The 102,443-nt window shown below is 48.9% G+C and overlaps 1 protein-coding gene across 1 annotated transcript; it reads left to right on the top strand.

Moving 5' to 3' along the window:
- The first annotated feature begins 22,411 nt into the window (after nucleotides 1–22,411).
- Nucleotides 22,412–102,152, top strand: NID1 (nidogen 1). The gene is made up of 20 exons (XM_072971021.1): nucleotides 22,412–22,754; nucleotides 43,260–43,559; nucleotides 46,404–46,630; nucleotides 49,325–49,698; nucleotides 52,190–52,339; nucleotides 55,794–56,045; nucleotides 58,428–58,628; nucleotides 60,389–60,634; nucleotides 61,672–61,815; nucleotides 67,254–67,379; nucleotides 71,184–71,333; nucleotides 72,324–72,446; nucleotides 86,150–86,377; nucleotides 87,828–88,000; nucleotides 91,912–92,038; nucleotides 95,576–95,747; nucleotides 96,562–96,719; nucleotides 98,460–98,583; nucleotides 99,233–99,345; nucleotides 100,136–102,152. The coding sequence occupies exons 1-20, from the start codon at nucleotides 22,530–22,532 to the stop codon at nucleotides 100,255–100,257; spliced, it is 3,735 nt and encodes a 1,244-aa protein (XP_072827122.1). The 5' UTR covers nucleotides 22,412–22,529; the 3' UTR covers nucleotides 100,258–102,152.
- Nucleotides 102,153–102,443: the final 291 nt, after the last annotated feature.

Raw genomic sequence — 102,443 nt, 5'->3', positions numbered from 1 at the left:
AGCTCTGACATTTGCCTCTGCCCCTGCGAGCTTTCCACTCATACAGTCTAAGCCTCCAGGTCTTGGGAGGCAACTCTGACACTCTGGCTTCTGTGACAACCTCTGGCCCCAGGTATGGTCACTTATGTGTCCTCTAAGGAGTCAGGGGTCTGTCTGCTGAGGCTAGAAGGGCTTCAGATTGCCCCAGATGTTTCCGCAAATGATAGTCGTCAAATGAGATAAGAAAACATCCACTTGGCAGATGGAAACACTGAGGCCCAGAGGGCAAAAGCCCTTGTGCTAAATAATACTGTCACTCTGTGTGAAAGACTCTGACTTCAGGCTGCACCAACAACAAACAGGGAAATTCTGATTCCAGGAACGATGGCTTTAAGGAATTACGATTCACCCTTGGAAGTCTCTGAGAAAATTAGTTGGTAGAGACCAGAAAGCAAAGGGGAGAATGTAATTAAAGAGGCCGCTGATTGGGGTAAAATGCGTATTTAACCTCAGGTATCTTTCAAAGAGAAACGTGAAAGAAACCAAGCGGTCAGGCATTAAAAAAGAAACGAGCCAAAGACAAGATGGTAGCCTCCTGGAGTAAGTAGAGACATCAAGAAGTGAGAAAGATAATTAAGGATGGGACTCTAATTACAGAGCATATGGGTTTAGGCTAATAACCCAAAGCTCTGCAGACGCATTTGGAAAGAGAGAAGGAAAGAAAATATCAAATTTCAGGAAGGAAGTCCCACTGGTTCAGTTATTCCATCTCCTGAACCTGTTTCCTTGTCTATAATCATCTCCAAGGCCTCTTTCAAATCCACGCTTAGAATTCTATAAAATCAATAGCTAAATGAACATTTTTATTTATTTACTTTTATCTCAAAAATCACATAGGTAATATTTTTGCAGAAAAAGTGAAAATTACATCTGAGCGGGAGAGTCGGCATCACCAGTCTTACCACCTAGAGAAAGCTACTGTGGACGTCTTACTGTGGGTTCTCCCAGATTCATAGATAGACAATTTTGTCTAAATTTTGTGACTACCTTTTTTTCAGTCAACAAAATATTTCCAGGGTATTTTTTGACCATAATTTTTTTTGTTCTTTGGCTGCCAGGAATTACAGTTTAAGCCAAGCATCAGAGTGTAAGATTAGTCGCAGGAGCTGTTACATTGCAAATGTGGGTGTGTCCAGGCTGGAAGAGATGAAGAAAGTTGAGAGGAAAAAAAGTATGAGGCCTTCTAATTTACAAAGGACTTTTTACATAAAAGCTTTATAATCTACAAAGGGGGTTTATATCTTCCCTTATGCCCAGCTAGCAGTGTCTAGCATATAGGAATCACTGATAAACATTCTTGAATAAGTGACAAAAATGAATAAACATGCGTTATCTTATGTGTTCCTCATAAAACTGGGATGAGATAGGCACCATCATCATCTCGCTACAGATTTTACAGGTTGCCTCTGTTGCGTTGGTTAAATTCATCCTGATTTACATAGCATTTTGCGTAAACCCATCTCCTTGGAGCTTCACAAATGCTCTGTAACTAAGTAAGATTTTAGTCCCATTAGAGAAAGACAGAAACTGAGGCTCAAGTAGTGAGGGCCAGGTGGTCAGGAAGAGAAAGAGCTTGACTTTGACCCCCTAAACCCATGACACTCCATTGCTTCCCAGCTGCGGAATGTCCCACTACAACCTGGAATCCTGGAAGTTGCTGGTTACCCCAACCAAGGCTACAACTCTTGGGGATGTTTTTCCCCCTTAAGCAGATCACGGGGGATCTTCTCCTGTGGATCTTCACTAGAATTGGTCTCTGCTGATTAAGAAACTTGACTTTCTTGAGGGGAGATGTGCTGTGAATCAGTAAAGAGCGAGGAAGGCGGAGAATAAGACGGGCTTTGGCGCCATCTGGTGGGAGTTGCTGTTTTTACATGCCGTGCGTGAATTTGATAAGATGGACAAAATTGAAATTCTGTATCCTGTTCTCCGACTCATAGCCGACTTGGAAAACCTCTTGTAAGAAGAAATATGGAATTTTGAAATGTAGAATAGATAAGCAAGATTGTACTGTGTAGCACAGGGAAATATATACAGGATCTTGTGGTGGCTCACAGCGAAAGAGAATGTGACAATGAATGTATGTATGTTCATGTATAACTGAAAAATTGTGCTCTACCCTGGAATTTTACAACATTGTAAAATGACTATAACTCCATAAAATGTTTATATATTTAAAAAAGAAATATGGAAAACATGAATCGAATAAATATTAACTACTATCTTCTCTACTAAAACACTGATCAAATCTGCTATCAGATCGAATTTAAACCCTATTTTACCTTCCCCTCCAACCTCCCTCCACCTCTTCAAACACCCGCTAGAACAGCCCACAACTAGAGAAGGGGGGTGGGGACAGCAAGGCTGCCCGAGGCCCCGGCCTGGAAAAGCTGACAGGTGGCTCTAGGTGCAAAGCCAGCACCGCGCTCTCTCAGGGGCCAGAGAAATGGACTTCCAGCAACTTCCAAAATCAGGTAACTACAGCAAAAAGGAAACCAGAGGAGACCCGCCGGCTGGAGCCTGGGACCTCCCAGGTTTGGGCAGCGCCTTCTGGGCGAGTTCCCTGCGCGGAGCCGGACCTGCCAACGCCGAGCCCCCCAGCGCCCCCCGCCCCGGCCCATCTCCCCACCAAGAAGCAGCCTCCCAAAAGCTCAAGGTGCTTTTCTTCTCTTTCTCTCTGACTTAATTCATTTTCAACGACTTATTTGTAGGATACTGATAAATAATTTCTCCGCCCCCCCCCCACGCCCCGCTTTATAGACCTAGGCACACAGAGATATCGCGTGGCCCTTATGTGTCGTCTGGTGCTTTAACGGCCGTCAAGGGGTCACCTCCCAACACCCTGCAAGGGCATCAGGAGGATGCCGCCCCGCTCCTTGGGCCCCGGGTGAGAAACTGAGGCTCCTAGCGGGCTGAATGCGTGGTCCAGACACGCTTCGTGGGGCCGCAGGAGCCGGGGGCCTGCGCGGCGCGGAGTGGAGACAGGGCCACGCGCACCACGCCGGGCGGAGCTGCTCCCACTGCCACCTCCTGCCCGGGCTGCCGGGGCAGGTGCTCCGAGGAGCGGCAGGGAGGGGAGGCCGTCCGAGGACCTGCCGAGGGACACCTGAGCTGAGCGTGGGCTTGATTCACGGCCACAGGGTGACTGTCGAGCACCTTACCAGGTACCAGGTGCTGCGGCTGCCGGAACCCAAGGCGGGGCTGCGTCCTGTGTCGTCCTCGGGGACTCTGTTTCAGGGGACACCAGACGGGTGCAAATGACCACACTAGGAAGCAGGGAACGGTCATTATCCTAAGACGGAGCGTGTGTGCCAGGAGACCCCGGGGTGGGGGCGGGGGCGAGAGGATGCTCAGGTGGCTTCAACGGGACGTCCAAACCAGGGGGTGGGTCTGAGGGATGGTGTGAGATCAGAGGCAATCATGCCCACACCCACACACGCACTCACACGCAGATTACCAGAGGCAGCCCTCTGGCCCCCCACCCCCGTCCCCACCCCACCCATCAGGGGCTCAGCTCCCCCTGAATTCCCCAGGAGCAAGTCACACAGGTGCTGACGACACCGACTTTATTGGAGGATTTCTCCCAAATGGGGGAGACAAAGGACTTTTCCACATTCTGGGTTTGGTTTTAGCTCTGCTGGGACCAGGCTGTGTGAAGCCGCACAGCTGTGCTGTGTCACTGGCTTGGGCCAATGTGGCAGCTTTGTCTTGTTTCCGGAACCAAGGGGCCTGGTGGTGAGTTACAGGCCTGGCAACTATTTCTGCTTCCTGGGGTCTCCTGAGCTTCCTGGAGATGGAACGGTGGTCGAGGGAATTGTTCCATGATGGAGTTGGGATGTCTGAATAGCAGGAACTCTCCAACGAGCTCAGCCGAGAGGACCCCCTGCCTGTGACCGAAGCTGTCACCCTCATGCCCCGTGTCCTTCCTCCTCCTTCTGGTAACTGACTGCCTGACAAGTTCCACGGAGGCTCCCACAAACACCAGGGCGTAATTCCTCCTAGGTGTTTAGGACACAAAAGGCAAGGGAGTGATTTCAGGTGTTGAAAAGTGAAATGCATGTGATTAGGACCTGGCCCCACCCAGCCCTAGGAGAGAAGACACATCATAAAGTGTATTTAATGGGCTCAGAGCCCTTCGATACCCAGGCCCCTGCCTGACTCATTTTCCACCCCTTGCACTTAGCACGGTGTCTGAGGTTTGAGTTTAGGAGCTCAGAGTTTATTGAATGACTGATTGGTCAGTGATGAAGAATCTGCTTGTTACAACATTGTGAATCAACTATACAACTTTAAAAATGTTAAAAAAAAAAAAAGAATCTGCTTGCAAGAGTGGCAATGGGTCCACTTGAGAAGAGAAATGGCAACTCTATGGTAACATGCAGAAAAAAGGAATTATTGCTACTGCTTATTAAAGAAATAAAATGAAAATAATATGGGTGCAGGGGAGAGCTCCACCACTGAGCTGGGGCCTCTGTACAGCGGCTGCCCCTATATTCTGAGTAATACGGTAGTTACAGTATTACCACTAATGACAGTGACAACCCACGTCTCGTGCTTGTTCTGTACCCAGCCGTGCTCCAGGTGCTTGTTTAATCTCCCAACAGCCCTGTGAGGTGAATACGGTGATTGGCCCCATTTTACAGATGAGAACACTGATGCACAAGGAGGTCAAGGAACTTGCTCAAGGTCTTCCGGGGAGAGAGGCAGAGTTGGAACACGCACCTGGGCAGTGTGACTCCAGAGGCCACGCTCCTCGTATAAATCCCAGATTACCTCTGGAGTGTGGGGTGCAGGGAGGGGAAAGCGGAAATTTCCTCTTCACAGTCTACGTTCCTGAGCGTCTGAAGTTTTTACAAGTCATGATTATTGTCATAATTTAGAAAAAGGAAGTTTTGGTGCTTTTTTAAGGCTAGGTATCTGAGTGGAAAACACGCATGGGGAGAGGAGTGCCGTCAGCTTAACATACAGCGGAAAAGCAAGAAAACAACTGGGGGCTTCCAGCTTGCTCGGGTTCAGAGACGGGCGTGCAGGTGGCGCCCTCTGATGCTGTAACAGCAGCAACAAAGGGGACTGGATGCTAAGGCCGGCAGAACGGGCCTGAACGGCCCTGCAGGTGGGCCCAACTGGCCAGCTGGTGCGATGCTGTCCAAGCAAGCGGTTGACTATGTTTCTCATTTTTCATCCTTTGTTTTGCCATAGTCTGACTTCAGTGTAAACCTAGGAAGGAACAAGCCCCTCTCAGGCAGCCACTCCTCCCCTGAGAGGGTCTCAGGCGCATGGTCTCTCTTCACACTTGTAAATATTCAGCGCTCTGGTTCCTGGAGGAAGAAAAGAACCAGGCGTTCGTTCGTAAACCTTCCTGGGCTGCGGGACAAGCCGGCGGGGCGCGGGTTCGGGGCCGAAACATCGCACCATATTTGGGCTGAAATGAGTGGATGGCTGGTTGTTTTCATTTCAGCTCTTCTAACTGGAATGAAGGATGTTAGGTCCACACAGTTACCAGACATAAATAAACCGTGCAAGCTGTATGGACAGTAGATTCCACGCAGTTACCAAAAAGAAATGGACTCAGGGGGTTTCTGTCCATTTCTTTATCCGCAGGGCTTCGTGGCGGAGAGGAAATCCGTGTGCCTTACACAGAACCCCACGTGAGCCTCCACCTGGCAGGTTTTAAGTGAAAGGGGCATTTTGCACCTCAGTTAGGCTACTTACAGAAAATAACATTTGAACTAGTTCTGGGTTACAAAAACGCATTGCAATACATTGTGTCCAAAGATGATACTTTAGTAACAGCTTCATAATGGCTGTTTTACTCATTTGCCTTTTTAAAAAAACAACATAATAATCAGCTATGTTTTCTCCTTAATACCTACCTCCTGTGATACAGACATGCTAGCAAAAAACGGCAAAAAATAATCTATGTGGAAGGACGCAAATGTATGTCTGTGGCCTACTGTTATCTGGACCAGTGAAGATGCCCTGCTGAGGGTAGTAATCATATGCATTACACTTGTTTTAAGCACATCTACACCTGTCATGGCTCTCAGGACCTTCCTGAACCCAGGGACCAGCGAGTCGGTTTCCAGGCGGCATCTGATGTTCACACCCCTCGCAGGTGGATAGTTCCCCAGCTGGCTCGAGTCTGGGTCGTCCTCATCAAGGAAACCGCTCTGAACTGGATAGTTTTGGCTCAACATCAGTTCAGTTTGGTAAGCATTTCGCAGACATCTGCTCTGCGCTCCCTCCTGTGGGACCACCCAGAGGAGAGCAAGGAACTGAGCCTGGTAAGGAGAAAGGACTCACAGTGACAAAAGGTGATCATAGGTGAGACCTGAAGGCACGGGAGGTACACTCTGTCTTCCAAGGGGCGGGAGAAGGGCGTGGGGTGCAGGAAGCTGCGGGGGGTGCGGGGTGTCTGGGTGACAAGCGTGAGGTGGGAAATGAGGGTCCGGGAGGGCATCACAGACCCCATCACTGAGCCCCCGCCTCCTCCACGGGCAATGCCCAAAGTGAAAAACAAAAACAACAAAACAAAACAAAACAAAAACAGTCCTGGGGCACCTTTGTTCTGGGACAAAGCTTTCATTAGTCCCTGGTAAGATTGTTTTAAAATGACACATATTGGGCGAGGCGGGCACAGCTCAGTGGTAGAGTGCGTGCTCAGCATACATGAGGTCCTGGGCTCAATACCCAGTACCTCTATTAAAAAAACCAAAAAAAAAAACTCATAATAATTTAGACCTAATGATCCCTCAAAAATAAAATTTAAAAATAAATTTAAAAAATTACATATATTACAATTACATGTTATATATAATCACACATATGCAGTTACATATACATATATATTCTTCATATAAAGTGGGTTTTCCAGGTTAAACATATTCAATTAAAAAGACTTTTTTTTTTGCCTTTCTTTTTTAAAAAAAAATTATTGAAGTATAGTCAGTTTACAATGTTGTGTCAATTTCTGGTGTGCAGCATCGTGTTTCAGTCTTACATGAACATACATATATTCCTTTTCGTACTCTTTTTCATTATAGGTTACTGCAAGATATTGAATATAGTTCCCTGTGCTGTGCAGTAGGACCTTGGTGTTTATTTTATATACAGTAGTGTGTATCTGCAAATCTCTAACTCCTGTTTTATCCCTTCCCACTCCGTTTCCCCCGGTAACCATGCTTGTTTTCAATGTCTGTGAGTCTGTTTCTGTTTTGTGAATAAGTTCATTTATGTCTAAAAGGACTCCTCTTGACCCTGACCCTGTGTCATTCCAGTATTTCAGTGTGACATTGTCCTGTCATTAATTGAGTGATGGGGACAATAAAAAGTTGGTGATCCTCTGTTGATTCCCTCGATCTTCACTTAAAACCTCGTAGGTTTCGGGAGCCTGCAGTTCTGGGAGCCTCTAAAAGACGTAATGGGGGACGGCTGGGGGGCCGCGGGGTCAGGCTGTCTGAACGCTTCCTCGGGCAGCTGGTGGAGGGTGAGCGGGGGGCCAAGTGGAAACAACTCAGGACCCAGACAGGAGGTCACGAGGGCCCCGACATGCAGGGTCCATTTCTGTTTGTGTTTCCGCACAGAAATACCCCTTCAGCCTGAGTTCAGTCAACCCGAGTCCCAGCTGGCCTGGCTATGCCTGGCGATGGCCTGAAACAGAGGAGGCTGCCCGCATTCCCGTCCTCTGGGGAGACATCAGCTCGGGGCGGGGTCTTTGCTTCCCCTGGAGGGTCCGCTTTCCCTCTTCCTGTAAAGATCCCAAAAAACTACTAGAAACATCTGACCCCTTCCCGTGTGGTCCTTTCATCTCTAATAGGAAGTCCTTCCCCCCCCCCTTTTCATTTCAGACTTGAGAGTTTTCCTGACCGTTCTAGTGAGGTCTCAGCTCCCCCTGAAAGCCGAGGCCCTGCTCATCAGCTTGTGTTCCTACCTCAGGCTCCTCCCTGCTGGCCAAGCGCAGGGCCAGGCCTGGCTCAAGCCATGGCACAGACTCTAGAGAAGCCGGGGAGTGACCCTGGTTAGGGGCAGGAAGCACATCCTTCCTGGTTTAACTGGGCGAAGCAGGACAGAATCAGGCTCAGGAAGGGAGGCAGAGCTCAGAGGCCAGGCGGTGCCCTGAACATCACCTTGCAGTAGCTGCTCCGGTCCTCACACCCAAAGCACCACACAAGCACACACACACTCACAAGTGCACACACATGTGGAACACACGAGTGTACACACTGACCTCACCGACTACTCCCCTCTGTCACTCTGGCTCTAGCCACGCCTGCTGTCTCACATATACCAGCCACGGTCCTGCCCCAGGACCTTTGCACTGACTGTTGCTCCCTCTGCCTGGAAGACTCACAGATCATTCACTGGCTTCCCTTTAGTCTTTGCTCAGTTGCCACCTTTTCAGCAAGGCTTTCGCTGACCACCTTATTTAAAACTCCCACTTCCCTTCCACCCTCACATTCCCAGTGCTTGTCTGTTTTCTCCACAGCACTTCTTCTGATACATCATATTTTACTTGCTACGTTTATTTTCTGTCTCCCTCCACTAGAGTGTAAGTTCCATGACAGAAGGAATGTTCATCTCTTTCGTTCAATGCTGAACGAAATGCTGAAAACAGGGGTCACCAAATAATAGTCCCTGGGCCAAATCCAGCCCTCCCTAGTTTTAGTAAATCCAGCAAGCTTGGGAATGTTTTTACATTTTAAAATGTAAACACATAAACAAAGACCCACTATTAGCTTTTTGCTTCAAGAATTCAGGACATTGAAGACACTATGAACTCATCTACAAAACAGAAACAGACTGGCAGACATAGTAAGCAATTTTCTATGATTACAGGGGGAAAGGAGGTGGGAAGGGATAGATTAGGGAGTTTGAGATTTGCAAATTTTAGCCACTATATATATACATAAATATATATAAATAGATTTTTTTTAAAAGTTTCTTCTGTACAGCACAGGGAACTATGCTCAATATCTTGTAGTAACCTTTAATGAAAAAAAAATGAAAATGAACATATGACTGAGATATTGTGCTGTATACCAGAAATCAACACATTGTAATTGTACTCCAATAAAAAAATTTAAATTTTAAAAATTAAAAAAAAAAGAATTGAGGACATTACCTCTTCACCCACAAAGCCTAAAGTATTTATTTGGCCCCCAAACTTTGACCTACTCTGACCTAAAACAATGTCCAGCACATTGTAGATGCTGAAAGAATGAATGAATGAATCAGTAACTCATTTCACTTTTAATTAAAGAAGTCAAACAGTCATATTAAAGAATTACGTGGCAGTGTTTAGGAGGAGTTTGATTTTTCAGGGTTATGTGGATCGAAGCAGGGAACAGGGTATTTCTCTTGCTTGTTAGAGGAAAGAGAAGGAGTGTGTAGGATGAAGTAAAGACTGAAAGGGGGACACTAGAGAGAGAAAGAAGTGGAGGAGAGGGTTTGAGATCACAGCATCACGGAGGGCGGTTTGGGGTCCACCCCCAGGGCCTCTGACTCCGTAGTTCTCGGTGGGACCCCAAGAATGGGCACTTTAACAAGTTCCCAAATGCTGCTGCTGGTCCCACGTCTTGAACATCATAGGGCTGGTGTCTCCTTATCAGAGAGGAATGATTCAGAACACTGGCATGCTGTCGGGAAAGCCTGCAGCTTGAATGACAGGCAGCCAGTCCGTCTGCAATCAGATAGTTTCCCAGCCTTTGATAGAGGACCCGCTCACGTGGTCATGGGGCATCCATCTTCCATCCCCATCCCACGACCTCAAAACATCCCTTTGCCCTTCCACACACCCTAAAAATGTTCATATCCTTTGACCCAGTAATCCTATTTGGGGGAAGAAGATTAGAGGAAATAATCCCCAGAGAGAAAGAGCAATATTCACTGCAGATGTTTTAAAATAATATCGGGGGGAAAAAAAGAAAAGGAAACGGCCTAACTGCTAACAGATGGGAAATGGTCAGATTAATCATGCTCTAATAAATGCAGTGTATGCAAAGTAGGCATTATGAAAGCTGTGCCACAGCATGGGAAACCATTGCATCAGCGTGCTCGCCGGAAAAGGCGAACGCAGAACGGGGTGTGTCCACGGCAGTGGCAGCCTTGCCTAGAACATTTGCATATTAGAACAGATTAGAATGCAAAAAAAAACAACTTCTATGTTTTGTATTTAGGTAATTGTCTTATGTGGCCTCTAACATTTTTTATGCAATTGCCTGAATGTCTTGACATGGATGGAAAGAGTATAGTGTTATGTTTATTAGCTGTTGAGACCTCTGGCCACCATTTAAATACTCTCAGCCCCAGTTTCTGCACGAGAAACGTGAGGATGGTCATACATCCCTCACGGGGCTGCTGGAATGATTAGATGACCCCATGTATATGGGACATCTTTTGTAAACGACACAGATGCAATGGTCCTCTTTGCCAGCGGGCAGTGAGGGAGCCAGTCCCCAAACCTCACCCATCTTCTTCTTGGGCCTGTGAAGGATAAAGCAAGGGAGCAGGCGTCGGCAGGGGACCATCAGACTCAGGCGGTCTCACGCGGGTGGAAGGACAGGGAGGAAACCAGAGGATCCAGAGGAAGACACTCAGGCTGCCACGTGACTCTTGTTAGCCGATGGGGGCTCCTTGGCCAAGTCACCTGAAGGAGGAGCCCGCACCTGCAGGAATGGGGTGCCCCTACCCCGCCCCCCGAGTTGGGGCAGGGGGCCTCAGCCTGATGCTGCGATGGGTGCAGAGATCCAGCCACCAGCGCTGTCAATCAGTGGTGATGGGAGCGGCGCATTTCCATGGCTACCACATTCCCCTCCTTTTCCCCTTATCGAGTCCATCTCTCTGATGTATTGGTATCTTTCCCTTGTGCCTGACACTCCCACATTCATGATGTTTCTTCACTAATTCCTCCTGAACCGTACAGATAGAGGAGTCTTCCCACAGGACAATTCAGTTACTGTCACTACTCAGACACTATCAGTGGCTCCTCCTTGCCCAAGAACACACCTGGTCTCCACCCTCACGCAGGCCTGCTCTTCTGCCCCTCCACGCCCTAACCCGGCCTTCCTTGTCTGCTGACGTATCATTGTCACACTGCTGCAGTGTGGCTGTACACGGGGTGATTATTTAACCCATGGGAAGCACAGAGGAGTCGGCTCTGGTTATGTAGCAAGAAGTTGTACCCAGACCCTGGATTTTATCTGCAGGGGACACGCCTTGCCTTTGCAACCCAATGGAGTTTCAGGAGATGTGACCGGGGGTATAAGAGGTTGGATAAGACACCACATGGGGTTCTCTACAACCCCTGGACATTTCTCATCTCCCCTGGACAGACAGAAAACCAATACCGCCAGCCCGCGTGGCTTTCCATAAGGCGGTTGAAGACTTGGAAAGTCATGAGCCAGAAAATTCCTGGGCCAATCATTTCCCCAAAAAAGTCTCCTTTGCACTTACTTGTGTAACATTTCTGTGTCACCACCCTCACTTTAGGGAAGTCTCCTATCCACCCCTCAGGACATTCAGACTTCTGCTGAGTCTGACCCGAATGGACCTCTCCAAACTGACTTCCACTGGCTAACTTCCAGTTACCCCTCCTTCTAACGAATTATTTGCTGCCAGAAGACAATTTTTGCCATCTAAATGGATGACTGTGTGTGGTTTCCAGTGGGCAGGGAGCCAAGGGCGGGAGCGTCTCCAGGAGCAGATGTGGACAAGGCAGGCGCTTTGAGAAGGATCTGGAAGGCGGACTCCCTGGCCCTCTGCAGGAGACAAAGTTAACTCAAAGGAGGAAGCCAGGTGCCCTTTGGTCCCATGGTGGCCTAAATGTCATCGCTGTCCAGGATGGCACTGGGAGGTCACTTTTTTTCTGATTTGAATGACACTGGAGGGAGACAGGTGGGTCCGAGGAAATCTGCACATTATCTTGGCTGTGCTGGAAGCTGTTACGGGAAAGTGACAGGTTCCGCTAGATGGCAACATATGCACTCCTGAAAATCACCGCAGAAATAAAAACACGGGGTTTGTGGGAGAAATGGTGTTAGGAGCCCAAAACTTCATAAGTGAAATTTAAAAAACAACAGCAGGAGATAAAGGGAGAAAATGAACAGAAAACAGAGAGAACAAAGTGGGCTGAGTGGATAGTAGAGAGAGGATGGTGGGGGCCAGAGGGCCAGGGAAGGGCTTCGCAAAGGTGAGTGTCAAGGAATGGATGGAGGAGTATCTGAAATGGGAAAATCGTAGCCCGACCTGGGGGTGGGCGTGGCTCACTGTCCTGGCAAGAGCTGTGCGTCTGAGCGTTTGTTCATCCCTACGCAGCACAGTTCAACTGGTGCAATTTTCTGTGTTCGTCTGGTGCTTCGGGAAGACGAAGTTTTGCACAAGCACTTGCAAAAACGCATTATGCTGCAACCGTTCCCTAACCTATTATCATTCCTGTTGGAACAGATTTGCGTTTTCCAAGCAAGCAGTCGAGGAACTGGCTGTACTTCTGAATGAGATGGCTCTGGAGTTTTGCTCCTTGTACCTCTGTCTTCCCAAGGACGATGGCTCATTCAGTCTCACACTGGGATCGTTTCCCTCCTTGGCTCTCTCCTGCTGGATTCGTACTCTCTTCAACGTTTTCTATAACCAGAGGCAGCCGTTGAAACTCGATCATGAAAATACGTATTCTAGGAATCTGGTGATTCCTTCCGGTTTTGGTATCGCTTCCTGGACCATTCTCAGGCGCTTGCTAACTGTCCAAAGCCCAAGACGCCTACTCCTCACTCACCCAGCTCCTCCTGCCAGGCCCACTTGCCGTTCTGTGAACACCGGGAGGCCCTCTGGCTCAGGAAGCTCACATCCGCGGTCCCCTGGGCCCCCGAGCAGCCCTGCCCAGACCTCCGCCTGGGATGCTCCTCACCGCACACGTGCGGCTCCCTCCCTCCCCTCCTCAGGCCTCTGCTCCAAAGGAACTTCCTTGAAGAGGACCTCTCTGATCTCCCTAAATAAAACCACCTCTCACACCGACCCCCGTCCCTCGGTAAACCCTTCCCCTAATCTCCTTCCTAAATTGTGTTCACTCGCAGCACCTTCACTCATCACCACCTGACACAGCGCATAGCTGCTTATTCACCCCATGACGGTCCGTCTTCCTCACCAGCATGCGTGGTTCTCCGTGCGCCCAGGGCCGAGAACAGTGTCAGGTAGTGCTCAGTACTTAGTAACTGATGAATAAATGAACAAATCGATGAATAAACGATCAGTGTATGTTACTAAAGATGTAAATATAAACTTGCATTTATATATACAAATATACGCAATGATAATAAATATATATTTACATTTATATTTAATAATGCATTTACGTGTAATTATTATATATAATATACATCACACAATACATTATATAAATATAATAAAATAATAAATAATAAATATAAATTGATGAATAAACGAGTAAATGAATTAATGATCAGTAGAGGCTACTAAAGATGTAAATATAAATTTACGTTTGTATATATAAATATACATAGATATAACATTACACATTTTATTTAATAATACATTTATATTTCATAATATATAACATATATGTCATATACTTTATATAATATATTTTATATTTTGTAATAATAACTCATACTTAATAAATATAAACGAATGAATAAATAAATGAATAACGATCAGTGTAGGTGATTAAAGACGTCAACATAAATACTAGATAAAATGACTTGGAGTCAGTTAGCCCAGCAAAAAGCTTAGCACCAAATATGTGCCCTGGCCTCAGCACTTGAGTGGGCAGACCTGGCTGACCCCAGTGGGACCACGAAAGGGGCCATGCTGGTTTCCCCAGTCTCTCATTTTCCAGTCCTCATTGGTAACCTCCCATACCTCTTCTAGTCCTTGAAATTCTCTTTGCTGTGCCAAAACGTGCTTTTCAAAACTCACAAACTTGGGTGGCCTCTGCTTTAAGTCGGAAGGAAAACCATCAGTTTGACAGACAAAGCGAAAACCAGTGGGTAAATCGGGAACTGGAGGCGTCTTCTGTGCCCTCTAAAACAATCCCAGAAACAACAGGCTTCTAGAGCACAGGGAACTATATTCAATGTCTTGCAGCAAGCTATCATGAAGCAGAATATGAGAAGGGATACCTGCGTGTACGTGTCTGACTGAAACATTATGCTGTGCACCAGAAATTGGCACAGCACTGTAAACTGATGCTCTACATCAATAATTTTTTAAAAATCCCAGGCAGGCAGTTGTCTAGTCTATTGCACAGAAAGATAAACTATCCAGAGAAGACATTATGATGCAGTATTTCCCAGAAGGCACAGGCTCTAAGCGCAGCATCCAGGCACCAAGGATGTGGCATGTAGCCTGTACCCCCGGACTGGGTGATCTGAAGTTCTAGCTCAGCAGATTCTTTACTTCACCCCACCTAAGCACACCTGAGGCTGTGAGGAAATGGGTTACAATTTTGATTTTTTATTTTAGATCTGTTCCCCACCCATTTGCTCAGTGGCTAGTTGGTCTAGCAACAAACACAGAACCAGAGGACAAATGGTGACTATTGCTTGATCCCATTCCAACAAGGACAGATTGTACAGAACACACTTTTGAAATCACTTTTCACCGAACTAGCTAACACAGAGTAATGAGCCATCATGCTCTGACCACCTTCTTGCTATGTAACGGAGTACAGTCAGAGATAGCAAAGTACATTGTCATCAGTCATTGCAATTTATGCTGAATTTACTTAATTATGTGAATTTGATCTGCTCTGTTTTGTGGCACTAAACTTGCCACATGGAAATCGGACTTTTAAAAAAAGCGATTTTTTTTTAAAGATTTATTTTTATTTCTTTTTTTTAAGTGGGATTGAACCCAGGACCTCATGCATGTGAAGCACGTGCTCTACCACTGAGCTATACCCACCCCACTGGAAACGGGACATCATGAACATTTATTAACAACAGAGAATTAAGAGAAAACAATACCTTTATTTGCACTTGACTGAGATGGAGTGGTAGTCAAGAAGCTTAGGCCATGAGGGTGACCTATCACAGATCACTGTTTTTTTTAACTGAAGTACTGTCAGTTACAACGTGTCTGATTCTGGTGTGCGGCACAGTGTCCCAGGCAGGCATATGCGTCCATGTACTTGTCTTCACATTCTTTTTCATTGTAGGTTACCACAAGATAGTTCACAGGTCACTGTTATTGTCCATGAAATAGCCGTGTGAGTCATCTAAGGCGAGTATGGGTGACAATGTTAAAAGCTTTTGCTGTTCTCTCAGAGAAGGGGGCATAGAATGGTGGTTGCCAGGGGCTGGACAGTGGGGGAAATGGGGAGCAGTCAGCCAGAGGGCACACACTTCCAGTTACAAGGTGAGTAAGTCCTGGGGGTCAAATATACAGCATGGTGACTCTGGTCAGTAGTGGACTGTACACCTAAAATTTGCTGAGAAAGTAGATTTTAAGTGTTCTCACAACACACACAAAATGGTAATTGTGAAAAGAGAGGTGTGTGAATTATGATAAATGTGATGGATGTGCTTATCATATGATAATGGTAATTATTACATGATGTATGTATATAGCAGATCATCACACTGTACACCTTAAATGTGTATGATTTGAATTTGTCAATTAAAGCTAGGAAAAAAACCAGTGATTAAATTAAAATATGAAAATCCACTATTGGAAGAAGGAAATTGTGAACCAGAGCTGAGAGGCTATAAATATAAGCCTTTTAGGTTAATCTCCCAAGTTTCCTGTAGTATTGTCTTGGGACAAACATTGTCCTGGAACACAATGTAGTTGTAAAAATACCCTCACAAATGATTTTGGAGAGAAAAAAATATAGAAGAAAATTGATATTAAAGGAAAAATTTGAAACACAGGGATTGGAAATGGAATTAAACACATGAATATGCTTTACAAACTCTGAAGTGGGGAAAGATAATGAGTCTTCATTAATAACAAGAGTAATAATGCTGGTGCTTAAGGAGACATTACTAGTTAATTTTACTTTCTACAAAAATACAAGTGGAGAACTCTGGCAGTCAACTGACCAAAGTTAACACCACCAGTAATGGGGCCGAGGGACCCGCTGTGACGCCACGTCAGTTCTGCAGTGTTCCTGCCAGATTGCACAACCCTGCTCTAATCCTGAGAAAACAATCAGACAAACCTAAACTGAGACGCATCCCACAAGATAATCGACCTGTTCTGTTAACAACATGGAAGACAAAGAAGGACTGAGTCTGCTTCAGATTAAAGACTAGTGAGATAGGACAATTACATGCAATGCGTGACCTCGGATTAGATCCTGGATCACCAAAAAGTTCAGGACCACAAAGAACGTCATTGGGACAATTGGTAAAATGCGATACGGACCGCATGTTCAGGTAATGAGACTGTCCGTATTGAACTTCCTAAATACGGCGTTCTTAGGAGACCTCCCATCAAATACTCAGGCACAAAGGGGCCATGAGACCTGTAATTTGCTCTCAACTGGTTACACAAATAATAGTAATAATGTACAGAAGGGGGTTGAATGAGACGAAGCAAATGTAGCAAAATAATTAACAATTGGCGTTTTGGATGCAATCTTGACCAGATTTTCTCAAATTTGAAATTTTTCAAAATAAGGAACTTTAAAAAGGGACCACTACTGATGGAGACTCCAAACAAAACCCAATCCAAAACGGGCAAAGGGCTTGAATAGACATTTTTCTAAAGAAGGTATGCAAATGGCCATTACACACCTAAAAGATGCTCAGCATCACTAATCATTAGGGAAATGCAAATCAAGAGCCACAGTGAGATACCACCTCACACACATTAGGATGGAAACTATTAAAAAACAAAACCACGAAAAACAAAACAGGGAGTAAGTATTGGTGAGAACGTTGGAGAAACTGGAACCTGTGTGGACTGTTGGTGGGACGGTAAAATGTGGTGCAGTCACTATGGAAACAGCATGGTGACTCCTCAAAAAGTGAAAATATAGAGTTACCGCGTGATCCAGCAAGTCCACTTCTGGGTCTAGACCCCAGAGAACAGAAAGCAGAGGCTCCAGTAGATGTGTGTACACCCCTGGTCACAGCAGCAGCGTCCACAGCAGCCGAAGTGTAGAAGCAGCCCAGCTGTCTCTGAAGGGCGGTTGGACGAGCAAATGTGGTGCACGCGGGCAGCGTTGTTCAGCCTGGACAAGGACGGAAGTTCTGACACACGCTGCAACACGGATGCACCTTGAGGACACTGCGCTCTGTGGAATAAGTCTCCAAAAGGCAAATACTGCTAGATTCCACTCGTCTGAGGTACCTAGAGGAGTCAGGTCACAAACACAGAGAGTAAAAAGGTGGTTGCGGGGGGCTGGTGGCCCCAGGGAGGGTCGGGGAAGAAGGCGGATTTATTGTTTAATAGATAAAGGGTTTCAGTTTTGCAAGATGAAAAGAGGTTGGAGATGGATGGTGGTGATGGCCGTACATGAATGTGCTTCATACCACTGAACTGTACACTTAAAAATGACTCAGATGGTAAATATTATGTTATGTGTATCTCACCACAATTTTGAAAAAAAAACTTTTAAATGACCAAAGGAATTAAAAACCATTTGGCAAACATCACAATAATAACTGATCCTGGCAAGAATCATCACTGGAGTTTCATCGAGAAGGTAAGCGTTTGATGAAAAACAGGATATTTACAGCCTCAAATTAACTCCCTACAACATACATATTAATTTCAAAAGAAAATACCATAATTTTATGGTGGAGAAATCCGGGAGACGCGAATGTACCCGGTGCAGCCAGCGTGAACACCGGCAACATCAGGACCAACCGACACCACGTGCCTCTTGACACGACGTGCTGAGAAAGACACCTCATCACTTCTGTGCTCCTCCTGCCAACACGTATGCAAAGATCTCATCTAATTATAAAGGACACGTCAGACGAACCCAAACTGAGAGGTAATCTGCACCCTTAAAAACCGTCAAGGTCATGAAAGATAAGGAACGAGGAACTCTTTCAAATTAAAGCAGGATAAACTGTTATGAAAGCAACTTATAAGCGGGGATGTTCTGCTATTAAAGGACATCATTTTGACATCTGATGAACTTGGAAAAAGATCAGTAGATTAGATGACAACAGATTATGTACCACATACATGGATAATGATACATAGTGGTGTATATACTGATATATAATCATATATATATATATATCCACACATGCATATTCAACGTTAACATTCTTATTGTGACGAGTACATTGTGGCTGTGTAAGAGAATGTTCCAGTTTTTAGGAAACGTACACTAGAGTATTCTGAGGTAACGGGACACGTTTGAGACTTACCTTCAAAGAGTCTAGGTAAAATCGTGTGTGTGTGTGTGTGTGTTTTATGTGAGTCTGCAAATAACATAAACAAAAATAGACTATTGAAACAACAACAAAAGGCAGGTGTTACTGCAGGTCTGATGGTAATGAACAAGCAAAACATCCAGATGAAAACAGGATGTAGCGATAGAAGGATTAAATGTTATCCTGAAAACTGCGGTATCTTCCAAACCAAACACATCGATGAACATGATCGTGTTTCCCCAAAGTCTCTTTGCTCCAAATCTCCTTTGAAAATACTGAAAATTGAGCGCCAGATCCTGTTTGACTCTCAGACTTCGCTGGGGATGGTCATTCAATTTACGGTCTCCCTCTAGCAATGGAGCTTAATTTAACTTGTTTAAAGCAGCAATCATCCTACTCATGAATTAAGTGAATTCCCCTGAAACGGAAACAGTACTAAATTTAACTCTACATGACATCTGGTAAATGAAGGACCCTTCGGTGGCCATATGTGGTCAGCAGCCAAACCTTGCTGGAGAGTGAGATTAGAACAGACATCTCCTTCAGCAAAATAGACAATTGAGCTATTTTTCCGCTCGGTTGCCTGGATGTTTGTTTGAATGAGCCAAATAGAAGTTACCTTGGCTACTTATAGAAAGAGCCTGCTTCCTAAATTTTGCCTTCCTGCCTCACCCAATGACTTAAACGTAAAAAAAAAAAAAAACACTGAAGTGATCATGCCTTTGTGGGTGCATATGCTACTGCAGATCTCAAATGGTTCTTAAAAGTATTACTGAATTCTCAAACTGTTGACTTTTTTAATGTGCACGCAGTACTGGCCTAGACTCTGTAAACTTTGGAAAGGAAAAAGAACACATGATCCTTGCCCCAAAGAGCTAATATCTGGGGGGAAAAAAACCATAAAACAACTAGAGAAAAACATCTAGTTATTAAATACACTTATGTATATTTCATGACCAGAGCAAAATATGAAATTAAATATTCTGTGATGAAGATTGTGATTGCACACTAAATAAGTGTACTTGAAACTGTAAGTTCCAAAGGAGTGGCTGGCATCCAGCCCACATTGTCCAAACGGGAGGCACAGCATAGATGGCACGTCCCCCCGAGCACCAGGCAATGTGCTGGGCTATCAATAGGAAATGACAGGTAGTGACAGCATATACCCCACTTACTTCATTAGCAAGACAGTTGCTAATGAAATCAGGAAACAGAAGCAGATGTAAACGGGGCATGAACATTGTGTGTAAACAACGGAGCAAATATGTTTTGTGGATGGCAATGAGGGAGCAACCTCTCCTGCTACAGAAAGGAGGGTGTAGTCCATGGACTATCTGCTTTGATTTCAGTTACACTGAGATTCAAATCCTGGCTCTTCCACTCACTGTGTGAAACTGGGCACATTAGCTTTTGCAAATCTCATTTCCCTTCATCTCCTATAAAGCTACCATCTTGAGCAATTGTTAGTATTAAACTTGAAGCCCTTTACAGCACCCAGCAGGCGCAGGCGTTCAGTTAGGGTCGTCTGCCGTCGCTCTCCGTGTGTCTGTTCAACATCCCACTCTGTTGCCGTTGTGTCTGCCTCTTCCAACAGACAGCGAGCTGCTTACAAAAGGGATTATGAGTTCATGGTTTTCGTATTTCGAATTCCTAGTACAGTGACTGACTCCAAGTGGATTCTGAGTAAATGCTGAAATAAGAAGAATCATTTAAAAAAAAATACATTCAATAGTCATGATGGCTTCATATTAGTGAGCACTTACTTTGTGCCCAGCTCTGTGCTGGGGCCATTTCCAGGATCATCTCATTTTTTTCTCATAACAATCCTTTGATGGTAGGTATGACATCCCATGCAAATGGGGAGGATACAGAGCCCTGCCTGAGTTTAGTGGGCTGGTAAATGGCACAGTGCAAGTCTCAGCCGACTGGTCTCCGAGATGCTCTGAACCGCCATAGTGAAGACCTGCCCCTGCTTCTGCGTTAGCTGAGGAAAACCGTCTGGCCCAACAGGCATTTCAGAAGCTGTCTGAGTACTAAAAAGGGAGAATTCGTGAGATGGGTGAGAGCATTCCAGGGCCAGGCAACAGCGTCAGAGGCCAGAGGTGGCTCTGATGTGAGACAGAAGGTGGGATGGGGGTTCTGAAAGGGGAGGGTCCGGGGCGCGGGCAGGATGTGGCTGGCCGAGCGCACATGGGGAGTCATGGGGCCCGTGCTGCCTACAGGTGAGCACGGAGGACGAAGAGCCTCTATATGGAGTTCTCTTGGTTGGAACAGGCAGAAGCCCAGAGATGGACCACGCAGCAGCTCAGGCTACGGATGGCATGGTAGAGTCAATGTGCTTCTAGGGCAGGACGGAGGCTCCAAGCCCCCAAGTGCTGCAGTTCTGGGAGGGAGCTGAAGGAAAAGCCAACGGATTTGGCAACAGACTGCAGGCAGCATTAGTCACTCTTTAACCACAGGAGTAACAAATGCAGCAACAGAGGCCACTTAATGTCCTGATTAAGGTGGCCCCAGAGCTGGGTCCCGCAGGCTTCCAGCTGTGTGACCTTAGCAAAGTGATGCAAACCTCTCTGGGCCTCTTCGTCCCTCCCCTGTAAAGTGGGGGTGGTCTCTGCCTGCTAGGGCTACTATGTTTGCAAAATGAGCGTATATTTTACTGGCTGCTTCTTTATATTTTCTACTGACTCAGAACTCATGCTCCCTAAACACTATATAGAATTTGCTGCCTATTGGGAGAACTATCCCAAATCAGTCCCAGGTCCTTGATTTTTAGCAGGCGACAGGCAATGGGGGATACCCTGGTGACCTCTCCAGGCTAACAAGTCTGACATTCAACACATATCCAGCTCCCAAAGTCCCAGCTCCCATTCCCTGATTGCAAAAGGCAGCACAGGTTTTGCAATTCTCCAGGCTCAAAACCTTCCACCCAATTTAAACTCTTCTTCTTCCCCGCCACCCCTCCACCCCGCTAAGCAAACGTCTAATCAGGTCTTATCCTTCTTTCATTGCAGTGCCTGTTAGATTCATCTCTTCTCAGTTTGCACCTTTTCCTCTCTCACCCGTTTTCCCCCCTTTTCAATGATCTTCTGAAGACCTCCGAGTCTTTACTTTCAGCCCAGTGCCAAATTAATAATCAACCGACGACTCAGAAGACCACTTACATGGCTTATGTCCCTTTGTCAAGGACTCTCCATAGTTCTGTGAGTTCAAATTCCTCGGTTTGGTATTAAACGACTTCACTTCGAACAGGACTCCTTTCCCAAAGTCTCCACTGGGGGATGGTACCTTGACTACACCCACAGCTCACGCCCTCCAGCTTCCAGAAATTTCCTTCTCCAGACCCCCTGGTGAAATTCCATCCCTTCCAGGAATCAAGCCACGTCCCCAAAGAAGCTCTCCTTGGCTTTTATTCCAGCCCTAATGTCTTTTATCACTGGGGCACCCCACCCCACCTAGCACTGAATGATGTTTGATACATTCGTGACCACGTCGGAGGGTGGAACCCGACTTCCGGCCGAACCTCCAGTTCCCGAGCCCCTGATCCGGCACTCAGTGACGCTGCAGGAATGGATGAAGGCGCAAAAGGCCACGCGTCTGGTCCAGGCCCTTCTTGCTACCTCCAGCCCCCACCACCCACCACCCTCTCTTCCTGCCAGAGTCTGAGCCTGTGGGTCCGACCGCCGACGCCGCCAGGCATCAGTGGGGCGGGCTGTGTCCCCGAATCCAGAGCATGTCCGCGTCGCCCGACCTCCACGACTTAGCCCTGACCCGAGGACAACGGCGCGGAGCCGGGCGCATTGCTCCCCCCTCCGGGAGGGGCCGTCCCCTGCGAAGTGGGCTGGTTTCGGGAATCGCGGCCACCAGAGCCCATGGCCCCGCGGGAACGAGGGCGACCAGGCCCGCAGGGCGGGGAGATTCGGCGTCGCCCCTCGCCCTCCCCCTCGCGGCCATTGGGCAGCCTCGGCGGCGCGCCCCGTGGTCGGGGCGGGGCCCTCCCCATCTCCCCTCGGTTCCCCTCCCCTATTTCCCGGGGTGGGGACGGCGGGAGGCGTGGAGGGGCTGCCGGGGCGTCGGGTTACGTCTCCGCCTTCCGCAGCCTCGGGCCGCGGAGCCGCTCGGCTTGCGGGACGGCAGTTCGGGATCATGTGGAGCGCGGTCCGCCGGAGCGGGGCTGCGTGGACGCGGGCGCTGCTGCTGCAGCTGCTGCTGGCTGGGCCCGGGGGCTGCCTGAGCCGCCAGGAGCTCTTTCCCTTCGGCCCCGGCCACGGGGACCTGGAGCTGGAGGCCGGGGACGACCGCGTCTCCCCAGCCCTGGAGCTGAGCACACCGCTCCGCTTCTTCGACAGATCCGACATCAACTCGGTCTACGTGAGTGTGCGACCCGGGCGGGCGGTGGAGGCAGGTGAGGGGGAGGACGTGGGGGCTGGCGGCGTCGGAAGGAAGGCCGGGGCGGGCCGGGGGCGCCCGCGGAGCCGGCCGGACGTGGGCGTCGTGGGCGGGGACCCGGGCCCGCTGGCCGCCGGGGCGCGGGGTGCGGCGCCGGGTCTCCAAGCCCAAGGGGGCTCCCGCCTCCGCCCGGCCCGCCGACGCCTCCCCGCCGCCGGGTCCCTGTCGCCGCTGGAGGGGCACTCGGGTCTGGGGAGCCCGCCCCGTCTGCGCGGCCCCGCGCGCGCCCTGCCGGACCCCGGGACCCGGCGGAGTTTCCTCCCCGGAGGCCGCGGGGAAGTCGGTCCGCGACTCGCCATTGTCGCCTGTCTTCTGGGGACAGAACCCGGTCCGGTTGGGACCAGGCGCGGGCGCGGGGACCCCCGGCGGCGCCGGCGCAGGGGGAGCCCGCCGCAGCGCGCTCTGCGCCCGGGAGCGGGGCCGGCAGCCCGGCCGCTGCGCGCGCGGGCTCCGGGCTTGTCTTGGCCGCGGTTCTGCTCGCCGTGGGGCTGGTTGCAGTGCAGGGTTCAGGGCTGGGGACGCGGGGCGCTCCGGTGACCCAGTTTCCTGTCGCGCAGCATTGTCACCACGGGGGGCGGGGACAGATGGAGAGCGGGCCCGGGACCTCCCGTTCTCTGGAGCCTTCTCGAAACTGGCCCGGCGCGGGGACGCTGTCACCTCCGCAAAGTCGTTTGGTGCCGCCTCCTGCCGCCGCGCGCCATGTGGATTTCATAAAAAGCTGCGCGCATTCCAGGAGGTGGGGGGCGCCGCCGGCCGCGGCGGGAGCCGGCCCTGCGCGGGGAACGGCTTGCTGGTCCTCTGGCCCGGCCGCCGCGCCTGGGACAACACCCGCGTGCAGCTGGCCGGCTGGGCCGAGAGAGCAGTGCTTACAGCCCCCGCCCGCAGAGCGTGTCGCCTTGCGGGCGCCTGCCCTGACCTCCCTGTGAAGACCCCGTCTCAGGTTTTAAATGCGTCAGAGAAAATCCACAGGCTTGCCGAGGAGATCCATTATGTTGAAACACAAATTAAAAAAAAAATTTAAGTCGTAGGAAATAGTATATGTGTTTATTTTTAACCATATTAAACAGCACGGTGTAGCCGTGGATGCAATGGCGGGTCAGCTGGTGACTGTACTTTCAAGGTCATGAGGACTGTAAACAATATTGGGAGACACCTGCGGTGACTATAATGTGATTGGACAGACTCTGACTTCTAATAGTGGAAAGGTCATTAAGTGCTAATTCTACTGTGCTTCGTTGCCCGCCTTCACTGTGGAAGGAAATTCTAAATCTCAGTGAGGGGTTACTGAAAAAGGAATTTCTTTTTCCATCGAAGTTAACAGACCCCCTGAATTCTCTTCATGAACCCCTGTGGGGGTCCCTGGACCCCCAGCTCAGAACCCCCATGTTAAATTTGGGACCTCCTGCCGTCCTTTACTTGTGGCATCAGACTAACCACATCACTTTCTAAAGACCTAGAAAATCTATTGCTAAAAGGTGATTCCTGTCAATCCACACCTTATAGCCTACTGGGGTTTTTAATCTGCATGTCAATGAGAAAGACTGAACTCACTTTGCGTCTTATTCCTGGGCTGCAAATTGGGTTCCCAGGAATCTGACTCTGAGATGGAGATAAACAGGCACATTATGTCTTTAGGGTGAGATCCTCAGAGCCGCACCTGTGGAAGGGAGGGCACTGAAGACGGATGAGCAGAGGGAGATGCAATGCAGGCCAGCGAGGGTGTCAGGCAGCCCCTGGGAGCTCTGGAGGTGGGATGGCCTTTCAGCACAGTCTCAAATCTCCTGAGAGGGCTGGGCCTTTGTGTCCTTAACAGTGATCAATGATTAGATAAGGGCTGCCCTGGAAGGAGGTGTGACCCGTGAGGGAGGCAGTTTTTTCCACAGAGGCCATCATCAGAGAGGACTGACCACTGAGGGCTGCATTCCCAATGCAGGTCTGAAGGTCTGAAGGGGGGTCTGGTGACACATCCCAGTGCCCACCACGATCTGCAGCTGTGTAGGTGCTCTTCTGAGCTGGCGGAAACCCTCCCAAGGCCCTGAGCGAAGGGTGAATTGGCAGGCTGTGTGGGTATCAACCAGGTGGTTTATACCGTTCTGGGCACTAAACTAGGAAAGTGAAAGGAAACCCACCGAGAAGGAAAACAGTTATTGAATGAATATATCTGTGTGTTCCAGGGTCTTAGTTTTACATTGTTTAATCCTCAAAACAACCTGCCCCTTTTTTCAGATGGAGAAATAGTAATAATTAGTAATTACCCAAGGCCATACCACCAGTTAAATGCCCCAACTAGGATTCTAGCCCAAGTCTGTGTCTGACTCATAATGCTTTCAAGCGTCAAGCCTAAGACATGGAGTAATGGACACAAGGGATTGCTGTCAGTTATAGTGAGGGGAGACTTCACAAAGGACGTTACATTTACGACTTGAAAGAGAGGTCCAGTTTTAGCTGGTAAAGGGGGTACTGGAGAGGCCATTCGGGGTGGGAGGTACTGCAGGAGCAAATGTGTGAGGATGGGAAGAACCTTGGCATATGCTGGGAGAGTGAGGGCTATGATCCCATTTGTTGGAATAGGAGGGTTCTGTCTGGGTAGGCAGGTGGGGTCAGGAGATCTATCAGCTAGCTCTTGCTGTGTAACAAACAACCACAAGACCTCAGTGGCATGTAACAATAAGCATTTGTTTGTTGCTTACGTGTCTGGAATCAGCAGGTGGTGGGCTGGTTTAGGGTGGCTTCAGCGGGAGAAACTGGGGTGATTTGGTTTTGTTCCATGGGTCTCTCATCCTCCACAGCTGTTTTGCCTGGTATGGGTGCCATGAACCCTGTGTAGCTATTTTCAATTAAGTTCATTAAAATTAAATAGTATTACAATTTCAGCTTTTGAGTCACAGTAGCCACATGTCAAATGTGCAGCACCGTCAGGTGGCTAGTGGTTACTAGATTGGACAGTGCTGCTGTGGAATGTGTCCATCATCACTAAAAATTCTGTCAGGCAGTGTTGCTTCAGAGGGCCAGCTCAAGCATGTCCTTTTTCAGGGGGATGTCAGAGCTATAAGGAGCAGAAGTGCATAGTGCTTTTTCAAGCCTCTGCTAGGGTCCTTGTGGACTAAAGCCAGTTTCATGGCTGAGCCCAGAGTCAGTGGGTTCTGAGACTGGCAACAGGCATGGATACAGGGAGAGGTGACCATGTGGGGCCATAGGATGCAATCCATTACATGGAGGGTCAGGGCCATGCTGATGGTTGGTGGGTTACGCTGTCTGTCACTGGTCACAAGGCATGCCCGTCTTTTTTTTTTTTTAATTGTTTTTTAATTGAAGAATAGTTGATTTACTATGTGTGTTGGTTTCTGGTATACCACATAGTGGTTCAGTCATACACATATATATTCTTTTTCATTATAGGTTATTACCAGACGTAGGACTTAGTTCCCTGTGCTATACAGTAGGGTCCTGCTGTTTATCTATTTTATATATAGTAGTTGGTATCTGCAAATCCCGAACTCCCAATTTATCCCTCCCCACTTCCCCCACTCTTTTCCCTTTGGTAATGGCATGGCTGGGGGTGGTTTGCAAGAAAGCATGAACAAACAGACAGGGAGAGTTTGGGAGCAGGAGAACCAGTGTGGTAAGTTGCAGATTTGTCCAGACGTGGGGATGAGAGCGTACAGGAAAGGGGGGCAAGGAGAGAAGTGGGTGAGCCTGGGGGATCTAAGCTGCATCCTGACCAGTCCCACATCGGAGGCGGAGGAGGCAGGGAGGGAGGGGCTCTTGTCCTGAGGACTGAGAGTGAGGAGATGGCTGAGGGGGCTGACCTGAGGGGAAAGGCAGTAACCCAGGGTGAGTCTGTGGCATTGGGGACCGGAATGTGGAGATGCCCTGGATCTTGTAGACCTTCAAGCGAGTGGTCAGGCTGGGAGGCGAGTGGAAGCCCTGACGCTAGTTGACAAGAGGAGATAGGAGAGTAAGAAACAGTCTGAGTGCTGGGTTCAGAGACCTGGAAAGGGTGCTGTTAGTGATGCCCCGACTCAGCGGTCCTCACAGCGCGGTCTGGGGACTCCTGGGTGTCCTGGAGGCTTTTTCAAGTAACTCACAAGGTCAAAACTCTTTCCCCGATAAAACGAAAATGTAATTTGCTTTTCATACTCCGTGCCCTCATGTACATCGTGAGCTCACCAGAGGGTATGTGATGGGTGATGCCTCCACACGTCGTGGTACCTGTCACGACAGATCAAACGCGGAAGACGGGAGAATCCAGCTGTCTTCCACTAAGCCAGACGTCAGGCTGACTTGTACAAATGCAAAGCAGCGACACTTCTCTCCCTCGCTGCTTTTGGGTTTTACTTTCATTAAAAAAAATATGTTAACATGTAATGAGTTCATTATTGTTGAAGTATTATAGATATTTAGGGTTTTCTCAGTTTTAGTTTCCGATACGCTAACTACTGATCAGCATAAACGCAAGCTTCTAGGGGGGCTCTTTAATAATTTTTGAGAGTATAAGGGAGACCAGAATGTTCAAGAGCTGCTGGTCTAATGGTATCTCAGCGTCGCATGCCTCTGCCTTAATGTGAGAGCTGTTCAAAGGCAGAGGGTTTTGCTGGGGAATGTTTCACGGTGGGCAAGGAGCTACCTTGGTTCCCCGACTTGCTCCTGTGGGGCATGACGGGCTCACTGCAGGATAAGATCGGAGTCTCCCCAAGGCGGTACCGGGGGTGGAACCCAGGACCTCGTGCATGCTACGCACGTGCTCCACCCCCGAGTGCAACCCTCCCCGCGCCCTCCAATAACCTCTTATTTTTGAATGGTGAGTCGGCATGTGACTGTCCCAGTGATGAAACAAGCCATTCTTTGGACCCCATCCTGGGTAGGCTGAGTGGAGAAGGGACCAGTCTGTAAACTGCAGCCAGCTCACTGAGCCGGTGGGCACTTTGCAGGAGCTCTACCCCCTGGGCTGATGGCCCGACCTTCCCGGGCAGGCGAGAGCTCTTCAAGAACACGGTGAGGCTGTGCAGGGTGGTAAAGGCGCTTTCCTCCTTCCTGTGGAGCTGTGTCTCCGCCGTTTACTCTTGCTGGTCGTCTCATGCTGACTGAAAGCTCCGATCGCCTACAGACCAATAGGAGGATTTCTAGAACGTGATTTTATTGCATGTGGTATAATTTGTGTCTTGATTCATAAGGATGGAGAAATGAATTAGTTATTATTTAAGAAGTTTGCTCTGTCTCTCTCTCACACACACACCCCACGTACATCTTCCACAAACTGAGTTTCATTCTACCACTCACATATAGGAATCTTTCCTTAGAAGGGTGCATTTAACTCCTCTTTCAAGATCTTCTGATTTTCTTCCCACTTTTACTCTAACCTGTCTGTCAATACAGGGTGCTCACTTTCCTCAAAACTTGCTTTCAAAGGGAACCCTCCTACACTGCTGGTGGGAATGTAGTTTGTTGCAGCCATTGTGGAAAACAGTATGGAGAGTCTTTAAAAAAACTAAAAATAGACTTACCCAAAGATCCAGCAATCCCACTCCTGGACATACATCAGGAGGAAACTCTAATTCGAAATCCTGCCCTCAAGGAGTTTACATTCTAGTGAGGGATGGGAGCAAGAAAGCAAGCAGAATGAATCGGTAAGTTATATGGTGCATGTAGGTGGTCCTTCACTAAGCGGGGGATTCAGGATGAAGTTGGCAGTTGGCTGTCTGAGTCTGGAGCCTGGAGTCTGGAAGGGACGCCTGGGATTTGGATGTAAATTTTGAAGTCACTGGCACACAGATGGTCTTGAAAACAGGAGAGCTAAGTGAACTCCACCGAGGGAGTATGTGTAGACAGAGGAGAGGTCTGGGGGGCCCCCACAGGTCAGAGAAAAGAGGAGGAACCAGCAGTGGGGACGGAAAGGGGGTGGCCAGTGAGGCAAGAGAAGACTGAGTGCAGTGGGGTCCTGGGGTGACGTGCTCTAAAACTGGGTTTGCTTCTTCCCTGAGAGCCGAGATGTCTTTTTTTTTTAATTGTGTCTTTTTCTTTTTTAACCAAAACCTTTATTCTACGCTTTATTCTGTAGGACTTTGGTGCTAGGTTTTTGGTGTAACTTTTGCAAAAGATGCTTCATACACAACAAGCTGATGCTACTTTGTCAACGACAGCTACGAAGATATGCCCCTCATACTTTTATGCGTAATATACAGAACCATAAACTATGTCAAGGTGGAAACTCCCTGCAGTTTCTTAGTGTGCTGGGAAGTACAGCAAGGCAAAAGAAAGTGTGCGTACAAGTCGTGTTTAAAATGACACAAATGGACTTATTTACAAAACAGAAACAGACTCACAGACATAGAAAACAAACTTGTGGTTACCAGGGGGGAAAGCTGGAGGTGGAGGGATAAATTGAGAGTTTGGGATTAGCAGATACACACTACTGTATATAAAATAAACAACAAGGCCCTTCTGTACAGCACGGGGAACGATGTTCAATATCCTGTTACAGCCTATAATGAAAAAGAATATGAAAAGGGATCTATCTATACATATATGTATGACCAAATCACTACGCAGTACACCAGATGCTAACACAACACTATAATGCACTGTGCTTCAGTTAAAAAAAAATAGTGTTCAAGCCTTCTGGCATATATGGTGTTTCTCAGTGTGATTTATCTGTATATACACACAAAATATTTTAGAAGTGTGGACAAAAATAATCAATAAACAATCTATAATAGGAATAGAAGAGTGTTATTTGAGCCAAACTGAAGACTATAACCCGGAAGACAGCCTCTCAGATGACCCAGAGGAACTGCTCTGGAGAAGCAGGGCTCCCAACACAGGGTTACGTCTTGTCAGAACAAAGAACATCAGACAAGTCAGGGATATATCCCTCCTAGGTTTCAGAACAACAGCAACAAGGACAAAGCAGGCCAGCACGTACGTGGTGAGTCCGTGTGTGGCCTCGGCACCTGGGAGGGGAGTCTTACCATCAGAAAGGACCAGCACTGGGGTCCCAGGAGGGGAGGCATGGAATCTTTATTTCCAACACAGACATTCTTTACTTCTGGTCACCGCGCCCTCTTCTCCAATAATGAACGCAGCTGTACAGTGTATGTTTGATAGGCCACCAACAGGCTGTTTCAGTTAGCATCAAATCTGAGTTACATCATGTATAAGCCAGAATGACTTCCAGGACCTCAAGATGTGAAAATGTCTTTTATCAGAAGCAACTGAAGTAAACAGAAGCGCCAGATCTAAAAATTACTCTTGGTCGTGCAGACGAGGGAGCCTCTGAGAAATCCCCCTGTTCTGTCGAAACAGCCTGGGTACCAGCAGAGCCAGTGGTCCCTGTGCTGTTTCGATCTGAGATCAGGGCCAGCTTCAGCTGCCGTTCTTTTTTTTTTAATTGAAGTAAAGTCAGTTGACAGTGTTGTGTCATTTCTGGTGCACAGCATCATGTTTCGGTCATACATATACATACGTACATTGACTTTCACGTTCTGTTTCATTATCGGTTACTGCAAGGTGTTGAGTGTAGCTCCCTGCACTGTACAGTAGGACCTTGCTGTTCCCCTGGTTTATATGTAGTTGTGTGTGTCTGCAAATCTGAACTCCCAAAGCTGCCCTCCCCTGAAGCAGCAGATCCACTTGGTTTGCGGTGCTGTCAGGGGTGCAGGGCCACTCGCCGTGGCTTCCCTTTGTTGGGACTGAACACCCAGCATTTCCAACCGGTGTTCACATTTGTCCATCAGCACAAACATCTCTTCAAAGTTCTTGCCCCTCAGTGCAGCATCTGCAGACGTCACCCACGACCGTCAAATTGTCACCTTGCCCACAGGGTGAACTCCTGCCGCAGTGTCAGCCCGGCGCTCACGCTCGAGAAACCGATTACTTGGTTCTTCCGGTGGGTCACATTTTCAGCGTGTCTTCTGGCAACTTCTGTACTGCTCTTCTGAGTGGCCTTTTTAATCTTGGCCTTTCCATGCCTGTGAGTCTATTTTAGGGTTGTAAATAGAATTTGTATCATTTTTTTTAGATTTCACATGTAAGTGGTATATGGTTTTTGTCTCTGACTTACTTCGCTTACTATGATCAACTCTAGGTCCATCCACGTTGCTGCAGGTGGCATTATTTCATTCTTTTTTATGGCTGAGAAGCATTCCATTGTGTATATAATGTATATACCACATCTTCTTCTTCATCCAGTCATCTGTCGATGGACATTCAGGTTGCTTCCATGTCTTGGCTGTTGTAAATAGAGATGCTATGAATGCTGGGGTGCATGTATCTTTTCAAGTTAGCGTTTCCTCCGGATATATGCCCAGGATTGGGATTGCTGGGTCATTCAAAGATTCCCATTCCTTCAACAAATAAATGGCATGAGAGGAAAAGGAGGGAGGACTGGTAGAGATTAAAAGAGGCTTAAGAGACATGTTAACCGAATGCAGGGCGAGGCCCTTGTTGGTTCCTGATAGCAGCAAAGTGGCTGTGGAAGACATCTTTGAGACAAACTGCCTCTCCAGAAGAGATCCACATGGAACTACTGACGGGGGAAATCATTTGTTGTCTGAGATTGCATTTAAAATACTTCAAAAAATTAAAAAATAAACATGCACATGTATGGAAGGAAGGATAAAAGAAGAACAGAGCATGTGGTTAATTTTGGGAACCAACTGATGACTGTGTGGAGGTTCATTGTACTATTCTTCAGTGTGTGTTTGCAAACTTCCCTTATAAGAAGTCTTATTATAAAGAATTTCTAAACAATTATGCTGCCTCTTGGGTGGAGGACGTTTAGCAGCGTGTGGAGGAGGAAGAGTGAATTCCACGGCTAGACCTGTTTCCAAGGTCCGGGTGTGAGGTGGTGACGGTGTGTGGACACGGGTTGTGGGTTCCAGAACTCTTCCGAGGTGGAAGCCCGGGGGCTTGCTCATGTTATTTCATCTGAGACAGGCAACAGTCCTGTGAGGTCGCTCAGGCACACGACACTCAAGCCTCGCGTTAGAGAGAAGACTGGTGCGTACATCTAAGGGTCTTGTCCGGATACGCTCAGCTGGTATCAGCGTTGGAACTTGAACTCAGATCTTCCGACTCCCATCTTTATACCTTGCCACGCTGGGTACCAATTTCTTCCCTCCCTTGATTCATTTATTCACTTGACAGTTTCTTATCAGTCCTGTAATGTACAGAATTTTGGGCTAGGTGTGTGGGGGCTGCCTTACACAACGAGTGACATCACACGTGGTCCCTGCTCTCCTGGAACTCACTACTGCTCACCCCACTGACACTGCATCACACCACCTACTGCTGCATCAAACTGCTCATCACTGCATCCCGCCACCCACCACCGCGTCCCACCACCCACCACTGCATCCCGCCACCCACCACCGCGTCCCGCCACTGACCACTGCATCGCTTGTGAAGAAAGTTGGTTCTCGGGCCATAAGGAGCAGATTTCTCAACTGCTTTGTCCTTAGGTAATTTTTTTCTTTAATTACTACTTTATAATTCATTACAAATGTTTTCAAACACACACAAAAATGGGGAGAAATTAGTATCACCAACTCCCGTAGGCACATTACATACGTGTAACAATTGTTAGCATTTTCCTTATTTGCTTGATTAACTTCCCTTTACCTCTGTATCCAAAGTATATAGTCTCATGACCTGACATCACAAGGTACTTTATATGCATTCCCAAAGCAGTAAGAGCCTTTCCCTATATAACCACTTAACAAAGTCAGTATTAATTTGGTACGATCACACTTAACGTCAATAATAATTTCCTATCATCAGTTTCTGCCTGGTCAGATTTCTCCAGTATTCCCAGAGCTGTCCTTGGCAGCTGGATTTATGCAGACTGGGGTCCAAAAGAGGACAAGCATTACATGGGCTGTGACTCTCTGGTGTCTTTAATCTTGACTAACGCCCTCCCTCTCTTGATTGATCAGTTCATTTACGCGGCGGTGCGAGTGTCCTGTAGGACGTCCCGCTTCTGCATCTGACGGTTTCTCTGGAACGTCGTTAGCCTGTTATTCCATCTCTGTATTTTCTGCAAACGGCTAATTTTGAAAATACTCAGGTTAAACATTGTTTTAAATTTAGTAAACATGCAGAATTTTATTTTAAAATTAGTTTTATTTTTAAATTTAGTAAACATGTAGAATTTTATTTATAATTAAATTAAAGGAATAGTAAGACAATGCAATGGTTTAAAAAAAATTGTAAAAACAGTGTTAAAGGGCGTTTCCTTCCTACCCTGGCCTCCGGCCCTGGAGTTCTCTCCCCAGAGACAGTCGCTATTCATGAAAATGCTTTATCTCCATGCAGAGAGACTCTCACAAGCACAAGCGTATGTGTGTACACATCCCCCTTGTTTTATACACCTCCTTGATTTTCTAAATAACAGCTTTGTGAGACATACTTCACATGGCATAAGATTCACCCCTTTAAAGCATACAATTCAGTGGGTTTTTTTTGTATATCCAGGGAGTTGTGCAGCCGTCACCACTGTCTAAGTCCCAGATGTTTTGCTCACCCCCAGACAAACCTGGTACACTTCAGCTGTCACCCCCCCCACCGCCCCCACTCCCCTGTCCCTGGCAACCGCTAATCTGCTGTCTGTCTCTACGGACTTGTCTGCTCTGGAAACTTCACACAAATAGAATCATACAACATGTGACTTTCTGTGACTGGCTTCTTTCACTGAGCAGAACGTTTTCAAGGTCCATCCACATGGCAGCTCATATCAGTTCTTCATTCTTCCATGGCTGAATAATATTCTGTTGTTATATTTGTCCATCCAGAGGTTCATGGGTGGATATTCAGTTTGTTTCTCCTTCCTGGCTGTTGTGAATCAGGCTACTTTGAATGTTCGTGTGTCCAGATTTTTGTGCGGACATCTGCTTTCGGGTCTCCCGGGCATATACCGAGGAGTGGAATTGCTAGGTCATGTGGTCACTCCATGTGTAACATTTTGAGGAACCATCAAACCATTTTTCAAAGGGGCTGCACCATTTTGCATTCCTGCCAGCAATGTGTGAGGGTTCCGATTTCTCCACATCATCGCCAACACTTGTTGTTATCTGATTTGATTTTAGGCATCCTCGTGGGTGTGAGGTGGTAGCTCATAGTGGTTTTGTTTTTCTAATTCATATTTTTCATCGAAGTGTAGTCAAGTTACAGTGTTAGTTTCAGGTGTACAGCAAAGTGATTCAATTATACATAGTCATATATATATATATTTTTTTCCCCCCAGATTCTTTTCCGCTACAGCTCATACTCGTGGTGGTTTTGACTTGCATTTCCTGGAGCTAATGATGTTGAGCATCTTTTCCTGTACTTACGGGCTATTTGTGTACCTTCTTTGATGATGTGTCTGGTCACATCCTTTGCTCATCTTTTAATTGGGTTGTTTGTATTTTTATTGAGCAGGCTAAGCATTATTTAACAAGAATACTTCATGAACGAAGCCATATGTATCATATCGTATAATATTGGGAGGCAAGTGACGTCTGGCTTTTGCTCTGCTGGCTGCTTGTGCTGAGGCGATGACAGCTACATCGTATCTGCTAAGTCATGCTTTTCCCCTTCTGAGCAGCCAGCAAGCGATGGGGTGATACTTCGGCCTCCCGCAGCTGTTCCCTCACCCATCAACCTTTCGCTTAATGTCTGTAGCAACCATCAATGGTCTCTGCCTGAATCAGTTATTAAATTAAGGGTTGCCAGATGGTGTTTTATTTTGTTTTGTCATTTGTGGCTTGGTTTCTGTCATTCTCTCTGTGTTTTCTAGCCGGCATACTTCTGTACAGAAGGGTTTTCCCTCATGCACGGGGGCTTTGGCGTCCACCGACACGTGTCAGCTGAGAAAATGCACAACCTAAAAGCTGAGAATTATTATTTGGTGGACTTTCTGAGGATCTCAAGCCTGGGAGGCAGCCTCTCAGATGGCTCTGAGGAACTGCTCCGAAGAGGTAGGGGAGGAGCCAGTATACATAGGAGTTTTTGCAACAAAGACCAGGTAGAGGTAACGTCAAAAGATTACCGTCAGTTAAAGAAAACCAGACACCTCAAGTTAAGGAATTCAGTGTTTTTCTATGTGCAGGAAGGTGCGAGAGTCTGGGCTCATTGAAATCATTCCTTTGATGTGCACCGTAGCTATCCAGGGCCCGTGTCCTGTTCTCTCCCAGCCGGAGCCCCCTCTGAGTGCGCTGTTGGGGTGGCAGCTGTGGCTGAGGGCTGGGCAGCCGGCAGCCCCTTAGTCTCCATCCTGAGTCCCTCAGGGCTCCCCGTCGGGGCGGGGCGGCTGTAGTGGCTTGATGGTCGCAGCATCCTTTGTTTGCTGAAGGGCAGGCAGCATTTTTCAGTCACACATGCCTCATTCTGGAAAGGCAGGTGAGTGTTCAGTTTTTTCCCTCTGATTTCTGACATTCAAATTAAGAGATGGTTGTTCAAATTAAGGGATTGGTATAATCCAAATTCAGGGAGTCCTGGTGCTCCAGCCAGCACAGGTGAGCACCTGACAGCTCCATCTGAGGTGTTTAAGGAAGGGCATACTTCTCCCTGAGACTGAGGGTTTGGACGAGGTCCTTTTCTTCCCTTCCCTGACCACCGCCTGTTCTGGGATGCTGAAGGACACTACTTCTTCTCTGATAGACACATCAGAAGTTAAAATGTAAAGACTGTCAGCCATTTTTAAATGTTGGAAGGTAATCTCAGGAAGAAATTTCCTGCAAAGAAGATGGGTAACTAAACTGATCCAGTCTCTCATTAGACATTAACTGGATTAAGTGTAAAACATTGACTCTTAACCGTTCCCCCTAGATTACGCCTTATTTTCATCTGCTAATCCTTTTGTTTCTAATTCAAGCCAGAGTCATTTCTCTGGCTCTGTGGAGTTAATAGAAAAAATTTGCATTTAGACTCAAGAGTTTTGTTCTGGAACTTCTGTGTGTGATCTTAGGCAAGTCCTATAAATGGAAACTCATTTTTTTCTTACATGAAGAACGAAGATGATGTTAATACAGTAACTGGAGTAAAAATGCTCTGTAAACTGTGAAGTACCACACAAGGGGGTCAGGCCCCAGGTCCCCCCTGGGCTCTAGGCTGGAATCAGTCAGTCTCCACTTTGATTGTATCATTAGTGCAGGCTATTTCTGGGACTTCTTCATCAATTTTCCCCCTCCACCCCGTAGGTTCTTTAAGGTTTCCAGCTTTTTCTAGCTGCCCGGTCTCGGTCCATGAAGCCATTCTATGAAGCTTTGCAGCGTCCATCACTTTTGCTCCCAATTTCTCTAAACTAGGCGAATGAACAGAACAGAAAGAGCACAGGCCACGGACTCTACCAGATGTGGGTCAAAGCTAGGTTCCATCAGTAGCTGGCAGTGTGACGTGACACTAAGTTAAGTCTCTTGCCATTTCCTTGTCTGTTTGATATACATGAAAGGAGTGGTTGTATTAAATTTTTGAAAAAGTGAACAGCGTTATTAAAGGGCCTCAAACTTAGCATAAGTGTTTGCTGCCTTTCCCTCCTTTGCCCTGAATTACTTCACCTTAAGTTCCGGCTTCTCCCCACCCGGGAAGCTGGCTCTTGCAACTCCCTGCGATTTCATTGTCTTCCCAGCACAGCTATTTGCCTTTCTAAAAGGAGCCCATTTGTTTCTCATTTGTGCCTACCTCCAGTATTCTTAACCGCATCTGTTTTAAAGCCGGCTTTCTGCCCTGAGGAGCTCTACGAGGCCCTGTGAGCCCAAGACGATGGCTTTTTGTTTCACTTCTCATTGCTCACTTGAATGTAAGGAATCTATAACGTGCAATTCTAGCGTATTGAGTATCTGCATTTAGGCCTTCTCCAGGGCTTCACGCCTCCTGTAAAGTCACTTTAAACCTGGACAGGAGATTAGAAGTGCTTTTTAAAACAGGGCTCACTCCCCATCAGGACTTAGTGGTGTGCCCCTCCACTTCTTGCTGTCCGTCCAGTTGAAACAACTGTACGTAAGTGACACCAGCTGTTAGCCGTGGGGGGCTGGCATTCCATGCCTCCCTCCACACCCCACCCCCACCCACCCTGGGGGCTGTTTTGTGCTGTAATTGATGGTCCTGTTGGATGAAGAGTCTGGTGTGTGCCTTGGGGTGACTGAACAGGTGTGCTCTGTAAAGGGGCGTTAAATTGTGCTGGCAACACACTGAGCTGACCGTTAACGTTGCCAAAGGAACTTCTTTATCCCAGTGTGAACTGTCAACAAGATTTAGGGCGATATTTACAATGGTCAGTGTGCTGGAGGTAGCTGTTTTTCAATTAAAAAATTAGGTATTTACTCTACCAAGAACCTCAGCAAGGCAGTATTTGGTTAGAGTTACCACAAGACGATAATTTTTATTTTTATTATTATTATTATTATTATTATTATTATTATTATTATTATTATTATTATTATTATTATTATTATTATTATTATTATTCCTCCTCTCAGTAATCCAGACACTTTCTCAGGAATGCACTCAGTTCACAAGAGTTTTGCTGTGTAATCTGCAGCTAGGAGTGTGAGCAGTGGTGCCTCTGGGACGCAGGGCACCCGAGCCTGGGCCCCGAGGTGCTAACTGCAAACGGTTAAAAGACAAACTGAGGCGTATTAAAAATGTTAAGAACTTATTTGAGCAAAAATTGACTTGGATTGGGCAGCATCCAATCTAACAGGTAGAAAGGGGCTCCGAGGAGCTGGACAAAAGAAAGACTTTTGTAGGCAGAAGGGAGCGGGCAAAAAGAAGTTATCTGGCAAAAAAAGCAGGTTGGAGGTTTGCAGATAGTAAATAATATACATAAAATAGGTAAACAACAAGTTTCCACTGTATAGCACAGGGAACTATATTCAATCTCTTGTAGTGACTTATGGTGAAAAAGAATATGAAAATGAATATATGTATGTTCATGTGTGACTGAAACCTTATGCTGCACACCAGAAATTGACACAATATTGTAAACTGACTACTCTTTAATAAAAATATATTTTTTAAAAAAGCAGGTTGGTTATGGCAAAGTTACTTTCCATGAAAGGATGGCAGGGGTCTCCCAGTAGATGACCTCACAAGTGCTGATCAAGTGGTTCCTGACTGACTGGTTTAAGATTGCACTTCCGGGAGAGTGGAAACTGCAGTTAATTAAGTCTTGGTTTGGTGAAATGGAGCTTAGCATGAGTGACTCCATTTTAGGTCTGTTGTCTTGTTTTTTTAACACAAGATAGAGAAAGGAGCTGGTGATAAACTCTGCTTGGGGAGGGCAGGAGGGCGTCACATGGAGAAATGGGACTTTGCCAAGGACATGAGCTGAGTGAGGGTCTTCGAGGCCGAGGGGACCACAGATGCAGAAACACGCCGCCTTTGTGCAGTTAAGCAGGTGAAACACCATGGTGAGTTTGGAGACGTGTAAGCAATTAAAAAAATTTTTTTTCCAGCACATGTATTTCCACTTGGCCTTCTCCTCACCAACATTCGTATCAAAACTAAAACCTGGTCCCGTGATCCATGTAAGGTTTCAGCTGGCACAGAGGTGGTGGACAGAAGATAATCCTGGCGACGGCTGTGAATACTTGTATTTATTCAGTGTTTCTTTCGGGACTCAGGGCGCTGCACCTGGGGCCTCAAGCCTCTGTAACTTTTTTAAATTACTGAACCTGTTTTCACAGCACCTCTGCTCAGGAGCGCTGTCCAGCTCACCTCCTACAACTGACACTCCTGAAAGTCTCCTCCGGTAGGGGAGGCGCGGCGGCTGCGAGGGAAGCGGTGGGCAAGTCTGCGGAAGGAGGGGTTCACGCCAAGTGCCCGGGCCCTCCTCCTGACGGAGGACGTTAGTGTGGGCTTAGCTGTGAAAGTTAACTGCCCTTCTTTGCTCAACTTTAGATCAGTCACGTCATTATCTTTTTTTCAGCTTCTTTTGGAAAATTTCAGACTTACGCACAAATAAAGAGGACGTTACCATCCACTCCCGTGAACCACTCAGTTCAACAAGTATCAGTTTATGGTTTGTCTAGTTTCACTTCTGTCCCCACCTGTCCCTCGGATCGCCCTCCCTCACCCAGACTGGGATTATTTGTCAGCAAATCCCAAATATTTTATTTCATTGTAAATATTTCAGAATGCGGCTCTAAAAAATGCCTTTTTAAAAAAACAAAACTGCAGATTCATGGGAGGAATAAATTGGGAGTTGGAGATTTGCAGATACTAACTACTATATATACCAGATAAACAACAAGTTTCTACTGTACAGCAGAGAGAACTGCATTTACTATCTTGTAGTAATCTATAACTTAAAAATATGAAAAGGAATATATATGTATAACTGACTCACTCTGCTGTACACCAAAGCTAACACAACATTGTAAATTGACTATACTTCAATTTAAAAAAAACTTGCAGAATCATGATCACACCTAAAAAGTTGATAACAATTCCTTAATACCATCCAATATTGTATAGGTTCGTAAAACATTTTATTTGGCTCCTGGTTTAAGTCAGGATCCAGGCAAAGATGCCACATCACATCTGGTAGATACGTTTCTTAGGACTTCTGAAATCTACAGGCTCCCTTTGCCTTTTTTCATGCAGTGTGTTTATTAAATAAACTGGGTGTTTGTCCTTCCGAATGTCCCATATTCTGGGTTTTGCTGGTCACATTTCTCTGATATCTTTTAAGTGTGTTTCTGTCCCCTGTTTTTTGTGTAAAGTGGAGTTAGCTCTAGAGACTTGCCTAGATGTGAGTTATCAGTTCACATTTAAACATTAAAACATTTTTTTACTTACTTTTAAAAATTTTTGGGGGGTGGATAATTAGGTTGTTTATTTGTTTACTTAGTTGTGTATTTAATGGAGGAGCCGGGGATCGCACTAGGACCTCGTGCACGCTGAGCCGTGCTCTACCACCGAGCTGTCCCCTCCCCGATCAGCACACGTTTACGCAGACCGTTTTGGTCACCACGTCACCCCCCAGCGGGAAGAACCGTGGTGACGCGTAATGCTGCGGTCCTTCCTGTGGCTCACCAGTCAGTATTGCTACAACAGCCTTGGTCTGCAGGCCTTGTCCCGCGTGAACCTGCCCGCCCCACTTCCCGGAGGGAGTCGGGAAGGAGGGGACTGACGCGTGCGAGGCGAGGCGTAGGCCCTGCAGCTGCAGCAGAGGCCAGGACGGACCTGGTCCTGGCCCGGGGCGTGCTGCCCCTGGGGAGAGCAGCAGAGCCGGCAGGTGCATAAATGGGATCGTGACGAGCTGTGGTCTGTGCCTGGAAAGAAGCAAAGAAGAGGCGGAGGTGTAGATCGGGGGTCGGGAGTGAGGGAAGGGAGGAAGAGGGTCCGCCAGAGGGGCCTACACTGGGTGGATGAGAAGGCTCCCTTAGAAGGGGGTGTTTCCTCTGAGCCCTGGGGCATGCAGGAAAGAGTCGTATGGATGTTGGAGGTGGAGGGGGTGCTGGTGGACGTGGAGAAAGTGCATATAGTTTGGAGACCGGACCCACAGGGCCTGGGATGAGAGAGAGGAAGGAATCAAGGCCGATTGCCGGCTGTCCTCATATAAGCAGCTGGGTGAATGGGTGTCACGCGTGAATCTCTCTGTGGCCTCCGTCTGGTCGCCTTGGAGACTGGGTTACTAACCTGGTCCTTGGCCTCTTTAATCAATAGAAATTGATCAGAGGCCAGATGGGAAATTCAGGCAAGTGTTTGCTGGGACTCGTGCTGCAGTGGGAGGAGGTGAAAACAAGCAACAGGTTCCCTTGCTGGCTCCCCAAGGGTGGGGCGGATGGGTGGGTCGGGCTGGGGGGGTCGGCCCACCCCCTTGGTGGTGCTGTGTGCAGGGATCATATGTGGTCCCTGCTTTTGCTCAGAAGTGGCAGTTGGGTTTTTGGTCATTTCATATCTTGTTGTTCATAATTTGCCCCAATTGCACATGCACATAGTTATTTTTGGTCTCTTAGAGTTTCTTTGTGTCCTGTTGCTCGAGGAGACATTTGTCCGGGTGCAAGTGCAGCCGGGAGAGGGTCCCAGGCCCCAGCCTGTCTCACTTGTACCCAGGTCTGGCCTCCTGGCCTCCTAAGTGCTTTTAGGCCCTTCCCTTTGTGCCCCTGCCTGTCTACGGAATTGCTCGACTTTAAAAAGATGGAGAAAAGGAGCAAGGCCAGTTAGAGCATCACAAGCTGGAGGGATTTGTGAAAAAGAGGTTGGCACCCAGACGCAAGGGAATGCTGTTCTTCACGCTGCCTTTAATGGGCGTGTCTGGAGAGAGACAAAACCCCAGACCAAAACCATTTACTAAGGAGTGTAAGGATCAAAGGAAACTTCTGGGTGCTCCATACATGACATTCACCTTTCCCCATCATCACAGACAAGTGAACTGGATGTGCCGTGAAACTGGCTGGAAGCTCGTTTCCCAGCACTGACACTAATGAGGGTCCCCCGGCCTTTGTCCGGAGTGCTTGCAGGGCTTTGCGGTACTTGTCTAAAAACCCCACTGCTAAAGCCTGCCTCTTGCGAACAGAAACATCGCTGTGCCTGGATTCTAAATAATGAAAGACACTGGCAGCATTTTCAGAATGGTTGGACGGATTTAAATTTCACTGAAAAACAGCTTTTTGAAACTGAGCGGTCTGGTCTGTATGCGGCCTCCGTGTGTGACCACTTCCCACTGGCAGCCGGCAACTGCCAGCTTCTGGTGGCTTGAGAGAGTGAGTGGTTTCCCACGCTCCCCCACGTAAACCCAGCCGGGATGTTTGTGCTGGGAGATGTTTGGATGGGGTGGGGGAGAAGAGGGAGCGAGACCAGCCGGATGGAGCTCCTTCCCCGACTCCCTTCTCTGCAGCCTGTCCCTGCGATCCAGAAAATCACTGCCGGCGTCAGCTGGTGGTGGACACTCTGTCAGCGGAACAGCTAACCGCCCGTGCAGTTTGGTGAAAAGGGGGGATTCTAGGCCCGTACTTAACTCCCCGAACTGTTATTCCTTTCCCTTCCTGGGGCCCCAATCGGCTCCACCACTGAGCCTTTTTGCCTGGCTCTTGGCAGGTTGCAGGTTTGGGCCTAAGCTCCTTTCCTGCTTGTCTGCCCGCCCCACTCCAGGAATGGGGTCTGAAAGGACGGACGAGTAAGGCTGCGGGGGGAGAGGGGAGGGAAATACGTGACCTGGAAAACCCACAGGCCTTCTGAGCAACTCCTGAAGTGCTCTTCCAATCTGCAGCCTCTTTTTTAGCGGGGAGGAGGGATGTGTTCTTTTTTTTTTTTTTTTTAATTGAGGTCTATTCAGTCTACAGTGTGTCCATTTCTGGTATGCAGCACCGTGTCTCAGTCATCCACAGACACACATGCACTCCTTTTCGTAGTCTTTTTCGTTCTAGGTGACTGCACGGCGTTGAATTGCAGCCTCAAAGTGCAAACTAGGACTCCATTGGCAAGGCTCTCGCAGTGGATTAGGGATTTTTTTGTTTGTTTTAATTCCGGCTCTGGAAGTAAAAAGACCACTGGCGTGGTGCTGCTCGCTGCCACTGCGCGCTCACAGGAATGTGGGAGGGGCCGAGAGCTCATTCTAAGCCCGAGCACACCCACCCCCGGAAGGCTGTCGCCTGTCCCCCACTTTCCCGAGGAGTGTGGGTGTCAGCTGGGGGAGAACAGTGGAGTCTTTTCATGGGCAGAGAGAGCTGATTTCAGGAAGGCTGTACGTGTGCTGATTCAGGGGGCTGCCTTCGGAGTCGGGCCCCCTGGGTTCAGACCCTGGTGCTGCTCCTTGCTGGTAACTCTTGCCTCGTTTGCTGCCTCAGAAGAGTGTGGATAATAATGGTAACTGATCTGAGAGGCTCTTCCGAGGATTAGATGCTAATAGGAGGTCTGCATGGCGAACACGGAGTAATTGTTAGCTGGGGACCTAACACATTACACTGTTCAAAGTGATGGTGGCGTCATGGCCTGTTCACGGTGACTTGGTGACACTCATTGTCTCATCATCTGTTTCTGTTAGTCCCTCCCCGTGGTCTTCTGGACTGTGGGTGCCTCAAAGGCAGAGCCTCTGTTCTGCCTGTTTCGGGACCCACAGCGCTTAGCGCAGCCCTGGTGTGTAGTGATTATTCCGTTTGTTGAGTAAGTTAACGCCGGCTTTAAAGATGGCTTATGTTTGAGTGATGCTCCGTGTGTGGAGCCCCGCACGCACACGTGGGAAACCTGAGGCCCCAGGTGTAAGGCCCTTGCCCGAGGTCCAGAGACTGGCATAGGCCAGAGTCAGGGCCTGGGATCCTTGCCCAGCCGCCTTCCACCGGGCCAGCCTCCCCGGAAGGCCAGCTGGGTGTTACGGCTCCGGCCCTGCCTTTGTCCTGTTCCGTCGTGTCTGCGCGCCGTCGTGCTGGATGCACCGTGACCGCTGCTCAGTCTCCCGGGGGAAGGTCGTGTCTGCCCTCCTTTCAGCTATGCTTGGTTTTTGTACAGGTCACCACGAATGGCCTAATTGCCGTGAGTGAACCCCCCGCCGAGGAATCCCATCCTGGGCTCTTCCCACCGACCTTCGGAGCGGTCGCCCCTTTCCTGGCCGACCTGGACACGACAGACGGCCTGGGGAAGGTGTATTACCGGGAAGACTTATCCCCCGCTGTCCTTCGGCTGGCGGCAGAGTGTGTCCAGAGAGGGTTCCCAGAAGTCTCTTTCAAGCCCAGTGGCGTGGTGGTTGTCACTTGGGAATCTGTGGCTCCCTACCAAGGACCCAGCGAGGACCCTGCCCAGGAGGAGAAGGTAAGCACGCACTGAGGCACGAGCGCAGGCAGTCGGCGGCTTGGCTTTGTGTGCTTTGGTCTCTCGGTGTGTGCTGCTCTGATGTATGTGCCATCACCCATGTCATTGATAAAGCCAGGACACCCAGAGCAAAATCTAGTAGGCTGTCTGTTGCAGCTCTGAAACTTCCAAGACTTTTATGGGCAGGGCTACCTAAGTCCCTGCTTTAATGATGATTGGATGTCAAGAAATCCAGTTCCTAGCGGGAGGGCACAGCTCAGTGGTAGAGTCCCTGCTTAGCGTGCATGAGGTCCTGGGTTCAATCCCCAGCACCTCCATTAAAAAGTAAGTAAATAAACCTAATTACCTCCTGCCCCCATCCCCCCAAAAAAGCCAATTCCTGAGAAGATGGCCATGTGGCAGGAATAGGGTTGATAAATTGCAGCCCTGGCTGCTCTTACTTGGGGTGGTGGATGGCGGGAGATGGTGTCTAGATAAACAGGGAATTTATTACTAAGAGGTGACAGCAAAGGCTTTCGAGTGCGTAGAGCTTGCACTTGGCCTTGAAGGACGGAGGGCATTTCCAGAGGTCAAAATACCATCCCTAGATCTGGAATGACTCTTTGGAACGTGCCTCAGTTTCTCCTTGGAAAAATAATCTCGCTCCACCGTTATTTAATTTTTATAGCATTTTATAGCAATGCTATAAAAAAAGGTAGAGAGAAACTTGGAAGGTCCAAAAGCACTTCATTTAAGTGGGGAATGGTCCTGGCTGGTGGTTCCCAAAGTATGTGCCGGGGAACACAGGTCCTACAAGACCGTCCTCAAGAAAAAGGACCCCTCAGGCCACATTCGTTTGGGAAGTGCTAAAACCCTGTCTCCCTCTTGGTGACTCTCTCTGGAAATCCCTACAGTAAAGACGCTCGCTTAGTTTCGTTTAGTTCAGCTGTCCCCGAACCTTTAGGCCTAACCCCTTCCCTCCCAGATGAGACCCGTCGCACTGGACAGAGCACACTCTGGGGAGTCTTGCGTGGGCGTGTCGGACACATGTGGCTTCACCACCTGTTTGTGTTACCTGCTTGAGTGCAGTGCTTGAAAACTGCTTAAAACCTTCCATTTCTCAAGTGTGTGCCCCTTCCACTGTTTGTTTTTAAAATATTGAAATACAGTCAGTTTACAATGCTGCCAGTTTCTGACGAGGGGCAGCTACCTGACCTCTTGCAGGGAGCTCTCATCTGCGTCTGCAGCCGAATCCCCGCCCCTTCCTTCTCTGGGCCCCCTCGCAGCAGCTGTGTTAAATGTTACGCAGTTCCCTGGTCCCGGCGTTTGGCTCCTTGTTACCCGCAGTCTCCTGCGCTGGCTGTGCTCTCGGCTTCTGCCGGCCTCTCCCTGCCCCTCACTGCTCGGGTCTCACTCCTGCTGGTGCATTCAGCCTCCTCTGCCCACACCCCTGCCCACTTCAGGCACTGCCCCTGCGGCTCCTGGAGGGCGTGCACACGACTCAGTTCTGGAATCTGTCCTCCAGCGTGGCGATATTTCGTCGACAGGGCCGTCTTCCCACCTGGACTGTCAGTTCTCAGTGTGGGATCACGTGTTAGTATTCTTCGCAGGGCAACCCCTGGCACGTAGGAGCGGTGTAACATTGAGGAATACTTCCTTTGTGTCTGGCCTTCATCTGCCTTCTCAGAGTCCTCCTAACGTTTCTCCACAGTCCGTGGTTTTATCTCCATCTTACAGATTCAGAAGTCGAGGCTCAGAGCGCTGAGGTCACAGGTCCGAGGTCACAGGTCTGAGGTCACACAGCCAGTGATGAGGAGAGCGAGGGTTTGGATCCAGCTCTGTTCTCTCCCGGAGCTCATGTCTTTTCTTACTGCGTGGCGCTTGGCCATGATAAATACATGCTAAATAAGGACCGTGGCTGAATACGTTTAATGGCTGTGGAAGCAAATTCTGAGGATAATTTGCTAAAATTGCGTGAGATTTAGGCCACCGTCTGGAGGTACTATCTCTATAATTTTTGGTTAACCTTAGGGTCACAGTGATGCAGAAGGTATTTGTTAGTTAATTAGGAAGTTTCCTGTTGACATAGCCTTAGAGATACTTAAGTGGAACTATCCTGGGATGCTTGATCCTTGCTACAAAGGTGCTTCTGTTTGGAAGGAGGGCGTAGCTCAGTGGTAGAGCATGTGCTTAGCATGCACGAGGTCCTGGGTTCAATCCCCAGCACCCCTGTTAAAAATTAAACAAATAAAAATAAGTAAACCTAATTACCCCCCCCACAAAAAATTAGACCAAAAATAAAAGGCCAAGAGGAAACTTTAAAAAGTACTTGTTTTCTTCCAGTTAATTGTTTTTCATTGTAGTATAGTTGATTTACAACATTCTGTTAGTTTCATGTGTACAGCATAGTGATTCAGTATTTTTACAGATTATTACTGGGGAAAGGGGGTGGGAAGGGATACATTTGGGAGTTTGAGTTTGCCAATGTTAGACATTATATGTAAAAATAGATTTTTAAAAAAGTTTCTTCTGTACAGCACAGGGAACTATATTCAATGTCTTGTAATAACCTCTAATGAAAAACGATATGAAAACGAATATATGTATGTATATGCATGACTGGGACATTGTCCTGTGCACAGAAACTGACATATTGCAACTGACTGTACTTCAATTTTAAAAAACTTAAAAAATAACTTCAAAAAAAAAGGTTATTACAAGATAACGGCTGTAATTCCAAAAGTACTTCTTTAGGATAAGGTGACAGTACTGCCATCTCGCTGTCTTTTCATAGTCTGGTGAGTAGCATATTTTAAGATCTCTAGATATTTTCCTGAGTCACTGAATTTTAACTCATCTTCACAGAGAAACACGTTCCAGGTGGTTCTGGCCTCGTCTGAGTCCAGCTCCTACGCCATCTTCCTTTATCCTGAAGATGGTCTGCAGTTCCATACGACCTTCTCCAAGAAGGATGAGAACCAGGTTCCCGCGGTGGTCGCCTTCAGCCAAGGTTTAGTGGGATTGATATGGAAGACGGATGGAGCTTATAATATATTTGCTAACGACAGAGAATCAATTGGAAACTTGGCCAAGTATGCTTCTTTTTTGCTCTTCAGTAGATTCTCCCCATAATGAGACAATCATGTTACTATTTAATTAAGGATAACGTAATGAATATCATGTAACATTACCTAAAAATGTTCCCATGGATTTAAATTTTGTATATATATATATATATATATATATATATATATATATATATATATAAAGTTTTTATATTACACAGTCCTTTTTCCCTCATGACCTCAGGGGAACGTATTCTTAGAATGAACAGGTGTCCTGTTTTTTAGATCTCCTTCTCATTTGAAATTGCTTTGCCGTCCCTTCCACAAGTATAAAGTTAGAAACACAAGTTCTTCAGAACTATCTCCTGCGATGAACCCCAGGCTGAGAAAAAACCCTTTTCCCCTGCAGTGACTAGGGGGGGATGTTCTTATGATAGAAATGGTGCTCTCTTGGGTTGTTTTGTAGAATTTGGCAAAAGAGGGGAAAGCTCAGACTGTGTTTTTAAAGTTAAGTTCCTTTTTCTCCCATTATCTGAAAAAAAAAAAAGAATCACCTCCCCGCCCAATTGCATATGGTCGGTTGAGCCTAGAACTCCTCTGCCCTTTAATGGTGTGCTGGATCATGCTTAATGACTGGCTTTACAGGGCTGGGGGGAGACCTCGTTTACAGCATTTGCCTGTTCCCGCGGCGTCAATACTCCCCCCATGGCCAGTTTGCAGCTACTCACATCATGTCGTTTACCCTGGGGTTGACAAGAGGTGAACCATTACGTAGCGTTCTCACCCGAGAGGGGCAACAGATTCAAATAACGTCAAGAACATAGCTAAGAGTAACGTAATTCGGATATGATGAGCTTCAAGTCTTTATTGCCTCCGCTTTTAATTATCGTTTATTTAATTGCAAGTTTATATAATTTAATTTTCTGAAAGCTGGTGCAAGCAAGCTCTTGCATGCTGCTGCCTTTGAGTCCCAGGCACACAGATTGCTTAGATATCCAATTCCTGCAGGACTTTCCTGATTCCTTGTCCTCTATCCCACCCCAGTCTTCTTTTTATGTTAATTTTTAATTTTCATTATTTTATTTACTTGTTTGTGTGTGTGGGGGTAACTAGGTTTATTTATTTATTATTATTTTTTTAATGGAGGGACTGGGGATTGAACCCAGAACCTTGTGCATGCTAAGCACATGCTCTACCACTGAGCTCTACCCTCCCTCCATCCCAACCTTTTGCTTAGTGTCCCCCACTGAGTAATGTGTGTCCCTTCTTTCCATGGTATAAGCTGGTCATTTTGCATAATTTGTGATAGGAATACTTCAATCACACACGTAGAAAAGCAGGAATGATGGTGCAGGAAGTAGAGATGAGGGTCATTCTTCTGCATTTTGGAACTATAAAATGCCCTTAGAGTCCAAATACCATTTGTCTCACTACACCCTGTGGGCATAAAAAGGCAAACTGAGACCTGTTCCAGGGCCCACGGCTAACAGTTGGGATTGCTAATAAACCAAGTCTGGACTGTCTTCACGCGTAACACTTCTGACACCGAATATGCGTGTGTTTTTTTCCCTCACCAACCAATTTGCCAACTCTTCTGACACCAACTGGGTGTCCTGCAATTTAATTCAGTTCTGATTCTAACCGCCTGGAGTCAGCGCAGATCCCATCGCTGAAGGGCTCAGTCCCACAAGATGGCACCGGATTCAGAGCCCAGTCGCAAGTCCCAGGTTGTCACCTGAGCTTTTGATCAACCAGCTCTAAATCAGGGGTCTCCATGACCCCCTGCGCAGGTTTGATAATTTTCTAGACTGGCTCACAGAACTCAGGAATGCACCTTACTGACTATGGCCAGTTTATTAAAAAGGACACAACTCAGGAACAGCCAAATAGAAGACATGCAGGGGGCCGGGTTTGGGAGGAAGAGTAGGTGACGTGCTTCCGTGCCCTCTCTAGACGCACCACCCTCCTGGCACCTCCATGTGTTCACCTGACTCAAAGCTCTGTCGGCCTCATGCTTCAGGAATTTTCATTATGTAGGCACGATTGATCAAATCCTTGGCCGTTGGTGATATGTAATCTCCAACCCTCTGCCCTCCCTGGAAGTCAGGGTGTGGGGCTGAAAATTCCAACCTCCTGGTGACCAGCACCCATCCTGAAGTTGTCCAGGGTCCCCTGCCCCCAGCCATCCCATTAGCATACACAAAGACACTCTCATCACTCCAGAGACAACAAGGATTCTAGGAATTTCATTCCAGAACCAGACCAACACTAAAGCCATATTTCTTTTTTTAAAATATATTTTTATTGAACCGTATTTCTCATTGTATCACACATGGTGCCATGGAAAGAGAATGATGGAGAAGACAGATGTCTTCAGTCAACAGGGTGCTCATGTGGTAAAACTCATGACCAGCAATTAGTATAAATCGTATTTTAAGGCCTGAAAATGTCCCTGACGTGTGCCTCTCAAATGACCACCAAGAATAAGCCTTTGCTAGGGTTGTGCACCGCTGCATACAGCCTCACCGAGTAGCCCTGGGAGGTGGCAGCCCCGCGACGACCAGACGTGACCGCGCCTGCTCTTCCAGCGCCCGCCGTGGCCGTGGGCGGAAGCGGGCGATGGGGTTCAGGTCGACGCACATGCCCGGGGCTCCTGCTTGGTTGGCGGGGGCTGCCTGTGGGTTGCTGGCCTGCTTCCAAGAAGCCTGTCCTTCCTCCTAGGAGCAGCAACTCCGGGCGGCAGGGCATCTGGGTGTTTGAGATTGGGAGCCCGGCCACCGCCAGCGGCGTGGTGCCCTCGGACGTGAACCTTGAAGTGGACGACGGCGCAGAGTATGACGATGAAGATTATGACTCGGTGACACGTCTGGGCCTGGAGGACGTGGGCACCACATCCTTCCCCTTTGAGGCTCCAAGAAGGGGAGACGCTGGCACGCACAATGTGCCCAGCGTCCTCTCCCCGCGCCGCCTGAGCACTGAGAGACCCCTGGGACCCCCCACGGAGAGGACCAGGTCTTTCCAGCTGCCGGTGGAGAGCTTTCCCCAGCAGCAGCCGCAGGTCATAGACGTGGACGAAGTTGAGGAAACAGGAGTTGGTAAGGCCGTTTAAGTTGCAGTTGATGCGTTCTTGGACGCTTGGGTTTCCAGAAAGGGGAGCATTGCTGGAGGGTGTCAGCTGTGTGTTACACGGCGGTCTGTGAGGCTGAGAGCCTGGGGCCCGAGGGGCCAGGCCCACAGCTGCAGAGCATGGGTTTCAAAGACTCCAAGGGATCTTCTGAGATTGGGGCTGGGGTCATGGAGACTGGGGAGCGTGGCCTCTTTCAAGTCGCCTGTTCTTTTTTTTGGTTTTTTTGACTGTTGTTCTGTTGTAAAGAGAAAAGTGTTCAAGAATTATTTTGAGAGTCAGCTTTTCTTATTTGTGGCTTCTGAGATCAGAAATATATTCACCCACCTGAAAAAACATTTTAGAAGTTCCTTTGGCTCTGTGCACGGTTTATCTTTGACATGTATTTCCTCTCGGTTTTGGAAGGAGGATGGTTGATTATCTTTCCTCCTGGGTCCTGTCAGTTTCAGAATTGGTCTGTGAAAATTTTAAAAATACAAAATAAGTAGATCCTCTGTTCAAAGATGGTTTTAAAGTATAATATCTTCTAGTCGACTGTGTTCTATCAGATTTTTGCCACATTGGGGAAAACCACTTGAACCCTGGCAGACTTTGATTTGTTTTATAAAAGACATTCAAACTACACTGTGTTTATTATTTTCAGCTCATGAGGTTGACCTATAATCCGTTAAGATTCCTATAAATGGGATGGTCCAAGCCTTTAAATGATGTTTACCGAGTTGCAACGGCTTCTACCGTGAAGTTACCTGAAGACCCTCAGAAAAATCACCTCTATTCCACATTATTGACTCATTTTTATTTCTTCTTACCTGCTGCGATTTGTCTCATCGCAGTAGTCACAAATGTTTCTTCTTCTTGAATAACCCAAAGCCTGGACCAGATCTGGCGGCCACGGGTCACGTGTTTACTGACTTCAGAGGCACAGAAGTGGAGAGGTTGCCCTTGAGTGGCGTGATGAGGACATGGGTTTGTGTCTTGGAGCTCCCCTCACATGCATGGCGCCCTGGATTTCCCGGGGCGATGCTGACACTTCCTGGTCCATGCTGCCCTTCTCTTACAGCTGGGTCTCAGAGTGATCGCCCCAGCATGACTTGGGTGTGTTTCCTGGCAAACGATGGAGTTTTGAGTCTCAGCCTGCTCCCACCCTACCTAGGTATCTCTGAAATTCGCATTTGTGAAGCCATCACTCAGGGATCACAAGCATCCCTGACAGCTTATGGTCGTGTCTTGGTTCGAGTAAGAATAAAAGCCTAGATTTTAGACCAAAGGGGTCTAAATCAGCTGTTTTTCTGCCTTCTGCCCCAGTTATTTCACTGTTTTTCTTAGAAAGGTCCATCACCTGTAGCCAGCAGTGCACTCCTGGTGCCGTCTGAATGGTCACACACGGATACGTAGGCCATCACAGACCCCCCGGGAGCTGGACTTAAGCAACCACTAGCGTCACGTGCGTTCAGCTTAGGGCCCGAGGGTTCTCAGCTCCAAACGCCACCTTCATACACACAGGAAGTTCCCTCCTGGGGATGGAGGACACATGGAGTCTACCTGGGGTTAAACAATACTTTTATCTTCACTCATAGCAGCCAGTTGTACGCTGGGTCGCTAGCCCCTCTAAAAGTCCACCCCCTCTTGTGCGTTTGAACTTCATTCCCGGCTAATTTGCTCTTGGATTTTAAGTTTAATGAGCAAGTTCATAATTCCAATCAAATGAACCCGGGAGGGAGAAATTTGAAATAGGGAGAAGTTCTTTTTGAGTCTTGAGTCAAAGGCTTTCAAACTGGGTATGACTGAGGAATTACGCCTCATCCGCTTCGGAGTCTAAGAGCCTCTGATGTACCCCCTGCTGGGAAGAAGGGGGCAAAAAAGGTTCTAAAATACTTGAAACTTGTTAAAATGGCATATTGTATGTTATATATAGTTAACCATAATAAAAAATCAGTTTAAAAATATTTTAAGGATCCCCTCCAAAATATGAAGCCGACCTTCCCCACTGCATTGGATGGATGTCGTATTACGAGTGATAATGGCAGGGGGAGGGGACAGCTCAGTGGTGGAGCGCGTGCTTAGCATGCAGTTGGTCCTGGGTTCGATCCTCAGTCCCTCCATTAAAAAAATTAAGAAATAAATAAAAATTAAAAACATTTTAAACAAACAAACAAAATGATTGATATTGGATGGCAGGAACCCCATAGTGATTCAGTGATACTGAGCACTTTGGATGATGGCAGCTTTTGATAATTTGCCCCTGCGATTTTGCAAACTCCGTTTAGACCCACCTGCCTTGGTGGTTTGAGTGATGGAGCCACCACACTGTGTCGGGGGTTACAGGCAGACAGTCCTGTGCTGGAGTTGCCGGAGCAGAGGTCGAGCCCTGCAGGGCTGAGGGTGCGTGCGCAGTGTCGTGCAGCCTCGTGGTCCAGGGCCCTGGGAGGCGCTGACGGGTGTGCTGTGTTCTCTCTGAGCAGTTTTCAGCTACAACACGGATTCCCGCCAGACGTGCGCCAACAACAGACACCAGTGCTCGGTGCACGCCGAGTGCAGGGACTTCGCCACCGGCTTCTGCTGCAGCTGCGTGGCCGGCTACACGGGGAACGGCCGGCAGTGTGTTGCAGAAGGTACTTTGCTTTTGTGTGTTCCGTGGGCGGCGGGGGGAGACGGGGGGGGTGGAGTTTCTGTTTTGGCGCTTGTTCTGACATCTTGCCTTTACCCAGATCTCTAAGGGTGGGTGGTGATTGTAGTCCGCACAGTGTTTCATCTCTCACTGCCCACTCTTGCCTGTCCGTCTCTGATGAGTGTTCCTTGGGGAGTGCCTGTTTCTCCCAACCAGATGAGGTCTCTTTCTTTCCTGGGCTATTTCCCCATCTCGGAGATGACTGCCGCTGGGAGCCCATCTTCACAGCTGCCCCTAGCGCGGAACAAAGGCTGAAGTGTTGAAATCGTGCAGCCTGGACCACGAATTATCAATGCCCTCATTTCTCTCCATTTCTGTCAAACCTCCTGTTTTGGCGTTGTGCACAGACCGGGCCCTCCTAACGGTCGCTCAACTCCAGCAGGTCCACAGTGGGCTGGCGTCGACCAAAGTAATATCGGGTCAGGTCTATTTCAGCCCCCCGCCCCCTCAGTTTTCCCGTACTTGTGCCCCTGAAGTCACAGCATGGTGACGGCGGGGCGTCAGGGGCGCACGCCAGCTAATTCGGGACCCCAAGCCCACTGTGGGGCCAACTCCAAAATGGATCCAGCTGTGGGCCAACGTCAGTTCCGAGCTCTGCCTGCAAAAGGGCCCCATTCTTGACGCTCTCAGGTGGTCAGAAGAGGCTTCTCTGCAGAGATCTAGGTGCCCAGATAACAGGTCGCTCAGAGAGGGAGACCTAGTGGGGTCTGAAGCCAGGAAGTAGAATTCAAACAAAACCACAGCCCAGCCACACTGAACATCTGTCCCTCAGATGCCACGTCACCGCACTTGTCACCCGTCACTTTCCCGGTGTGTTCAGTGAGGAGCCTCGATTGCTTTGTGAAACTTGACTGTGTAACACTCGGTTGGGGAATATTTTTCTGGTTCTCAGATCCCCTGCTCATAGCTGTTCTTACGTCAGTTATCTTGATTTGCCACCAAAAAAAGTTTCCTTCTGGGTCACAATTAGGGAGTTTCATTAACTGCTATCCTCAGCAACGAAAGAAAACGTAGTACACTTCGCGCGTTAATTAGGGGGCGTGGTTTTTTATTGTCTATAAAATGTGTTTTCTGTTTTCTTCCAAAGCCCACCGCCCCGGGGATGGTGTGCCTTGGCTGCTTCGTTTGGGCTTGGCTGTTGTAACTCCTTCACCCTGGGGGAATCCTCCAAAATCTGCAGTGAACCGTTGCTCAAAGAGCAATCTCGTTAGCTCTCTCCGTGCCAAGTGTCAGAGCTGGGAATGCTGACCCACTGCGTTTGGCAGCAAGCGTAGATAGGACGGATTCCTTGGCTACATGTTTTGACATTACATACCCGCCCCGAAATAGTTCTGTGGTTTAAATATTTGTTGGATTCTTGCTACTTCTGAAACATGTTTTGAGCTCAGAGTCTGGTGGAGAAAAATTTGTTTGGTTTCCTTCGCTTGGCTCTCCTGCTCGTTTCTGTTGTAGTTTGGGGGAGGCGTTTTTTCAGTATTGGTCTTCTAATGGACAGCGTTCCCCAGCGTGATGAGACCGTTTCTGTGCAGAAGCACGCTGCGGGCCGAGTGCCTTGCCGTGTCAGTGACCCCGTGTAGCGCCTGGCAGAGGGTCTTCAGAACGCGGGTGATGGCGCCCAGGTGGGAGCGCGTTCGGTCTCCGGTTACTCCACACACCGTCCCGAGGACTTGCTGTGGACGGAAAGCTCTGCTGAGATGGAGCCAGGGAGTCTGGGGTGGAAGTCCTGTCTCTAGTCATTTACAATCTGGGAAGAGAAACCTGATAAGTACAGTCAGTAACTGGCAGAATTTAATTCTGTATCAAACCGAAACAGTCCAAGGTGGGTTTTTTTCCCCAAAAGATGTAAGAACAAGGAGGAGAGGGTACAGCTCAGTGGTAGAGTATGTGCTTAGCACGCATGAGGTCCTGGGTTCAATCCCTAGGATTGCCATTAAATAAATCACCTAAATATCTCCTCCCTCCAAAGAAAGAAAAAAAGATGTAGCACACTCATTTAAAGTACACCATTCAGTGCTTCTCAGTATATTCACTAAGTTGTGCAGCTGTCACCTTTCATTTTAGAGCGTTTGCATCACTCCCGAAAGAAACTCTGGGTCCGTTAGTAGTTACCCTCAATTCATCCTCATCCCCCAGCCTCTGTCAACAACTAATGTATTTTCTGTCAAATTTTTTTTCTGTTCTTGAAATTTTATATACATAGAATCATACAATATGTGACTTTTGTGTTTGGCTTCTTTCACTCAGCACCCATGTTTTCAAGGTCCATCATATTTTAACATGTATCAGTACCTCATTCCTTTTTTCTAGCTGAATAATACTCCGTTGCATGGATATACCACATCTTGTTTATCCATTCATCAATTGCCGTACATTTAGGTGGCTTCCCATTTTGGCTCATATGAATAATGCTCCTAAGAACATTTGTGTACAAGTTTTTGTGTGGACATATGTTTTCTGTTCTCTTGGGTAAACACCTAGGAGTTAGGATTGCTGAGTCCTATAGTAACCTTCAGTTTTCTTATTCGAATACAAGAACAGCTTCATTTCTTGAGATCTCATCATTTCCCGATTAAACAATAATACATACATGCAAGTTATAAATATTTGAACAGGATGGAGATACACAGTATAGAAGATGAAAGTTCGCCATGTCACCCCGAGCTGACCACTGCTAGCAGTTTTGTGCACATCTCTGCAGATAGTCTCCCTGAAGTGTATGCTAACATTTATCATTAATCTAACTTTCAAAAATGGTGTCCTACGTATACTCTTTGGCAGTTATGAAGACAGCTTTTAAACATGCCGTAGTGAGTGGCACATCTTTCCCAGTCGTCCAGATGGAACAGTGACCCACAAACGCCCCGGTCCACAAGCCGGTGCTGCATCAGAGGGCGTTATTTGCGTGGCTTGCAGTATGGCCACGTCTATCTGGCTGGGGCTGAATGAATCTCCAGGACTCAGACTGGCCGCCCTAACCCTAGGTAGTAGGACAACACTGAGCCAGAGATGCTCAGTTAATAAACGTCCCATCCCGTGTAGCCCTGCTGTCCTAGTGAAAGGACTAATACTCTCACAGTGATCAGTTACATGTCACCTCATCCGAGATCCCCTGTGACGCTTTCCTTCTCCTAAGATTGTCTTATTTGCCTCTGAAGTTCCTCCACCACACAGTGGCTCCTGCTTTCTCTCTGACCACATGTTATCACTCAGTGTGGGAGGGGGGCACGATGCTGGAATTTCTGAGGCTCACAGACGCGCTGACTGGAATTGCCTTCTTGGGGAGTAGAGCTGCATTCCCTTGTCCCCAAGCCCTTTACCCCAGCGCTGTGTGGCACAGATGCTTCCAGACATACGATCCTGTTTTGAAGGGCTGACTTCGTTCTGTGTCTCTTACTCAGGTTCCCCACAGCGAGTTAACGGCAAGGTGAAAGGGAAGGTCTTTGTGGGGAGCAGCCCGGTTCCCATTGTCTTTGACAACACCGACCTCCACTCCTACGTGGTGATGAACCACGGGCGCTCCTACACGGCCATCAGCACCATTCCCGAGACCGTCGGGTACTCTCTGCTTCCTCTGGCCCCCATTGGAGGCATCATTGGATGGATGTTCGCAGTGGAGCAAGGTGGATTCAAGAATGGGTTCAGCATCACAGGTGACTGACGTCGGACCTGGAAATGACTGGGCCACAGAGTGGGGCTGGGCGGGGTGGCTGGGTGAGTGGGAAGGGAGCTCTGTGTCTGCAGACCACTTACTGATACGCATTTTGTGGCTCTGGAGATAAGGGGTGGGGTAAACATATCAAGAAGTTCCCCATGAATATACACGAAGGCTGTCTAGAACTGCGCTTTGACCAGGGAGTGATTTGGTGGTGGAGAGTCAGAAGTCTCCGGCACAGCAAGTGCTGTTGTCTCCTGTATCTTTACAACCCAGAGTGTGGGTGGGGCTCACTCTGTTTATCCAGCCTGCCTCCAGTTCCAAAACAACCTGAGATGGATATTTGACATGTCCTCCGTATCTGCTTGGAAAAGGGAACCTGTCATTTAGAGCTGGTAAATTCAGCCTGATACACATAACCCTCATGAGTCTTAAGAAACCTGAGTTTCCTTGGGGCTTCAGGGGAAGTTCAGTCTTCAGGCAGACCTTAGCTGCACAGCTTTTCATGTATTAGTGTTGCTTTGTACGTGGGTTGATTTAAATTTATGGTACTTTGAAACTTGTAACTTGCATCAACTTCAGGGAGGCTGAGGGAGCCTTGACAAATTCCCTACCACAGCACATCTCTGTGACTGCAGTGGTTCTTCTCAGTTGCTTCAGGACCTGTGTCCTCAGCTGGACATCTGCCTGGGACTTGGGGGCTCTGAGCAGGCGCTGTCAGGCTTTTCCTGCAGAGGGCCAGACAGTAAATATTTCAAGCTTTGCCTAAGTATGTTAGGCTGTTCGGTGTCTCTTGCTTGCATCTCTTCAACTCTGTCATTGTAGAGCAAAAGCAACCGCAGATAATACGCAAGTGAATGAGCATGGCTGCATGCCAATGAAATCATTCATGGGCCCTGAAATGTACATTTCATATGCTTTTTGCATATCATGAAATAGTATTCTTCTGACTTAAAAAAAAAACTTTAAAATGTAAAGACCATTCTTAGCTCAAGGCCAGCCAGCCCTGCTATCGGAGGGGTCTGCAAACGTGGAAAAGGGAGGAAGCTGGTAGAGAGGGAGCATTTTTCCTGTTTGTCTGGGGCTGCTGCCCTGCACAGACCAAGGGGAGGTCCTGAGGCAACACCATCGTAAGCGCTCCTACGATGGTTCCTGGGCCTGGTGATGGGTTTGCCCTGAAGAGCTCACCCATCCTGACCAGGACTTAGCTGTTAACAACAGTCACCGCATAGCTGATGTCTTGGAGCCCTTAACATAGAGCAGAGGACTTTTTGTCGTTGCTGTTACAAAAGCCTTCTTCTTTAATTGAAGTGTAGTTGATTTACAATGTGTGTTAGTTTCTGCTGTACAGCATGGTGATTCATTTATACGTATATATATTCATTTTCATATTCTTTTTCATTATAGGCTATTACAAGGTACTGAATATAGTTCCCTGTGCTGTACAGCAGGACCTTGTTGTTTGTCTATTTTGTGTACAGTAGTTTGTATCTGCTCATCCCAAACTCCTAATTTACCCCTCCCTATCCCCTTTCCCCACTGGTAACCATAAATTTGTTTTCTATGTCTCTTTCTGTTTTGTAAATAAGCTCATTTGTACCATTTTTTTTAGGGGGAGAGGGTATAGCTCATAGCTCAGTGGTAAGAGTACATGCCTAACATGCACAAGGTCCTGATTCAATCCTCAGTCCCTCTGTTAAATAAATAAATCTAATTATCTGCCCCCCAAAAAAACAAAAAAAAAGAATTGTATTTTTTTTTAGATTCCACATATAAGTGATATCATATGGTATTTTTCTTTCTCTGTCTGATTTACTTTACTTAGTACCATAACCTTTAGGTCCATCCTTGTTGCTGCAAATGGCATTACTTTATTCTTTTTTATGGCTGAGTAGTATTCCATTGTATATACATACCATATCTTTATCCAGTCATCTCTTGATGAACACTTAGGTTGCTTCCATGTCTTGGCTGTTGTGAATAGTGCCGGCCCCCACTTTTTAACATACTTCAGCTCATCCAATTTCACTAGATAGATTGTATCCCTTTTTCATCAGCAGGAAATGGAGGCTCAGTGTAACTTGTTCAAGTTCCCCCAACCAGTACCTACCACAGTTGAGGGGTCAATCCCCCATCCTTTGCTTTTCCCAGCCCGTCTCAGATGCTAGCCTGTGGCTGAGAAGCAGCTTCTGTTTTCTGTGTATGACTCAGTTGAGCCTTGTGGGTGTCCCAGCTCTGTCCTTGGCATCACCAGCCCTAATTCTACCAACCAAACTAAAGCATCTGCAAAGGGGGTGCGAGCCTGCCCCATTGGGCGCTAAGGGTGGGCGTGAGGGAAGCTTCTTTGATGGCAAAGTGACAGACTGACCTTGCTTTCCAGGGGGCGAGTTCACCCGCCTGGCCGAGGTGACCTTTGTGGGGCACCCGGACAAGCTGGTCATTAAGCAGCAGTTCAGCGGCATTGATGAGCACGGACACCTGACCATCGACACGGAGCTGGAGGGCCGTGTGCCGCTGATCCCCTTTGGCTCCTCGGTGCACATCGAGCCCTACACGGAGCTGTACCACTACTCCCGCCAGGGTGAGCCCAGCCCCGCCACTGCACCCCTGTTCACGGCCAGCGCCGTGCACGCGCTCCCTCCCCTGGGTGCACGTGCTCCGCAGTCTTCTGGCCTTTGGAGAGGGAAGTGCCAGGGGCATTACCATCACCTTTCTCTGATTGTAGGCATTGAGCACACTCATTGGAGAGGACTTAGTACAGACAAAAATAAGCATAACTTACAGAAATAAAACCAGGACACAATTATTGTTGAATTAAATGTATTTCCTTTCAGTCTTTTCCTTGCATATTTTTTTTTGAGAGTAAGTTGTAGGCACCATGATCCTTCATCCCCTAGATATTTCATGTGTTTTTCCTAAGAACAAGAACATTGTCTTACGTGGCCCCAGCACAGTCATTAAAATCAGGAAATTTAACATTGATTCAGTACTGCTGTATACTCTGCAGTCAGGTATATAGTTTTTATTTAAATAAAATTGCAGTCATACCACATTATCACATCTTTGCTTTTCCAGTTAGCGTCAAAGCATTAATACTTTATAGTTAAATAGGCTTTGGAAACATTTTGTAATGAGTCCATATGATTCTCTTGCATGGCTATTAATTTAAACCACTCTTTTGTCTAAACCTTAGGTTATTTCCAATTTTTTCCTTCTCAAAAGGAGATGAAATGATCATCTTCATCATAAATCTTAACCAAATTGCTGATTCTTTCCTGACCAAGTTCCTAGAAATAGAAATGTTGAGTCAAACACTAGAAACTCTTGAGAGGCTCATATTAAATCTCCATCCAGGAAGGTCGCCCCAGCTGCCGTGCCTCTGGGCTTGCTCGGCTCTCCTAGGGGAGGAGGTGGCTGCGGAGGAGGTGGGGTGAGCGCAGGGCCGTGGTCTGCAGCCGGGCTGCACCCAGAGGGCGCTTGTGGCCGCCCCGCACGGGAGAGCGGGGCGGAGGCAGCTGACGCTAGTCTTTCATTTCTCCTCTGGCTTTTATCGCCAACTACAACAGAGCACTCTGACATATAGATTTTTTTTCCTTTGAATAGGAAGTTGAGATTTTCACTGAATGGGTGAAAAGCGGGCTGTCTTCTGAATGGGGAAGACTGCTTCGCTTCTCTATTGAGACTTGCTCCAACTCCTTAGTAATTTATAGAGACCCATTAACGTCTCATTTTCTGTATCTCAGAGAACCGCTTGATCTAGGGTCTTTGTCGCAGCCACCGTTTACTGAATCCGAAGTGAGAGAACCCAGCTAAAGCAGTTAGCTCTCTGCTAGTCACGTGGTGGGGGCTTTATAAAGGGTAGTTTGTCTCAGTAAGGTTATATGGAGCCCAGAACTTTTACACACATGATCTCATCCTCACACCCCTCCCCTGTTGTAAAAGAAGCAGGGCGAAGAAGTTAGTAACTGGCCTGTGATCACACACTCGTGAGTGAAGGTGCGAGGTGTGAGTTCAGGTGTGTCTCCCTCCAATCCTGTGCTCTTCCCACCAGGTCTGAATCTCTGGGTTGGTTCTGCGTGACTTAGACACTTCCAGAGAAGCACTTGATGACAAAAAGCAGTAAATGGCTCCCACGGTAGCATGGGAACTCTGGGTAACAGGATGACCCCCAAACTGAGATAAACGGTCTTATTTATCCTGTTCCGCCCAAACTCTCATCTGCTAGCGTTATGGGCAGAGAGGACTGCTGGTGGTTTTAAAGCCTGTGAGGAAGACTTCTGCATCCTCAGGACCTCTCCTTTGTCTCCCCGCCTCGTCTCCCTCCTCCCCTCCCGCTCCCAGTGATCACCTCCTCCTCCACCCGGGAGTACACGGTGACGGAGCCCGAGCGGGACGGCGCCGCCCCTTCGCACGTCCACACCTACCAGTGGCGCCAGACCATCACCTTCCAGGAGTGCGTCCATGACGACTCCCGGCCGGCCCTGCCCAGCACCCAGCAGCTCTCGGTGGACAGCGTGTTCGTCCTGTACAACCAGGAGGAGCAGATCCTGCGCTACGCTCTGAGCAACTCCATCGGTCCTGTGCGGGGTGAGAGACGGCCGCTGGGCGGGGAGTCCTGAGCCTGCCGCACGTCTCTCTCTGTGCTTTGTGACATGTTGTTTCTCGTCTCTAACTCTCAGTAAGAAGAGGAAAACTGTACTAAAATAGCTCCCATCTTGCTAAATGTCTCGTCATCTGCGATTCTTACCTACCCATCTCTGATCTGCTAACCTAAGGCACCTTCACTGCCCTCTCTGGGGTTGAGGAGAATGCTAACCTGTTGGCTTACCTTGCAGAGCAGCCCATTCAAGGGCTGCAGCTGCCTGTGGCCGGGCATTTAAAACACGGACACTAACTGTGAGAGAAATGTGTGCTCAGGGCCTGGGAAACCCCAATAAAATCTGGTAAAACTCAGGTTCGGAGCCTACAGCAAGCTCTCTGCTGGGGATGGCACATTGCGGGAGCTGAGGTCTGGTCTGGGGGCTGCATGGAAGGAGCTGGCACTGGGGACCTCGTGGGACATCTCGGAGTCAGATTCCACACTGTCCGCATCTTTAAGCCCCCTGTTCTGTGTATTTGGGCGTGGGCATTAAGGTCTTTCTCTCTCAGTTCTTTTTGGTTCTCCCTCTGCCCAGGTCACTTCTCCAGCTGATCAGATTTGTCCGTAGCTCCCGAAAGCAGAAGTGGGGGCAGGTGTCCCTACCCCTCCCTTGACAGCTGTAGCTCCAGGCATCAGGGATGGGCGTATTTTTTTCTTAAAAAGCCAGATAGTAAGTATTTTCAGACGTGGCCAGCCACACAGTCTCTGCCACGGGAGCTCACTTCTGTGACGGCAGCACAAACGTAGCCATAGACTGTGTGCATGTGAGTGGGTGTGGCTGCTTTCCAATAAAACTTTACTTACAAACACAGGCATGAGTCTGAATTTTGCTGATCCTGCCCCGGGTGACGCAGGAGTCGGCAGGTTTCCCATTCCAGGACCCTCTGCTGCGCTCCTGGTCATCAGTCCTGCCCTACTTTCTGTGGGAGGGGGAGACCGGTCAGTTGCTGAGTACTCATTCGGCTTCGATGTCTCTGCTTCACAGATGGCTCCCCTGATGCCCTTCAGAATCCTTGCTACATCGGCACACACGGGTGTGACACCAACGCAGCCTGTCGCCCCGGCCCCGGGACACAGTTCACCTGCGAGTGTTCCATTGGCTTCCGGGGAGACGGACGCATCTGCTACGGTACAGCCGTCAATTCCGATTTGGGGGTGGGGGTGGTTCGGGGACAGATTCGGGAAACCAGAGAGCTGGGTGAGGCGAGGAACCACGGGCGAGTTAAGCACTGACAGGTTCACCACGCCGGAGTTGTTTCAGCCCCACACTTGCTGTTCCCCCCGTGATGTTAGGGACACTGCCTCTTCCTGCAGATTGTCAAATGCCCGGACTCTAGGCAGCAGAGTAGAATTTATAAGGCCACACTCCACTCCACCTTGAGAATGCAAAGGTTTAAAGAGAAGAGAAAGTCCACGATGAGTGAGAAACACAATGAGTGAAAAACTCTTGACTGTAAAATCCCCAGGCGTTGTTTGTGTTCAGTGCTTCCCAGACACCATCTCATTTAATCCAACAACCCTAATGAGATAGATTCTTTCGTTTCTGTCTTTTAAAAATTATTTGATATGTATTTACAAATAAATAATTTAATTGTAATTTAATGTACACACAATATAAAATTGATCACTCTCACCATTTTTACGGGTACAGTTTGGCAACATTAAATACATTCACATCGTTGTGCGACCATCACCGCCACCCATCTTCAGAACCCTTTTTCATCTGCAGAAGTGAAATTTGGTTCCCATTAAATAACGCCGTCCCATGCCCTCAGCGCCTGGCAACCACCGTTCTACTTCCTATGAACTTGATGACACGAGAGACCTCATATAGATGGAATCATGCAGCATCTGTCCTTTTGTGACGGCTTCTTTCCCTTAGCATAATGTCCCCAAGGTTCACCCATGTTGTAGCATGTATCAGGATTTCCTTCGTTTTTAAGGCTTTAATATTTGAGGAATATTCCATGGTGTACACGTGTGACATTTTGTAATCCATTCATTTATCAGTGGACACTGGGGGTGCTTCAGTTCTTTCACTGTTGTGAATAATGCTGCTATGAACGTGGGGGTATGAATATCGGTTTGAGACTCCACTTTCAACTCTTTTGGGATATGCCCAGAAGTGGGATTGCTGGATCACACAAGTCTGTGTTTGATTTTTTTTTTTTTTGAGGAACTGTTTTGCACAGCAGCTGCAGCATTTTATGTTCCCACCACCAGTGCACAAGGGCTGCAGCTCCTCCACATCCTTGCCAGCGCTTGTTTTGTGTTTTGATAGCAGCCGACCTAATGGGTGGGAGGTTCATTCTTGTCTTTATAGATGAGAAAACGGAGCCTGGGACATTGGAACGTTGTAACTTGAGTCTCACTTCAGTCTCTGACTCAAGGGCATGGATTACATGTCTTCATTGCACTTAATTTATTACTTGGAATTTGATTCTAAATACTTTCACATAAACAACTTGATACTTATGTTTTTTACCAAGTTTTTAAACAAAATTTTTATTGAAGTTTTGTTGATTTACAATGTCATTTTCTGGTGCACAGCAAAGTGATTCTGTTTGTTACTCAATTTTAATCCACTGCCGAAGGGCAGTTAATTGACTCCTGACTCAAGGAAGAATCCACATAGCAGAGGCACCTGCTGTAAGAATGTCAGATGCTTCACTGAGTGCTACCAAAACCCACAACAGAGGGCTCGCCAACGGGTGTAAGGAATTCTAGAAGCTTCTCTAGTGAAATGGGTGGTGTGCACACGTTATGTTCGGCGGGAACCATGAGCAGCCCCCTTGAGTGACGGGGGCGTGAGGATCTGGTGAGCCCAGCAACCTTGGAATTTGGGAGCGATGCCTTGGGTCTGGAATCCAGTGCCTGCACTTAATGACGGATTGAGTGTGCTGAGTTAACGCGAAGCAGAGCAGATCCTCCTGCATTCGCGTCAGGGTGAGACTGGACGTAAGGTGCTCATTGGAACATCCAGAATAATGCAGAGCAGGGGCTGGCCTTGCAGGAACCCGTTGTGCAGTTGTTCAGCCAGCCTGCTGCTAACTTTGCACACGTGCTGGAATTCGGTCTGAGACTCACCCTCCTTGGAACATACCACCAGGCAGGGGACCAGTTCCTACTCACCTCTGATCATCAGACGTCCCTAGTATTTCCCCAAAGAGCCCGTCAGTCTCGAGTGGCTGCATGCATACTGCGTGCGTGTGAGCAGAGCCCTCCTGGGCCGCGGAGATGGTGCCGGACACCGCACGGGGCTGGGGCTCCCACGCTTCTCCAGCGGAAGCATCCACTGGCTCAGTCTTTCTGGAGCCTCGTTTCAGCTTCGTAAGCCAACTGGACATCAGTCAGACGTGGCACTTCCCCAGCCCGCAGAAACCGAACCTCTCGGGCTGGTCCCACTGCCGGAGCCTGAGCTGGCAGTGGGAGCGCTTGCTTCACTTCCCAAGGCGCAGCCAGCCGAGCTCCGTGCGTGTCATCGTTGCTGTCGTGGAAAACGCTCCGGTGTCCCCGCCCAGGAAGACAGGTGTTGGTGTGCACTTGCTTCTGTCCCAGCATTCGTCCTCGTTCCGGCAGATTTGCACCCTGGAATGTGAGTCTGTTCCCGGTCCGGCTGCTTTTTGTTCTGGGTCACGAGAATCACCCTCGGAGCGCTAATGCATTGAGACACGAGGCTGTTGATAGGAAATTGCATTAAGCAGATCACTTCACATGTTATTTTGACCAGGAAAGTGCCTCAGAAGAGATTGAGGGTGAGCCTTTGTAATGCAGTGTGTGTCGCGTCGATAGAAGGACAGGCGACACCCGAAACAAGGCTGGTGTCGGTTAGACCCTGCAGCGTGACCCGCCAAGGTAATTTGGGGAAGATCTCCGGCTGAATCACAGAACTCTGGTGTCTGGCAGAGTGGCTCCCGTATACTTCTCAGCTGGGAGCAAAAGATGATTTTGGGCCATCTCTCATCGAGTCATTTTGAGAACACACAAGACACTTAACGAATCAGTCGTGAGACTCTTCTCCTGCAAGAGCCTGTAGTTTATGAAAAGGAGAAATTACAGGAAAGAGTTGTGGAAGGTACGTGAAAAGTAGCTGCGCTGAAAAACAGCTCAAAAAGGGAGCGGTCATTGCAAGAAAAACCCACGGCTTTCCTGTTGGGTGAGAGAGTGATTTATTTGTGGAAGGAAATCTCTCCCCAGAGAAGAGGGCAACTGGATATTGAATAATGAGACCAGTGGTCTCCAAGCAGACATTGTGATATTTTACGAGGAACAGTTACCACTAATTCACTGTTTCTACTGAAGACCGGATTAGAGTCCCAGCCTCAGTTTACAGAAGGGAGGGTTTCAACTGGGCATTAGGAAGAATTTCCAAACTGTAAGGATTGGGAGATGTTAGCGGGGAAGTTGCTAGGGTTTTGCTCTAACGAAAAGGTGTGGCTCCGCTTGGATAATCTGTGTAGACCTGCGTGGAGGGAGGGGTGGTCCCGGGGGCCCACCCCCACCCTCATCCCACAGGCCCCCAGATCCTATTTGCACGGCTCCCCAGGTAGGGTGGGCGGCACAGCATCCTCCAATCACCTAAGGAGCTTCCTTGAAACACACAGGTTCCCTCTCCTCAGACCTTCCGGGGGTTAGTGACGCTTGGAGACCCTCCCCTGTGCTTTTGCTCTGTGCTGTTGGGCCTTGGCAGTGGAGGCTAAGCCGTGGAGCCTGCAGCCTGCACAGTGCGTCCAGACATCCATGCCCGGAGTGTCCTGGGAGGGCCGCGGTGCTGGGACAGGGAGGCCGGCATGGTCTTTCTCTCCCACGTCGTTGCAGCAGCAGCTGGTGGATGGAGCTGCAAACACTTGCTGAATCTCCCTCCACCCAAGTCCCAGCTCCGGCTCATTTAGAGGCCGCCTTGGGAGGCGCTTTGTGCCGTGACCTTCCAGCTGTGCCTGGAGCCGCCCTCCTGTCTGAGCTCTGGGGTCTTAAACATGTCACAGAAACATACCAGGCGGGGGTGTTTCAGGAAGCTGAATGCTGTCGGGTTTGGGTTTTTGTCTGAGCATCGGTGAAGCTGCGGGGCTGACGTTCTACGAGTGCTTGTCTTGTGCAAAGTTGCCCAGTAAGCCAGCCCGGCCTTTGGTCTCAGCCATGAAGGGACCGGCTAAGACTGGCCATTGGAGGTGGATACGGCATCGAGGAAGGGGAGTGGAGAGGGGGAGGGGGTTGTGCGGTCTCAGCCATCACGAAATCTTCCTCACACGCATCTCCGAGAGTTCTAGAAAGGCCAGAAGTGACTGTGTATATACACTCGGAGAATGAGGTGGACGCACCAGGACCATGTGTGACTGTATTTATTTCAATCCATCAGTGGACCAAGGTAGTGACAAGGTAGCTCTGTCTCTCATCTGGCCCAACCAGCCTTACTGGAATGGCAGCCGCAGACTGGTGTCCAGTGCCAGTGGCCATCTGAGGGCCATGTTCCTAGACTCAGCCAGGTCCACCCCTGTGGCTGGTGGATTCGGATGAGCCCCTAAGAATGATGATGATAGTTACACTTCTTGAGCTTGCTGGGTGTGCCTCTGGTTTACCTCCATCTTCCGCAGCCCTCAGAAGAAACCCCAAGACAAGTTCTGGCATGCTTGCCTACCAACAGGGAAGCTGAGGCTGGGTAGTCAGGCAGCTTACCTGAGACCACACCCAGGCTGCTGACCAAAGGAGGCGGATGTGGGCCCAGCTCCGTCCAGCTGCAGGCACCCGTCTCTTTGTTGCAGTCACACGATGGCTACAGTGTGGTCATGTGGGAGGGCATCGCTCCCCATCCTACGGGCTTTGGGTTTTCCTTTCAGTGCGTTGAGCTCTGGATAACAATTTGGAAAGTCACAAGTTGACTTTACACTGTCCAACTTTTTTTGTAACTGTCACTGGAGGAAGGGAACGTTTTTGAACAGTAGCATATCTAGCGATGCTCTGTGGTTTAGGAACCTGATTCAGAGTCTGAATACTTGTCTGCATGTCTTTCCATTTGCCCATCTGCTGTCAGTGGGCCCCAGGCTCGGCGACTGCCTCCAGGAGAGGTGGGGGAAGCACAGTTTTACAGAGGAGGGGGGTCTTGGAATCAGTCTCTCAAGTTAGGCACAGAGCTTGTAGTAACCTGTAATGAAAAAGCGCATGAGAAAGAATATGTATGTGTGTATGTATGTGTATAACTTGAGTCACTCTGCTGCACACCAGAAACTAGCACAACATTGTAAATCAACTAGACTTCAATTTTCTTTAAATGGGAAAAAAGGGGGGTAAGTGGGTACAGCTCAGTGGTAGAGCACATGCTTAGCAAGCACAAGGTCCTGGGTTCAATCCCCAGTCCCTCCATTAGAAAAAAGAAAAGAGAAACATTTTTAGAATGGGAAAAGAATTAAGTTATGCACAAAAAAACCCTTATTTAACGCTGCTTTTAGAATATAAAAAAAAAATGTGTTTGAAAATGGATTCATCTGCAGGCCAAAATACTTTACATTTTATTGCGTTTTGTGATGTTTGAAGAGGTGTTTTTCTTTGCCTCTTGTACGTAATCTGCCGTAGATATCGATGAGTGTTCGGAACAGCCATCGGTGTGTGGGAGCCACGCGATCTGCAACAACCACCCAGGGACCTTCCGCTGCGAGTGCGCGGAGGGCTTCCGGTTTTCAGAGGAGGGAGCGTGTGTGGGTGAGTGCTGTCGGTGACTTTCCAAGTGATCATTCACGTGCTGCAGGTCGGCGGCTGGGTGGGGGGTGTGGCCCCCGGGGGTCCTCCGAGCTGAGGTGGAAGCTTCCCGGTTCTGTCGCTGGGGGGGGGCAGTTCACAAAGCTGAATCAGACTGGAGGGTCCCACGTACAGGGAACAAGCAATGTGACTGTCTGCACGTGTCACGCCCCGCCCTCGCCTGTTGCCAACTTTGGCCTTACTGCTGCCCCTCATCTTACACAACTTTTACTTCTCGTGATTCTTTTAACAGCTATTAAAACACTTAGACTTGTTTCTCCTGGAATGTAGTGGCCAAGGGCCACCCCTTGGGTGGAGGGGATGCCTTCTAGGGGCTTGTGGCCTTACTGCCAGAGCATCCGGGCTCATCAAAGTGCCTAAGTTAAGGCCACGAATTAGGCTAATGACGCGTTAGGCTGGTGATGATTGTTGAAATCATCCCACTTTTTCCGCCTGCTGCCCTTTGACCTGTGGTGTCCAAGAATTTGAAGATCAGAGACTTGTGGAGATTTCCAGTCTGGAGGGCAGCTCGCTGAAGGGGCCATCTGAACTCAACATCTCTTCCCAATTTAAAACAGATTCCTCTCTTGCTGCCTCAGTGCACAGTCCCCCGGCCCCTCCTTGCTGTTTATCAGCCCTAAGCATGCTTTCTGTCCGCTCTGTCTTGGAACTCAGATGAGGCCGCCGGGTCCCAGGGTGAGGTGGTGTCCTCGGGGCGGGAGGGAACAGGCCGTTCTCATATTTTGAGTCCGACCCAAACATCTGTGAAGTTAGAGACGCCAGTCCCCTTTGCACAGAGCTGTGATTTCAGCTCTGCTAAAGTTCCTTATTTTTTATTTTTTTGATTTTTTTGAACTGAGACCAATAATTGTGAATCCGCCCTGACTTCCTTCTCAGCTTTTGGAGATGAAGGAGATTCGAAGGTCTATTTTTCATGGCAGCACCATTTACATTTTGGCTCAAACTGGGGTGGTGGGCCCTCTCCCTGGTGGGTGGGGAAGTGGACAGTCCTGGGACAGACGTGTGTGGGGCCTGGTCTTCTGTGTTTCTGCCTCCAGCCATTCCTGGTGTCCACGCTCACTGGAGGGGTCGGATGGCTGGTGCAAGTCAGGTGGGGTGCAGATGTCCACTCCCGGGCGTCTGGTTTTGAGGGAGACGCTTCACCCCTCCGGGCCTCGGTTCCTCACCTGTAAAATGAGGTGATCAGACTGTAGCACGGGCTCAGTGCGTCCCGTCGAGACCTCGGAGCTGACTCGGGGGCCGCCGGTGGGGGCACGGGGAAGCCGGGCGTGGACTCTGCCGTTCTTCTATGTGTCCCGCTCTGAGTACAGGTTTATTCTGTTTGAATAGTGGCTCCCATGGCTCAGAAACAAGTGTGAAAACCACAGACGCAGCAAACAAACTGTGGGGCAGGGGAGGGTGTGGCTCAGGGGTAGAGCATGTGTTTAGCCTGCATGAGGTCTGGGGTTCAATCCCCAGTACCTCCATTAAATAAATAAGCGAGTCCCCCCCAAACAAAACCCTAAAAATAAATAAATCAAAAAAATTTTTTAAAACCTGTGGTTACCAGGGAGTAAGTAAATAAAAGCCTAATTACCTTGCCCCTCAAGAAGTTTTTTTTGAATTCTAAAAAAAATAAAGAAGAAATGAAGGAATCAGAAAGTGAAACCCCAGCTTACCATGTACCTGTAACAGTGATGACTTTTTAATTCCCGTTTTAAGCCCGATGTTCCCTCCTTTCCAGAATTTACCCCTCCTCCCCCCGCACGCCCGAGTTAACGGCGGGGTGACAGTTGTGGGGAGACGAACGGCCACCCTGCGGGGTTAGGAGCCTTTGGGGGAAGAATGGCTGGGCGTGCCGGGGGCCCCTATTGTGTGAATTAGTGAAAAGTTCTCCTGCACGTGTCTGGGACAGCTTCTCGCTTGCCGTGATGGGCCAGGGACCATCTGGTTTTAAAATGACTCCCCTTTGAATGAACATAATCCATAAGACCGTCTAAAACCTCTGTGTGTCTTACCTAAAGGAAAACATGCTGTAAAAAGTTAAATTATAAACTGCCTTTTTTTAGCAAGGATTTGAGGATTATGGAAACATGTATGTGAAGGTGATGACTGGGCAGGGGACATCGGGACCCACCCATCCTGTTATAAGATCCTCTCCTGTTAACCATGGTGAGGGGGGAGGGCGGAGTGACGCTGGAGCAAACCCGACTTGTAAAATGATCGCTTACGTGCGAAGAATGACATCAGTGTTTGATGTCAGAGGAGTGAGACTCCTTTCCTGGCTGTTCTGTCTGAGTCTATTTTTCCTGTCTTTTTTGGGTCCCAATCCTCCGAGAACGTCCCTTTCACACTTTGCGAGCTGGAGGAGTGGGGTAGGGGGACCCCGGAGAAAAGGCCATTAGAAATGATGGGAGGGGAGGGAAGAGAGAGCACAGAGGGTGTCCGTAGATGGGTTCAGTGTAATCTGCGTTATTGTGTCTGGACAGAAATTTGGATCGCTTGTAGCAGCTTAAAATCCGGCAACACTCTGGCCCCCAAGGCTTGGCCCACGGGAGTGAGCCAGCATTCCCGGCTTCAGGCGTCCAGGTTGCTGAGGGCGCAGGCTGGGCCTCCGTCCACCAATCCGGTCCTTGGCTAACGTCTCCTGGGCACAGACCTTCGAAGAGCGTCCTCTTCTTTACGGCAGTGCTTGGAGCAGTGCTTGGAGCTCTCGCTCCCAAAGCACCTGAGGCAGGACAAGCTGGACTTAACCTTGGGAGGAGAAGGACGAGGAGTCCTCCCGTATCTGGGATAACCCAAATGCAGAGGGGCTCCCTGGAGGGAGGGAGGGGTTCTGTTCTGACGTTGCCAGGACCGGGGCCCTGTCCTGGGTCTTGGAGCTAAAAACCCAGAAGCTAGATGGTGTCTGACAAACTAAAGGACTTGGACCAGTCGTTGGAAATCGCCCCCTAGACCTCAGCCTTCGACGGGTGTGATTGTCTCACCTGTGTGTCACACACCTGCTCCTGAGCCCTCACTGTGTGAGTTCTGGCATCAGGGCCCTTTGAAAACTCACAGTACCGTCTTCTGGGCCTCCCTGTGCTTGGGATGCTGGGAGTGGTTCCTCCTTTTCGGGGGAAGATCGGGAGGCTCCAAGCAGTTATGTGATTGACCAAAGCCACGTGGTCGCCTCATCTGTACCTGGCAGAAGCCCAGAGCTGCCCACCCCAGGGGCCCCCGGCCATCCTACCGCCCTGTCTCCTCCCCTCCCTGAGAACGTGCGCTTCTACCCCCTTGGGGGAAGTGGGTGGCTTTGACTTTGGCATTCGTAGCGAGTGTTCCACCTGCCCGGTGGCCCGGGGTCAAGGACACCGTGCGGGAGTCTCAGATTCTCAGCCCCCAATGCTCCGTCACAGTTGCCGCGGGAGGCAGGTCCACCTCCATGTCCGGATGAAGGGGAGGTTCGGTGCCAGGGGCCCGGTGTGGAGAGTGGACAGAGCCCCGGGCTGAAGCGGAGGTTGAAGGCCAGGCTGAACGTCCCATTGCGGTGTCAGTCCGCGGAGACCAGTCAGAGGCGGGATCGGGTGGGAGGAGACAGGAGGGGAGCCAGCGGTCCCAGCCCCTGGGGAGCAGGGGTGAGCCTGGCAAGAAGCCTGGAGGTCTGGGGTCCAGGCAGGTCCACCTCAGTGAACTAAACTCAGTGGGTTAAAGTGGAGGGAGCTTGGAAGGGCCGTGGTACCGCTCAGGGCATTCTTTAAACATCGTGTGTCACCCTTTTGTCTGAAGCCATCGCGGACCAGCGCCCCATCAACTACTGCGCGTCTAACCTCCACGACTGCGACATCCCCCAGCGGGCCCAGTGCATCTACCTGGGGGGCTCCTCCTACACCTGCTCCTGCCTGCCCGGCTTCTCCGGGGACGGCCGAGCCTGCCAAGGTGCGTGGTGGCTCCGACTCTCTCCCTGTGTAACCTGGAAACCTCTCCTCGGTGGTACCTGTGAAATGCTCATCACTGATCATTCCCTCAGCTCTGTTGGGTCACTGGGCTACATTTTGTATCTCTAGTAGTTTGAACTCTACGTTTTCCTTTTGGGGGCTGTCCTCGCCGGGGAAGACACGGGTCCTCCCCGTGCCATGTTGTTCTGCGTGACTTGTTTATTCAGACTCTACATCAGACACCTGCTGCCTACCGGGGACTGGGGAGATGGCTTGTCTTTTCATGAAAGACAAACTGAAAGTCCAGCCTTTTATATAATAAGATATATACAGTCATTCACCTGGCCTGCTCTAACCCTGTGCTCTAGAAAAAAGTGAAGTCCCTGATTGGATAACTGACTCAGAGGCAGGGAGTGAATGACCCCACAGAATTCTCTCAGACCTGAGGTCTGTCCATCCTTGGCAGCCAATGGGCTCTTAAAGATAAATTTAAGTGAGATCACTTGGAACACAGTTCTCCGGTCCCTTGGTTTGCAAACTTACTCAACGTTATACCGTAGAGTATTTCTGGAAAGTCCAAGCTTTCCTAAGAGATTGTACTTTCTGAGACGTTTGCCTTTGTTACTGAACATGTGAACTTTCTCTTGTCTCTGAGATTTCTCCGTTGAGCTATTAGTGACCTGTCTCCAAGCTCGCAGACATTTTGAAGTTCTCGTATATGATGAGAAGGATCATTTTATGATGAAAAAAAACCCTCTCAACTTTCCTTTTGCATGCTTGATTTTCATGAAAGCATTATCCTCAAAACAAAACATATATGTAAATACACTAGCTAGAAGCAGAGGAGTTAGTGTTTTGATAAGGAATGTTTTGTGAGTTCCAAATCACTGTTCCCAGATCAGAAACTGGGTCCCCCGAAGCTGAGCAAGTGGCTTAAATTATTGTGTAAACTATGAATCTCAGAAGAAATCTCACTGTCCCTGTTTTGCAGATGTGGACGAATGCCAGCCAAGCCGATGTCACCCAGATGCCTTCTGCTACAACACTCCAGGCTCCTTCACGTGCCAGTGCAAACCGGGTTATCAGGGAGATGGCTTCCGCTGCACTCCTGGAGGTAAGGTGTCAGGGACATTTGGAGTTGGTGGGTCGTTGTCATATCCATGAGGACTGAGCACATGGCCTGGGTTGAGGAAATGAGGTAGGAAAGTGGGAGGCTCTGTGGAGAGTTGAGGTGGGAGATGAGAGCCCAGCTGCAGTGTAGAGCAGTGTGGGTTGTACACTGCACAACTCCCGGGGGTACCACACATGCACCATAACTGTACTGGCAGCCTGGAGCCTGGTTATGCTTGTGACTTGAGCACGCAGTGCAGGATAAGAACTGATCTGCTTTGTGGTTCTCTAGGGAAACAGAACTAATGGACATGTGTGTGTGCACACATGTTGTGTGTGTATATATTGAGAGAGAAATGTATTAGAAGGAATTGATTTACACAATTATAGAGACTGGCAAGTCCCAAGATCCACAGTCAACCAGCTAGAAATCCAGGAATAGCCAGTGTTTCTGTTTGAGTCCAAAGGCAAGAGAAATCTCATGTTCCATTCACAGGTCATCAGGAAGGGAGATCTCTTTCTTACTTGTAAAGGGAAGGGTCAACCATTTGGTTCAAGTCTGGCCTTCAACTGATTGGATGAGGCCCACCCCCACCTAAGGGAGGGCAATCTGCTTTACTCAGTCTACAGAGTTAAAGGTTAATCTCATCTGAAACATCCTTACAGACACACCCAGAATACTGTTTGAGCAAATATCTAGGCATCCCGTGGCCCAGTCAAGTTGACAGATAAAATTAACCATCACAGATTCCTAAGAGTCACAGGGCATAGAGCTAGGGTAGGGATGGGGGAGGTGGGGGGCCACCAGCTGCAGGAAGACGCAGACTGACGACTCCTCAGAATTGCCTATATTACCTATTAGGCCTGGACTGTGCAGCTTGTAGAGTTGCCCACTGCCCTGAGACTCGAGTGGTGCCTCGTTAGATCATAAGGATAACAGTAGCCCTAGGTCAGTACCCGGACCAAGCCTGGAACTGAGGAGGCACTCCGCAGATGCTGTTAACGGAATACGTATAATTGGCTGCCATTCGTGTGCAGGTGCTCTACCTACGTATTTCACGTAGTGTTCATCATCACCTTTAAAGTACTGTTACCATTTCTGGTTACACAGAGGATGCTAAAGCTGAACGAGAGAAAGGCACAGTCGGGGTCGCACAGGTAGTAAGTGCGAGAACTTAGACCCAAGCCCAGGTTTGTCCGATGGGCCCCAACCTGGGTGCAGTCCTCTAAACCACACGGCATTCTGTCATGCGGTTAAGAGTGTATTTGACGCCTCCGACTGGCGTTAGCTAGCTGTGTTGTTACTTATTTTTAATTGCTGCTGCTGCTGCTGTGGGCCAGATATATTTATGCCACTATCCGTGTCTCAGTAAGACATAAGTGGGAATTCCCATTTCATCACTTTTTAAAGCAATAGATAACTATTTCAGTGTCTGCCTCCTTTACTAGCCTTGAGTGCCTTGAAGATAGGGTGTTCACGCATTTTATTTTCGTGCCCCCAGTATCCAGTGGAGTCTGTGGCCTGTGGTGGGGCTCCCAGCTCTTGACGGTTATCGAGGAAATGAACCAGTTTCCACTCCTACGGGCAGTGTTTAAAATTATTTATCTATTCCCACTCTGAGCAGGACTGGGCGTGACCAGTTTTTAGTATAATTGACCATCTAAAAAGGAGAAAAATAATCAGGTTAAGTTTAAATTTTGATAGACAATACTGCATATTGCTGGTCTGAGTTGTTTTCTTCTGCTTAAGAAGGGGGTCAGCCAACTATGACCTGCAGGTCACACCTGGCCCCCTGCCTGTTTTTGTAAATAAAGTTTTGCTGGAACACAGTCACGCTCTTTCGCTTCTGGATAGCTGTCCTTCTACAAAGGCAGAGGTCAGTATTTGTGACAGCGACCGTAAGGCCTGCAAAGCCTGAAATATTTACTAGCTGGCTCTTGACAGAAGTTTACTGGCCCCCAGCCTACATGAGCCCAGGCAGGGCCAACCTTTGGGTCCTGAAATTGTGGCTAAAAGCCTCAGCTCTGCCCAGGGATTCTGACAGGCAGCTTACGTAGACAAGAGTTCATGGCCATTTGAGTTAAGACCTTCCAGCAACTATTAAAAATGACTCACGGGCTTCCTCCACATCTCCAGTTCAAAAAGCAACAGATGTTTTTGTTTTTGTTTTTGCTTTTCCAACCTAACTCCTTGCCCCCTCTTCAAGGCTCTGTTGACTAAACAGAAACCAGTCCAGACCGGTAGGCTCGGATCTGAAGACGGGACAAAGATAAAACCAGTACGAGCTACTTGCTAGGATTTGCCTTTGAGGTATCTCACCCTGTTTTCTTAAGAAATTCAACATCTAGGTATATGCTCGGGAGCAAATGCACACTAGCAATATGCAAGAATATTCCCCGAGTGTTGTTTGTAGCAGAAAACGATCAAAGTGACTGCCAGCAGGAGGAATGGCTCGATGAGCTTGGGTACCATTCATAGGATGAAATAGTATACAGCAGTGACAATGAATACCTTTCAACAACACATTGGGGGGAAAAACCAGTTATAAATGGAGGCATGCAGTATGATCCCGTGTATAGAAAATGTAACTCTGTATGAACATACACCTACATACGTATAAACAGATGTAGGGAAGCTATAGAGCACACTCATGGGAATGAGAAACAGAAACTTCAGGATAAAGGTGACTTTGCTGGAGGGAGAGAGGGAATTGGACCGCGCAAGGGCTGTATTTGTATTTCTAATGTTTTTTCTCAGCTGGAATATGAACACAGGCTTTCATCATATTTTTCTAAATTTTGTACGACTAAATACTTGATGAAACGTTAATTTAAAAAATGTAGTGTCATCTGGTGTCCTACTTCCAAACACAGTGAAGTGCAGGGATTAGGGGGTCCGCATCTTGTGGTGTCTGCTCTATTCAGAGGGGACAAGTTTTGAAGGAAAAAAAAACTAGCTTGGAGGGTGAGTCATTTAGGGTCATGGCTGCTGCAGTGTCAGCCAGTGATGGGCAGAGCAGAAGCAGTGACGATTCGTCCCCCGCAGTCCTTTGTCCAAACGCATGTACGGGTTGTGAAACCGGCTCAGTGACTCGCTGTTACCATTTGCCTTTAAATGGAGTGGAGTCGAGTAGGAAACGGTAATCAAGAAAGCAGGGCAGCTAGAGTGTACGCAGGGAGAGTCAGTGTTGTTTCGTGAAATGCTGCTTGTTTATACGCTCGTCCACGTGCGTGGCTGAACATGTGTGTGTGTAAGTGTGTCCTGAGGTGCAGAGTGGGATGTATTTCTATGGGTCGTGGTCAGGACGTTTGAAAGTTGCCATGTTAGTTATCTATGGTTGGGTAACAAATGATCCCCGAGGTTAGCAGCTTAAAACAATAAATACATATTGCCTCACAGTGTGTGGGGGGCAGGGATTCAGTGGCTTAGCTGGGTGGTCTGGGTTCAGGGCCTCTCAAGAGGCTGTGGTCAAGACCTTAGCCAGGCTGTGGTCTTCTCTGAGGCTCCGCTGGGGCTGAAGGACCCAGCGTGGTGGTTGGCAGGCCTCCGCTTCTCACGGATGTCGGACGGAGGACCTCAGCTGCTCATCGCGTGGGTCCTTCCACCGGGCTGTCTGAGTGTCTTCAAGACCAGGCAGCTCCCTCCAGAGCAAGCGGGGACAGGGGGAGAACCCAAGATGGGAGCTACAGTCTTTTGTCACCTAACCTTGGAAATGACAATGCTGTCACATCTGCTCATGCTCTTAGTCACAGGCCAACCCTGCTACCGCGTGAAAGGGAACAACACAAGCGTGGGGTCCCAGGAGGCGGCAGACTGGCTACCACAGCCACGGACCTTGCCTGGCCACGTCTGGGGAAATGTAACTGGGGAGAGGTCTGGAATGTAGGAGAGCCTAGTAGAGGCTCAAAGAGGAGTGTGGAGAGTCCTGGGCTAGAGAGGTAAAGACTGGTCCTTCAGGACGAATACCAAGCCACAGGATGTCTGTTCACTCCTCTTTCTTTTTTGTTTTTCAGTGGAGGAACTGGGGATTGAACCCGGGACCTCATGCATGCTAAGCACGCACTCTAGCACTGAGCTTTTCGCTCCCCCACTTCTCTTCTCCCCACTTGGCACCAGGCGCACTTAACTGCATCCTGCCTCCAGGTCCCCACCACCCATCTTTAGAGAGAAGGTAATGAAAGAGTTCAGAAAGTAGGGCTGCAAGGAAAGGTGAAAACATCTAGTCTAACATGGCGTGAAAGAAGGGAAACTTGGACAGTTCAGTGTGCACTTTTTGTTTGCTGTGGGTCTGCTGTTCATGTGACAGTTTGTCTCAAACAAACCCGCTGTTAGAAGACTTGAATTTCCCAGTGAGAGCTGGAAAGAGCTCTAGAAATTTTGTAATTCATCCCCTTTATTTTGTAAATAAGGAACAGGAGGCCTGAATCATGTCTTAGTTTACAGAAAGGGTTTCTGGAACCCTCTATGTAAAAGAATTTCCTAAAGCAATTTTTCTCAAAATTGAGTAAGACCCTTCTTTGAAAGAAAAACATTTTTAAGACCTCCAGGGTTGGCTTCGATTATTTTTATGATGAATAAATCTAGGTATCAACTTCTTTTATAATCATGAAAGCAAAACACAGTTACAAATTAAATACCAACAAAGTTACAAATCATAAATTTCCAATGAACATCAACTGAATGTGCCAGATTATTGTTTGTCTGAGATGAAAGTGTTCATCCTGGGTGGTTATCCTTTCCGTCTCTACTGGAAAATTCCAGTCAGCCCGCAGACACGATATTTGTCATCTGAAAGACAAAAATGAGGACTTCCCTTGACCGGACACCCCCCTCCCGCTGCCGTCCCACTGCTCCGCGCTTTTATACTGTAATTCCTCAGCAAGGTTGCCTGGAGTTGCCTCCGCTTCCTCTCCTCCTGTTCTCTCCTGTTTTCTACCTTTTTATTGTAAAATAAAACATAGCTACAGAAAGTCAACTAGAACAGAGGTACAAACTCCCTTGCAAGTACCACCTGGGTCAAGACTAGACCCTCACCTGCAGCCCAGAAGCCCTCCCAGCGGCTCTGTCCCAGTCGGAGCCTCCTCCCCCCCCCCTCCTCCCCCAGAGCCACCACCAACTTCACTTTTACAGTAACCACTTCCCTGCATTTCTCTACAGTTTTATCACACGTGTGCTTCCCTAGACACTGTCATTCGGAGTTGCCTGCTTTGCTGTCTGTAGTTCCCTCTTCCATCCCTTTCCTTCCCTTGAAGTTTATTTACTGAAGAACTCAAGGCTTTTGAACTGTGGCTCCTCCCACAGTCTGGAGTTTGCTGACGGTGCCCTCGTGGTGCTGTTCCACGTGCTCGTCCGTCCTGCATATCGTCCGCAGACTGGCAGCTGGGGCCAGGGGCTCGATCAGGCTCAGGTCAGCCCCTTTGGCACCGCAGCAGGTGATGGTTTTACGTTCCATCAGAAGCACGGAAAGTCGGCTTGTCTCGCTCCCTGTGATGGTCGCGGCCATGAGTGACTGTGGCCTGGGTGCGTTGATTTCCAGGGAGGGGCAGACGGTGAGAAGCTAGTTCCTTCACTCCTTTCTCAGTTGTTAGTTGGAGCTGATGCTCGTCGCTTCGGTCTGTTAACGTCTAGTGGGTGCAAAATGGTGATCGTCTAGTTCTATCACCATAGCTTTCTTTTTTTCATTTATTAGTCGGAATACTTAAAAAAAACCTTCTCCTTGTCTGCCCTTTGGTTTCCCAGTGGTGCATTTCATAAAGGAAAGGCAGGATAAATGCTCGGATCTTTCCTTTTTTCACTAGTCGACAAGGTAACTGATTCTTTATCAGCCACTGATGTTTAGTAATTCATTGTTAGTTTTTAATATCAATATAAACTCATGGATATCAACTGGTAGTAACCATTATTCTCATTGTGGCTCTGGGTCCCATCTTTGGTCCATGGGAACCTCTTGAAGTTGGTCCCTGGTCCTTTTGACATGATTCTAGTACAGTCATCCCTCAGTATCCATGGCAAACTGGTTCCAGGGCCCCCAAAGATACCCAAATCTGAGGATGCTGAAATTCCTTATATAAAATGGTGTAGCTGTGGCATATCACCCACACACACCCTCCCATATTCCTTAAGTCATCTCTAAATTACTTACAATACCTAATACAATGTAAATATTCTGTAAATAGTTTTAAATTAAACGTAAATGCTATGTAAATAGTTGTAAATACAATGTAAATTGTGTGGCAAACTCTAGTTCTGCTTTTGAGAACTTCCTGGAATTTTGTTACTAATATATTCGCTCCCTGGTGGTTGGAATCTGAGTACATGGAACCTGCAGCTACAGAGGGTCAGCTGTGAGGCTTGCTCCCTGGTGAGGCAAGGGTTTTAGATTCATGTATACTTCCTCCGAACTACAACCCGCCTTTTCTCCATCATGCTCTGGTTTCTTTTACTGGGCAATGGTATTGCAGGACCACAGATAGGTACTTGGCGTGCTCAGACAGAGCGAGGAATTCATGAATGCATAATGGCATTTCCCATTGGAAGTCGTCTAGATTATACCCATCTCTCCTTTCTTCCACACTGAGAATCCTGGTTCTCAAGGGTGCAGAATTAGAATAGACCCCATGTCCCTGTTTACTTCCCTCCACATTCCACGCATAGCCTGAGGATGCTAATACTCTATACCTCTGATACAACTTCAGAGAACAAGTCAAAGTTTTCGCATGTGCTGTCCACATCCATTCCTGTCTTTTTAGTTAAGTCTGCATTGCTTGTGAGCAGTACCTTCAGTGTTCTCTGCCTTTCAACCCTCATTTGATCTTAATTCACCTAGTAACTATGCATCTATTGCTTGTTACCCGACTTTATGTCAATGGCTTTCTAGTTGCTTGGCTGTCAGGACCTTGTTCTCTAGTAAACTGCTCAGGAAGGGCTCATGGAAACAATATCCTTGGTTCATTTTCTTTCCTTCACTGCCCCAAATAGTCTTCTGACTTAAAGCACTGCTGTCAAAAGTGTAAATGGTAATCAGAAGAGAATTTGCCCTTTTTTCCCAGATGCACAAAAGATTTTTTCTTTCTCTTCCATCGCTCGCTTCAAACGTGCGGTAGTTTTACTGGAACATGGTGTGGTACTGGTTGCCCTGGGTCGGTGTTCTTAGTTACGTGATGTGCTTTTTCAATTTGCTATTTCAAATTTTTTTTTGATTTCAGGGAAATTTCCTAGGATTCTGGTTTCAGTATGTGTTCTCTTTCCTTCCTTTGGTTTGTTTTTTCAGGGCCTCTCGTTTTGCATATTGAATGTTCTCTGCCCATCTCCAGTGTTTCTCCTGTTTGATTTCCTTTCTTTTTGTCTTTAGAAGTTTTCCTCACTTCCACCCTGTGTTTCTCTTAAAGCATCACTGGTTGCATTTATTAACTTTGTGTTCCCTCGATTTGAGTCTTCATTTCTGAAATAATCCTTTTAAAAAAATTTCTACTTCTTTCCTGAATTTTGTTGCCTCATTCCTGAGATTTTCAAATTCAGATTCCTTTTGTTCTTTCCTGGTTTTGATCATTTTCTTCCTCTCTTTTCGCATAAGTTGAAATAGGGAAAATTACACTCTTGATCTGTTCTGTTAGCACGTCTCTGGGGCAAGCTTTCATTGCCCGTAGGGTTGTTACTTCACTTCTTGCTGTCCTTTTCTATCTTAGCCTTAGAGTAACTTTGTATTGGACTTGACCCCCATGCTCTTCTGTTGCTCATTTTTATGAGAGTGTTTGTTGCCCTGAACTTCCCAAAAGAGGCTTGGTTCGGATAGCTTTCCTAACCGCGCAGAGTTTCCTCTTCTGTTCTTCTGGTGACATGTTTAAAAATATTTCGCTTGCGTGTAAGATCCCCTGGCTCTGCTTCCCCTCCCCCACTCAGCCGTCTCCGCCTGCCTAGGTCTGACTGCATTCCCAGCGCCTTCTCCCCGTGGGGGTGAGATCTGCCAGCCCCTGTCAGCTTCACATTCTACCTGGGAGGAGGAAAATCCCTCCCAAGGTTCAGCTGCTGCTTTCAAACGGGACTGCTTCCTAGCTGGGTACCTGGTGCTCTTTGGGGCTTTCCCATCCCCAGAGCGGCTAGGTGCCCTGCTGCTCCCCTCTCCGCACAGACACTGATCCCCGGTGGTGGTGTGTCCTCACCTTCTTGTGTTTGGGGGCTCACGGGACGACCTCGTCACCTCACTTCACTGTAAACGTTGCCCACGGATTTTGTGGTTACTCTGTAATGCGATCCTAAAACTAGGCTATTATCTTCTTCCTAGAATCTCCCAGTCCCCCTTGAACTGCTGCCGTCAGCTTTGCCCGGCCACCCCACCCTGGAAGCGCTGCCGTGAAAGTCAGCAGTGACCTTCACTTCGTTAGCTCTCAGGCCCCCACTTTCTTAGTAGCGCTCAGTACAGTCAATCTCACCTTCTCGCCTGCAGCATTTTCTTCATGTGGTGTCCAGGGCACCATACCTCTTAGTTTTCTCCATCACTTGGCTGGTCTTTGTCGCTGGTGGTTCGATGAACCTCCTTCAACGGATGAGGGTTTTGAGAAGCCACCTAACGTGTCCAAGGCTCCTGGCTCACAAGCGGCATAGCCGGGATCAAGTTGCTCAGTATTCCGTGAGCATCTGCGATGTCCCTGCCACTGTGCTCGGCACATAAACGGTCATGTCTGCCCTCAGGAGGAGCTTGCACTCTAACTGGGCAGGGGAAGACACTTGACGCCATAGTGAGTCTGGGAGAGGTAACTCGCGGCTGGGAGTGGAGACCCAGGTGGGCTGGCGCGGTGAGAGGAGGTGTGAGAAGTGGGCTTGCACTCGGCCTTGGATGACGGGTAGGACTTGAACAGGAGGTGGGGAGGCAGAGTGAGGAGGAGATGTGGTTAAGCAGCTGGGGTGAGGTCGGGGTGCGGAGGCTGCCTGAAACCAGATCCCCAGAGGCTGGGGAACTTCCTAGGGCCTTGAGGCCCGCGGCCCCTCTGACCACCTCATGTGCCTCATGACCAAATCAGCAGTCTTGCTGAGCCTTGCGGCCCCTCCGTCCCTTCTTTTTTTTTCAAAATCTCACCAAAACCCCAGGGAGCAAAGTGTCAACCACCCTCTCCGATACCCTGACTTTTGGTTTCTGATCCTCCTCCGTGCACAGGCTGAAAACCTCCCACCTTCAGTGGGTCAGTCAGGCTGCCGGGCACAGCCCCACGGCCCCTCGGTGCATAGTAGGGACCCTGCAGAATGATTGCCGTTGACCGTGGCACTGCCCTCTCTGCCCCCACGCAGCCTGTCCAGACCCCTGCCCGCCGCTCCTCACACTGTGTGCCCTGGTGGGGTCCTGGGAGTTCCCAGGACCCTCCTACCTAGCACCAATCCCCACTGCCTGCAGGGCACTTGGCTCAGCCGAGGTTTCAGTAAACGCTTTTGATGCAAACACATACATGATTCAAGGGTCCGTGGGTTTCCTGATCTGAGAAACAACAATTTAAACGTGCACTGATAGGGTGTTGGGACAAGTCGGATGCAGGGAGGGGCCCCAGGGGACAGAGCCGGTAAAACCCAGAGGTGCAGTGCCCCACGAGGAGAGGGCACAGACTTCCTGCTGTTTCATGACCTTTGTGCCTCCCCTCCGCCTTTTGCCCTTTCCTGACTGTTAGTTCATTTCCTCCTGCCCACGCATTCTCCTTCCTTGCCAGTCCTGTGAGGACTGGGAGTCAACGCTGGGAAGGGACTTGAGCTCATAAGGAGAGAGATTTTTACCTCCAGCACCACCACCGCCACCACCATCGTCGTCATTGTCTCCGGTGGCAGTGGTCTTAGTAAACCCCCAGGAACATGAAAACAAAGACCATATCCGATTGATACTGTTTCCTTTACCGGTGAATTCCCATTGTTGGAAATGTGGCCATCTTGGACTAACAACCGTCCATCTGTCAGCTAATGAGATGAGGCTACAAGCCAGAACGTCTCAAACCCAGCAGAGACCGGGCATCGTCACCACGGTGTTAGCGCATCCCCAGTGTGTGTGCACAAAAGAGCCGCTGGGAGGTGGCGGCCCCCTGCGGAGGAGGGTGGGCTGCGCAGGAAGAGGTTGAATAAATGGCACCCCCCCCGCCTCAAAACGAGTTCCTCCACCCCACTCTGTCTGTCAGAGGCTACAACAGTTATTTATCTGAATTTGCACCTAGAAAGAAGTTTAATCAGGCACAGGAGTGGAATGCAAATCAAGAGATTTCTTCTCCCTCTATTTCATTTTCCTCTCATTCTCTTTGTCCCCAACTTGCGAATAGTCACCCCAGGCTCCCTGCTATCCCCCGGATAAGTGTCAGGCCTCAAATGCTTCTTTCCCCGAGCACATCAGACTAGATGAGTGAAGAGACTCATCTGGAGACTAGCTGGCCTCAGGTGTCATCTCACCACCAGAAACAAGGCTGGGACATGAGTCTTTATTACCCCATCCCCACCGCACCCACAGCGGAACACTCCCCGCGCGGCCTGGGCCCCGGCAGGCGGCGCCGTGGTGGGGAGGTGGCTCTCGCTGCCTGCAGGCCAGGCTGGAAAACCATCCCAGGAAACCCGTGAAATCACAGCTTTCCATAAACATGCATGGAATCCTGTTTCCTAAGTCACAATTACGGTTTCGCCCACTTTAGTTAAGTTCAACATACAGCACTTTAAAGTTCCACTGTAAATTCTAGATCACTGGAGATTTGTACATCAGCCAACACAAAACTCGGTCAGCCACCTAGCGGGGAGCCACCCCCACTCCCTTAAAAGTTTGTTTTGGATGACAGTACCCAGAACACCAGGCCTGTTTCCCAGCTGGAAAGGCAGCACTGTGTACAGACGCTGATGGAAGGAGAATGAGTCTGCGGGCCTCCGTTAAGTTCGGTGAGCGTGTGAACGTGTGTGTGTGTGTGTTACTGTTGACATACGTGTTCAGTGCCCAGGGGCCACCCTGGGCACTGCACACGTGGGTGCAGAGTGTGGGGGGCTGAACTCCGAGTCCAGAGGACCCAGGTTCTAGCTTGAGTGGAGCCACCTCCTGGTGCTGTGGCCTGGGGGAGCCTCTTGCCAATCTGAGCTTCCGTTCTCTCATTTGATGCAAAAACCATACGCCTGTCGCATAGGATTGCAGTGAGAATTTGTGCATCGTGTGTGAGTGGAGACGGCTTACGTGGAAACTCCACAACTGTCAAACATAAGGTCCTGAAGAAGTAAACAAGTCCTGCATCCAAGACTGAACAAAATCAACATTTTTATTCTCAGCCAGGTGGCTCATTTGTATCTTTGTTTCACTCTTCCTACATCAGATCTGTTTTTTGTTTCTTTGGTTGGTTGGTTGTTTTGTATCAGCCTCTGGGATCAAAGAGAAAGCTTACCCAGTTTCCCCTGCCAGGTTCAACAAACATTTTCTCTGGCGCGCTCACTGCTTCCGATTGCGGGGGCAGCCACGTCCAGCAGGCTGACGGAGACCTGGCAGCCCAGACGAAGGCACTTTAAACGTTCATTGGCAGGACATGCCGTGAATGTCACTGTGAAGGCCGTATGTGGGTCTGGTCACAGATGGATGCTGGAGCACGGGGCTTAAAGTTCCAGCTGTGCACATGGTCTCATCACGTCCCACTCACTCCTCAAAATAATACCGTGGGATTAGTTACTGCCACCATCGCTGGTGTACAGCTGACGGGGGTCCAGCTCACCCAGCATTGTTGGCGTGCCCAGAATAAGACCAGAAGTGCTGGAACAGAGGGTCAAAACCATTTTTCAGACACAAAAATTCTGTGACATGTCATATGTTATTATATATTCTATTATCACAATGTCTATATTACTAACGAAGGAATCTATTAATACATATTAATAGATTAATTAGAATATTTATACAAAAATTTCCCCCCAACGAATCTAGCAATGTCCAAGGCAGCTAGAGACCCCACAAGCCAAATCTGGCCCACTGTTTGTTTTTATAAATAAAGTTTTATTGGAACACTCATTCCTGCATGTATCAACCACGGAGTTGAGGACTTGTGACAGAGATCATATGGCCCGCAAAGCCGAAAAGAGCTACCCTCTGCTCTAGATTATATAACCTGCCTGGATGATACATCCCTGCCCCAGATTCTATAACCACAGTCTTCCAGGGAAGATCAATAAAAGCACTCAAGCACCCCTTGGCTCGTGAGCCCTTGCTGTAGCTACAGCGAGCACCTCTGCTGTGTGTCTGTCATGTCCTGGGCTCCTCTGTCAAGACACTGCTCGCTGGATTGTTACTGTGTGTCTGTGTGTTCCCTTCCCTCCAGGCTGTGAGCTCTTGGGGCGCAGGCCCTGGGGGTTATTCCATGTGTGTCCCCACTCAGGCTTCCTGGGTCAGGTTGAAGGAGACCATGGCCCCTACCCTCTCAGAGCCTAGACTCTGCTCAGGAAGGCAGATGAGGAACAGACCCTCGGAGTCTCAGCGTCAGTGGGACAACAGCCACGGTGCAGAAAAGCCCAGAGCCCTGCCAGCTCACGGAGGCGCCGGGCCCAGCCTTGGAGGGCCGGAGACGCCTTCCTGAAGGGAGGACCTGCCTGAGCTGATTCTCGCAGGATTACCCAAGGAGGATGGGGAAGTCGCAGTGAACTGCACATGGAAAGGCCTGCAGTAGAGGGGCAGCAGACGTGGTTCATTTTGGCTGAAGTGTGGCCCTCGGCAGTGTGTAGGCATCGCTTTGTGTGGTCGATGCTGCGGAGTGGATGGCGACATTGGCCTGGCTGGACGTGGTGGCAACTGGACTCTAGCTAGTGTGGAATGCGCTGCAACTCTGCATATTTGGGAGTTGGTTATCCCAGGCCTTAACTTGTCATCAACATTTCCGTAGATAGAGCAGTACTTCCCTGTTCTGGGAGCCGAATTGCACAGTCAGGAGGCCATGTTTCATTCCAAACACTAGCATGTAATTAAAAGGAAACACCAATGTTGCCCCTTGTACCTTGTGGCCTTCAGTGCCCCAAATCTTTGACCTGGACTCAGTGTGGGTGATCAAGAAGCTGGTAATGATAAAAAGGATACGTTTAAGAAGAATTTAAAATTTCTTAAAACAAATTTCAGTGCTGTCCATCAACGGATAAACAGAACATGATGTAGCCATGCAATGGGATATTACTCAGCCATGAAAAGGCATGATGCACTGTTTCGTGGCTACAACATGGGTGAACCTGGAAAACGTTCTGCTGAGTGAAAACAGACACAAGGTCGCAGATTGTGTGGTTACAGTTCTGTGAAATAACCAGAATAGAACAGTCCTTAGGGACATTTGCAGACTGGTGGTACCAGGGGCTGGGAGGAAGGAGGAAGGGCAGACGACCGCTTAAAATAGGTCTGGGGTTTCCTTCTGAGGTGAGGAGAATGCACCGGCGCTACACAGAGGTGCCGATCGTGACTGTGATGGATGCCCCCGATTTGTCCACTTTCAAATGTTGATTTTAGGTCAGCTTTGCCTCAGATTAAAAAAAAAAAAAGCCTAGGAAAGATAAGAAATGGAGATACAATCTTGACCACTCAATTCATTACATGATGGTTACATTTTAGAGAAAAAATTAAAACAGAACCAGCTGATGAACCGACAGCGCTCGCGGTTCTGAGTCGGGTGTGGGGACATCCGTAGCCGGGCAGGTGAACCCCGCCGGTGACACCGCTGACGCCTGTCCCTTTGCTGTCCCTCTGACAGAAGCGGAGAAAACCCGATGCCAGCTTGAGCGAGAACACATCCTCGGGGCGGCGGGGGCGGCGGACCCCCAGAGGCCCCGGCCGCCGGGGCTGTTCGTGCCCGAGTGCGACGAGCACGGGCACTACGCGCCCACCCAGTGCCACGGCAGCACCGGCTACTGCTGGTGCGTGGACCGCGACGGCCGCGAGCTGGAGGGCACCAGGACCAGGCCCGGGATGAGGCCGCCCTGTAAGTCGGAGGACCAGAGCCCCGGCGCCCGCCGGCGCGCGTCGGCGCTGGGGAGCCTCGCGGGGGGCGCCTCGGCGCGCCCCGCCGGCCCTGCGTCGCGCACCGCTCCGCTGGCGCGAGCCCGCAGCCGCCTCCCTCGCTGCCCTCGGCGGCCCTCTTCTCCGCCTCCCCGTCCCTCGGCCGCCTCCTCTCCTCCTCTTTCCCTGCCCGCCGCCTCCCTCCTCCTATCCTCTTCTCTGTGCAAACCTGTTCTGCGCAAATGGCAGGCAGGTCCTGCTGCCATGGGGCTGCGACTGGCAGCGGAGAGGGTGCCTGTGCTCGGGCCCCCAGGGCAAACCCTGCGGGCGGCGCACGGACTTAGGCGGCTCTGCGCTGGCACGGCGCCGCGCTGGGAGGGGCCAGCTGGAGCCCCGCCCCTGGGCGGGGCCTTCTTGCTCGGGGCGGGGCTGTTTTCCTGGTACGCTTGTCTCCTTCACAGTTCACCTGGACCTTTAGGTACCGAGTCCACTTTTTTCAAATTTTATTTATTTATTTATTATTTTAAAGGAACTGAGACAGTCCCTTTTATTTTATTTTATTTTATTTTATTTTATTTGGCGGGGGTAGGTAATCAGGCTTATTTTTATTTATTTTGATGGAGGTACTGGGGATTGAACCCAGGACCTCGCGCGTGCTAAGCACGCGCTCTACCACTGAGCTGTACCTCCCCCGAGTCCATTTAGAATGCCAGGAGCCCAGGCGTGTCCATGACCCATCCACATGGCAGGCGTGGCGGGGCCGGGTCTGAGGCCGTGGTTTCTCGACACCCACGGCGTGTCCTTACCAGCAGCACAGGCCGCCTGTCCCCTCCTGGGCCCTCTCTTGTCGGGTGAGCCAGGAGCCACTGTGCCAGGTATTAAAGTTCTGCAGGTAGGAGACAGGGCCGAGCCCACGGGAGGACTAGCCTCGGTCATCATTTCGTTCTGCCAAACCCAGAAGGGCGAGTTCCTGCCTCCGGGGTCTAAGACTCTCCCACCCCCGTGGGATCGGGTGTATGGGGGCAGGTTCCCTCCGACGGTCTCTTGGGCGTGAGACCGCCCGGCAGCTGCCCCCTGGGGTGCGAGCCCCCTGTGGGCGGGAGTTTCAGGCTTGGTGCCATTGCATTGTTTTCGGTCCTGCTTCAGCCCACGTCCAGAGCTGGGGACCAGCCGCTCAGTTATTTCTATTAAGGAGGAGGCTATGCCTTTTTTTTTTTTTTTTTCACTTGACCTTTAAACTCATGCCCTGCAGTAGCTTCATTACATATGCCCTTTGATTGACAAGTCTTTCTTCCCTTCGTGCTTTAAGATGTAAACTGCGCATGCGTGGCTGAGCCGTTCAGGGTTCTGCATCTGTGCACGCGGGCACACACGTGTGTCTGCAGTTTCCTGCTGCACACGGGCCCTGCTCATTAACATCTCCTGTCACCCAGGTCTGAGCACCGTGGCTCCCCCGATTCACCATGGACCCCCGGTTCCTACCGCCGTGATCCCCCTGCCCCCCGGGACCCACCTCCTCTTTGCGCAGACGGGGAAGATAGAACGCGTCCCCCTGGAGGGAAGCACCATGGTGAAGACCGAGGCCAAGGCGCTGCTTCACGCCCCGGTGAGTGCGGGCTGACTGCCGGTGGGGATGACTTCGGCCTTGGTGGCGTGGAGCAACGAGCAGGGGGGAGTCAGACCCGGGACTGGGTCTGGACCCCTGGACCCAGGTGCTTCGTCGTTCTGCGTGACCCTGGTGTCCATCCCTAGATGAAGCCACCGTATTCCTGAGCCCACCCAACCCCCCAGGCTTGAGAGTGGGAGCAGAAACGGGAGGCCTTCCTTCCAGAGACCACTTGGTATCTGACCCCTGGGGGGGGGCGTCATGTGAGCTTGCTATGGTGTCTGCGTGCATCCGCAGAGTTTGGTCTTGCCATTCCTGCTAAATTGGCAAAGTGACTCATCTTTCCTCAGCCGCCGGTCACAGGATCCTCTTATCTGCCCAGAGGCAGTAACGAGCTTTAGCTTAGAGCTTGTCAAAGCTTCAGAGAGGTGTTTTGTGAGTTGGGGAATTCTGGTCCCATAGATAGAGGTCGGACACTTCTGAAAAGCCATTCTGTTTTATCTGTGATCCCGAACTTCTGCCAGAAAACCAACCCTAAGACCCAGATGCTTCTGGCTGTGGACTCAGTCAGGGCTGCCAGGCCATCGGGGTCCCCTGGGGAGTGAAGAAGTAACAGTGAGCAGGCGTCAGCTCTTGGAGATGAAAGTCCAGGAGAAATTCTTGTCAGTCCTCAGTTCTGGCTGCAGAGCCTGCTTGAAAAATTCCAGGTAGACATGTTGCTTGGGCTTCTTTGCCACCTCCGGTCTTTCTTCTCCTTTTCCTTTCCCTGCTCCCGTCCTTCCTGCCTGCCTTATTTTCTCTTCCTGCGTCCATCACCACATCACAGACCCCGCCCACTGCCACACCCCCTCTCCTTTCTGACCAGGGAAGAAACGTGATCCAAAAAAGCCTGCAAAATAAAAATGCTTCTCAGAAGCCTCTTGCAAAGTGGTCTTGATTGGATTCACGTTCTTGTCCAGCACAAAATCCTCTGATGGATGCACCCTTCATGCAGAATAAAAACCAGTTCTTTCCATGGCCTCTGAGTACCTCTCCCACCCCACTCCCTACCACTGCATCCTCACTCACCAGCTGCAGCCCTCAGGCTTTCTGGTTGGGCCCTCAACATGCACACACATTCCCACCTCAGGGCCTTTGCACTTGCTGTCTCCCTGTCTGGGGCTCTCTCACTCCAGACACTTGCACTGCTCACTTCCCTCACATTTCTGCTAGCACATCACCTCTGGGAGAAGACTGTCCCTATTTCAACTACAACCTCCGTTTATCCTGCTTTGTTTTTCATCGAGCACCCAGCACCACTCAATACATTATATATCAGTGTATATGTTCAGTTTCCCGTGCATCTCTTCCCACCAAGAATACAGGCAGGCACGACCAGAAACTGTTGCCTGTTGTGTTTCGTGGAGGTACGTGTTTCCCAGTGGTGTTCCCAGATCCCCAGATAGTGCTTGGCACTCAAAAGACATTTGCTGAAGGGACGAGTAAGTGAGTTTTGTGTTTTGTTGCCTCCCAGAAGCATAAATCCTTCGAAGGGTAATCACTGTTCTTCCTTTGTGTCCACTAGCACACACTCCCAGGTCGTGGGAGTGGCTTAAATTCCCTGTGAAAGTCATGTTCCCCCAAGACCGAGGGAAGAGGCTGAAATCTCAAGGGAAACTATGAAAAGCAGGTGATTGAGGTGGGATCGATGGAGGGGAGGGAGCCAAAACAACACGATAAATACTCACTGTGTTCTGTCTATTTAGTTTTACATTCAGCTGTTTGTAAGTGCAGAGTTCAAGGCCGTTAAGTACTTTCACATTGTTGTGCAACCATCATCACCGTCAGTCTCCAGAACTTTTTTCATCATCCCAAACTGAACCTCTGTATCCATGAAATAACAACTCCTTCCTCCACCCCCACCCCACCCCCAGCCCTTAGCAACCCCCATTCTACTTCCTGTCTATGAGTTTGCCTGTTCTGGGTCCCTCCTCTAAGTGGAATCATACAGTATTTGCCCTTTTGTAACTGGCTTACCTCTCTTTGCATAATATCTAAGTTTCATCCATGTTGTAGCATGTGTAAGAATTTCCTGACTTTTTAAGGCTGAATAACATTCCATTGAAAATATATCACATTTTGTTTATCCATTCATCCATCAGCGGACACATGGGTTGCTTCCACCTTTTGGCTATTGTGAATAAAGCTGAATAATGTGAATAATGTTGCTATGAACATGGTTTTACAAACCTCTATATTCGAGTCCTTGCTTTCACTTCTTTTGGGTATAAACCAGACATGAAATTGCTGAATTACACGGTAACTCTATTTTTAATTTTTTGAGGAACCGCCGTACTGTTTTCCTTAGCAGCTGCACCGTTTTGTATTCCCACCACCAGAGCACAAAGGCCACAACTTCCCTTTTACCTCGTCAGCACTTATTATTTTCTGTTTTTTAATAGCAGCCGCCCTCACACGTGAAGTGGTATCTCACTGTGGTTTTGATTTGCACTTCTCTGATGATCAGCAGTGTTGAGCATCTTCTCATGCACCTATGGACCATTTGTGTATCTTCTTTGGAAAAATGTCTTCTCCAAGCTGTTGCCCATGTAGTAATTGGATTGTTTGGTTGTTACTGAGTTGTTGGAGTTTTTTGTATATTCTAGATAATTAACCCCTTATCAGGTATGTGATTTGGAAATATTTTCTCTCCGTCCATGAGCTGGTGCTTGTTTCATTTTATGAACAAATGTTTTTTAGTTTTGATAAAGTCCCATTTATGTATTTTTGCTTTTGATGTCATATCCAGGAAATCATTGCCAAATCCAGTGTCCTGAAGCCTTCCCCTTGGCTTCCTTTTAAGAGTTTTATAGTTTTAGTTCTTCCATTTAGATCTTTGATTCATTTTGAGTTATTTTTTAGGTATGGTGGAAGGTTTGGGTCTCTGTGTCCTTTTTGCCCTGACCTTTTGGGGGGAAGTGTCTGCCGAGAACCCTGATTCTCCCAGTGAGAGATCGTCCTGGCCCCCCACTTGTGTGGCCCCCAGAGCCTCACTTTGCATTTCCAGAAACATTTGAGAGTAAGCTTGTAAGTTTCTACCAAAAAGGAAAAAAAAAAGGCCTGCTGGGATTCTGACGTGGAGGGCACTGGACCTTTACCTCCATTTAGGGAGAATTGATACCTTAGAGATATTAAATCCTATGATTGACCCATTAAACTAACTTGTGTCTTCATTTGTTTGGGTCTTCTTTAATTTCACTCTGCAGTGTTTTGTAGTCTTTAGTACAGAATCTTGCACATTTAAAGATTCTTACTATTAATTTCTTTGTTTTTGTTGCTGTTATAGACATTATTATTTAAAAATTTTACTTTATGCTAGTGTGTAGAAATACAATTTTATATTCACCGTGCATCTTGCAGCCTTGCTAGATTTAATTGTTAGTTAAAATAATATTATAGATTCTACAGAATCTTCTACATTAATGATCATTGTCTTAGAACAGAGTGGTTTTACCTCTTCCTTTCCAATATTTATGTCTTTTAAGTTTTTTTTTTAAATGATCTTCAGGTAAGCAAAGATATCTTAGACAACATACAAAAGGCATTAGCCATAAGAGAAAAAAAATAATAAATTGGACTTAATAAAAATTTAAAACTGCTACACTTCAAAAACATCAAGAAAATTAAAAAGTGCTCTGTACCAAGAGGAACACACACACACAAATATATGTGTATAACAAAAGATGTTTATCTGAAATATGTAAAGAACTCCTATGACTCAATAAGAAACATTTAAAAATTGGACAAAAGACTTGAAGACACTTCATCTTCAAAGGTATCCAGATGCTTGTAAGCATGTGAAAGGTTCCTACCGTCCTTAGTCACTCACGTGCTAGGAGGGGGCCACTCTCACCACTGGTCTGCGCTTCCAGGACAAAGTCATCATCGGGCTGGCCTTTGACTGTGTGGACAAGATGGTTTACTGGACCGACATCAGCGAGCCTTCCATTGGGAGAGCCAGTCTGCAGGGCGGAGAGCCGACCACCATCATCCGGCAAGGTGGGCAAGCCAGGATCCTTCTTGCTTTTTGGTTTTGCTTCCAGCAGCTCAGGTGGCTCTTGGGAGGGCGTGGAGGGGGCGGTGAAGAGTTGCTTACAGGATATGGTGATGGGAGAGGGGCTGGCTTCTCAACTTCCAACACCACCCTTTCCAGCCTTCTCTGACGAGTCCTTCTGGGACTCATTAAATCATGAACACCTTAGCGGGGACTTGCTGCCCAAGGAGAACGTTAAAACAGAGCCAGTGTCCGTACCTTTATCTGAAAGCTTACGTAGTCAGTTTTAGTGAATAGTGAAGGCCAGACTCGGCCATCCAGTCTGGATGCGCCTTTCTCCCTCTGGCTTCGGAGCCCAGAATTGAGTCTCTGAGTGTGTGCTGCACAGGGTGCTTCACTGGGGTTTTCCCAAAGGCAACAGGCAGAGGAATCAAAAAGATGGGAGGGTCAGAAATGTTGTGGCGAATACAGTCCTGGAGAGCTGAGTCTGCTCCCAAGGCAGCTGAGTCGAAGGGCTGTCACTTCACCCTGTAAGATCGTGGTGGGGCGGGTCTCTTTTCTGCCTCACCACCGCTGGCACTTGGTCAGATTACCGGATGATGACAGCACATCATGCTGAACTTTGACGGACATTTCTCAGCTTTTTGGTTGCATCACTGATGATAAAAGTGCATGGCATTGTGGCCCAGGCCACCCCCGACACTTAACCTCAATCCATTAACTTACAGATGCCGATTTAAGCCAAGGACTCTTCACACAGGACTTTCTCAGGCACAGATCCCGGATAAAGGTTTTCCAGGGAGTGGGACCGGCACATAGGTATAAAGGAAGGTGCTTACATTCAACAAGTCAAGGCTACTTAATGTGGATATGTTTTCTCAAGGTTAATGTCCATGACAACAAAAATCCAAGGACCTGTAAACATCCTCGTGCACTGAAAGGGCCACATATTTCATGTTGCTAAATCGGTGACTCATCGGCTGACTTGGAAATGTTTCCAATCCGAAGACACTGTCATGCCAGTGGTATTTGCTACATAAAATCATCTTGTTCCCTCGGGAAAACCCTGAAAATCAATGATACATCTTTAAAATATATGAGCTTCTTCGGTATTTCTTCTTACTCAGGGCCAAGTATAGCTTTTCCAATTTCCATTTAACATTTCCCAGCAAGTGATACTCTGGAAGGGTCCCTGTGTCCCGGGACCTGTTTTTCCTTCTTTGGCTCCTTTAGAAGAGATGATACAGCAGGATTGTCAAGCTGAGGTTGAGTTCAGCATGTTTGACTTCGGTCATAAACCTTGCACTCTTTTCTGGAAGCCAGTGTGCTATTTAAATAATGTCTGCTAGTCTTCATGGCTCTTGCTTTAATGGGCAGAAGTTTGAAAGTGCCTTTTTGTATCTTGTCACCGTTAAGAATGCTGTTGCTCTGATCTATGATTTGACTTCAAACCCCAGTGGAAGAGGGGAGTAGGTCATCGTCTGCTATTTCCTGTTGCTTTTGGAATTGATAACTATCCAAGAGAGCTGTGAGCACAGTTAAGAAACATTCCAGGCAAAAGCTCGCTGTGAAAACACAGAATTAAATCGGAATGTGATCTTTGCAGACGAAAGATCACTGGGAAATTTTTTTTTTAATTTAAAAAGAGAGAAAGTAGCTTCCGCTTGAACCTTCATCCTGGTGCATGTGGTTGTACACCCCTAGTGAGTGAAGGAGCCAGTGGGATCTTTTCTTTCCTTTCTAATTTCAGGCCAATTTCAAGTAGTCGGAATTCTGGGCTTCCCTGTCTTTCCTTGAGCTCAAGTCCTAATCAGATATCTCTAACAAGTACCATCTTCTGTTTCCTTTCGACATGAACAGTGCAGAATATTACTTCCCTGCTGTCTTCCCGTCTTGCCCTGACTCACAGCAAAGGGCGAGACTTTCCAGGCCTTTCCTTTGGCTCTGTAGCCCAGAAAGAAGCATTCTCCTGGTGGGGGGAGGAGGTCTGGTTGCTCTTGAGTTTGGCGTCAGGACCGGGGCTGTTTATAAAGGGACATGACTTGGCGTTCCTTCCCGGGCTTCCCCGGGCATCTGGAAAGATGCTCTTCCCCCCGCCGTCCTGTGCGTGTCTGGGCACTGACGCCCCTCACACAGGATGTGCTCCTTCCAAATATACCCCAGAAGGACTTGTGGTTGCGTCTGAGAGTCAGAAGGGGCCTTTAGGGGTCAGCAGTCCCTTTGCCTCTAGGGATGTGGGACATATTCGAATACTTTATAAAACTTTGCTTTGGGTCTGAATAATGAAGACCTTGTTCAACTGCTGTTTCTCATTCTTAAGAAACTTCCACTGGATCGTAGGGGGACTTTGACATTTCCGGCATTGACAGTCATGGTCGTGTTAGGAGTCCAGTGAAGGCCCATATCGAGGGGGCTGGGGGTCGGGATTGCTTCTGTATTCAGGGGAGAACACAGCGCTGGGCTGGTTTCTTCCTCCCGGGTCCCAGGGTCAGGGCAGCTCCACCCCTGGCTTTTGCCCTTCCTGTTTGCCCTGCCAGCCCTGCCAGGTGGCCTTGAATTCTGTAGTCAGCAGAGGGGACAGAATCCCAGGTGACACCAGTAAAACCCTGATGGGGTTTTAACTTTTATTTTGTTTGCATCTATAGTCAGGACACCATTGCGATCTCGGACTTCTGATTAGGTTAGGGGGCGCTGAAGGTTCACATTGCAGTCCGTTTACCTCGTGGCAACCCCTGGCTTGCAAATCAGTTACTTACAACCTGGCAAAGACTTCTGAGGAGTTATCTGCAATCACTGACACCCTATCTTTATACTCTTAATACTTGTATAAAAGTGATAACAGCTCTGATTTCTTGCACATATAATTTCTCTGAAATGACCTTTTTTCCCCGTTAGCAAGTAAGTAAGCCTGTTTGTTCCCTCTCCCCATCTTCAGATCTTCCAGTGCCTCCCCTTGGCCTGTGGGAGAAGCTGTAAGCTCATGAACATGGGCACCTACCTTCATCTCTGGCCGCCTTCCACCCTCGTGGTCTGCAGCCATACAAAATTATGAACAGCTCACTTCAAGCCATGTCCAGTCTTCCTTTATACCTATGTGCTGGTCCCACTACCTGGAAAACCTTGATCCAGGATCTTTGCCTGACAAAGTCCTGTTGTTACTTCAGGAGCCAGCTTTGCGAGGTGTCACAGCCCCGGGAATCTTTCCCTGGTCTCCCCAGGCTCCATGCCCCCACAGAACCCGGAACTCAGTCTGAATTGTGATTGGCTGTGGGCTCCTCGAAGGCGGGGCCATGGCTTCCGCATCACTGTGGGCCCAAGGCAGTGTGCAGGGTGGCTGTCCATCAAGGGACCTAGCGGCATTTTTTTAGCTTGCAGCTAAGTGTTACTTATAAACAACAAGCACTTCCCATCCCCATTTGTTTTCTCAACATGCAAGGACTGGACTCCAGGTGGAGGAGCACTGAGTAATCAGAAATCAGTAATCTTACCTGCTAAAAAAAAAACAAAAAAACACCCCAATAGTGCTCTGTGTTGGCCTCTAGATCTCGGAAGCCCGGAAGGCATCGCTCTTGACCATCTTGGCCGCAACATCTTCTGGACGGATTCTCACCTGGATCGGATCGAAGTGGCAAAGCTGGATGGCTCCCAGCGCCGGGTCCTATTTGAGACCGATTTGGTGAATCCCAGAGGCATCGTAGCGGATTCCGTGAGAGGGTATCTCTGTAGATCTGTGTGTGCACCTGTTCCACTTGTATCCGCCCCTTTTGGAGCTTCTCAAATGTCAAGCTGTAACTCCCACATAGCTCTTCAGCCATGAGTGAGTTTAGGATGAGTGGGTCTACAGCCGGTGGCTTGTAGATACACGGAGAAACGCCAGAATGTTTACACCACGTTCCACACTCAAGTCTTTTACCGAGAGAAATTTGATATTTCCATTTGGGTAGAATGTGGATCAACACCTGGGTTGTATCAGCCCCAGACGAGATCAGGGGAGCTTAAATGTATCCCAGGGGCTCCCTCCTGGGGGCCAACCCCACGTGGACACCTTGGAGGCCCCTCCTGTGGGTTTCATCAGCACACAGTGCTCTCTCTCTCCCCCTTCCCCTCACTACAAGCTCTGCATCTCACACACCAGGCCCGTGGCTCCTTCCCTCGGAGACCGCAGCCCTTGTTCTGTGGCGCCTCCTGGCGGCAGGTCCCGTGATCACCGCCTCTGCCAGCATCTGCTCCTGCGCCCAGCTCCTGGGTCAGCTCCGCCTTCCTGTGCGGTGACAGCAGCAGGTGGGATTCCCACGGGTTTGTCACTTACGCTTAAGGGAAGTGAAATCATTAGTAACAGAGTAGGCAGTTTCAAGCGAAGAACCCAATCCAAGTGTCTTTGCGAAGGAAAATGTGTCTTACCACCTCCACGTCTGTTAGCCATTCTGTGCTTCAGCGTCTGCTCGTGTCTTCATCGGGGGTTCCGTGAACGTTTTCCCCTGCGTCTTCATGATCTCTCTTCCTCCTTCTCCCCACTCCTCCCCTCCAGGAACCTTTATTGGACAGATTGGAACAGAGACAGCCCCAAAATTGAAGCTTCCTACATGGACGGCTCACACCGGAGGATCCTTGTGCAGGACGACCTGGGCTTGCCCAACGGGCTCACCTTTGATGCCTACTCATCTCAGCTCTGCTGGGTGGACGCAGGTGATGCCTGGCTCCCGGGTGGGAACAGTGCTTTGTTTTCGACCAAGTATTGTTACCCAGAGTGAGCCAGCCCCGTTGGTACGTAGGAGTATCTGTTATAGGGAAGAGAGCTTAAGATAACTGTTTTTTTCCTCTACACAAAAACAGCTGCGTATCTTTGCTCTGAAATGTTGTTTCCCTGGGCTTGGCACAGTCCAGGGAGAGCTCTCCATCTTCTAGGCCAGCAAACGACAGCCCCTGGGCCAAATCCAACCTGTGGCCTGTTTTGGTATAACCCTGGGAGCTATAAATGGTTTTTACATGTTTGAATGTGACATTTTAAAAGGTTATATCAATGCTTATATGAGGTCCTCAATTTTGCCTCTTGGCCCAGAAAACCTAAAATAGTTACTATCTGGCCCTTTAAAGACAAAGTCGCTGACTCCCAGAGCCGGTCCTCATCCTGACACTGAGCAATTCTCTGACTTACAGTCTTGTAGCTCCTGCTTGTCCCCAAGTGTTTAGACAGGTAAAGTCATGCAGCTCTGATTGTGGGCCCTTGCCTGGGCAGATCTGGGGTGTCCCTCGGGCAAGGGATGTGGGCAGGGTGCTCGGTCGGGGAGGAGTGTCAATCATCCATCAAATCTCTGCTGAGTTCCTGCTTTGTCCCAGATGCTGTCAGGTGCCACGGGGGATGCAGAGAGTAAGACATGCACAGTTAGATGAAAACCTGAGCCTTAGGTCGGTCCTAACACGGGCGCTGGTGCCAGGCTGTGCACAGCTGCTAACCCTGTGGCGCGGTTTAGCAGTTTTTGTGCACGCTGACATCCACCTGACCTGGAGGAGCAGGCGAGGCTTTAGTCATTAGAATCCCTAACCTGAAGCTGTGGTTTTTCATAAATATGTTTCCCCTTAGAGTTCCGTGTGTTCCTCTGGCTCACCTTAAGATATACATTGTACCCGTCACGTTTCTTTTTTTTTTAATTGAAGTATAGTCAGTTTACAATGTTGCATTAATATCTGGTGTGCAGCACAATGTCTCAGTCATCCAGAGACACACGTTTTTTCCATGTTCTTTTTCATTATGGGTAGCTGTAAGATACTGACTACAGTTCCCTGTGCTGTACAATAGAAACTTGTCTATCTATTTTATATATGGTAGTTACTATCTGCAAATCTTGAACTCCCAATTTATCCCTCCCCACCCCTTCTCCCCACTGGTGACCATAAGTTTGTTCTTTATGTCTCTGAGTCTGTCTCTTTTTTGTAAATAACCCGGAACTGGAGATTGTCATCCTAAGTGAGAGAGAGAAAGAAAAATACCATATGATACCACTTACATGTGGAATCTAAAAAAATAACACAAAGGAACTTATTTACAAACAATTTAGCAATTCTGAGGGCTGTGAATGCAAGGAGGGGAGGCCTGGAGCGGCTTCAGGGAGGAGGGGTTACAGTGGGAGCTGGGAGATGGCATCCTTCCCACTCAGTTCCCAGCCTCTGCGGGAGTGGGGAAACGGGGTACCATCCCTCTGCCCCGGCTCCCGTCCCCCATCAGAACCAGGTGTAGTGCTGGATGGAGGTGGGGTTGACCAATGGGAGGGGCCAGGGAGGACGAACAGACACCTTTCTCATTTAGAAGAGCAAGTTCTCGGGATCTGAGCGCGTACCGCTGACTTTGACCCTTGCCTGACTCGCGTTTGAACACAAAGGGACCGTTTCTTGTGTGAACAATGGACGGCTTGTTTCCACCCCACACAGGCACCCATCGGGCCGAATGCCTGAAGCCCAGTCAGCCCAGCAGACGCACGGTTCTTGAAGGTCTCCAGTATCCTTTCGCTGTCACGAGCTATGGGAAGAATCTGTATTACACAGACTGGAAGACGTACGTCAGCTGCCGCAGTGCGGGGGCCGGGGCTGCCCTGCCGCCCTCCCTGGGGGCCACGCCCCTCCCAAGTGGCCCCTGGCCCTGCCCTTCCAGCCCCCAGAGCTGGGCGAGGCGGGCGATCGAGGGGTGGGCAGGGCTTCTCGGGAAGCAGGGGGCGCTATTTATTGTCCGGACGCCCCTGGGTGGGCAGCTTCGAGTCCTCGGACTTGGACTTCCTGAGCGTGTCTCTTCTTCCCCCAGGAGCTGGCCTGGGCCACTCGGCCGGTGGGCTCCGTGCCCACGACCCCCCACTCCGTGCCCCACCTTCATTACAGTCCTTTAACTGCGGTGTTCCCGAAGTGCCCTCTTGACCAGTCCTTCCTGCAGAGGCCCGGGTTTAAACAGCGCTAGCTACTGTGGTGGGGGCATCCGTGTAGAAAGCCCATTGCCCAGCTTGGGACTTGGAGCTGGAGGGCTGGCCTTGCTCTAAGAAGCCAGAGAAGCGCAGGCTTGACGCCGCCTGGGAAGAGGGGGGTGGGTGGGAAGCAAGGCCAGTGTGTCTGCTTGGCTGCCAGTGCATGCCCCAGACCACGGATGAGACGGCCCTGTAGAGAGGAGGTCGAGCCATCGGCTGTGTTCTCACCGCCTGTTCTCTGGGGCCCCGTAGGAGTTCTGTGGTTGCCGTGGACCTTGCTGTTTCCAAAGAGACGGACACCTTCCACCCTCACAAGCAGACCCGGCTGTACGGCATCGCCGCCGCTCTGTCGCAGTGTCCTGAAGGTAACTCCCTGGTGCTCTGACTGGTCAGGGGCTGGGGGCACCCGGCGCAGAGCCCACACTCCGGCTGGTCCCTGTGTGGCTGTGGGTAGCCCGGGTCATGTGGCAGGTGAGACACAGTCCCTTCCACCAAGGACCTTCACTGACGCGTTGGTGAGCCCGGTGAACCGAGGGGAAACGTTAGGGGCAGGAGTGGATGGTGGGCCAGGGTGAGGAAGAGCACTGACTCTTCGAGTGGGCCTAGAAGTGTGCGGTCTTCCGGCTCCGACCAGGGACGTCAGTGTTAGGATCTCTGCTGCTTTAAAAGTCCGTCCATTTGGCCTGACAGCACCAACAGAAATTAACGATAATAACCGTTGCCGGCGTGGACATGATGCTGGGTACCGCTCCTGTACTGAGTCGCTCCGCGTACTGACTGCTCTGTGTTCACCGGTTCACTTTGTCCTCATAGCAACCCTGTGAGGCGGGTACGACTCTTATGCCCACTTTATAAATAAGGAAGCTGAAGCCGCTTGCCTGAAGTGGCACAGCTCACGGTGGCAGAAGCTGGGGTGAGCTGGGCGGCCCGGCTGCAGAGTCGAACTGTGCCGCCTCTGCGAGACTCCTCTCCTCGCCGGCTCCCCTTCCCACTCCCCCCACCCCCGTCCCCTAGTCAAGTGGCCAAGCCAGACAGAGTACTTCGTGCTGAAAAGCCCAGCTCCGTGTTCTAATCAGAGCTGGAAGCCTCTCCCTGGGGTCTGTTTGGTAACTGCGATGCTGCCTGAGCTGTCGCGCTGACTTCTGCCTTTTCCAGGTCACAACTACTGCTCTGTGAACAACGGCGGCTGCACGCACCTCTGCTTGGCCACCCCCGGAGGCAGGACCTGCCGTTGCCCTGACAACACCCTGGGCGTTGACTGTATTGAGCTGAAGTGAAGTGAAGACCAGGGGGCCGAGTTCCCTCTCCAAGTATTTCACAGCCACACCCTACTTGAAAGGGTCCAAACTGCCTGACGTGGTGGCTCTGTGGCCACCAAGCCCAGGCCCAACCCAGCCTGTGCCCCAACTGGAATGGGACAGCCCCTGCCGCTACACAAAGACAGAGACCTCCCTGATCCCAACCCTCAGACAAGCCCACACAGCCCGAGGGAGGGTTAGATGCCGTCCCGGCGCTCCAGACCCTTCCCCAGCCTCCACTCCCCGGGCCTGCGCTGCCCCTTCCCGGGGGCCTTGCGAGCTCAGCCTCGCCGAGACGCCCATCGTCTGGTCAGCTGCTGGACACAGCAGCCAGGGTCGTCTAGGCAAGGCTGTGAGGGAGGCAGGGAGTTAGCCCCCCTTACTTCTCTTGGTGCTCTGGTTTTCCTCTTTATCCTTCTGACCTTTCACCCTGGAATCCTGTACCACCCGCACCCTGCCCAAGGCCCACCTTTTAGCGAGCCAACCTTGCCTTTGGATCAAAGCCCAGCCTGTCCCAGGGACGCATCAGCGTTTGGTAGGTCATACTGAGCAGCCCCTCCCGGGTGCGTCACTGGCGTCTCCGCAGTGGCCTTTGGTAGTGAAGGGCTTAAATCACAGGAGCATCTAGTGGGAAGGAACTGCAAGGTGTCAAGTCAGATGTTTGAGGATGGGGATTCTACTGATGTGCCTTAAATGATACCAAAGATCACCAAATTGTCCCCCTGTGTCCAAAGTGCTTAGATGCCAGCCCCTGGTCTCCTGGGCATCGCAGCCCCACCATGGCACCTGTGCCCAGCCCCCTCATGGAGACCCACCCGAGACACGGGCCGGGGCCAGTGGCAGTGACGTCCCCCTGTCGTCCCTCACCTCTGGCCTCCACTCCTGAGAGCCAGTCTGCAGCCAGCCATGACCCTGCTCCTCCTTTGTCTCCCCTTCTGTCCATGGCCCTTGCTGTCCGTATTCTCAGCTGAAGACATAATCCAGGAGGGTCAAGTTGGATATTTATATATGACCCCGACCCTTTACTGCTCATTGGTGTAATTAAAAGGACCATTGCCACATTTCATGTTCATGTTTCTCCAGTTGGTTTAGAAAACATCTCCTGATCACATGAGTAGCTAGTGTTATTATTTTTTTTAATGAGCTGCTTCCCAGAGTCCTAGAACAGTGGAAATTTTGGATTGGTTGCTGAGCATCAGGAGGTTGAGTCAGTGAAGTCTGGGGTGAGGGAGCAGAGAAGACCCCGTGACAGTATCGCAAAGAGATCAACCAGAAGCAGGAATGGAAACCCGAGAGTAAAGGCAGAGGAGGGGATTTAACAGAAGTGGGAAGAAAACCTTTTAAATAACCCCAAAGGGAAAACGGCATATTCTTTGCCAAAGAACACTTACACACAAGACCGCGGAAGAAATGGCCTGGTTTTCTCCTTCAGGGGGCGATCCCTCTGCTTATCTGCAAAGCTCAGCCCCCCCACCCCCTTACCTGCAGCACACGAGCCTGAATTGAGAGAGAGTGTTTCCCGGAATAATTGGAGTTTGACTTGAGAGGCAGGTATATCCCCAAGCATCACAAGGTTTGGAGAACATATGGATCTTTTGTTTCATATCGTTCCACCCCATTAATTAGCTTCACTTTGTTTTTATATTTATCACGCCCCCTATATCAAATGTTCTGTCGTAATTTTTTGTATAGTTTTTATAACTTTTATTCATTTTACTAGATTCATTCTAAACCGTTTTAAATGGTAAATTCTTAAACTGTGGAAACCGTTGAAGGTGCTTATTAACTCTTCCCCCAGATTTGTACAAGTATTGGATGATTCCTTGAGTTTACAGCTGTATAAATACTAGTGCAGAAAATAAATTTTTTTGTTAAAAAAGTTTTCTCTACCTTGTTTGAACGAAGCTATTTAAAGTCGAGTGGTGGAGTCACAACGGAAAGACAGCCAGTTAATAATCCGCAAACCCTTTTCAGCCCCCAGAGTTACAGGGGATGGTCTGTTTTCCAAGCACTTCCCCAAACTGACGGGCTGGTGATTGACTTAAAAATTAATTCTATCATAGACCTCAAAGCACCCTTTGAAACATTGTTTTCATTTTTGAGAAACGTTTCAGCTGCAGGCAGTAGGGTTTCCTGATTCAGTTCTGAAGAGGAGCTGTGGTTTC

This window comes from Vicugna pacos, chromosome 11 (assembly GCF_048564905.1).
Source record: "Vicugna pacos chromosome 11, VicPac4, whole genome shotgun sequence".
NCBI classification, from domain to species: Eukaryota; Metazoa; Chordata; class Mammalia; order Artiodactyla; family Camelidae; genus Vicugna; species Vicugna pacos.
The sequence above is the reverse complement of the archived record's forward strand: the minus strand, read 5'-3'. Positions and strand labels throughout refer to the sequence as shown.

Coding starts and splice junctions, on each gene's coding strand:
- NID1 (XM_072971021.1), top strand. CDS start 22,530: ATGTGGAGCGCGGTCCGCCGGAGCGGGGCTGCGTGGACGCGGGCGCTG. Junction 60,635..61,671: donor CTCCATCGGTCCTGTGCGGG/GTGAGAGACGGC, acceptor TCTGCTTCACAG/ATGGCTCCCCTGATGCCCTT. Junction 67,380..71,183: donor AGAGGAGGGAGCGTGTGTGG/GTGAGTGCTGTC, acceptor TTTTGTCTGAAG/CCATCGCGGACCAGCGCCCC.